This window comes from Hippoglossus hippoglossus, chromosome 17, assembly GCF_009819705.1.
Source record: "Hippoglossus hippoglossus isolate fHipHip1 chromosome 17, fHipHip1.pri, whole genome shotgun sequence".
Classification (NCBI taxonomy): Eukaryota; Metazoa; Chordata; class Actinopteri; order Pleuronectiformes; family Pleuronectidae; genus Hippoglossus; species Hippoglossus hippoglossus.
The window spans coordinates 17,073,151-17,178,483 of NC_047167.1; the positions used below are offsets into that span (position 1 = coordinate 17,073,151).

General features: G+C 42.6%; 4 protein-coding genes and 1 long non-coding RNA gene across 10 annotated transcripts; 2 read left to right on the forward strand and 3 right to left on the reverse strand.

The window, feature by feature from the left end:
* Positions 1-492: 492 nt before the first annotated feature.
* cables1 (Cdk5 and Abl enzyme substrate 1) lies at positions 493-22,035 on the forward strand. Of its 4 annotated transcripts, XM_034612588.1 has the most exons (10): positions 493-1,320; positions 9,211-9,282; positions 9,434-9,526; positions 10,765-10,842; positions 14,428-14,533; positions 15,203-15,359; positions 15,516-15,619; positions 18,875-18,981; positions 19,087-19,294; positions 20,248-22,035. In XM_034612588.1, the coding sequence occupies exons 1-10, from the start codon at positions 695-697 to the stop codon at positions 20,386-20,388; spliced, it is 1,692 nt and encodes a 563-aa protein (XP_034468479.1). In that variant the 5' UTR covers positions 493-694; the 3' UTR covers positions 20,389-22,035. The 4 variants fall into 4 exon arrangements, with proteins under 4 accessions (XP_034468479.1, XP_034468480.1, XP_034468483.1 ...); XM_034612589.1 differs by lacking the exon at positions 9,211-9,282 and having other exon boundaries at positions 507-1,320; XM_034612590.1 differs by lacking the exon at positions 10,765-10,842 and having other exon boundaries at positions 510-1,320.
* LOC117777710 lies at positions 11,757-12,970 on the reverse strand. The gene is made up of 2 exons (XR_004616650.1): positions 12,253-12,970; positions 11,757-12,142 (listed from the first exon to the last, which is right to left on the reverse strand). It is a non-coding gene; the product is annotated as an uncharacterized LOC117777710 (long non-coding RNA).
* A 3,611-nt stretch (positions 22,036-25,646) lies between the features above and the next one.
* On the reverse strand, positions 25,647-39,255 carry npc1 (Niemann-Pick disease, type C1). Of its 2 annotated transcripts, XR_004616651.1 has the most exons (26): positions 39,101-39,255; positions 36,869-36,997; positions 36,648-36,754; positions 36,199-36,344; positions 35,776-35,943; positions 35,417-35,666; positions 35,188-35,270; positions 34,716-35,086; positions 34,317-34,543; positions 33,845-33,945; positions 33,396-33,498; positions 33,120-33,309; positions 32,734-32,916; positions 32,335-32,449; positions 31,991-32,118; positions 31,644-31,778; positions 31,394-31,483; positions 30,942-31,132; positions 30,643-30,758; positions 30,224-30,353; positions 29,886-30,071; positions 29,091-29,322; positions 28,574-28,687; positions 27,955-28,117; positions 27,714-27,858; positions 25,647-27,683 (listed from the first exon to the last, which is right to left on the reverse strand). XR_004616651.1 is itself a non-coding variant. In XM_034612593.1 (25 exons), exons 1-25 carry the CDS (start codon positions 39,176-39,178, stop codon positions 27,776-27,778), a joined length of 3,819 nt encoding a protein of 1,272 aa, XP_034468484.1. In that variant the 5' UTR covers positions 39,179-39,255; the 3' UTR covers positions 25,647-27,775. The 2 variants fall into 2 exon arrangements, 1 of the variants encoding a protein (XP_034468484.1); XM_034612593.1 differs by having other exon boundaries at positions 25,647-27,858.
* Positions 39,256-43,128: 3,873 nt separating this feature from the next.
* On the reverse strand, positions 43,129-82,877 carry egfra (epidermal growth factor receptor a (erythroblastic leukemia viral (v-erb-b) oncogene homolog, avian)). Its single transcript, XM_034612594.1, has 28 exons — positions 82,588-82,877; positions 61,657-61,808; positions 60,632-60,818; positions 60,404-60,535; positions 60,221-60,289; positions 59,609-59,727; positions 59,075-59,216; positions 58,077-58,193; positions 57,349-57,475; positions 57,173-57,246; positions 56,999-57,086; positions 56,679-56,878; positions 56,378-56,510; positions 55,830-55,920; positions 54,800-54,957; positions 53,726-53,764; positions 53,465-53,609; positions 53,111-53,233; positions 52,080-52,178; positions 50,506-50,691; positions 49,899-50,054; positions 48,749-48,824; positions 47,820-47,966; positions 47,298-47,395; positions 47,041-47,208; positions 44,534-44,581; positions 44,337-44,430; positions 43,129-43,472 (listed from the first exon to the last, which is right to left on the reverse strand). Exons 1-28 carry the CDS (start codon positions 82,664-82,666, stop codon positions 43,129-43,131), a joined length of 3,591 nt encoding a protein of 1,196 aa, XP_034468485.1. The 5' UTR covers positions 82,667-82,877.
* A 6,731-nt stretch (positions 82,878-89,608) lies between these two features.
* mmp16b (matrix metallopeptidase 16b (membrane-inserted)) lies at positions 89,609-105,100 on the forward strand. 2 transcript variants are annotated; one of them, XM_034612595.1, is made up of 11 exons: positions 89,612-90,194; positions 91,868-92,016; positions 92,358-92,372; positions 92,619-92,735; positions 93,850-94,154; positions 97,757-97,918; positions 98,383-98,600; positions 98,690-98,828; positions 99,857-100,007; positions 101,952-102,067; positions 102,550-105,100. In XM_034612595.1, the coding sequence occupies exons 1-11, from the start codon at positions 90,066-90,068 to the stop codon at positions 102,909-102,911; spliced, it is 1,863 nt and encodes a 620-aa protein (XP_034468486.1). In that variant the 5' UTR covers positions 89,612-90,065; the 3' UTR covers positions 102,912-105,100. The 2 variants fall into 2 exon arrangements, with proteins under 2 accessions (XP_034468487.1, XP_034468486.1); XM_034612596.1 differs by lacking the exon at positions 92,358-92,372 and having other exon boundaries at positions 89,609-90,194; positions 102,550-102,911.
* The last annotated feature ends 233 nt before the right edge of the window (positions 105,101-105,333 follow it).

Below are 105,333 nucleotides of genomic sequence, written 5' to 3' on the forward strand. Positions count from 1 at the left end.
CTGTGCTGGTCACGCCACCCCAAAACCACTAGATGGCACGCGTCATTGGGATGTGGGCCAAGAGCAGCAGACGCGATGCATGTCACGCAGACAGATGGCGCAATTGCTGCAAGAAACGCTGACTCGTGCGATCCAGATATTGATCTATTTTCTCAAGACAAACAGAGACGGGCCCCAATTCTGTTGCGCGGCCATACATCATGATGGCGCATATAACTGCGGCCCTGGGCGGATTGAGGACGCAGCTCCTCGGTCAATGACATGTGTGATGCAGGAAGCTGCTCTGGAAGTTTTTTCACTTCATCTTGTTGAATAATGCAAACCGATGGCAGCAGAATAAAACGTGTCGGTTGTGCAGATTGATGGTTTCACAGACGCAGGGGCTGCTTTATGTAACGTGGTCCTGCACAGTCACACATGCCGGGGGAAGCTCCAGCGGCCAGGAAAAGGTATAAAAAATAAAAAAACACACACACGTATTCCTCACAGCCCATTGGTCCAAATTTTCCCTGTGCTGCCACAATACTGCACACACGTGACCTCCCTGTTTTCACCCAGTTTAACGCATGTACTTAAAAGACAGGCCACTGGGCCATTCAGCAACACAAGCACGATTCCCACAGCATCCATGTCATCCAGGTAAGACCACTGCTGCTGCTGCTGCTGCGGGCACGAGGATCGCTGGAAGCGGACCATGGCGGCGGCCACGAGCAGCAACACATCCACGCTCCAGATGAAGCACCCCAGCATCGAGCATACGCGGAAACGCATCGACCCGCGGAGGAGGCAAGCGGCGCTGTCCTTTCTCAGCAACATCTCCCTGGACGGTCGACCCGTGCAGGACGATGCAGACAACCACAGCGACGAGGAGAGCTCGCTGGAGCCGAGGACTAGACACAGCCTGGTTTCCCCGGAGCGCTCTGCGTACGGGGCGGCAGCAGCAGCCGCTGGTGCCGCTGCCCCCGGAGCTGGAGCCGCCGCCGCCGCCGCTGCGGCTGCTGCGGCTGCTGCTGCCGCGGCGGCGACCACAGCCGCCCAGGCGCTCGCCTTCGCAAACCAGGCTCTCCTCTCCGGCAGCCGGACCTGCTTCGGGACGGGTCCCGCAGCTGCCACGGCGGCGGATGGGGATGGCGACGCTTTCCTGCCCTCCTCCTCGGCGTTCGGCTCGCCCTTCTCCGCCGTCCCAGCCTCGGCCAGGGGGAGGCTGCAGACGTACACTCAGGGAATCCTGCCTGCCTCCTACTCCAGACAGTCCTCCCAGAACTACAGCCTGGAGGGCGGACAGATAGCCAACTCTGCCATAGAGCTCCAGAGGTCGAGGTAACTCCACTGCCTGGTGTTTGGGGAACATGTAATTACAGTGTGGCTGCTGGTAGGAGCATGTTAGAGATTCAGCTTTGGCTGCAGGACTCTGCTGTTAGACGGATGTTTTCATTGCAAACAAACAGACACGTAGTTGTGCCCCCCCACCCACCCCAGGGATTGCATGAGTGTGGCACTGTGAGCATGCACATGAGCAGTGAGTCTACTTCATGTAAAGTCCTGCAAACAAGCGTCAGGGTTTCATTTGTTTGTGCTTCACACGCATTAATACAAAAATGATTCCACTGACACACCTCCTACTGTGTTTAATTATTATTCTGCTGCAGCCATAACATCACAGCAGCCTAATTATTAATTCTATTATAGTTTAGTAAACCAGTAGTTACTAGTGCATTGCACAACTAAGCAGATGCATTGCTTATTAATCACTTAATTCAGTTAGTTCAAGACTTAATTTGCACATTGCATTTGGATCTTCTACTGGGTTCAGTGCTTGTGATTGTGTTTTCCCCCACAAAAACACTGTGGCCCTGAATGAATAAATAAATGAATGAATGAATGAATGTTTGAATGAATGAACTGAACCGTTTTCTTTCAGATTTCTTCCAGGCAGCTGTTGTTTTTTTATTTTGAAAAGGTACTTATCGATTTCCAAGCGTGGCATTCTGCCTGGACACAGCAACAATACACAGCAGGAGGAGAAAGTTCAGCTGTGTTTGTGTGTGTGTGTGTGTGTGTGTGTGTGTGTACTGACTTCACGCAGATGGTTGCAGCCTCATGACTTACTGGTGTGCAGGGATACTTTGTGTGTGATCACAGGTCCAACAGCTGTGGAGCTGTAACCCAGTTCCCCAGGAGAGGAAACACAGCAGCACACCTCATCTGCTTCTCTCTGTGTTTCTTGCTCACATGTTCTCATGCTCCACTGCCAATTTTACTGCACCTCAAAAATTATTTTTAGTGGATGTCATTCCTAAAGCTGGCACGCACCTGCCACCTCCCTCTTCTCCTCTGCGTAACATAAACATCCTGTAACTCTACACCCCCCTGTTCAAATGCACATACAACAGGGACGCGCTGCCCTCTTTGTCCACTTCCCTTCGGATGGCACGAGGAGAGGTTGGAGGGTCTCGCCTCGCAGCGGGACAGCTGTCAGTAGCATTCGTCTCATGGTTCTCTCACTGTCAGAACCTGCTGTCAAATCCCCTCTGCTGTGCCGACCCATTCAGAGCCCCTCGCTCACCCCAAAATCCTCTCCTCCCTCTGGTGACTCTGCCAGACGTCTCAGGAAACTCTGCTTCGTGGTGAAACGACTCCGTAAGCATCTAGTTCCCCTTCCTGACCTCGTGGAAGTTGCACTGCTGAACAAACAGCTTCCGAATGTCTTAATCTGAACTTTTTCTTTTTTTAAATAGGGAAAGAGGTGCATTGAAGACGTTGCATAACACCCAAGGATCCATTAATCATTTTTAAATGACAGACTATTTACAGTAGAGGGAAGGAACAAAACAAAACACAATGCAGTACTGCGCAGTGCGTCTTTAACTGCAGCTTCAGGGATAAATAGAGATTAATTGATACACACAGGCCTATAATATAATTCCTACTACCATATTACACAAATATAAATGTTAAAGTTTTCATTGTTGTGAGCACTTCCTGTTCTTGTTGTTGTATTAAAGTTAAATTCTTCTCATTCCTGACACTGGAAACAGCAGTTGACCAGAAGGTCCATTTAGCAGCTTTGAACATTTGATCTAACACGGATGAGGAGTCTGTAACTCTGAAAAAAACTATAGCTGCAGTTTCATTAACAGCCGTGCAAAGCTGATGTGCCGAGGAAAACCTGTGTGATATAGTAGAAACCTGCAGATCAAATACTGAATGGACCTGTTGGTTGAATTGTTCCATCTACTCGTGGTTCCAAGGTCAGGGATGACAATGAATTGCATCTAAAAGTGGACACGCTTCCTTTCCACCACACAATTTTAGCTTTTTCAATGATACCAATTGCAATACCTGAGTTTGGGCACCCATACTGCAGCAATACTGTTTTACACCAAAGAGGTTATTTTTTCACCCTTGTTGGTTTATTTTTTAGAACAATTACGCAAAAAACTTCTGAACTGATTTCCATAAAACTTAGTGGAGGGATGGGGAAGAACCTATTAAATATCAACCAATAAAAATCAGAATCAAGAAGAATAAAATGTATTAAATTATAATTACCATGGTGTTCATGTCCTCATGTCAACCACGTGTTGTAATCTTCGGCCTTGGTAGAGGTATGCCCCCTAGTGCCATTCTAGTTCAGATCAAAATCTAAAATACACAAGTACAAGTATTAATGGTCAGTTTTAGTACCTGACAGTTTTCAGTACTTTGTGCTATGGACACATTTCACTTCAGAACTAAAGCAGTATTGAGGTTCAGTGCTCAGCTGTTTCTACTTCGCAGTTCTGTAGTAAGAACAGTATAATGTTGTCAAACCCTGACTGTGCCGTTTGGAATGTCTTTTGTAGGTCGACCACAAAAAAATGAATTCTAATGTTGAGAAGTAAGCAACCTGTTGATAGAGCGCCGCCATATTCCACTGGCGCGGACAGACAAGCGCTCTGCACAGTGCCTGGTTTGTTTTCCGAGGGCAGCTGGTGGAAACGTGTCCAGAGGTCCCTGGCTGGGAGAGGCAGGATGCCCAGGCTCTCTGAGAAGCAGCCTGGCTCCCAGCTCTGTGTTTTCTGTCCTCCACTTCCTCTCTCAGGGGCATAAGAGACACACTCTCCCCTCAGACTTTTTGGACTTCAGTCTCGCTCCCATTCAGGAAGTCGAGGAGCCTCTGATGTGCCGCCAGAACAGACTGTGAGAGGCCAGAACTGCTTTAGACCACATCCTAATCAGAGTCCAGTGCAGGAAAATGTTCAGCTTTCCTTCCCCACCTCAGCTTTCATCCATCATGATTGTTTGGAAATTTTCGGTAATGCCTATAGCAAGGCAATCCCTGAGTTTGTGCTCCCATACTGCAGCAATACTTTTTTTTTCCTCTACCAAAGAGGTTCATGTTTGTCTGTTTATTTGTTAGCAGGATTACACAAAAACTACTAAACCGATTTCCACCAAACGTGTTGGAGGGATGGGGGCGGGGCTAGGGAATTTTGGTGCACATCGGCCTCAGCTTTCATCCATCATGAATCAGCACGCCAAGAACAGTCCCTTAAATATAACATACCTCCTACCATCTGGCTTTGTCTCCCTGAGGCCCAGAGCTATTTTCAGTTCATCCTCCACCAACACATGGACAAGAAAACTGCAGAATCATGTACATCATAGTATTTGTAGAAGATTTTCTTCAGCATGAGGCAGCAGAAACCACGGCTGGAAAACAAGCAGCATGCAACACTATTCTGCTTCTGTGGAGTTCTTGTGTGATTGGATCACGTACCCCTGGAGGAGATGCCGATTGTTGTTCGCTGAGGTCATGGTTGGCATAATCACAGGCCTGTAAGAGGAGGCTTTATTTTCCTTCACAGAGTCTCTCTATGTCTGAGCTGTCAACAAATGCACAGAAAAGCCACTGTGAGCGTCAAGCTGGACTCACACTAATGCATTGGAAGCTTTAACTGTGACGGTGCTCATTCACTTTGAGTGGGGTGACGTTGTGTGTTGCCGAATTGCATTGTGGGTCTGTTGCCACGTTGCTCTTGAAGTTGACTTTTTCATGCGGCGATGGAAGCACCAGCCAATCAAATCCCGTTAATGCAAAAGAGGAGGTAGACGCTGAACCTGGAGTGTGTTCGTATAATTGATTTTATCTGCCGTGTACTTCTCGCATTGATCGCTAGCATGACACGTTAGCACGAAAGCCGGCAATGTTGTGTGTCCAGAGCATGACACGAATTGTCGTTGCCTAAAGTCCAGCGTTAAAGCAACGCACACGAGCAAGTCCAAAAACCAAAGGTCACCATAGTACCTCAGCAATGGTCAGCATTCGTTCACCTCAGGTGGTTACGTCTAGTTTTGTTTCTGTTTCTTTAACTTTCGTCAATTTATTTTTTTAATCTGCGGATACAACCCACTTTCCCTCCTGGTGTGTTCGAGGATCAGAGCGGCTGGAAAGCTCTGACACTGAGATTTTATAATTTAATCAGTATAATCACATTTCTCATCTGCCTGGTTTTTGTTTGTGTGAAAAAACCCCAGGACATTTAATTTATTTCCGTTCTGCGACTCTCTGGTAAAACGGAAGCGTGCGTCCTGTGGTAAGCTGCCAACACGTGTATGTGTGAGGCGGTTTAATCTCCACATCTAAATAGTCCACCTGAGTTTTAAAGCTTTATTACATGGCCCCATTGGGCAGGATTATAAATGTCTTTTTTTGAAACATTTCAAATTCACAGAGGATGGTATGATGGTTGCAGTAGAAGTAGCTTAATGCTGTATTAGTGTCACGTATGTAAAACGCATTAAAATTTACTTAATGCAGTATTTGTATCAAAGACACAGAGAGATTCTTGTTGCTTCTTTGCCACTGATTCATACTGAGGCTTCTTTTGAAGCTTCTGACGGAGCCAAACTTGTAGAAACTGGTTGTTCTCACTCTAGTTGGTATCAGTTGCCTGTTTTGTGAATGAGTGGCTGGGGCCTGAGTTATTGTTTCCATGGTTTGCACCAGGCTCGGAAAACATCTTTTGCATGAAAAACACATCCTGCTGCTGCTGCTGTTCAGCTGGATTCACCGATCAAAGTTCTCTCAAGCTCCGTTCACATGCGTCCTCACGAAGTGGAAACATGCCCTTCGGCCAAGTGGTGAATGATTTTTTTAAAGGAATGTAACGATTCACTGAGAGTCCGACTGGAAAAAGGACAGAATGGAGACGGCTGGACAGGTGGTAACAATATTTTAGTTCTCGGGACAAAGTGATGATCCAGTAAAACACTGTTTACAGAGTAACCGGATAGGTTTGGATTTAACTCAATTCAGTTCTCATTCTGTTTGTGTGTATTCATTTACACATATGAGATTGAAATGAAGCAGCTTCCAAAGTTACAGGCTTTTTAGTTTGAAATTCAACCTTTGTGTTCCTCTGCTGCAGCTCTGCAAGAAAAACACCGGGGAATTACAATCCTCACATTATATCAACAACTGCTATCAACCAACATCATAATAGTGACGCATCTGACAACTGCAGGAAACCAAAATGAAGTGGTTCAACCATCAGAGCAAATTAGAAGCCTTGTTTTCTTCGATGTCGTGCAGTCACCCTAAACCAGCCGATCCATCTCTCGGGTTTGTCACTGGAGGAGGATGATGTAAGACTGACAATAATGATCCCGCTCCTGTGACCTTCAGGCAGAGGTCAGGCCCCTTAATTATGAGCCTTTGAGCTCACGGCAGCACAGACAGTGCTGACGCCAGCTGCACGCTATTGTCTGAATTTGACCATTCGTGCCCTTTAGCGGAGCTTGATGTTCTTCCCTCCAGTTTATGATCACCCGGGTCCTAATATACAGCATGGAGGGTCAGCCGGAATAATGGCCCTCGGCTTCTCGTCTGCTTCAGCAGTCTGACTCCTCATGTAAACACTTATCTCACCCCATCTCTTCCAGTATACAGAGTTCACTCAGCTCGTGTTGGTTTAAACCCCGGGAGATCCTCAAGGACGGAGTCATCTTTTGTTAATCTGTCCTCATGCTCTGTCACTTATTAACCAGCCGCGCTCCGCTGTCTCTCCCTTTGGCCCGAGATGCTCAGTGGAGACGGGTGACGGGTGGGGGTCGGGTTTAAGTGTCATCTGCTTGTCTTTATGCTGCAGCCTCTACGGCATTACAACACATTTTGATTTGTGAAAATAATTAAATGGTGCAACATGATTTAGGGCGGTGTGAACAGTCGCTTGTTTTTGCTCTGACTTGGCGTAGCAGAGCCGTAAGACAGCTGCTGTTGAGCACTTGGTGACAGCTAGAGCCTTTTGTGTGTCGTGTTTTTCTTATTTCACAACTAATATTTTATCTTCCACTACTTTTATTGTGGCCACTTTGCAAGGCAGACTAATGAGGTGGATTATGCTGTTATTGTGGTGCTAAATATGGAATTACCACCTAATTTTGGAACAGCTCAGGCTTACTTCACACACACACACTTTCTATCACACGCGGGTTTGTTGCTGACACTGGCAGCCAATCATATCAAAGCGGTCCAGCAGAATTAGCCTGTTGAGTGTTAAGTGTGAAATAAAGGCCATCTGTGACTAAATGTGTTACACAAAGTGCTTATGGAGCCAGCTCGTTATCCTGTAAGCAGCTCAGATCCAGGGGAATTCTCTGTGATCTACACTGGACCGAGGAGCGATCGTTGACCACACCGGCGCACGGTGGTGTCTATCGATGGACATCATAACTTGACTTTTTTTTTGTAAATCAACCACAGAGCTTAGAGAAACAGGTGATGATTTACCTCCATTGTTTGACCTTCCTAGTCACACACGTTGTTCCAGGCCTGGTATCAAAGATCATTGCTTTTTGAGCAATGACAGAAATAGTTGATCAAGCAGCAAAAAAATGAAATATTTTCCTTTCTCAGATGTTTACTTCACTGCAAAGAACACTTTGATATATTTTGGTTAAACATGTTTTTAAACCAAGGTATCAACAAGTCACTTATAAGTAGCATGAGGTAGCGAACAGTTTGACACATTTTATTCAATTTGAAAAACTCATCAAACATTCGCCTAACCCTAAGCCGATTTATTTTTTAAATGTCATACGGAAACTCAGGTGTCATATTGAACAAACATTTTCAAACAAAACTTAAAGGGATAGTTCACTGAAAAATGAAAATTCACTCATTATCTACTCACCACTATGATGATGGAGGGGTGGGTGAAGTGTTTGAGTCCACAAAACTCTTTCAGGGGTAAACAGTGTTTAGCCAAGGCAACCTCTTCTTCAGATGTAATAAATCTACAGAAAAAACCTAACATGCCTCCATACTGCTCGTGTGGTGTCATCCAAGTGTCAGCAAGCCCCGACATTCATGTTCAACTCGAAACGAGGTAATTTACACAATGTTTTAAAGACTAAATGTCCGCTACCGGAAGTCATTAAGCTAGCAGACGTAGCCACGCGAGGTTGTGCCCGAGTGTCCGTGAATGCACCTTGTAGGAAGATATCAGAGGACATTTAGGCTAAAAACACGGTGTGAATGATGCCATTTCGAGTGGAGTATGAATGTCAGGGCTTCCAGACACTTGGAAGACATAACAGGAGCAATACGGACGCATGTTATGTTTTTTCTGTTGTTTCATTACGTCTGAAGAAAAGGTCGCGATTGACTTTAATTGTATTGGATTCGGCTGCAACAAAGTTTACTTCTGAGACTCCAGAAGTGTTTTGTGGACTCAAACACTTCACCCCCCTCCCATCGGCCTAGTGATGAGTGGATAATGAGTGGATTTAAATTTTTCGGTGAACTATCAATTTAGGCCTCCTCATTACTGACTAATTGTTTATTACTGGGTAATAAGTGGCCTTGACTCATTTCAGTTTCTCAGTTGTGTAAAGTTATAGTGAGGTGATACCTTGGTTTATTCTAAAAGCTTAACTGACCTCAGTTTGTGTGGAAAATAACATCTTTTGGATGCCAACCTTCTACATTTTTGTATAACCGTGGAGCAGACATTGATCAGTGTTGTGTCTTTCCTTCAAATTGCTTTGCGGTACAATTTGTTCTTGAAAAATAGGCACAAAACGGAAAATTATGATAATTTTTTCCAGAGTTGGTTCATTTAAAAGTTATTTTGCCTGATGACAGTTGGTCCTGTGAGATTCTGGTGTGATACATTTCTTCATTTCCCCCCTAACTTCAAACTTCCCCTCTGTGTGTCTCCTTAGACGAAGACTAATCTCTCAGCGCTCTTCGCTTGAAACACTAGAAGACATTGAGGAGAATGCTCCTCTACGCAGGTAGTAAACTGCACATTCACATTGTCCCCTACCATATGTCTTGTCTGTCCAAACTGAGACTGCTCGGTGTAATGTATCCAACTGGCACAGTTTCTCTGTCTGTGTTTCGCCCCGAGATACTGATGATGTGTGTTTGTTTTTACGTTTTCAGATGCCGAACCCTATCTGGTTCCCCACGACCAAAGAGCTTCAAGAAAGTCCACTTCATAAAGAACATGAGGCAACATGATATGCGCAATGGAAGGTATGAAGGCAAACAGCCCCGTCCCTTAGTCAATACAAGTCCTCAGTGGATAATGGCAGACTGCCCCAGTCAATGAACTGCAGTTTGGATGTTTCTCACATTACAGGCCACATGGAGGCGAGCAGGCCAGCATGTTGTCCTCACTTATTAAGAACATGTAACTGATTCAGAATCGTGTCTGTACAGAATTATACATTTCTATCTTTATTTCCTCACAGTTGAAATTTTTTGAATCACACATAATATCCCTCATCTATGAAATTCTCAATCACACGCACACACAAGCATGTATCCAGAGCACAAATCCACAAGTGTGCATAAAGGACCCTGAGAGGAGACGGTTGTTAAACGTCGGCCAGCAGACCAGCAGAGTGTGTTTCTGAGTAATAACGCTCTGGTGATTTTCATCATTTTCACTGTCACATTCTTTGGCTTTGAAAGGTAATCGAGTTAGTGTTTCTCTCGGTCTTTCACTTCGCAGAATTCTGTGCTTTTTTTTTTTGAGTAAATAATCCTCTCTCAGCTGAATTGCTTTTAGAGTATATTGAATAAATTCAAATAGTTGTGAATTCATTATTTTCAGTTATTTGATTGACACGGAGAAGCAGATCTCACTTTGTAGTCAAGTACCTCTGGTTTGAATCAGTTTACCATTTTGATGAGATGAGTAAATAGGTTACATTTCCAGATCAGATGTGGGATAAAGCTGAGCTGAGTCTTTCACAGCATTAATAACTTGCTCGTTGATTAACTGATGCCAGAACAATTCGCTTTCTGTGACTCACGTGCCGCTTGTGTCCCTATGTGGCTTTTGGCTGAGCGCTGACATTCATCGTGTGTCTGTGAGTCGCGGATATTAAAAGAAGTAATTTCGAGGTCGTTCGTAAAGTTAAATTCAAAAACTTTCCTTCCAGCTGGATATCTGGTCACTGGGAAACCGTTCTGATTGGATCCTGTTGGTACACAAGTAGAAGCCAGTTTGGTTGAAAAAGATGACTCAAGTTTGAACTGAAGTTTTCCAAGATTAAGACATCGCAGCAAAAATGCATCATCGTTTCTCCCAAACCACAGACTACACTCTACAGCACTACACAACAACACACACTCTGAAACTGAATTCTCAGTTCACTCTCCTCATTCATTCCAAGTGTTTACTGCACACTTTTTTTTTTTTCCAACTTTAACCTGTGGATCTTTTTTAGATAGACTGATTGATTAGCTTGTTTTTGTTTTTATAGGATAGTCCTTATCAGTGGCAGAAGATCCCTCTATAGTGTATTTTCTGTCCTGCCCTATCGTGATTGTAGCCAAGCAGGGTATGTATCCAACAGCATGCCGAACCTTAAAACCTCCTCCAGCCTGTGCTCCCTCTCTGTCTTTGTTTTCCCATCCCTCTCTTACTTTGGATAAACTCTCCTCTGACTGGTGCATACATCACTAAGGGTTGGTTTTGGTGGATGCATTTTTACCTTAAGGTTTAAAAAAACATTAAAGAACCATTTGGCAATGTGGTATAAAGGTTGAACACATTGTTGCCTAATGCTTGTTGCTTGTGTTGCTGTTTTCACATATCGGCTCTGGTGGCTTTTGGGGCACTCATTCTTTTCGTTCAAGTCAACTCATTTTTGTCTGTCGCTGGCTTTGCTGCGTAGCATTTAAGGCTACATCCATACTACCACGTTTTAATTTGAAAACACATCAACTCTGCTTCAGGAACACCTGATGTCCACACTGCTCTGGAATTTCAATGCCACTAAAATTGAGAAGTTTTAAAAATGCAGTTAGCCCTGTTTTAGTTTTAAAACACCAGAGCTGCGTTTTAGTCTGGACGGGCTTAAAGGGAAATGTTTGGAAACAATGACGTAGACACTCATGACCGCTCCATTCGTCAGGCTGCTTCCTGAAGTAGACAACCGGCAACAGCCTTGGCTACCAGTGTAGAACGTAACATGGATTTAGTTTGAAAACGCCAAACAAAAGACGTAGTAGTATGGATGCAGCCTAAGATTCACCTCAATAAGGTTCCTGCTGTCTCTAATTCTATTAATTTGGGCATTAGAATATTGTAATGCCCAAATTAATTGTGGTCTAATCATCAACAATGCTGCTCGTCTGGAACATCTGTTGTGTGTCCCAGTCGTTGCTTTTAACCATTTTAGATTATTCCATGTCTGGGCTCCGAGTTTACATCAATGGAACAGGACTCATCTTACCTCTAGATGTTTTTTTTCCCTTTTTGAAGCAAAACAAAGGTCAATGTAACGGGAACCCACCTGTCCTGCGTGGGGGGAATCTCTGGTATGGGCATCGCACCCCCCCCACCCGCACCCAGTCACATGAGCCGGTGTGTTTTGGAGGAAGTGAAAGAGAAAAGGGACAGATAAACACCAGAGGACACAATGCGCAGAGAAGAAAAAGCTTCACACCGGGGCTTAGTGAAGAACATAAAAGGCTCAATCAGTTTGTGGAATTTCCTAAGCCAGCCAATCAGTGCAAGGTCAAGGGTAAATAAACCCCCAGCACTTTCGTGCATTTGACAGCTCATTGCTGCTCATTGAGAGTTTACAGTGAGTTGTCTCAGTCAAGTCAAGTGTAATAACTGCAAAAACTACTTTTCTTTATTGTCTGGACTGATTGCATGTCGTTTTTCCTCTTTTTTAATCTCCTTTCTTTTGTCTTTAACTCCTGTCCCTTTAAAAAATAATGCCCAATTTCACACAGCAGACTGCTCCCAAAAAACAACCACTTTTATATGTCTGTTAAATATTACAACCAGGAGATGATTAGCTTAGCGTAGCATTAAGAATGGACTCAAGGGAGGAACAGCTGCAGCTTGGGTAATGATGGGGGCTAATTCTTGGGCGGGCACAGTAACTTCTTCCAAGATGATGATCTCACATCAGGAAGTTACTGGTCCTGGCTGAAATAATAGTTCCACACTTAAAACAGCAACTTGTAATTATCACTCCTCCATCCTGAAAACAAACAAGGTGAAAGTTGAACCTTTGGACAGAGCTGTTTCCCCCAGTTTTCTTACTTAATGCTAAGCGTTGCCAAATGACTCCCCGGTGGTACCTTCACATTTAGCAGACTGACATGAAAGTGGTTTGGATCTTACCATACATTTTTTCCCCCAAAATGTCAAATAGCGCTGACTTAACGGCTGCGTAAACCGGACGCTTGTGTTTACGGGGAGATGCCCGATGATCTTGCGTTCAAACTACTCTTGGTTTAGCCGTAACTTTCCCGAGTGGACGCCTGCATGTTCTTCTTATATTGGCATGAACCACACGTGTTTCTGACCCTTAAAGACATGCATGTTAGGTAATGCTCCTGGCAGTGCAGCTCAGTCGCAGTTGGATAAAAGGTTAGATGGGTCAAATGCAAAGGGTAGATTTCCTCATTGGGAATAATGACGTTTAACCTAGTGACGCCAACTTTTAGTTTAATGGGTGAAGCTTAAGCAAGACTGGGGTAAGATTACTACAAATCAGTCAACTCAACACTAAAAGCCCAAGTAGGAGCAGGGCTCAAGATCCCTTCGGTCATGTCAGTATTTATTCTTTGTCCATCGATTGATAGATTTAGAAACATTTGGATATAATGAGCACAAATATTATAACACTACTAACTTCCAGAGGCTTAAAGCCAGTGATTCCTACTCATGCATGTCACTGAGCAATATCAGCTTTCTCTATGATTTCCTTTCATTCCTCCTCATCCTCAGCAGACTGAAGCTTCACAGCAAAGCTCTTCTCCCTAGAAAGCTTTTCTGTCTCTTGTGTTTCCCTCTTTTTTTTTTTTAGTGTAATCTTCCCTGTTGCTGCAAGATGTCTGCTGCCTGGGGATATCCGTGTGTCTATGATGCATCTGTCAACATTTTGTCCTTACGTGCCTGTCTGCCCGATAACACTGTTTCCATTATAACAGACTGGCCCCACATGTCATCGAAACACTGGGAGAGTCATGTGAGGACCCGCTGTGTCATTTCTTTCTATTCGTCAGTGCACCACTTTAAACAGGAAGCAAGGCCGAGCTTGGGAGGGTAGAAAAACAAGACAGTGCTGCAGCTGATCGCCTCTAAAATGAACTCACAATATACAAATTATGAGCTAAAATAAGGCTGGAGTTAATATTTAACATGTACAGGCGAATATTTGGACTTTACAGTATTTAAATTTTCCAGTGATCTTTTAATCTCAAGTCTTAAATCACGTGGGAAAAACTCGTCCACAGCTTTTTGCATTACGTCATCCAGTAAGGGAGAGTGCGTGTAATCATCTCTCTCAGTTAACACACGCTCTGCATTAGCCTTCATTAGCACCGACCTCAAATCATCCAGTGACGTTAATTCATAGCAGTAACTACTGTTTCCTTTCATTAGCATATTTTCCTCTGTAGTTTCCTTATGCCAATTAATTACGAGTTTACGGGCACACAGTTTAATTTGCATGTGATTGCCCCATTCAGTTGTATCATTTTAGCAGCAGAAATATTTAGCCCGTGCCAAAGTATTTCATTCAATGGCGACTGATTTACTCTCCAGCCGCCTGTTTTTTTACTTCAGCCGATCGGACCTGCAAATCTCCCACAGTAGAATGACTTTCCAGGCACTGGTGAAGCTGCAGCTGAGTTTGAAAACTATTCTCTTCGCCCATCCTTCCTCCCAAGGGGGCCCTTTATCTCTGATTGCCCTGAGATGCGCCCACGGACCATTACAGAAACTAGGCCAGCTGATAGGCGCAGATCGATACACGCCCCTAAATCTGTGAGTTAGAGATGCGGAGGTGAGATAGAACAGGTCCCCCCCCCCCCCACAAGACAGGAGACAGGGATTGAACGAGGCACAGTATTGTTTGTATCATGAAAAACGAATCGTGGTGTCATGTGCTCATCATCAGGGATGTAAAGCTGGAAGGAGGGCGTCAGCGGCACCCGTCAGGAAGTGTCAGTGCCAAGGAGATGGTGATTGGACTGGAGGGGGTGGAGTTAGGAGCAGATGGAAAGGTGAGAACTCAGCAGAAGAATGCACTTGTGAAAAGTTCATTTAGTTAGCGTGTCCTATAATGTCTTTATATAACCCAAGAAATCTTGTCCATGGAAAATTTTAAGATTGATGATGGTCTTTAGTGAGTAGAGCTGGATGTTGCTATGATAATGTTAGCTCTAACATGTGAAGAAGTATTTCCTTAAACAAGGAGACTTTTGCTTTTTTATTGAAAAAACAGTTTTTATAAAGTTAAATAAAACATATAACTGCTAGAAAAATGCATAGTCTTATGGAATGGCTGAAAATGGCCAGTTTTTAACTTTTGAACATTACTGCTCATTTGCAACTGTTTGAATAATTGATAAAATGTATATAAAAACATTTTTGTTGTTGTTGTCGTACGTGATAATGCGACAACGACGTCATTACATAGAGTCTGAAAGCATTTTTTTCTCTTCCCGATGAGCTCACTATTATATATGGTGACGTAAGGAACAGTGAGTAAGTGAGAGGGTGATTTTGGACACAGCAATTAATGACAACTGCATTCCATTCGGGCAAGATCCGGACACCTTAATGTGCTGATACGCTGGGAGACTATTTCCTGCAAAACATAATCTCACAGCTTGAACAGTGTTTTTTTTTAAGGCTGAAACACACATTACCGTACGTGCCTGTGTCCGCAGACTGTATCCTACACCCAGTTCCTGTATCCCACCAATGCGCTGGGTGGTCGAAGAAACACCATCGACTCCACCTCTTCCTTCTCTCAGTCTCGTAACGCCAGCCACCGCAGCCTCAGCTTGGGCCGAGCCAACAGCAACCAGAGCAGCATAGACACAGGTTAGTCGCCCGCCAGCAAATACTTGTGTTATTAATTACTCCTCATCCACCAGTTGTTGTTTCTTTTCATTATCCAATGTACGTGCATTGGAAAAGAAATGGGTCAAATGTTAACTTGTGGCTCGACCTCTGTTGCTGTGTTTGTGCTCACGGCAGGGAATGATTTGGCTGAATTTCGTGAGTACGACCCCAATCTGCTGGATGACCCCCAGTGGCCTTGTGGAAAACACAAGCGAGTCCTCATCTTCCCCTCGTACATGGTGAGAAAGTTCTCCAGCTGTGTCTAACACGTTTTGAAATGTTTTATTGAAATTTCCTGCAGTATCTCACCATTAATGCTTTTTTGAAAATAGTCATTTTTGGCGCTTTGGACCTTTTGTGCTCAGTTTTCCCACGAAAAACCCAGAACAATAACCAGGAAGATTTGTTTGGCTCTAAAAAGTCCTCCTGAATTTTATCAGCTGTTTTTGAAAGGCAGCAAGGAGGATGTTACAGACGGTTTTAATCAGGAAGGTCATTGGCTCCAGACTCTCTCCCACCTTCTGCGGCCTGAAAGCATATACATCCATTATTCTCACGTAGAGGGCAGTAGCTGTTAAAACAGCCCTGTAGTGTTCACGTCTCCGCACTAATCACTCTCACTTTTCGAGCAAGAACGGATGTTTTATTGTTGTTGGACGAGCGGGTTTAAAAAAAAAAAAAAAAAAACCTGACCAGACTCCCACCTCATTCTTTGCTCTGTTTTGGTTACGCAGCCTGGCAGAATGCACAACAAGGACTGACATGGTTGAATGTTCAGTCAAGGCCAGGCTATGCTCCCCCCCTCCTCTCTTCCTAAAATTACAAAATCCAGCATCTCACAACAATGGCTATTGTGTTTGCTGCATGACTGGAACCAGTACATTCTCAGCATTTCAGGGGTTGAACACCTCAACGACTTTAACTGAACTTTCAGATTCAAGCAGGAGATAGTGTTTTTTTGTTTTCATCCTCATCGTGCCATTGAGGAAAAGACCATGGATGTGATTATGAAGCAAAGGGAAAACACTCAAATTATTTTATAGGTGGTAAAGAAGCATGTTTGGTGGCGTGCACATTTGTGAATCATTATCCTCGTGCTGAAAACATGGAATAATGAAATGCTTTGACATAAGTTAGTGTAGGACATGATCATAGCTGACAGACGTGAGCCTTTTTTAATGTTCTCTACTCGGAGCTGACCATCGATAAGCATTCGTTCTCCTTCACGCTTCATGAGCAGTAGCATGGCGTTCAGCGAAGTTGCTATTATTCACATTCCATACGCTGCCTGCATACAGAGAGCCATCCTTATATTTTTAGACACACTGCAGTGTGTCCTTATTACATTGCTTATGCTTAGTGGACACTATAGTAAAGTATAATCCAATTGATTGTACAACTCAAGTCTTTTCATGAACAAGAACGCAGAAAGTGTAAATATGTATGTTATGTATGTTTAATTTAAATTTGAAATACTATTATATATTAATCTGAGTGAAATATTGCAGCAAACAGCACTGTATTGGTACGACCACACATCTCTGCAAGTGTTTCACAAAGTTCATTTCGGACCCTGCGCAGTTTAATATCCCTCAGTCCACAGTAATCTCTTCAGATTGCTCGTTTCGTCTGATCAATAGTCCAAAACTCAAAGATTCTACATTTCCAATCATTACAAAGAAAAGAGCAAATCGTCCCCTTTTGTGAAACTGGAACCATCAAAGATTATATTATTTTTTGTGGTGAACTTTGAGTTAGTTTTCGACATAGAAGACATCACTAACAAAACAAAAGTTCAAAAGTGCGAGACGATTTCTACACTTCAGCTGCAGAGTTGTAACAGTCGCTCAGCAGGTTAAGGATTATGTGTGAGCTGGGTGGAGATAAAAAAAATGGGTGTGTGCGTGTCGATGTGTGTGTGTGGGTGTGTGTGTGTGTGTGTGTTTCAATGTGCTAGTGTAATAGTGTGATAGGCCAGTGTGTGTGTACATGTGTGAGGCTGAAAACAAGAAAGAAAGAAAGCAAGAAGAGAAAATAAATTGGTTTAGAGAATCTGGCCAAAGTGTTAGTAGTAATCCTGTGGTGGGTCAAAGTTAAAGGTACTAAGAATATATTTTTAAGCCGATATATATATATATATAATTTAATGTGGCGCCATATTAGACATTATATGACTTTTCTTTTCCGAAAAAAATCCAAAGGATGTGGGGTCAGTGCTCTCTTCCGAGTGATTTGCCTCGATGCTTCTTTCGCTCCGCTGCAGCATCGACAATGTGCAGCTCCAGTTAACGTTATCTTAGAAATGCAGTCCACCAACCACAACAAACGACCACATCCCATCCCAGCACAACAGAAGACATACTCTATCACAACTCCCAGTTAGACAAACTCCAGGCCTCACACACTGTTTATGTCTGTGTTATAGGTGATAACAGTCTTACTTCAGTTACATCATTTATCAACATGATGCTGCTTAGTCATGGTCCTGTCTACTGTGTCTCCCATCGCCATTTTGGCCGATACCTAGAGTTGGGTAACATTTGAGTTATATAGATTCTGTTTATATAGTTATTGACTGCGGTTCTTATCAATTCCGATTCTAAATAACAAAATAGTAAAAATAGGGGTCAAATGTTAAAGGTTCAGTGTGAAGAATTAAGTGACACCTGAAGTTGAAGTTGCATGTTGCAGCTGAATACCCCTCACCTCACCCTCCCATTCCAAAAGAGAACCTGTGGTCGCCTTCAGTTGTCATAAAAACTCAAAAGCTGTTTAGTTTGTCCAGTCTGGGCTACTGTAAAAACATGGCAGCCTCTGTAGAGAGGACTTGCTCCCAATGTAAATATAAAGTAGATAGTCGTGTTTTTGTTTGTTCTTATTTTGGCTAATCTGGACGTTTGTACATTGTCTGTCTTCGAGATTTAAGGAATTATTTTGGTGCAATGCAATATTATCTTTATTACTCGGAAGAATTATCTCTGCAGCAAGCAGCAAAGATCCCTTTTACCTCATCTTTAACCAGGAACTAGAATTGCACTTTGCTCTACTGGGATTATGTTTCCAAACCCAGACTCTCAGACCCTTGTTAAACCATCTTGATGTGACTCACCCACCTCAGAGCGTGCTGTAACAAGCTCGGAGGATTGTTTAAGAGGAGCGTGACGAAGACATGGAAAGCTCTGTACGCAAATTCAGTATTTTACATGTCCTCTAGGTTTTTAAAGGGAAAGACTGGTGAGCATCTGTTTCTTTCTCACCGTCTGCTAACCCCATTAAAAAAGTTGCTGGATACACAGGAAATACCTGTTGTGGTCTTTTCATGGAATTTGTTGACTGAATATCACCTGGTCCTTTACGTGACATGGGTAACACCAGTGCTCAGGGAGCCTCATTGTGAGACAGTGGAATCCAACACTAGCGTGCGAGGATCCAGTGGCCTTGCTCGGTGCTGAAAGTGTGGTCACTCTGACACCGCCTCTGGTTTTCCTTTCCAGACGACGGTCATCGAATACGTCAAACCGTCTGACCTCAAGAAGGACATGAACGAAACCTTCAAGGAGAAATTCCCCCACATTAGGCTCACGCTCAGCAAGATAAGGAGGTAAAACGGACAGAAAGTGTGTTAATAAAGACGATTTCACAGTTTCCCTCCTCTTCATTTACACCTTTCTCCTTCCTCCTTCTCTCTTTTTTTCACCCTGTGCAGCTTGAAAAGGGAGATACGGAAGCTGGCTCAGGATGAGTGTGGTTACGAGGAACCCACGGTGGCCATGGCTTTCGTCTACTTTGAAAAACTCGTTCTTCAAGGCAAACTAAACAAGCAGAACCGTAAACTCTGTGCCGGAGCTTGTGTCCTTCTGGCGGCGAAGATCGGTGGTGATCTTAAGAAACATGAAGTCAAGCACTTGATAGACGTAAGTTTCTAACCCAAACATTTCCAATTCTCAAGACTTTACGCCCCTGTGAGTTTGTTTTTTATGAAGGCTTGTGTCCTCTTAAAGAGTCAACAGGTTAAACGTAGTGAACACTTTCCATGGTGAAGTTTCTTTGTTCAAAATTGATTTTTCTGTGCTGCGAGCATCAAAAACAAAATTCCACTTTATCTGGCAGCAGCTGCAGACATCTCGAAATAAACCGTAAAACCAAAACTATTTGCATGGCTGGACAGCACTTTGAGGCATGTGAAGGAAATCTCCTGACCTGAAGGAAGCAACCTCTGGAGATCTGTTTGTTGAAGCTTGACGCATCTAAGAGAAAAAGAGAGGAGCAACACAGATGTTAACAAATAAACCTGTGGCATGCCGCCTCAAATCTGAAGCCAAGACTCATAAACCCATGTGGAAATATCCCTTATGTCCTAATCTGGATATTCTTCATTGAACAGCATCATCTACATTCGTGTTAAGATTCTTTTACAAGCCCTAAAACACAACCTCACGTTTTACACGACTTCTGTTGCAAACCCTGTGAAACCAAATGACCGTGTGACCTTGAGGCTTCACCGCTAACACTGATTGTCTGAGGGCCCTCGGCCGCTAAGGTCTCTGCTGATGGGGAATGAGAAGATGCATCTCAACAGCTTTAATAGATCTGACCAACAATTAACTATTTTCTAAAGTTAAGGATGTTGTTATAATAATAATGATATTATGATGTAAAATTAAGAGCCTCTTTGAACCCCTCTTATCTGCATAAGGAAATACATGTGTTCTGCTCTGTCATTGTGTCCATGGCAGAGCAGGGCCAGGCCTCTAAATGCTGGTTCAAAATAAGTAGGTGCGGTTATCAGTCCGAGAGAAGCAGTAAGGAATGCAGCACGACATGTATCTGTTGTTTAATCTTCATCCTCAATTATTATTTTTGGCAGAAACTGGAGGAGAGGTTCCGGGTGAACCGCCGAGAGCTGATCGCCTTCGAGTTCCCTGTCCTGGTGGCACTGGAGTTCAACCTGCACCTGCCCGAAAATGAGGTCATGCCCCACTACAGACGCCTGCTGCAGACCACCTAGCATTGGTGACCCATCAGGAGGACGACCACCATGTTCTCCTGATCCACATCCCTCGGTATCCATCCTCTCACCTTCCTCCTCCTCCTCCTCCTCCTCCTCGTCTTGACAGCTTCAAGGCGCCACTTCAAGGTTGTCACTCAACTGCGGCAGGTCCTCGCTTTGACAACACTCTCCTTCATCTCAGAGACCTGGAATCAGCCAAAGGGACACGCATTTTTAAAGAGACTTTTTTCCATTTATCGACTTCTACATTCATAATCACTACATGGACTTGTGAAAGAAAGAGTTTAATCGTCTGCAAACAAGCTGTTTTTCTAGTTTGACATCTCTTCATCTTCACTTTGTGTATTTTAGACTTCTCTTGTTGCTTAAGAGAGCTGTTTTTCATTTGAATCTTGAATTTTTCTCCACAGTTAAAGCAACCAATGATTGTAGTTATTTTTTTTTTTTTAATCATCTCTCGTCATTTATCTCCTTCTTGTAGACTTTGGTAGGATCGGTTGCCTCCTGAGCTGCATAAAACCTAAACAAAAGCCTTGTAAGTGGCTGGTTTTGGCTGGACTGTTATTCCTCAGAGATTGTTTTTTGCAAGTCATCGTCTTAAAAGTGCACTTTTTTGAAAACTGCAAGTCATAGGCCCAACGGGGACATGTTATTTTTTCAGACTTTTAATGAGCTCGGGAACTAACCTTGAAAAATAGTTCTCCAGCACCACACGTGTCATTCCTCCTTTGATCTGTTTCTCCATCTTGTGTTGTATTCAATATTTCTTAAGCCACAAGTATCCGCATGATTGTTGAGATGGGACTTCTCCTCTTTTCCACTCATTTTCTACCAGTCAGACGCTTGCCACGGACTCACAGAGACCAGACCCACTTTGATCAGTGTCGAATTTCCCGTGCTCTATGTTAGAGTGTATCGTTAGCACGTTTACGGTGCTATACTGGGGTCAAGACGGTCGTTCTGACGAGTTGTTCCCGAGTGCAAACGCAGCCATCAACCAGTGACGAGGATTGGCAGCAGGGCGCTCTCGTGTGGAGAGAGAATGTCCTTAACCTCGTGGATGCGGGTTAAGACCCTGTGCCGGTAATCCTGTTTCCTTGAGCAAGACACAGAGTAGCTCCAGGCTTTAGGGACACTGCTCTTTGCCTGACCTCCGAGGAGGAGACAAATCTAAACGAGACCTTGAAAAGGATCAAACATTTAGATAGAACTTTGAAATAATGATTGTTGTTTAGGAAAATAAACACTGAAATTTAGGGGGAAATTGTGCCAATATGACCAATTTAAATAAGTATTATTCCATTTACTTGGCATGTATCTCAACTTTTTTATTACCTTGAAATCTTCTCACACAAAACCACAGAGTATTGAGCAGCCACCAGATCAGGAACATACAGTCGACCGACTGGTATTTACCGCTGATATATGAAGGTATTTGAGCTGAAATGATCACAAAACCAAATTTTGTAAAGACGAACGCATGTGTGCTGATTTAAGGTGAAAAAAAAATACCGAGCTTCTTTCTGATTGCAAGCCCAAAGATTTCGCTGTAAGATGCACTCTGACTCTGTGAGGAAACACTCACGGGCGACACTCACTACCTGTGTATGTTTGTAAATAAACTGCTTTGCTTGTTCAATCAAAGATAAGACTGGGGTTTCCTTGTTCCTGAATGTGATGTGAATCTGCAGCCTAAGGACTTTGAGGAGGTTCCCCTGTCTTTTCCTCTAGCGCCACCATCAGGTTAACGTCATAGAATGTGAATAAAGATGGTGTCTCTCAACTTTCTCCCACTTTCCAGTAGTTAAGCCAAAATATCCCGGATATGGGCGCTGCCATCTTGCACATTTGTAGGCGGAGTCTACACAGCTGTCAATCATAATATTTCACGCTGTTTTTATAGCTTCAAATAACTAATCAAAACCAAACAATGGAAAAACAAACCCTTGTTTGTTTGATAAGAACTAAAAAAAACAATTTAAAGTGTGATTTGATATGTTTTTAGTTTGGTCCGTTTCCTATCAACTAACCAAGAGGAGGTGGGATTTACAACCTATACTGCAGCCAGCCACCAGGTGGCGATCGGGACACTTTGGCTTCACTTTAGGGGAGAAGTCATGTCGTCCATTTTTATTCGACAGTTGACATTTGTGGTTTCTAGTTAAATGTTTCAAACAGTTATTGGACAGATTACTAAATGCACTGCGATAACAATATAGTTATCAACCCATGGCTGTGGCCTCGTAGCCAATGAGATGTTACCTAAAAACTAAAAAACAATAGAATCGACAGAAACACACAGGAAACCATCTATGAAAAATGCAAGAGTGGCAGACGTGTGTTTTTAAGGTAATTCAAACCATCGCACATTTTCTAAAAAACAACATAGTAGCTAAATCTAACTCATGTAGCTCTTCAGCATCTTGACAATTCTAATTATCCTATTGCTATGTGATAAATTACTAATCTGGGATCATATTTGATGCTTTGATATATCTCATTTATGAATTTACAGCATTAAAGACACAAAAAAAAAAATGAATCATGGGACTTGAACCCACATGACACATAACAAGATTATCAGCAGAGCTCTGCAAGAAATTGAGTTAATCTGTACTTTTGTCAAATCCTAAATTCATTGACTGGTCCAAACTTTTCTCTTAGCAGTGGTTCTGTTCATGTATCTGTCACTACATGCTCCATATTGAATCTGCAATGTGAGCTACAGTTTTTTATGATTTCTGCTCAATGTCTGAAGCTCATGTTGACACATTGATACTTAAACCAGACATGACTTTGTCAAGACAGGATTTTAACGTGTATCCCTTCTTATTTGGAGCCCCCTTTATCAAACACACCTCATAACTCATGTTTCCAGACTGTCAGGCCTGATCAGGTCAGCACATGAGACTGCGGTGGCCTTGACTGGAAGCGGACTGCACCTGTGGCTCTGATGCAATCTCAGAGGTCTGTTTCTCATGGAGAGGGGGGGGGGGAACTCTCCCCGCCTGACACACATCCAACGTAAACAAGGCCCGCAGTCACGCCGGTCACGCCAGTCTCGTGCTGCCATCAAAACAAACAGAGCAGGCCCGAGCGTGGACACATGGCATACGTGGCTTAGTCCCCTCCATTGACGGCCTAATTCCCCCCTCAGCGGCTGATAAAGGGGCCTATTGACAGGCCTTCCTGAGCCCTGCTCACACATAAGTGACCCTCATTGTGAAAATATGTGTACCATCGTTTGGGGCAAGCTGCAGTCTATTGCCCTTCCCTTTAAAATAACATTTGGCTGAAACGGCATTTTTCCCCTTTTCCTGTCATGATGCTGTGACTCAGGGCTTTCCCGTCATTTACAGTAGTTTGTAAACAAGGAAGTGTGGCCGCTGGGGCTTGTGGTTAAAAAGCTGCAGAAATGACAGTGTGGGAATTAATTTGATATCCTTAATTTAGAGTTTATGAAGCTGAGTTTTTGTTATATACAAACTGATGGGAACAATGTGAGCGTCTCTCTTCAGTGACTGTACCGTTGTGTTGTTATCCCAAACTGGGACGGGGAGAGCTCTGCGGGTCGACCTGAAAATCTGATCCTCTCCTCATGTTTGACAACGCTACCTAATCCCTTTTGTTCCACCCCAAGAGTCTATTTCAGAGACAACCGAGACCAGTGTAACAGAAAACCAGTGACGCGGGGGGGGGGGACATTAAATGCTTCTTACACTTATTTATTGATGGATCAAGCAGATCCACACTTTTCGTTTTAAGTTGGAGCGGTGGAGGCCCCGGTGTGAGTTCGAGGAAATCTGTGGGAGGAAAACACACGGAGAGGGTAGACGGCACAGATAGGACTAGGTCTGGATAAACTACGTGGTATATTTTATACTGAAAAACAAGTTTTGAAACCTGTACTAGAAAGCATGGCTGTCTCTTGCACTCATAATGAAAATGTAATAAACACCATCAGAGCCTTTTTGGGGAAGTTTGGGTTATGATGTGTTCTAAATACATTTCAACTGTGGTCCAGGTTCCTATATTTAACAGAAGCGAAATCACACTCCTGTAACTAATTCTACACGTGCCCTCTTTTGTACATCCACCACATAACTATTAAATTCAACACGATGGGTGTAATTAGAGCTTCTGAGCTGTATTAGTTAACAGATTACTGCTGAGAGACTAATAAACATTCATCTGGCCCAACAGAGGCAATTATACAAAAAAACATTTAATTATAGAATTATCCCAAGATTAGACAATATACTTTTTTTTTACGTTAATGAAACCAGCATTGAGTGTGTATGGTATTAGGAGAACTATCAGATGAATGTCTGAGGCTAAACTGAGCATGTGTTTTTGTGTGCTCATATAAATAATTGTATAGTTTGGGAATTGGGGCATTTCTGTGTTACACTGATTGCTTTCAGCCAAAATTAACTTGATTCTCTTCCATTTGTGAGAATATTTTCCCAAAAAATGTTTCTCACCCCCCTCCTGAACTACAATGAGCCTTTCTGTACAGTATGTACGTGTCAGAGGACAGGGGCAGGTCAGTGTCTGGTGGAGAGAGGTGAGCTTTGCACATCTTACATAATCATGCGCTCGCAACGCTCTCCCCTGCAGAGGAAATTAATATTTTAATCTCTCAGCTCGATTCAAAGAACAGTCCCCGGCTCTCGCAGGGCAGCGGATAAATAAGTCATGAGCTGGAGACAACAGGGCTGGACGCACAGTCACAACAACACACACTGTGAGGAAGCACACGCAGCTCCGGGTTTGGCAGTTACTCTCAGATGGGATGCGAGTGACCGACGGCCTCTGAAGTTATAGTGTAAATATCCAAATGATGCCAATTTAGAAGCAGAACAACCGGCTCCATTATGCTCGGTTGGACTCTGCAATTTGGAAAAACTGACAAAGTAAAAGCACGGCACGGCTGCTTATCTTCAAGACATAGAAATTAGGTCACTCAACATCTACATTACTGAGAGCAGGATGCAGTCAGAGCTTTGTGAACAGAGGACGCCACACTGTGGTCAGTCTGAACAATCTCAACAGATGGCTCATGCTCAAGGTGCCAAAAGGGTTACTCCTATTAAAAGTAAATTACTGTACTTTTTCTTCGTATAGAACCTCAAGGATAAGATGCAAGAGAAACTGTTAAGTTCTTCTTAAAAAAAGAAAAGGACAATATAATGTTAAATCAAATGTACATGTGCTCAAACATTAGTATAGAAACAACACTTTGAGACAAGAAATTATTTCATAGAGAATATATTGGGAAATTGTTAAAAACCTTAAATATCCAAGATCTTGGTTCAGTTTTTCGTCATCAGAGATTATCTTTCCATTTCAAAACACAGAACCGTTATTAAGCACAACTCTTCCTCAGTCGGTCGCTCATGAACATTTTTCTTTGACACATTTCATTCTTACATTCCATAAATCTTCAACTGCATCATGAAGGGAAAAAAACTGTCTTAAAAACAAGGAATTTGGTTCCTTAAAAGATTTTTAAACACTTTGGTTAAACCGATAACATCCTCTTCCTGTAATGTCTCAGTCCTGTTCAAATTCAATTAGTAGGAGCACACAACTGTGATTAAGGCACAATGAATGATCAGTTGCATTAACCAATACCTCAGACATGTTGAAGCGTAGGTTGTGGGGTGTTGAGTTAAAAAAAAACAACTTGAAAACTCATTGAAAATCCAACATTTCATTTTTCCAGTTCCCAGTTACACATTGTTAGTGGTTAACAAATTAAAAATAATATCATTATTAACTTAAATGTCTCGTCTCTAGTCTTTATCTAGTCAGCATTCAGTAAATCATGCTCTAGATGACCAGAAATCTCAATCAGTCACGTGCATGTTATTTACAGTTTAATGGAAAGTTTGATCTCTCCAGCTACAGCTGTATTTCAGAAACTGGAAAGTGTTACAGTTACACTTCAATGTAAAACCATTATTAGCATTATTTATTGCACCCTTGACATCTGGCATGAACATATATCTTGACTCGGGGGTGTTGGACTAACAACCTCAAAAAGACGATTAAGATACATCAGCTATCACTGAAATGAAATGTGGCGCAAGAGGTAATCGATGCAAGAATAAAAGACACGACAGGAGCAACATACTTCCTGTTACGACTTTGTGGGTAAACTGAATGTGAAATGAAACAGTGACCATGAAGTTTAAGCTTTGAGGGTGTTTATATATACTTATGTTACCTTCGTCAAAGAGGTTATGTTTTCACCGCTGTCCGTTTGTTTGTTTGTTTGTTAGTTGGTTGGTTGGATTGTACGCAAGATTACACAAAATCAACCAAACTGATTTCCAAGAAAACTTGGTGGAAGGACGTGGTCAGAGAAGAACCCGTTCAATTTTGGTGCGGATCAGGGAATTGCTTTCACAACATTGTGAGATGGATCATTTTCACCAATTTCCCAGGGAATAATAATAAAAAGAAATCAGGCACATTCAGAGGGACTGATATCTACGAGTGTGTGGCCTTGGCAGAGCAATGCGCTCCAGTGAGTGCCATTCGAATACCTACACTCCCATAGGTAAAAAAAAAAAAGGGCCACATAGATGTGAACAAATAGAATAAAAGCCAAATTGTAAAGCTAAAAGACACTTTTAATTTCAAATCCAGTGTACTCGCGTAAAAACATGACTCTCTCAGTACCTACAAGCTAATCCCAGATTCCTTAGGTGCACAGGAAACATATTATTGCTAGGTGAAAATGAGCCGTACGTCTTTATGATGCAGTTTGCCGACACAGCTCTAAATAGGATTCATGTTGATGTCAGGTATTATGATATTGCTATTGTTATTGGTTAGCTCCGGTGAGGGCTGTGTTACAGTAAATAAAAGATTCATAATATCAAACAGTTCTAAAAAAGTAAAAAAAACAAAAAAAAAGTCAGATCTATTTATATATATTTGTTTCTGGCATATATTTAAAAAAAAAAAAACACATGAAAAAAAAACTGATCAGTTTTACCCTTTTACGTTTTCCCGTATCAAAATAGCTCATAGAATCTGACTGAGGGTTTGTCTTTAAAATGGTGGCGGGGGTGGTGTCTCTCTTACGTCCACACAGTCAAAGTGTTGAAATCTGTCCCGCTTCAAATACCGAGGTCGGGCTTGTCCTGTAGTGTGCGGAATGTCGGGGGTCTGAAGTCTGCTGCAGAAGTCGATACGAGTGTGCAGCCCAACAAGGCCTCTGGCATTCCCAAGTGTATTCCTGAGTGAAATACGTGCATAGTAGTGGCAATGACGATGAGTGTGTCAGTAGTCACAGAAACTGCCTCACGCTCACACCCACACAGTCCCTACCAGACAAATAGTCAGGGCATTGTTCATTGTCCGCGGCCTCCTAGTAGTTGAGGAGCCGCTCCCTTTCTGTGCCGGCGTTGCGCTTGTTAGCAGCAAACACCTTTGCTTTGTTCACCGACGGACCTGTGAATGGAGTCGGAACCAAAAACACTCATTAGATCTGCGCTCCAAGCTTGTATGTTTCACTCTAAATGTGCGACTTTACTAAACTATACTGACCGATATAGCTGAGCAGCACAGGGAGGAAGATGAGGCCGTGTGTGGCCCCCAGCAGAACTATGGCCAGGTACATCCTGAAGTAGAAAACCTTGAAGATCTGTGACTTGGACAGCCCCAGGATTATGATACCTCCAAACTTTGTGAGCGTGATTCCACTGAATACCTGCAAAGAGGGAACAGTGTCATATTATGCCATGGTCAAGAAATATGAAATGTAGAAAATATATAAAACTGCAAATATTTTCAAGCTTCGCCAAAGGGGTCGTGTTTTTGTCCCCATTAGTTGATTAGTTTCTCAGCAGGATTACAATGAATGCATTTTAATTGGCAGAAACATGGGACATGGCACAAGCGAGAAGCCACCTCGACATGAATCCAGACAAATGGGCAGATCCAGGAGTTTTTCCTCACTTTTTTTAACGTTGCAAAGTTTTTATATTTCTACACCAATTTCCTAGGAAATAAGTCATGGATCTTAATGAAAAAATCTGGCATATTTAGGGAACTGATGAGTATGAGTGTGTTCATTTAGTGCAACTTGATTGATTTTAAGTGGACTGAGGTGTACGCTGAACTGAGAGCCACACTAGGTGTGAAAAAGATTGAAAAAGAGACTTACAGAACTGCCCATGTGAGCCAGAGCCTCCTCAGCCCGCTCCACTCGGTTCTTCTTCACGCTGATGGAAAACGCTCGCACGATGTGACTGCAGAACTCCACCGAGATACCACAGGTCTGAAGCAGAGGACAGGGAACAACTCAACATCAGAAACATGGAAATGTTTGCTGCATTATGCTGAATATTTATGGGTGAGATTAAAGAAAAACTGTTCTCGGCTCCGGTTTCTTTAGAACATATTGTAATTCCTGGTATTTAGGGACATGGGGAAATTTCTCGATCAAAGTCCCTGAGGTTAAACAAGGCGAGAGCCAGACAGAATAACATCACGAGGACAAAATACCAAAAGACTGAGAGAAATGTTACATTTCTTTCTTCCTTTCTTATCTTGTCCTATTCAATTTACAATATGTTTTCTAAAGTATTTATTGCTTTCCTTAAACCTTGATAGCAAGATTTATTTTTAAGGTGGCTTGGATATTATTGCGGTGTTCCACCAGTCTTTTTCATTCCACTCACCATGACCAGGTTCACCAGGGAGACAGCGTTGAGGCTGATGCCCCACAGCCACATGACGCCGAACATGTTGACCAGGATCATGGCGATGGTGATGCAGACGACCACCGCTGACCACAGCTCGAAGCCTAACAAAATCGCCGTCACCACAAATATGGCCGCCAGCGACACGCTCAAGTTCAGAGCCGTGTCGTACGCTATGGTGAGGTACTGCTCGTAAAAAACGTAGAAGATGCTGTAGAGGAGGAAAAACACGAAGTGAAAAAAGAAGTTAAGAGAACTAACATTGTCCAGTGGCTTTTTTACATTCACAGAAAACATTATGACAAGGCTACACTATCACTTCCTTTTTTTCCTCTTGTTGGTTGATATTTAATAATTGAGATAAATTTCAGTAGCGACAACTATTACCATTTATTGTAAATACACAGTAAATCTAGTTTTGTATCTTTTTGAGGTAGAAAGCCAGTTTTCCACTTTTTTGTGGAAAACTGGCTTTTAGCCTCCAATACAAGACTTTTCTGTTATATCGGATAAAGTGGCCAGGGAGGTTCAGTCAGTGCTTTGGGTCAAACATCAGCTTCGTTGCCATTTACAATGTTTTCTTTGCTGCCTGCTTATCTAGGACCTACTTCTCCTCTCTGATGCCCTTGAACCTTGAGTCCTAAACAAACACAACTTCACTATCTCAGCTTGGAAAATCATACACAGAAAATTCAAAAACACAGAATTACAGATTAGGAATCATAACATACAGCATATTGAACAAAGATCCATGAGAAGAGCAAGAGGACTTACCTGTAGGCAAACACTTTGTGGTTCATGGACTGACTGATGTTATGAGCCAGATTTCGGGCCATTTTCAAACCATTTATGAAGTCTGGGGATTCCTTCAGGATGGTGTGGAAAGTCATAAAGTAAGTGGCTCCCACGCCTGCGTCATTGGGATACAGGTCCACCGCTGTGCCGTAGGCTGCGTGGCCGCTGGAGGAGCAGTAATAGATCGAGATTGAGAATTGCTTAACTGTAAAAAGTACTTTTTAAACCAAAGGAAACATTTTTAAGTTATACCATTGTGTCTGTGTGTCATGTGTTTTCAATAGAAACCTCAAATGTTGACAGAGATATTAAATTACCCTTTTCCACACTTGACGTTGGGATTGTCCGACAGGAACATGGGTAGAAACTTCATGAAGTCTTCACCTTCTGGCCTCTGCTTTCCACTCGGAGTCATGGGCCGACAGTGAACACACGATGAGTTTACCACTGGAAAACAGTGGTAAGTGTTTTCATCCTCTCAATTCAACCAGGTATTTGACAAATATACACCAAAACCATAAATGTAAAAAATGAATAAACAAATGAAATAAGAAATATATTCGAAAGTCTGTATTACAAGCTGAAACATATAACCGCTATACCGGGATTTTACTTCAGAAAACTGCAATACATGATACTAAAAGAATTTGCGCTAACATCTGTTTCACTGCACTTTATGTTGAACATTTGACACAGGTATCATTCATAGCACGTTGACACTGGATAAAAAAAGTACCTGAAGCATTGCAGAAAGCCCCGGTGGCGTTGATGTAACGACAGCAAGTGGACTGAGGCTTCACCCAGTCGAAGTAGTCGTCCAACCAGGAGGACGGTGTGAGGGCTATGGTTGTGCTGGAATGTGAAAATTGAAGAGATCGTAGATTAGAGTAAATTAACTTTCGACCTTTCATTACCATTTGAACTCACAAGTTTCTAAGATAGTGTAATTTAAATAATTTTTTTAGAAACAGGTTTCTAGACACTTCATGTAGCTAATGTTTTTTGTTCAAGATTTTTTTTACAGCTCAGACTCACTAGTTGCTGATGAGTGAGGCAGAGTAGACCTGCTGGACCAGAGAGTCGTTGTTGCAGCCCACTCCACCACATACAACATTCTGACCCTCCAGGCTACTGTAGTTCACACCATCCTCCACCACAAAGTACACTGGAGCGCCAGTGTGGAGATACTCGCTCATGTTCTTAAAGTAGTCCAGCACGTACGAGTCCTGGATGGAGAGACAAACAAAACATCAGATTTGACGATTGTTGCATAAATGTAATGTTATAGGAATTTAAATAATTACACCACAAGATATGCAATTGATTTAGCTTCCTGATGACTGACAGGAGCAGTATAAACTAAATCACAGACTAAATGTTGCAACAAATATTAAAATAATATATAAACGTGTTATTCCATCTGTAAAAAGGTTCAAGTTGTGACCACTAGAAATCCATGAACTTTGACATAAACTGCAAAGACTTACATCAGGCATGGATAATTTCTGGTCCAGTCCAATCTCCACTTTGTTCATGACAGCAATACTGAAGGAGAGTACTCCAACAAACACTGCCACCTAAAGAAGAAAAGATGAACAGCATGATCATCATATACAGACAAAAAACAATATTCTACTAAATGAAAAATATGATTCCAACTCAATCTATCAACAAGTTAGAGTAATACACAACAGGAGGAGCTGTGCATTACTGGCCAAGTCTCACTGAGGTACTTACTATGATTGGTCGTACCCACTCTTTGAGGATGAATGGGGCATAGACTTTCTTGAAAAAGCGGAAGAGGAAACCATCCGTCTTTGTTTCCTGACCTTCTGGCAGCTTCACGCAGCAGATGATGTCAAGTCGGTTCCCCTTTTAGACAGAAGAGACAAAACTGGTGAGTGGAACTTTGACTGTGACGAATTTTAAGAGTGACTCATGAACAGCGAGTCGTCAACTGTGTCACTGAGGCCCAATAGTTAAATTGGGGCTGTTAAATCTGTAGAAAAACCCTGCCACATGACCATTTAATACCCCCCCAGTATCATCGTTAATATGTCACAACAGTTTTCCCTCACACTCACCTCCTGTCGTTCTGCGTCCAAGCCGAGCAAGCTGACAAAGCAACTGATCTGCAACAGGAAATCAATAAAAACAGCCAGGCCAGCAAACAGAGAGAAAGTCCTCACTGCAGGCATGTTCGTCAAGGCTCCTGCACGAGAAGAAGAGACAACAATCTCATCAGCATGTGACCAACCAGAAATCACGGCATTTGATTAAAAGGCAACTGTATCAATACTTTCCATTAGAACCCATTTTCTTAATTTAAGGTGAACCACAATCATTCTAAATACACGTTTAAAGATTAATTCACATTTATTTTCTGTGAATATTTAGAGGAGTCAATTTAATACATGATCCAACTTACCCAGGGAGAAGGCCACCGTCTCAGAGAACGAGGAGAGGAGCATGCTCGGGGCAACGTCACCAAGGATACGACCGATCTGCTGGTGAAGCTCCTCGTGTGGCATCCGCTCATCTCTCTGTGCAGAAATACAAACAGAAATCACGTGTTGCAGGTTTAACAAATATATAACTGATAATTAAGATGTATAGTACATTAAAGCATTAAACCAGATGACAAATAAGTGCAAAATTAAGTTTGTACTTCTTCTCACTCCTTTTTGAATATGTAGATTTCTCATCACTGCTTGTAAATAATATTCTTTTCTTTTTTTTCCACTTCGAAATAAATAAAAAATGAATGAATGAATGAATGAATGATATGATATGATAGTTTAATTGACTGAGGGGAAGGAAACTTTACCTGGTACGTCTGCACTATAATAAAGATGTTGTCCACTCCGACAGCCAGCACCAGGAAGGGAATGACCTCAATTACAATGAGGGTGAGAGGGATACCAGCATAGCTGAAGATCCCCAGTGAGGAGGACACAGAGCTGAGCACAATCAGGATACCAGCTATACCCAAAGAAATCTTTGAGTCCACCTGTGCAGAACAAACAAATAGAGGATGAGTCATGTGCTGTCCCTCAGATGTTCCCTTTTACATTCAAATGCAGGTAGTTGTCAAGCGTGCTGTGCCAGTTTTGTATTACGTCACAGGGAGGAAAGAAGAGCGACACTGCAAGAGCTAAACTATTCCAGGAATGGATTATAGTAGCAACACTGAGTCAGGGCTTGGTCTCTTACCATCACTCTCCTGCAGCTTTGGATGTGACCCAGGGCCAGGGAGATGTAGATGAACATAATAGCGTAGCTGATCACGATGGTGCTGATGTCACTGTTGCTCTCTCTGTTAATCTCATCCTCAATACTCCTCTCTGCACTGAACGCTATGGTCAGGTTGGGGTTTGTGAAGTTCTTCATGAACTTGATGAATCTGAAATGCACACAAACGATCACGGTGATTTAAATGAAATAAAACTAACAGTGATATTAGTGACAGATTTTTTTTTTTGTTCTTACTCTTTCTCCCACGCCAGAGCTTTGTCCAGCCTGACTGAGTCGTTCAGGTAGTTGTTGAGTGGAAAGGTGATCACTAGAGCGGTGGCATTGTTGTAGTTGGTCTCTGACAAAAGACAAAAAAAAAAAAAGATTCATTAAGTGTAAAAGTGAGGCAATCGCTTAGGAAATCCTCAGTTGAAATGGCAGTTGCAGCAGAACATTCATTTTGACAGAGAGACGGTCACAGCACAGGCAGAATTCACTGGAAAAATCTTAGCCGCCTCTGGTTGTGAATTTTATTTATCTGTATTATCTTTTATACGACAACACAGTTGTAATCTGACTGCTGCACCAAAGTAAACGTATTGTATATATCAAGTAGTAAACATTATTGCAGTCAAGTTTTGTAAATAGAGATCCAACACTACTTCCTATTTCTCTTTACATCAACAGGTGTTAATCCAGCTCACCATCGTAACCCCCGAGGGCGAGCCATGGGAAGATGGGGCCCCCAAACGTGCCCAAACAAGGGTCGTGGAGGGCGGTGGTGTCGTTAAGGGATGCTGGTGCACTGCACAAAAAAGAGAAGCAGACAAAGTTAAAGGTTTGAAAGAAACTCACTCAAATGTCACATAAACAAAGAAACACCACATGACAACTAATGAGGAACTAGTGATGTGCCTTTTTCTTTTTTTTTTTTTTAAAAAAGGAGACACTTTCTATCATTGCAATTTTAAGAAAAAGCATAAAAATGTTCCATATCTGAAGCAAATAGATTCTCGTGAACTGCAGGTGTTAATTTAGACACAGATGTGGTTTCTTGTTTTACTGCAACAATTTGTCATTCAACAGATCTTTGCTGGGAACAAAAGGAAATTGAAGAATTTGAAACAACCTATTGGTACATTTTGAAAAGGGAAATTTAAAAAAGAATAAAATCACCTGACACAGTAGAGGAAGTGACTGTGATAGTCAGCCCAGACAAAGAATTCATCTCCCTTCGTGTGGTCCAACACAGCGTGGCTGTTCTGGAAGAAGTTGAGGACACTCAGGATGGTACAGTTGTCATTGTAGGGGGCCAGAGGGGCCAAGCAGATGTCCTTCAGGGTGACGGTTTGATCCTTGTATGGGGCCACAATGGCTTCGATGTCAAGCTGCAAATCCAGCACCTGGTTGTTCACGGTTAGAAACAAATGAAAATAGAAAAAAAGAGAACAGCACAAATAAGTCATGGTTTCACAAATGCAGCTGCTCTGCATATTTCTTATCTGGTGAGAGTAGCAACACATGTTGGCTCTTATGACAGCAAACTGATCAAAATGAATAATTATGTTAACCCACCTGGTGCAGGATGTCTTTATCCAGTATGGCTTTGAATGGGACGTCCGATCCGGCAGGGTATGGGGAGTAGACGGTAGTGTCATTGATTGGAGTGGTTATAATGAGCTGTACAGTTCTGAAGAAGGGGCCAAAGTGTTTGTCAAAGTAGTCCTTCTCTTGACGAGCCTGGCTGGTGGGAGCCGACCACAGATCAACGGGGTCGGTGGTGATGCGCATGTAGACCAGCCCACCAGAGGAGGCGACCACGACTATCAGGCTCCCCAGTATGACCACAGAGGGATGTCGCACGCAGAAGGAACCCCAGGAGCAGAAGAAGACGCGCAGTGCATTCTCGAAGCGTTCGCCGAGACTTTCACAACATGATGCATTGACTAAGGAGAGAAGACCTGGATTTGGTTTCGGCTGTGCAACAATGACAGTTATTACACCTAAGAAATAAGACGTATAGATGCCAGGTGGAAAAAATTCTCACCGTGGTCAGGATTATCACTGTTGAGAGACAGCGGGTTATTGCTGTCCAGTATGGGGCCATACTCGGACATGATCCTCCTTTTCCTGTTAACACAAACCAACAAACTAGGTATTAACGTCAAATGCCAGCAACAAAACCAATATATTATTGTCCTGTTGGGTGAGTGGCTGCAGATTCACCATGTGATACAATTCCCAGCAGAACACACCACAAGCAAGAAGTCCCTTACCTGTAACACCACGCAATCAGTACAGCTCCGAAAAAGATCAGCAGGAAGGCCACGTATGAGATCCACATGATGACGGTCATAGCATCGATACCAAAGATTGTCCAGGGTGGGGGGAGAGGGGGAGGTACGGGTCTGGGCCCACAGGCGTTGGTGCAGTCCTGACAGGAGCAAGGACCTGAGCCGTCCTCCAAGCCCTCGGTGCAGGCGTATGTCTTGTTGTTCATGGGAGTGTAACCAGACACCGGGACATCTGAAGCAGAGCAACACAGGATGATTGACTAGTAGACGGTTGTTGAATAAAATATTTTCTGCAACGGGCATATGATGAAATGTGAAAAATTACAACAAAAAGGATTTACCTGAGAATATTGGGATGATAGGGAAGGGAGACTGTCCATTGTTGATATCAAACATGAACTGGATCCAGTTAGTAGCGTTACAGTCTTTTGCATCTTTGCCACACACTATTGATATGGCCTTCACGTTGGTGGATGGTGCCTGGACGTCCTTACAGGCGTTATACATGGCTGGAAAAGTTCAGTTTAATTATTTCAACTGAGCATCCTCTTTGTTATTTGATGACAATAGCAGTAACTATGACCACGAGTTACCCACAGAATTGCACAACTGAGAGCATGACTTCATGTTAATGGGGGGGTCAATGAAGTTTCATCTGCATATTTTGACATGCAAGCCCAATGTGGCTATATTTACTTACAATTTCTCTAGATTTATCTGGGAAGCACTGAAAAAAAATGAACCACTCCTGGATGTGAACTCACCGCTAGCAAATCTTTGTCCAACGTAATACTGCACTTCCGTTACACTGGTGCCGTTGATCTCAGAGGCATTCATGAACTGACTTTGGTGGGGGCTGCATGTCAGCTCACAGAAGAGGTTCATCAAGTTGAAGAAACAGGCGGGACACCTACGCACAGAGGCAGCGAGTGTCAGAAGCAGGTTTTTTTTAAAAGAGACACCAACTGTTGCACAACATCCACATAAAAGTTAAAATTTAAAAGTGTAACACAGCTGCAAACAAGGTAATAAAAAAATGTGGGAAAAAAAAATAATAGTCTCTCTCTAACCCATGATTTAAGCACATGCAAAACTAAGACTTAAAACTGTGTAGTAAGATTTGAGCAGTGTTAAACATGTAGATTGCTCACTCCTTGTGTTTATAAAGCGTGTCATGTGCTTCGATAGTTAATGTTATAACCGTAGTTCGTACCGAGACAGGAACTGCAGGGGCAGCTGGAGACTCCCTTTGAGAGTGCGCAACTGGTCCACATTACAGCAGAGGCTTCGATTTTCATAGTCATATCCAGGACAAAGTTCCTGCACGCAAACATAGAAGGAATGACTTTTTTTTTTACCACTGGGGAGCAGGAGTATGTTACAAAAACATTTGTTTCAGCAACAAACTTCAATAAAAAGCATCTAGAAACATACCGTGAGAAGCTCAAACCCCTCAGACTGTAGAGGGATGGGAGGACCAGTGTAGTTACAGTTGTACTTTTTCCCACGCACCAGTTGGGACTCCCCACACTCCCCATACCAGACACAGTGCTGTGCCTCAACCTGACGATGGGACAAGAAAAACACAATGATCATTTCTGTGGTGTGTTCAAAGAGCAAATTCATTTTACAATGTTAGTTTTCTTCCTGTTGAAGAAGAATTTCTGCAGGTTTTTCCAAAAGAGACCAGCCTCTTTAGAAAGACAAGGTCTTACCAACAAATTAAAGACAGGTAGTCAAAACACAGTGGAGCATGTGACTGTTTAGAGGACCATAACTATGTTAGGTTGAAGCTGTTCCCTTTTACCTTAAGGTTTTATGTTCGCATGGTTAAACCTCGAGTAATGTTTCCTTTCCTGTGTTTCAAGTGTCTTGTACTTTGAATGTCAGAAAATAAAATTTCACTTCTGCAAAATAATCCTTTACATTCCAGCACTTGACAGAGAAGCCTTCAGTTAGGTCTTATATCATCACTCTGTTATCTTGACTATTTTGTTATTGTGTCGGTTCTTTTTATTGTGTCATTTGTTATTAATGCTCCATTCGGATATATTCCATAAAATACAAAAACATACCTTTACCGTAAATGCTTAATGGATTTAATCACTATTTTTACAGAGGCAGTTCAGGTTTTCCGTTTAAGTGTCTATTCAGCATCAGAGCTCTCACATGCTGGGGAGGGGTGACTTAGGGAAGTTAACTCACTTACTCCCCAAACTGTTCTATGAATAAGCCCAGTGTCACACCATGTCCTACTTGTGCCTTGTGTGACTGAGTTCAGGGGCAGCATTCAAATGTCACTATGTCTTCAGCAGGATTCTCTAAATCCACCAACTATTTGTTCAAAGTCACTCAACTGGAGACAAGAGACTTGTTTACTTAGATTGAGATCCAGAAACCTGCAAGGTTTGTTTGAAACCTGATGCACGACCCCCAACCCCCGACAAAATAACCTGGCAACGAACAAATCTTTCTGGTAAATCCCTAAAGAACAATCTCCAAAAACATTCTACATTTCAACTCATCCCACATTCATGTTGTTTTCACCAGGGTTTCTTATCTCGAAACTGTAATGATTAATCAGATCCCGGGGAGATGCTGCAGCATAGTTTTAAAGCAGTTTCATGCATTTCAGTGGACTGACCTGATTACCTCATGAATACAATGAAAGAGGGTGAGAGGACAGTCTGTGATTAAATAATGTTCTACCAACTTCATATGATTAAATCAAATCTATTTATGTAACACCTTCATGCCCATAATAACTTTAATCTTGTGATCAGCAATATTATAAAATACACACCCAAATGATTTAGTTGTCTTTCGTCTTGTGATGCATTTGTTTTATTACTATTTAAGTAATTAGGTCCCTAATAAGGACCTATTTAATACGGTAATAAGGACTTTTATGTCTTTTTCTTTATTGTTTGGGGGTTGGTTTTTTTTGCTTCCTTACTTTTCTTTTTGATTTTGGATCTCTAAATTTGAAATGACATTGTATTAATCTGCTTCTTGTCAACGAGGTTGGGTTTCCTTGTTTTGATTTGCTGTTTTGAAACGTGCTACACAAATAACAGCGTGATTAATGTTATTACGTTACTTTTCTGTAACGTTGTTGAGTCAGTCAAGCCTCCTTCGTTCTTCACTGAGTTAAAAACCTCAAACTCAGAGTGAGTTCCACACCTTTACATTAGCATTACATGGTCGTAAAAAGGGGGACAGGAAGAGAAGATCTTCAACCCTCCATTGGAACGTCTGCTCGACAACTTGCTAACGTTGCAGAACCAACGTCAGCTTCCAGTTGCAAGCAGATTTAGAAAAGGTGACGATCAGCACATCAGATGGAAAACACACTGCTTCGACGTGCACTTTGTTTTACTTTGCGTCTGTTTCCTCATGTGAATACCAAAGCTAGCTGTGTGTGTCCGTGCTGCGAGGTTAGTCCAGTATCCACACAGCAAAGCACCGCAGGCAGTTCGGTCCGAGCCGCTGTTAAAAGCCAGTTAGCGGCTCACACTGTTATTTAAAGCTGGATGTAAACAGTGGGAGTCGCTAACAGCTTTGTTAGCCGCCTCGCGCAACAACACAACATTAGCCAAAAACCGAGCCGCGCGCGCCGAGTCATGTTTGAGTCACGAGAACAGGGACGTTAAGAGTCTCACTCACCCATCGTAGACATTCCTGCGACAGGAGGACAGTGAAGACGAGGAGACACAGAGTGCGTCTGCTGTGTGGGAGCCACATGCCGCCGGCGAAAGGGTTCGAGTCCGAGTGACAGCTGAGCCGGAGTTTCACATATGTTGTGGATGCTCTCTTCTTCTGCGGATGGTTCGTCGGCGTCGGAGACAAATTGTTCCCTCGGTGCTGCCACCCAGCGTCGTCCCCGGTACACTGCATCTAGACCTGACACCAGGAAACGCTTTGTGTACATTTAAGAAGTCCCTGAAAATGTATTATATTAACCAGCTTCTCCCAGATAACTTTTATCATGATAATATCTTCATACGTTTATTTATTATTTATTATTTTTATTTCGAACATGTAAATTAAAAAAACAGAAATTATACAAACTAGTGAAAAGAAATACATATTATTTAACTAAAAACTTCATGATTTAGCATAATTTTCCAAAAGGAATGAGAAGAAGTACAAACTTATATCAGACTTTGTGGGGTGAAAAGCCTGGATAGATTTTTGATTCCCCCCATTGGCCCCTAATGGGACAAAGCTTCTGTCCCAAAGCTGACCGGTAACATTAATTTTAGTTATAAAATGTAAGGTATCATCTTGTTTATTTTTATTTCTGATCCTCCCCAGAGTCTTTAATATTAAGCATATACCAAATCCAATCCAACATTTTTTCTTTGTTGCTGTTTTAATTCCTTTTTAAAATGGCATAGGACACAAGTCCTTTTATATGACACTGCATTGAAATATTTCAGACTTTCTTCAATGGTTTCAGGATTTGATTCTACTTTATCAAAATGAAGTTGCTTATTTCTTATTACTTTCCTCACTCTTAAATCAAATTGTATTCATGTCATAGTAACACTGGCAAAACAACAGCCACAAATCCCGTTACTACCAGCCAGCACAATGAAACAGCCTCCTCTTCAAACATGGATGTGATAAACAATCAATGCATCTTTTTTGTTGTTGTCGGCGTTTTCTTGTGAAGACGTCCTCCTGTTCTCTGTCACCGTTAATCATCTGTTTCTCTCTATAAAGTTTAAGGAAACTATCAATCAGTCAAATCTGATCAAAGCACATTCAGCTCTGATCAATCAGATCAGCCGAGTGTTTCAGTGTCAGTTCTTTCTTTTAAACCTTCCCAACTTTCAGTACTGATTTAGCCACAAATATTTGTATTTATGATATGAAATAAATATGGTTTTAAACTACATTTTTTACATTTGAACTCAAAAGTATTTAAGCTTAAAGTTACGGCTTTTAATCCTTAAACAAATCATACATAACCTTATAGTAAAATATAACAATTTGTTGTGAAAACTATTATTAAAACATTTCTACAACAGTGTAAAATAACCCCAATCTGTGACATTTAAACTCCCAAATTCTGATCCTAACATAAATTTAATCAATTTCAAACAACAAACTAAGTTAATAAAATCGTACCTATTTTATTTAAACTCGCGTCCTCTTAAAAATGAGTTTTGTTACGTTTAGGAAACTATTTCTTCCCCTCAGACATCAACAGGAATTAGGAGTTAAACACTATAATCGGCATTATAAAAGTTACTTTGATCAGTTTTCATTAACTATTACTGTTTTACTACATCTGCTCGTCACTGGTTGACAAACAAACTGAAGGATCAGAGAGGATTCACACGTCAATCTGCTGATTATCTGCTTATTCATCAAACTGTTACTTGAAGTGCTGAAAACATCAAGATTAAAGAAAGAAAGACTGAGTAAATGATTGGATCATTGGGCTCTTCTTCCTTCTTCCTCCATCTCTTTACTTCTCATCACTTGTTTCAGCTGTGAGGAAAAGACAAAGCAAACAAACAAGATGTGTTTCCATAGAAAAAAAAGATTTATTCATATTCACTTCTGAATGAAATAATTACAATTCAGGAACAAGTGCATATTCATGTATGATGTGACAAAATGGTGTACTGATAGTATAAATTATAGGTGAATTTTTAAGGGGGTATATTACAGCAATATCCACTGTTTTCTGTACATGTACCTGTGTAAAATCTGCAAAAGTAGGTCTACAGGCTGCTACAAGAGGAGATTCCTTTAAAACTAGGAATGATATTCGCAAAGTTAAAGCTCTTGCAAGACAACAAGACTTTAAAGCTTGAGGGGCAGGTTCACAGAGACGGTCTCAACAGTCTAAACAAAAAGAAAAACACAGAGAAGGAAAAGTCTCCTGGGAATGATACTTTAGACCAAAACATCAGAAACATCCTGAGTTTCTAATAAGACACAGAGTCATTCAAACAGTCGCTAAAATACATCGTGTTTACAAGGAAATACCACTAGTAATGACAGTTAGTTAAAAATTCAAACAAGCTGCTCACGTGACTCTAAGACAGTTCAACCAGCATTTCAAACAAGTGGAAACACACACACACACACACACACACACACACACACACACACACACACACACACACACACACACACACACACACACACACACACACACACACAAATAAAACCTCTATGGGAACACATCTGGAGCTACTGGAGTTTTCACCCCCCGTTTTTTAAGTTTATGGTTCGTCGAGTCGCCTGTAAAAACGTGACAACCTCCTTAAGTCAGGAGTGTTAAAAATAAACTATTGGAAGGAAATGATCAGTAACAGGGCAGGAAAAAGAGTTTCCTGTGTGAGCGGAGGAATACTCCACACTCCTACACAGCCCAGAGTTTAGCGAACTTTGTGGGTCCACACAAATACGCTTCACTCAAGAGCGCTACACTTACGAAACAGACCCGCCTGAATATGACCACAATCACATTCGCCATATTTACCATCACATTCTCTACATAGTTGCTGTGGTAACACACATCCGGGCACACAGGAACACACAGACAGTTGGTTTGCAGTTTGCATTGACTTCCATTCATTGTTGACAGCCTCACCAAAACCTTATCCCTTAACTTAATGAATTTTAACCATTTTAATCATTATTTATGACAAATCTTCATATTAACATGTCCCACCTTTTTTAAATGAACAGCCACAGGAGAGGTCTGGAGAATGTTTATAAGCTTCACCACCTGTGTCTATGCTCTTTTAAATCATCTCTTATTTTATTCATTTCATCCTTCTATGATGGGATTTTAACCAATTGATTAAGGTTTCAATGAGGGACCTTTTAAGTCTTATTAACATTCACGGTCTGCGCGTGTCCAAGTGTTGTGTTCTAACCCCAAGTTAACCCTAACCTAAGAGGCAACAAAATCAATCTCACACACACACACAGAACTGTCTTAGAGCAGAAAGGTTAACATGTTTCAAGGATATCATTCACCAGTATTCCCACTGAACAATAATTTCTATACGTTGCGACATCTTGCCTCCTCGTTGTCTGATCCTCCAGGAGGAGTGTCCTCAGGCCCCCGAGGGCCCCACCAGTCAAAGGCTTCACATCAGTGTCGACCGAGCGCCCCACTGTGTGTGTGTGCGTCAACCCTTTCTATTCGAACTCATCAATACTCCTTTGATGATTGTGATTCTGTGACGCATGTACCTTAAGTTGTGTTTTGGGCTGAGCTGCCAGTTTCTGTCCTTCTGCCTCCCAAAGAAATTCAGGCAGTTACATCCTCCACCGACACATTGGGATCACATACAGCATTTTTCACTTCTGAGACATTGGGAAGAGGTTTTCACTTTCTGACGCCACATTGGGACGGAGCGCATCTGCTCCACAAACTCAGGTCAACTGAGTCACGTGTGCTTCGGCTCTCGTCCAGCTTTCACCGAGTAAAAATCACTTATCGTTTGATTTGTGAGGAAAAAGCTCTTTGGAATGAGACAGGTTTTATAAGACAGTTACGACAGCATGCAAACAACATGGAAAGCTGCACAGTGTCACCTGACTTCATGGGACAGGATACAACATATATGATAGTTGATGGTACCACTCAGGTGTGTTTCTCCAGCCCAGACATTTCAGGAAAGAAAGGAAAGTGTCTTGTATTTGTATCCGTTACGTGGTCAGTCTGGACCCAGGTACTCTGCGTTCTCCGCTGCCGGGATGTGTCCGTTGGCGTGGCTCTTGAAGAAGGGGTTGAAATCCTGTTGGTAGTCAGGGTTGTCTATGCTGTTCTGGGGGTGGTATTTCTGAATGCAGTGGGCCGTCCCGTTGGAGGTGATCGGGAGGATGGCGCGGGGCGCAAGGTCGTTGAGGTACTCGTGCCCGCTGTCGCCGTTCTTATAGCAGTTCAGGTACTCTGTCTCTGTGTCGTCTGAGGAGATGGTGGGGAGGAGCGTGCGAGGTGGACCCGGGTGCTTGTAGATGGGATTCATCACATCCGAGACTCCGTTCTGGTTCATGTAGTCTGTAAGAAAGGTTGGCCGAGTAAATATGTGGGTTATCTGTAAAACATACTGGCCCATAATGATGATAATGAGGGATAGAGATGTGGAATGAAGACAAGATGTCGCCTCTATGCCACCAGGGGGCTCCAAGTTTTACATTTACATTTTCTACATATCATTACATGACTCCTAATCATCTCACTAAGCTCCAAGTTTGTGGATCGATTTCCAAGGTTCCAGACACAACCTGTTTTGTTTTGTTTGCTTTATTTAAGTCAAACTCATCCTGTGGTGCTGCAGTGTTGAGCAGGGACAGTATAATAAAAAATTCAACTTTACTCGAGTGATGCATTCACTGGTGTTGTAACTTGGAGGTTTTACAGTTGGCTGATTTAATACGTTGGGTTTATGAGTAACATTCTTGAAAAAATGATCAACCTGAAGAAATGAACTAAAATGTAATATATTGTACCTAATATATTTTTATTTCCCTTTTCTTGTTATTTTCTTAAATGTGTGTATTGCATCTTATTGATGAATGAAACAAACTACTTTCACACATGGGAGTCTGGAGTCTCCTGTTTGCTCCTTAAAAGCCTAATAAAGTTTATTATACACTGATAATTGTAACGTGTATTTGACATTTTGATGGTCATGAGCGCAGCCCTAGTGTCGCCACTGTTTATTTTAAATCCTACCTCTGTACCAACAGTGTTGTGAAAGCAGTGAGAATAAGTACAGCAGTATGCTTCTTGTCCACTAGATGTCTCCATTCCTCTCTGAATCACACTCAGAGACCATAGAGGAGTTTGACTGGTATTTACTGGAGTGACATTTAAAAAGAAAAAGCCACCGGGGGCTGTTGGAAGTCGGAGTATGCTCACCTGGCGCCGGCAGGAAGGCGTCGTCTAAAAATTTGTCTGTGGGGTCGGGGATGTACCGGAGAACCAAGCTTCCGTCCCTGCTCGGGAACCCGTTCTGTGACAAAGGACAGAGGGTGTTAGAGCAAAACAACACAAGTTATTCAAAATAAAGTTCACAGAATGTTTATTTAAGTGCAAGTTAAAGGATTTTCACACACCAGTAAACCGGTTCTGCTGTTGCACGTTCCAATGCTGCTGTTGAGGCTCTGCAAAGGGGAAAATGTAAACTTGGGTCAATGTTTCTATATGTGAATGCACAGCAGTGTTCGATTGATACAGGAGGATACATCAATACAGGAGACATTAAGAGAAGGGAGGGTTACATATTATCAAACAGTCATCTTCAGAGCAATGCACAGCGCTGTGCTCAGTTTCCGACGATTTTTGTCATCTTTCTTTTATTCATAGCTGGTTTGACATGTGCGTAATTCTTCTGGTAATTGAGATTTATTTTAACGCCTCTCAGGAGACAATAAGTTTCCTTTGAATGGGGATAGTAACATTTTCTTTTTTATGGCGCCCGAGGAACCGTAGCTGTCATCTCGGCACAAGCTGATGAGGATCAAAACAAAACGTCGAGAGCAGCAGATTCATATTCATTCAGGCAAACTGACAAGCTTTGCTGTGTCCGTCAGACTTTTGAGACGGAGGGCTGTGAGCGGCGTTTAAAACCGGGGGAACCGAGCGAAGAAAGCGAGCGGAGTGACAGCCGTGGCAATGCAATTACTTTCAACAAGAAAAGGAAATTAAACACGCTGAAGGAGCGACGGAAAAAAAATACCCGACCCTTGGCGGGCCATGCCCCAACAGTGATATTACAAAAGCAGGCTTGTGCTGAGAAAGATTTCACAAAAGTTTGCCTGCAAAGGTAATTAAACTTGAAAGGTTGACCAGGCTGTTCGAGGCCCGGCAACAGTCCCAGGTACGAGAGCCAGGCCTACGCATTGGCCTTCACTGAACCTGAGGTAGAGGAGTTCACCGTCTCCAGCTCTCATCAATCAAAGGGCACCTGGGAGGAAACGTGGGAGCGCGGCCGATGATGAGGACGAGTGGGCAGGGGGTCAGGAAGAGGAGGAGTGGTCCCCGTGGTGAAAGTTAAACACAACAGGGGCAAGTGGGGTGAGAGGGGTTCGGGGTCAGGTACGAGCGGCCATTCTCATGTTAGGAAAATGAACTCAACCGTCCTCACTCTCCTTTACTGTGTGATCGCTCACGTTCACTTTAACAGCTGTTTGTTAAAGCTGATTGCTACGAATAAAAGAAAAAAAGAAAAAAAGAATCTGACTCTGCGTTTGTTTCCATTCTGACTCAGAGGGTAATGATTTATGCAGAAATCCCATTTCCCAGAACAAGGTTAAAATAGCACAATGAAATTTTCAGTTGACGGCATGTTGGGTGAAGTGTGCGCTGCTGAGGGGTCTGCTGCTAATTCTGAATCAATTAATGCTGCTTTCTTTCAGGGGGAAAATTTTGGCCCTGCCTCCAGAACACATGGTTTTCCTCTCTCCCTGTTTATATAGACGACGTCAGTGTGATTGAATCTGGCACGTGTGTGTGTGTAGTCAAGGTACCTGAGCCTCACCTCATGCACCCGTTCACCTTTGTTCACTCAACTCTGCAGCGGCTTAAAGTTCACAGCATAAATACCGTGACAATATTCCTACTCTGGATCTTTATGATTAGAGGCACATGTGGTGAACCTGGTCGGCAGCTGCTACAGTTTAAACGTAACTAATTGTACTATAGTATTTTATAATATATATATATATAGTGGGTCTTTTGTTCATGTGCAAGTACTGAATACTTTCTGTTATTTCATTTAGTTTTTCTTCTCTTTTATTGTCGTCATCGGCCGTTTTCAGGCATGAACTCTGAAAAAGGTCAGATTGGGTCAGGACATTTTCCAGAGTTTGTCCTTCACATATGAAGAACTCAGCAGGAGATTCTCTTGGTCAGAAGCGTTCACATCAACAGGAACATTTCCTGAACATTTAGGTGAGGGGGAGGAGGCAGGACATGGCGTGTAAAGTCTGCGGTGGAAATCGTGTTTTTGTTTATCGAAACTGTTTATCGTCCGCATCTTCTACGTGTAAGGCTCCTTTATTACATCCTGAGATATTTGTATTCTTTTAGTTTTTTTCCAATTTTCCGTCCGAGGTTAGAAGCACCATCAAAACGCCAACTCGCTCACTGTGAATTTTCCTGCCGTTTTTTTTTTCACAGGGGCTCGCTCCGACATTTTCAGGGCAGGAAAAGTTCTGGAAAAGGTCGAGCGCAACTGACTCAGATATTTGCGTTCTCTCATACAGCTGTAGCTAGCACCTTCGAGTTGATTCCGCAGCCAACTATTAGACAGGGTCAGCATCATTGTTAATAAAACTTTAGGTGGACAATCATACAACATATCTTGTGATAATCATTGTACACTAAGATGTATTTGCAGCAAAGCTACGCCACCTTGAGGAAGCTGTTCACTCACAGGGAGTAGACTTTTCTTGTTTTGAATGCCTGACCACAAAGCAGAAAAGTACTCCCTCCATTTTAATGCCAGGATTCCTTTCTGTCTTTCAGCTTTTGCCAAAAGCCGTGGCCTGGTACCACAAATGTCACTTGAGACAGAGAAGCCGAGGGGACAGACACACCCGACCTCTTTCATGTCACTTACTGCGGAGTGGAGCAGCGGCCTGTTGGACTTGCTCGGGCTGCTGAAGAAGCCGTGTTGCGGCACCAGGTACTCGTCTGCATCCACAGCGTCCTCCATGTCCTCCCCGCTGATCAGGCTGCGGTACAACCTGGTGTCTGACGGACTCGGTAGGTGCATGCGGTCATCCCCCTGGAATAGGCCGAGAATTTAACTCTTCAGCTTTATGTATCTCATGAGTTACAGAAATTCAGTTGCAGGCCTTTTAAGTAAAATTATACCTGAATGACAAGATACCGTGAGGGATCCCGAGCCATCTTCGTAAACTCGGCTATTAGTTCCCGGAAGCGAGGTCGGCTGTCGGCATCAATCATCCAACCTGTACACACACATCAGCAGGAAGGAAGGAAGATAAGTTGACTTAATAAAATTAAACTTTAAAAGTCTTTGTGAGGATAAAGGCAGAAACTGTAGAAACATTTGAGAAGTGGAACTAATAAAACAAAACAAACACAGAACTGCTTGTGTAGGTTTAAGTAAAAAAAAAAAAGGGCTGCGATCAAATGGTTGACTAATAATACGCTGATTGTATATGACTAACTAATGTTACTGATATCCACACTAGTAAGTGTGCAGATGCTCATTAATAGAAATATTCATTGCACATTAACTGTACAACAAGACCCTGCGGTTGTACGCCTCCACCAACCAGTGCAGTTTCAGTCTACAAACATTTTCTCTCCTATAGGGTCACCGTGACCAGGAACATAGATTTGTTTTGGGAGGTTTCCCACTGAGCTTACATTTCACCATGATCATGTAGACGTCGATGGTGCAGATCGGGGGTTGGGGCAGTCGCTCCCCTTTCTCCAGGACTGCAGCTATTTCACAGGCTGGAATCCCGTCATACGGTTTGGTCCCGAATGTCATCAGCTCCCAAACTGTCACACCTACAGACAGAGGGAAGAGTTAGCAACACGTCCGTCTGATGAGCTGCTGCTCAACCTCGTTTTCCTCCCCATAACAGAGAAGAAGTGAGAGAGGCAGAATGTGAGCCTTCTCAGAAACTTTTATGTTGACAAATTGTCTCTTCCTGCGAGAAGTGGGAGTTTGCAGGATGCTTCTCATCATCGCAGGAGGAACTGAAGAAAGGGAAAAGGAGGAAAGGAAGCTGCCAGGGTCAGTTGATGCTTTCGCCATACTGAGCGGAAGGCACGATCAAAACCTCGAGAAAAGAGGATTTGGAGGCCGGCCTGCTGAAGCGAGCTGTGCTGTGTTTGGTTTGGTGTGTGTGTGTGTGTGTGTAGGCATGTGTGCATACAGTTTGTGAAACTGTTTATGTGGGTGGAGGTAACAATCTCTTCTGACGTGATATTGTCCATCTGGGACTGCTGGTGTGTGGGCGTGTTCTACCTGCGTGCTAAAATCGCAGATGCTAACAAGATATTCTCTCCTTTTGAAAATATTGACAAGCCTTATTAGATCCAACAACAACATCCTTTCCCATAACCACTGTCCTCTCCGTGTCTCACTTGCTGTTAAAACACTTTATTTAGCGAGGAATAAATATTTCTCCTGCGAGACTGTCGCCATCACTCAGGAGTACAGAGGCCCAGCTGTTTTACATATCCAACGTTACACAAGGATTCAGGCTCGATGTGGGACACGGTGAGCAGGGTTCATGCTGAGTTAGAGGCTGTGGATGTATTGAAAACATAAAGGCAAAGCTTACCGAAGCTCCATACATCACTCTGGTGCGTGTACGTCCTGTTCAGGATAGATTCAAGGGCCATCCATTTTATCGGGACCTGTGAAATGAGAGTTTAAAAAGTCAAAAAGTGCAGAAAACCAACATAAACTATATTTTTAATTCAATTTTACAGAGTGAAGAACAGACGTTTCTCCCTTTTGCAAGTCAGTGAATTCTAAGGTCAGAAAGTTAGGCAGTGTTGCTTAAAAAAAGTTTATCTAACATGCTTAGTCAATTTCTTTTCTACTTTCTTGAGTTTGCAGTTCACAGGAGACGAGAAGCAGGGCGCTGTCATCACACAGAGTGCGTCACACACAAAAAAAAAACGATTTCCTGCACGAGGATTAAGTCTGGTCTCGCACAAAAAGATGTTTTTTTCAAATGGCTGGCTCCACTAAATTTTGTATTAGGCGAAGACACGGCCTAATCCCCGTCTGGAGGGACTGTCCTGTAATATTTAATTAACACCATGTTTCAGAGCAGCAAAGCATTTAATAACTAGAATGGACGAGGGGGAAATCTCAGCAGCTGCAGATGTGTTTGTTCGAGTCCAGCTTTGCCCAGATGAATTGCAAAGAACTGACCTCAACATCTGTCCCTCTGCAGGTAATAAAACGTCTGGGTGGAAACTGAACACTATCACCTTATGGGTCCAAGTTATTAAAAAAACAATAATATCAGAAACCTGATATTTTACATTTTTATATTTTATACTATTGGGGTTTTGGAGTTAAGCTTAAGAAAATGGGTGTGAATATCTTGTGGGGACCATTATTGGGTAGAACCTCACCTCCAGTTACAAGGGAAATATAAGTTATATATAAGTTTTCTGTGAGAAAATGTTTGTTTTCAGTTGCAGAAGGAAATGCTGATAAGTGAAGGAACTTATCTGATTCCATCATTTCAGTCTGTTTATTGACACAAGATAAAAATCTAGAGAAAAACTACAAATGCAATCTTTCATGATGTGGAACAAATTCACTCCACTACAGGAAAACATCCGTCAAGCCAGCACTAACAGACTAAATATAAATGCAAAAAACAAATTATGTCAGGTTGGGGATATTTGGGACAACAAAATGAAATTCGGTGTGTGCGGCACAGCTTTAACTCTTAATATGGTGGTACCAACCTTTCCACCGTCTGCATGATACTCCTTCTCATCTGCATCGAGGAGCTTAGCCAGACCGAAGTCTGTGATCTTGACGTGCTGAGGAGTCTTCACCAGAACGTTCCTGGCTGCCAAGTCGCGGTGCACCAAGTGGCGCTCCTCCAGGTAGTTCATACCCTTTTGTCAAACAAACGATGAAGTGCGGTTTGTTACATAAGAGTCGTGCCCCTTTCACAAGCCGACTAATGTGTCAGAACGTGCAAACATATCGCTTGATCAAACGCGATAAAGGAACCAACCGCTGAGATCTGCCAAGATAAGCTTGTCACCATCACCTGACTTCACTCACCAGCCCAGTATATGTGACTGTGTGCAGTGGAGCTGATGTTAATACAAAAACATAACATGCATTGCAGAAATGCTCAGTTTCTTTTGTTTTTATCATGTGACACTATTTTAAAAAACCTACACATACAAGGTATAATCTGTATTATTCAACATGCACAACAAAGACAAACAATCCAACTGCTCTACCTCCCAATTACATCATCACTTAACACAACAACAACCCCCGTAGACACTGAAGCTGCCGAACAGACCCTCCCATGTAACTCGACGCCGCTCGTACCTTGGCTATCTGCACACACCAGTTGAGCAGGTGCTGGGAGCCGATGTTGTCCTTGTTCTCTTTGACGTAGTCCAGCAGGCAGCCGAAGGGCATCAGCTGGGTGACGAGCTGCACCGTGGAGGTGAGGCAGATGCCGAGCAGACGACACACGTGGGGGTGATCCACACTGGCCATCACATACGCCTCCTGCAGCGTGCATGGGGACACACAATCAATCTTTTTTGTCAGGTGACACAATCCACAATACAAGTCTTGGAATAATGAGATAAATTCGTATTGGATTACTCTGCTTGTTATTGTCTTACTTTCTATATCTTGTCTAGTGCATGGGCTGAAGAAAAATACTGAATTTCATATTAATGGTGCAAAGACAAAAAAGAAATATCTCTGTTTGAATAAAATGTTTCACAGCCTGTTCAATTATTAGTTGAAGTATCCATACTTATCCTGGAAAATGGCAGCTCACAACGTATGTGGAAATAAGTCTCTTAGCAACAGGCATACCTGCCAAGCATATTTAACACGTCTCAGCTCAGAGCGGAAACCGAGGGATAAGCCACACAACTGGCTTCTTACAAGGTGGTAAACAGATTAGATAGATAGGTTTATTTACTGTTGAGTGCACTGACTGGATCCCAAATATTTTATACATCTTTGTAGCAAGATTATTCCGGAAATAACCAGTCGATTGCTCAGAGCTCTGTAATTCTGACAGTGGAGCACATACCTCCGCCCAAGGCCCAACAGTCCCCTTAATTCAATCAAGCTGCACCAAATTGCTCACACTCATAGAAATCAGTCCTGTAAATATGTTTGATTTCATCATCAAGATCCATGATTAATTCCCCGGGGAAATCAGTGAAAAAGTGCTTGCACCGTTATTTTTAAAATAACATTTTCCAGGATCCTAATTCGGATCTGCAGCAAAATTCCCTGACCCATTCCACATCCTTGTTTCCGTGGAGGTCAGTAGTTTTATTGCGTGGTCTTTTAGAAACAAACCAGCCAACCAGCAAATGGACAGGGGCGAAAAACATAACCTGCTTGCTGGAGCAAAAAAAGTCAGAGTGACGGAGCAACACGACCACAAGAAAAAAACAAAATCACAGGATCTGAGCTGCACTTTCAACTCTTTGTATCATGCAGTTTAAACAGGCTGATTTCTCAGTACAGCTTCAGGGCAGCGTCTCCCTTCCAGAAAACAGCCCGGGCTTGGATTACACAGCAACACCCACACGTTGACTTCCGAGGAATTAATCCCATTTCCAGCAGCCATATTAACGGTCACCGTGCAGAAAAAGGACACGTTCTCCATTACAAGGAAAACAAGGGGGTCATTAGTTTCAAATCAGCTGCATGTGTTATAAATCACAGGCAGGCAATAATTGTCACTCACTCTGTGCAGCACATTGAGGAACTTGTCAATCCTAAATGTTGTGAGAAGCACTTATATATATATATATATCCTGTCTTTTCCCACCAGCAGAGCACAGTTCACTGAATCAGTTTGGGAAATAACATTTTAAATGATGTAGTTCTGACTCAAAAAGGACCACATATAACAGTGAACCTACGTCTAAGATTTCTTTGTTTGCTTTCGGTGATGTGGCCTCTCTTAAAACCTTGATGGCCACTGGGATCTTCACGTCCTCGCCCTCCGGAACCCACAGGCCCTGTAGCAACACAGATTCGTTATTTCACAAGCGTTACTCACACCATGAAGTGATCACAAGTTGCACATGTACAAATAATAGTTAAATACAATATAATTACACAAGTTCACATCCATATAGTGTCAGCACATGCTATGCTTGTGAGGGCCCTGGTACATCACGTACTGCACCCAAATACAGATTTGAAGTACTTTTACTTAAAAAAAACTACAAAAAACTCTCAGCATAACTTCAACCTGATTCCAACTGTAAAAACATTTCTTAAACCTTAAATAACACGTTGAAAAACAATCTCCCTCAAGGTCTAAAAGCTTGAGAGGTCCTCTCAAGGACAGAAATACAAGTGCGCGCGCATACACACACACACACACACACACACACACACACACACACACACACACACACACACACACACACACACACACACACACACACACACACACACACACACACACACACACACTCACTCACTCTCTCTCTCTCTTGTTCTTTATGTAAGAACTGTGTTGACTTACATTCTCTCTCTAGATATGTATCCAAACCTTAACCTAAAATTAACTTAAGCTTATAGAAACCACTTCTTTTTCTCCACGTGTCCCAACAATGACACTGTGAGACATGTTTGTGAGAGATGCTAGAATCCTTTTATTTTTCTCACAACACTGTGATTGCAATTGTGAAGTTGTGATTAATGAATTCATTAAGTCCATAGCGGGAGGGAGAGAGAGCTCTGACAGTGAGAATGAAGTCACTCATGTATTCTGAACAGTTAAAAATGTGTATTTTGATTAAGAAATTGACAACAGATGTAGATGAAATAAAAACACCCTGATAAGGGGTTGGTTTTCGTAGACTTAGCACATTGTGTTCTCACTGCAGAGGAATTTTAACAACAATGTGTTTTGAAACACAAACCTGAGGCCTGTTATTACCTTATAAACTGTGCCAAACGCCCCGGACCCCAGCACTTTGATTTTCTTGAACTCCGGCTCTTTCAGGATCCGCAGCAGCGCCTGGTTCGGTGCCTCTCCGCTCGGAGTCAGAGGCTCAACCAGCTGGAGAAACAAGGAACTGAGTGTCTTACACAGCGCAAGTGATTGTTCACCAATCCACTGGAGCAAATCAATATTTCAAGCTACAAACAAAAATCAAATCAAATATTGATGAATAAAACCAGAGGAGTAAAACATTGCGATCTCAGCATTCAGCGTCTCTGTGATCCTGACACCTCTCTCAATATATTGACGTCCTCCTGAGAGCATGGTGACTCATCTCTCCCATCATACCTGTCTCTCTTGGAGCAGCCTGCGCGTGGTCCTCTTCCTCTTGATGTGGCGTCGGCGGAGCAGCACGAAGACGGACAGGCCTGCGATCAGAACAGCCAGCATCCCGCCGACTACACCGGCTGCGATCATGGAGAGACCAGAGGCTCTGAAAGGAGAGGAGGAGGCCGATTTAAGATCTGATTTAACATTTGTGAATTGAATCAACAAGGGAAACAACTTGTGCAAAGCATGTGCATCCTCAAACAGCAGAGGATCACTCACCTCTTGGTCTGGCAGCCTTCAAGACCAGGCCCAATGCACCTGTAAACAAATCAGAGCAAAGAATCGGATGCAATTATAACGTTACTGTGTCCTCGCCCTAAAGATTCACCAACTCACAAGTCTACTGAGGGAAATGCAATGTTAACACTTGTTTGTGCACGAAGGAGGATTTCTACCAGTAAAAGCATCAAAGTTCACTGAATTATCTTGAGAGTTGACATGACTGAAATAAATAGTAAAAATACTCGACTTGCACAAGACGGTTGCAAAAGTTTCACCAGACAGTAACAGATTAAAATCATGGTATTAACCCGTAGACCATTTCATTACAGTAAAAGTTCCTATTGTTCTGTTCTCTAATGCAGAAAAAGATCAATTCTACAGAGAAACCTACTAAAACACGGTCTGCTTATGAGAATGAGGCAGAAATAATTTGATTTGTTGTAAATGGAAAAAATAATTATATTTCTACATTTCTAAAGAAAACTGCGTATTTAATTTATGATGATCAGACCACATCACATTTAAAAATTTAAAATCAGAATGACACTTGGTAGAGTCAAAAAACTCCCTAATTCAAATGTTAAATAAAGTGATCACAAATTCCTGGATTTGCACCAACATGTAATGGGTTCTTCCCTGAGCCACAGCACATTGTTCCATCAAGTTTCGTGGCAATCCGTCCAGTAGAGACAAACAAACTGAGATGAAAACCTCCTTGGTGGAAGTAAAATATGAAATAAGGAATAATCATAGACTGGGACAGGGAGTTTGCTAGATCTTCACAAAATAACAAACCTGAACCTCATATATCAAACTTATTTGACACCAAAGCAACACTTAATAATGAATATATCTACTTCTCCAAACTGTAGCCTATCAGACTGTTGCTAAAAAGTTTCAGGCAGTGAGGTGGTGCATCTCTCTCTAATAGAGATGTTATCTATGGAGCTCTGTTGTCAGGATGAACGAGGCAGACCCAGGTTCTTTTTTCTTTTTCTCAACATGCAACTTTCTGTAACACAGGGAAACTGGTTAATGCCAGTTGTCAGGTGGGCGGAACAATGTTTTTACCCCTGAGTGCAGTTCTTGTGACACAGCTTGCACACTTTCATCTCGTTGGAGTATTTCCACACCAGCGCTTCGTCCTCCCCTGGCACGCCTTGGAGACAGCGAGACACACAGAACAGGCCGTCTTGGAAGTTGGCACACTTCGTACAATTTCCAGAACCCTGAAAGCAAAAAGAGAAAGACTCATGATGTTTAAAAGTCTATTAAGGGGAGTAGTAAATATCATTTCTCAGAAAGTTTCATAACTCTTCCTCATGAAGATGCAAATGTTAAGGCGATGAAAAACACAAACACCCGATCATGAAACAGTACAAAACAACTCCTTCCTCTGTTATGATCAAATGCTGGATTTTGATACTTTCTCAAACTAAAACCTCCTCGACCTTCGTAGTCGGACGGACCTTTAGTGAAATGTGGGACACAATATGAAACTCCTGGCAAGTGAGTGAAACTGTAAAAATAAGACAACAGCCTCTATAAAAAAGTACCAAGCCACATTTTACCAAGCCACATTTTTCTATAATTTTCTGTTGTCACTTATTGAAGAATTCGATTTTTTGTGGATTTCTTTTTGTTTTATTTCATTTTCTCTGATTGTTTTGTGCTTGGGGTGGGACGCCATTCGTCTTTGTTATTGTAAGTATGATTGTGTTTTCTGTCTGTGCCAAAAATCTATTAAAATATTGTTTAAAAACAAACAAACTCAAACCTCTTCATCTGCAGGTTTAGTTCTACATTTGATCCTTTTCTTAGAATTTGTTTCAACAAAACCCAAAACAGGGTCTGAGCTTGCTTGTTTTCAATCAACGATGGGATTATGAGCATGTAAAAGAAGCTCGCGCAGCCACACCCCTTCGTCAGATCTCAACATGTCTTGTGGCTGCGTTGCATTATGGTCTATTAAGGCTGCTGTTGATGGAGAAGTGATTTCATGCTGAGCGACGGACACTAAAACAAGCTCAAAGATGTTTTTATGAGACTTTTATAAGGTTTTGTTTCTTTTTTTAGACAATAACTTGGGGGAAACACATACAGGTGCGCTGCAGGTTGCCGTCCCGTTCATGCGTTGACACTCGCCGTGACACTCCATGCAGGTTCTATTCACGACCACCTCCCTCCGCTCTCTGCAAAAAAAACAACAAAAAAAAAACAATCACAAAGCTGACAGACTCTCGCCGCCGGCGCGCCTCCTTTCAAACAGCAACACATGAAGTTAAATTCTTGATCCCTCTTTTCAGGGCAGAAGTTAAATTGTAAGCATGTCGAGATTCAATGTTTGACAGAGATCGGCAAAGATAAACAGATGTGAGTGAACGTGCTATTCCAGCTGCAGTGTTTGTTTTATATCTGCTGCAGCTTTAACTCCCAAAATACCTCGGATCATATTTAGTCTTAGCGTCACTTTCAGTAACAAATCCCCAAACTTGTCTAATGTCATCGTCTGGAAATGCTCGTGGTGAGAATATAGACTTTGAAGGAGTTATCTGCAGAACACACACGTCTGATGCTCAGCCTCTGTTCGGTCCAAAACAAGAAATGCTGCATTTAAGAAATCAAAAGTTACCCCCCTCCCCCTCTTACCCCTCGAGGATGTTGCAGGAGCTGACACAGCTCCCGTCGCGGCTGTAGTCACGGCAGGCGAGGCACATGTCCGGGCCCGGACCCCAGCAGCCCTCCGCGGTGCACTTCCTGTCACAGGTGTTGTTCTTCAGCGCTGAAAACAAACACACAATCTCAAGAGGAGATCTCGGCTGCACGCTCAACCAATTTGACTCGGTTCATTTCATCTGGCTGGTGGACTGCAATGTCCACATTTTGCACGGCAAAAACAATCAAAGCATCTGACTAGATTCAGCGTTGAAAAATTAATATTCAAATTTACCACATGTGGCAACGTCAGCATTTTCCCCCACGTTGGCACTTTGCCTTTTTGATCTGAAGAGCCCCTCCCAGTGGCTTTTATTGGTGTAGCACAGGTTCTTGTTCTTAATGATGTACACGTCTCCATCGCTGATTTCTTTGAGGGAGCGAAGGCCCAGGTGGTCGATATCGAGCTGAATAATAACCAGGCTGCGGACGCCACTACCATAGGAAAAGAGACAGATTTCATTTGAATAATAGTCAACTCTTGAAAAACAAACTTATTCCTCGTGATCCAGCGGTAGTGAATCTATGGGGGGGGGGTCTTAATAAAGAACATACGGCTTAGTTCGTCCTCGAATGATCTCCAGATTCTCAAAGGGACTGAGTGAGGTCATGTTCTTTGGCCACGTCTGAATCCACAAAGATCCTGAAGCAACACATGGTTTGTTAATCATGAAACTATTACTTGTTTATTTAGTGTGTCATGCATTACTCAGGTTTTCACAGTCTTACCGGTAATTTCTTTAACTGTCTTAAACACATCAAGCTGGGCAGGGTCCATCTTTGGTGTTTTGGTATATGAATCCCTAAAAAAATAAGAATGTACATTTTTATGTTGTTAAAAAAACGTTCACAGTGATCTACAGAAGGTAATACAGTTGATAAACACAGCCATGTCCAGGACCTACCCATGAATCGATGTGTAGATGATCGCAATGTTCCCATTGATTTTCGTGCAGTTTTTAAAGGAGTCGATGTTGGTGGCGTTGATGGACAGGGTGTGAGTCAGGTCTCCGGCTCCAAGTCCGTTACAAACTACAAACCAGTAGGAAAACAAACAGCGGAACAAAAAGTCTCAGGCTCAGAATGGTAACAAACAACTTGGGGAGAAGCTACTGGCAAAACCTCAGGTCACGTCTAATCTCGCCATCTCTGCGGCCGTTGGAGGACGCAGCCGCTGAATTGAGACACTGCTCTAATCTGCAGATAATGCACTTTATTTGATATAGACAGTAGCTAACAGCAATAAACAGTTACAATTATCAAAATATTATAAATGTTGAAATACATTTTTTTTTACACTTATTTATTTATTTATATGTTTTTTTGTATCTATTCTAAATGTTGTGTCACAGCCTCCATGGAGTCCCACAGTTGAGACCCTTTAGTTCACTATTAGTGGTATTCTAATATAAGCATTAGCATGCTTTAGTTGGTAAAGGTGCAAGTTAATGTACAATTCGACAGTTTATCTCTGATTGTTTTATAACTTGATTAGATGGTTTATGTGCTGCAACTAAAGCAGGTGACTCAAGTGCATGTATTCAGTCACATTCCTCCTCTGTGGACTGCGTCGTTGTGCGTTTGAGTCAGAAAAAGTTCCCAGGTTGCTCAGGGAGACATCTTAACCTCCTACCTTTTGGACACAGTCCATCGCAATTGGCGCACTTCCTCACTCCACCCTCATCCACCTCATATGTGTTCCCACTGCACGTCCGCACACAGGCTCCATGATCCGTCACAATGTAGTTATCTGGAATTATTGCAGAAATACAAGCACATCTCAACGTTTTATTCAGCATTAATAACCTATATGAGACCACCATCATCACCATAGGGGATGATAATGTGCAGGCTCTAAAGCATGGGCTGAGTAATACAGGGACGGATATGTAAAAGTTAAACTAAGAGAGAACAGTTCTTGCATTAACACGCCCTGAAACTCAATCATTTTCTTTCCTTGTTCATACAGTTTATGATTAAACTGGAACTGTGCACTGTGACCAATGAATGTCTAACAAAGCTGAAGGACAACCTGGACACTGAACAAAACACAATGTGACTCTGCTCGTACTCGTGTATGATCTCTTTTCATATTGAGGCCGACTAGTTTTACTATATTTGATTTGACTGTCAAGGCAACAGTTACACTGCATGTTTTTACACATGGTAATATATATATCAGAGGACTAGATACAAATAGGAATAACACACAAACAAAACACAACTAGGACTAAAAATAAGAATAGGAATAAAGAATAAGTACAAGAATAAGATTCCTAGCAAGAAAAAGAATAGGAATATAAATAAGAACAAGAACAAGAAGAAGAACAAGAACAAGAACAAGAACAAGAATAAGAACAAAAATAAGAACAGTAATAAGAATATGAATATTAAGAAGAAGAAGAAGAAGAAGAAGAAGAAGAAGAAGAAGAAGAAGAAGAAGAAGAAGAAGAAGAACAAGAAGAACAAGAAGAACAACAAGAAGAACAAGAAGAACAACAACAACAACAAAAAAGAAGAAGAAGAAGAACACAAACATGAATATGAATATAAAGAGGAACAGGAACATGAATATCAATATGAAGAACACAAATACGAACACAAATACGAAGTTTGTCTTAGTTTGCTTACGTGGGCAGCTCTTGACACATGTGGCCCCGAAGTTGTACTTCCCGAGGGGGTTGGGTACCAGCTGGTGCAGGTTGGGGTCGTAGCGCATGAGGCCCGGGCAGGAGTCCTTACACACCCCGTCATCCTGGAAGTCCCGACAGGCCTGCAGCACAAACAACAGTCATCCAGTACACAGGGATCAAAACAGAGCCCCACACTAATGATAACACTGCATTCCTCCATCACGGCCTTGGACTAATCCTCAGAGCTGCTCGGAGAAGAGGGAGAGCAGACGCTGATACTCCAGGCGCTGCCAGATGAGAGATTGTATCGCCACTTATATGTCTCATTGGTACGGAAAACAATAATAATACTTCTGATCATAAAAACAGATGCTGCCGAGTGAGGGGTTTGTTTAGTCGGAGGCCTCTCAACCAAATTTTAACGCAGGGATACGAGACGTTCGGTTTATTTTGTTGTTCCAGCTCGTCTGTTCCCCAGCTCTTTGATTGTATCTTCACTCCTGTCCCACATAAGAAAACGTCTTTCTCTCACCAGACAGTTGGTGGGCCGTGGTCCTGTGCAGCCCGCGGCACAATGCTCATTACAGCAGTCGCTCGGTGAAGGTCCTTTGCATCTCTGAGAGCACTGCTGTGCACAGTTCAGCTTTGTAACTGGAGACGAGAACAGGACAAAGTCAGCGGAGCGACCGGCAGCAGCACATCATTCTTTTAAAAACTTTTCTTTAGTTTGAAGGCTGTAAATAAAACCATTGGTATGTTGATGTTATGGTAGAAACTATGGAGAATATTTAGTAGTAGTTTCCACTTTGTGTTGTTGGTATACAGTAAAGAGCTGACTGAGTAATATGACTGCAAACAGAGAGTATTGGAACTATCTTGCAATATGGCAGACTGCTTTTACTGAGATTTTAACTTTATTCTGGTTATATCATGATTTTTTTCATGTAATATTACAACTTTATTCTCATAACTTCATGACTTTATTCTTGTAAAACGTTTTTCTGGTATTATTACGACTAGATTCTCCAAATCTTGGATTTCTTTGGGCCCTAATACTCTTGTCGTACTACGTATCTACTGAATACTTGAAAAAATGAATGACAAAAGGTCAAAAAGGGAAAATGAAAACGCGGATGGTGCTTACATGTCTGGCAGTTTTGAGGACCGGCTGCCCAGCATGAACCATTAAAGCAGCTTGAGTCACATGGTTTGCCTGTAAAAAAAAACACAGGTAAAACACAGTAAAATGGTTACATCATATTCTTTACTCACACATGATGAATTAAACCTGACGACTTTGTATTTTGCAGTAAAGTGTGTTACTCACAAAGTCGATTTTTGCTGGCCACCTGGAGCTCCATGCGGGATTTGTTGTCAGCGTTGACGATATCGTACCACTGTATCGTCTCCATGTGGCAAAGCTGCGGGCCCTCAATCTTTACGCCTCCTTTGAGAATTTCTGCAGAATAATGTAAAGTTGATAAATATATAATATAATATATTATTCGAATTTGTATAATTGTAGTTAAATCTGAAAACAGAGAATTGGACTGACCCGTCAGGCTGTTCAGAAGAACCTCTTTGGTGGCCTCAGCGGTAGGTATGTGATAATTGGCGAAAACAGAAAGGGCAAACTCTCCCAAATCGAGGGAATGACCTCGAATGATGCGCAGGTTCTCCAGAGGAATCCTGGAGGCTGTGTTGAGGGCGATCAGGACGTAGCCGCCCACTTCTTCAATCGACTGCGGAAGAAAAAAAGCTGTTTGTCGTAGAGGTAGAAAATGTGCTCTGCTGCTGAGACCACTGAATACCTTTTGAGATAATCATTTGCTTCTGTAGCTAACAAATAAAAACTGAGCCAACGTGAATATTATTGCCTGCATTAATGAATATCTGTAAAAAACTTGACACAGTATGTTGAAACTATTAATGGTTTTACAAATCATTATGCAAATTAAAGGATTTACCCCCCACCAGCCAAAAAACGAAAGCATTAGAGACCCACAAATAGCGATCTGTTGGGGCTGTGGCCGACACTGGTAAAGGGGACTAAGAATTTCAGAGACCAACGTATATTGGTGAATAAAAGCCGATATCAATATGTCTGTGAAAGACTCATGTCTGATATTATCGACCAAACAATAAGCACAGGTCATCAGAATGTGTGCAGCCTCACAGGTAAACGTTAGGCCAAAAAGAAAAGCTATTACGACAGCTGCACAGGTAGAAAGATGACAAATTCAAATTTTGAGTAAGATGTCTCCCCGCCATCGCAAAAGAAAACCCCATCCTTGGACATTCTGCATGATATCTGCTGACTGTGTGTTATTTCTGTTTGTGGGTCAGTGTGTGTGTGGTCCCTCTTCACATCTGTGAGGTCGTAACATCCGTCCCTCTGCGGACTCACTCTCCATTGATTTTAATTATCTGAACTGAGGTGATACGAGCAGTCGGGAGCTCTTCAAAGATCCAGGGCTCAGATTGTCTGGCAAACTGACTCTGGACCACCAAAGAGATTGAGAGGACTAAAAACAAATAACCTCTATTGCGAGTTTGGCCTTCACTGTTAAGAGTCTTTACCCTGAGGAAGGACAGGTCACGGTGCTCCTCCATGTAGGTGATCTCCAGATTCTCCAGGATCACAGTGCAGTTGCTGTAGGTCTTCACCGTGCTCAGGTAGTGGTCGTCTTTGGAACCCAGAAGGCTTAAACGGTTGGTGAGGCCTTGGCATACTGCAGACAAAGATATTATTATAAGAATTTTTCATGCATATTTGAATGATACTTGAAACAAATGATGCACACTGCAGGTAAATCATGTGGAATTGCAGTGCAGTGTCAGAAAAGTATGAATCCAAAGCTCCACGGTGCTCTCAGCCTGAAACATCCACTGCTTATGAAACACATTGGCTCAATTTATCACTTTCCGTGTGTGTGTGTGTGTGTGTGTGTGTGTGTGTGTGTGTGTGTGTGTGTGTGTGTGTGTGTGTGTGTGTGTGTGTGTGTGTGTTTGTGCGGGTGTGTCTCCGTGTGTGCGTCTGTTTGTGAATTCGGTCCGTGCAGTCATAACTTGGCCGGCTTCTCATGTGAAAATAAGCGATGTCGGCTGCGTCTACAATAGGAGTCAAATCTCAGCGACAAAGCGAGTTCTGGCTCGTGTTTCAGAGCGGGCTGGCCGTATTTATACTGGCAAAGGCCTGAGTCTTTTCCACTGCTGCGCGGCGCTAGTTAAAAACAACCACTGTGACCAGCATCTCCAGGCGCGTCGTGTCATTTCGGAGAAAGCATTTGGTGTGTCACATATCCAGGAGATTTGTGTCTGGGATTCTTAGGGGAACTCATAACTAACAACTGTCTCTGTGAATTCAGCTTTGTTTTACGCACATCCGATATCAAGTTCTCGATATATTAAATAACAACTGAGGGCTTGAATCCGATGCTGATCCGTACACTTTCACTAGTTTTCAGTTCCAAAGAAATAAAGGCACTGATAGAGAGATTCACAGGAGTACAGTTGTAGGCTGATACTGTGGCCTGTATCTGGTGTTATGCAACAAAATGTTTGTGTAAGGAAGGCAGCGTTACTGAGAAGTGCAGGAGACACAAAAGCCTGCTTGATGAATTCAGGTTTAAAGGGGAAGAATGCGTGTCGGGCCGTTTTCCAGGATTCAGTTGTCCCAAGCTGGTCAGACAGGTTCTGACTGGCAGAGAGGAGAGGGTCAACTGTTCAACACCCCTCGGGCGCAGCCACGCATGCATACATGTAATGTAATTAAGGGAATAAACGATTTATCTCTTTTAAGTCTTGATTTATAGGTTAAGTTGGGTAATAGCTGGAGAAAAACAGAGATTCATCCCCCTGTTTATTTGAGAAGACATTACGGTTCTGGGGTAATGTCTCGTGGGTCACATACCTCAACGTGTCTGCTCTTGACTGAAAACCAAAACATGTGCACAGAGTTCTGGGACACACCTCACAACAACTCCGCCGGGCACATATCGGTTCTTTTAACGTGACTGAGGGATTTCTGATTCTCAGGACTGAAGGAAAGGAAAAGTTCATGATATCATCTCTCATGCTCAGTCAAACTCGTATCAACGGCCAGTGTTTCGTGCTCTTGTATTTTCACTCAGGTTGTTGTTCAACACACAGCGAGGGTGCATCGAATCAGGGAGAATTAGGCACAAACAGCTGTCTCCCGCCCTCCCTCCTCTTCCTCCTCATTAGTTTGTCCCTGAGGTATCTCCCTGATATGAACCCTGCAGTCCAGCGGCCTAATGCCCGGGCAGCAGAGCAGCGGACGAGCAAAAGCAAGCTGACGGTTTTAATTAGAGGAGCCATGCGAGATGCAATTAGCCCCCTAATTATTACTTGGATTGAGAAACCAAACTGTAATAAACAAAACGGTTGTCATGACGGCGCAGCTGGGACTATTAATCAATCTGATTTGGAGATCCCAGATGACAGTTTGCTAACAGGGATGCTAATTATGGCCAAATGGTTTGTTGATATACCACATACAGTATATCTATGTGCATATGTCCCACATGCGTACATGGAGCCTGTTTCCTGTCTGAATTATCACCTGCAACAAGAAGGTGATATTGCCATCTGTGTTTGTTTCTCTGCAGGATTGTGCAAAAACTACAGGAAGGATTACCTCGAAATTTAGGTGGGTAGGATGCGGTATGCATTTGGGAAGAACCCATATAATCTTGGTGCAGATGCGGATCAAGGGGCAGATCCAGGGTTGTTGTTTTTTTCACTTTCTGTAACAATGCAAGGGCAATATATAGGGCCATTTTTGTCATTTTCAACAATTTCCCAGGGAATAATTCCTGGATCTTATTGCAAAAACATCTTAGGGAACTGTTATCTATGGGTGTGTGCAATTTGGTGCAGCTTGGTTGAATTTAAGGGGACTATTCGGCCTTGGTTGAGGTTCGTTCTCTACTAGTTTGTTCTGTTAATATCTATAATGATCAGTAAAGGCTGCACAAGGCAGGTAACTATACCTTTAAGTTTCCTGAAGTTCATACTTGAGTGAAGCACAAGGCAGAAAGAAAAAGAAACCGATTTGATTGCTCAAGCAAACAGCCGCTCGGCCATGGTAAACACTCCCGTCGTCTAGTTGTTGATTTCATCACACGTCTGTTGCAGGTGGGGAATGACCTGATATCCTGTGACCATAAACTGACTTCCTCATTAGGCAGCAACACATGAGGAAGAAACAAAGTCAGGCCGTGTCAACACAAGTTATAACTGACAGATGGTGTCACAATCCTTCCTAGACGATCATTTTCCAAGTGATTCAAGTCTGGTCTCATATGTCTGAGTTAGATCTGTCATAAAGAGTTAAACAGAAAGACAACAGCAGGTGAGCAACATTTCCCACAACCCTGTATTTTCCATGGCGAGTGATTCAAGTTTTACTCATCAAACATATAAAAACAATTCCCAGTTTGCTTTGAATGTGAGGGCGGAGCCTGCAGAGACGCAAGTAATACTGTGACAAAGACCAATTACCGATTGCTTCACTTCCTCCAGCTGAATTGTCGTCACTAAATGTCCAGGAGATAACTCCAGGGAGCAAGGAGTGGCCGGTTTGTTACATCACTGGCTCAGCACTGCACGCATGTGTGTGTATGTGAAGGTTTGTGTGTGTGTGTGTGTGTGTGTGTGTGTGTGTGTGTGTGTGTGTGTGTGTGAGTGTGTCTGTGTGTGTTAGTGTGTCTGTGTGTTAGTGTGTCTGTGTGTGTGTGCGCAACACCAGTAGTTCAACAAGGCTTTCTTGGATTGCACTGTGCTGATCGGCAGCCATGTCAGAGCCAAACAAAAGCCTCGATAAACCCGATCATTAGTCATCTGAGCGTGTTGCTATGTTCGCTCGCGTATCATTCTTTTGATGTTTACTTGAGGACTAGCGTTGGAAGTCAAGTGTGTATGTGGGCAGATATTTGTTTCTCGAGGCTATTGGATCTGCGCAACTACGTGAAAGCGGTTCAGAACAAGAATAAAAAGTTTTTACTGACAAAGAGAATATAGCGAGAGTTCTGTTAGATTTAAAAAATAATAATAATACACCCTCATTGAGAATTTACACGATACTCTGAAGCTTTATTCAGACGTTCTCCTGAAGTTATCCATAGGGGCTGTGAGTGAGAATGAAAATATCAGAGTCAGTTGCTTCGGACATTCAAAAAGAGTTTGTCCTGCCAGCCCCCACAGTAAAAACTCCGGAGAATGTCTGGAGGATTCGAGCGAGTGCTCTGAATCTCCCTCTTTATACATATGTAAAAGACAAGGTCTGGATAAAGTGTGGACATTTTCAGGAGTTCATGTCTGAAAGAGAAGACTGGTAATTCTCTCCAAGATGTAAATCAGAGAACGATTACATAAATATTACCATTCAGTGTTTATGTTGTTTTTTTGTACGTAAATGTAAAAACTGCAAGAAAAACTCACAACATAATGAAATCCAATCAAACAACATTACAAACTACGGCCTAAGAAGGTTCAAGCTCTGACAGCCTCTCCCAGGAAAGAAGCATTTTATGCACTGGGTTGGATATATGCAATTCAAGCTGATTTGTATTATTCTGCACATTGTTGTTGGCATCAAACTGTAAAATCAAAAGCTTTTTCTTTGAACATGGGAACTGAAGAGAAATAATTTGACAGAGGAAAAGGGAACGAGTGAAGCAGAGTAGAAAACCAAAGTCACGGCAGACGAAATTTACAGTAAACACTTTGGACGCACTGACTAAACATGGCCAGATCAAATGTACAACATCGAGTATCAAAAGCAACCAAAGGGAAAAAAGGTCAAATTCTACCATAAATTCACGTTTGGAGGTCTCTCTCTCTCTTTCCTTGTATATTTGGCTGAAACTTCGTCTTTGAGAGGAAACAGTGACTGTAAACCAAACTGAGACGATGGCTTCTCAAACCCATCTAATGGTTTCCCTCAGTGCGCTGAGCCATCTGCTATACATTGAAATCATCATGCTTCATATCGCTCCACAGACGGACAGAGAAGGCAATGCCGCGTTGGCTTCCTCTCATTCGCGACCCACTATTCAATTACGCTGTGTCCAGAGTCGGATAATTACGTTGCCTGAAATCGTAGATATAATTAAAGGGAAGTAACAATGCGAACTGACACGACTTGTTTGTTTCTCTCTCCGACTCAACAGCATTACGGCAAAGTCTCTTATGTAACACAATCTGCAGTGTTCCTCTGCTGATAACAAATCGATGCCGAGATTAATTCCCTTATTTAGAGGTAAATTATGGTTAACCCCCCTCATATGTCTCTGTAGACAGCAAGAGGAAGCAGATGAGAGATGGGGGGGGGGGGGGGGGGGGCGCGCACTATCAGCTTTTATTGGCCTGGGTTTAGACTATAAGGCTCCTTGGGGTTATACTTACTCAAATTTCCAGACCTCCAGATTTCAAGGAAGCATAAATCTGCCAAAGCCCACTATCAGTGTGTTAAAAAAAAAAACTCACTTCCTGTATTCTTTCTGTGCAATCAGCTCATACTTCCTATTCCAATATTTTCTGACTGGCCGAGATTCAGCAGGAGATGAGGGATCAAATGTCACATAAAGACAAAACCAGCAGAACAAGTACTCGTATGTGCTCTCTGCGGCGGCGTACTATATTCACATAAACACACTTTGTAGTTCAGACTTAGAAATTCCTGATATCCTGCTCCCTTCCTCTGCGTGGGAGATGCATCAATTCCTTAGAGAAAACATCTTGGGGTCTTAAAAGAGAAAAAGAAAAGAGGGTCCGGAGGATACCCCCCCCCCCCCTCCCCCTCCACGACTTTCCCTCCCTATTCCCAGTGAATGCAACAACATAGGTCCCTCTGACATCTCAGGAAGTTGATCTCTGCGCGGGGTCAGTTTCATGCATCTACCCTGCCGATGCTGAACCAGATGGTAGCTGATTGTCGTCTCCAGGGGAGGAGGACAAGAGGAGGATATAAATCCTGTTCTATTGGAGAAAGAGAGCTTATGGAAAGGAAGTGAAAGGGGTGGGGGGGGTGGGGGGGAGAAAACGCGATGAAGGAAGGCGAGTTGTGCGGTTTGACTGACTGAGGTGGTGGATGCAGCGGCCGGCTGCTGGGTCAAACTGCGGGGATGGGGGGGTGTAAAGCTTCACACTTGATGTATGAATGTGGCCGATGTCTCCCTGGAGGCTTACAAAGGGGGACAAACCTTAAAGTGTCCAGCTGTAGAACGCAAGCAAACCGAAGCTTCCTGCTGAACACGTCACATTCGGCCCCGGTGACGACGCGAGTCCGGCCCCCAACTCGAGTTGCATCTCAGTCTGTGAAGTTTAGTCTGTTAAGAGCAAAGTGACCAAATAAAGACCAAAAAGCCTTGTGTTTACTCGCGGCCCCTGAAAAGTGCTCTCCACCCGTCAGTGAGACACTCCAGATACCTGAGGCCGGGCCCATCATAATGTTTACTCTCCACCTCGGTGGGAGGAAACCGTGGATTTAGGTTCTGCACAAACACAGGAATACAGCATGTATACTCACACTGCAAAGTACTGGGATCAGCAGTTCTGAGACCCTGAGGTGAAAAGATTCATCCAGAACGATGTCACATCGAGGAGCCAGAGTCCTTTTAAAGCAATTTACTTTATTATTGTTATAAATATTATTCGTTTTTTCAAATTTTTCTTTTTTTGCTTTCAGTCTCTAACCAACAAAAAAATATGAAACCACCATGGCATCATGAAAATAAAGAAAAGAGAGAAAGAAAAGTATATTTACATACATAAGACACAACATATGGATTATGAATGTAGATGTCTACTATTTTGTTTTTCATGTATTGTGCAATTTACCTTTCAAAAAAAGGGTATCTCACTCTTTGAACATTATGGTTTTACTGGCCACAGTAAAGTTGAAGAGAATAGATTCTTGGTTTATGTTAATTCTAATAAAAATGACAAACATTTTAAGGAAACGTCTCTAACGAGAAACAGCTTTGACTCTATATGATTCACAGACCTCACTGGCAACAGTTTTCATTGGAACTATACTTCTACAGAAGAAAGCAGTTCCAATGAAAACTCTTCCGAATAACGTGTTTAGACTATCCAGAGCAGCAGATCTCTGGAAAGAAAAGTTGCTGGTACAGTAAATCTAAAGTTCCTGCAGCTCTATTGACTTTTAAAGCATCTTTCAGCTCTTTTTTCACGTTGCAGTTGTCTCCCACAGTTCATCAGCATCGTTTCCAGCTGCAACAGACAGCTGCTTCCAGTGAAGGAGCTGTGATAAACCTACTGAACAGGACCTGCCCAGCATCAAATGGTGGACCGAAAGTTTTCTGCCAGCTGCTGAACATAGTGAAGTATTTTACTGTTCTGGCGTCAGACACTTGGAAGTAAAAGAAACTAGAACAGAGCTTAAAAGGGAGTCGATGAACTAATGTCTTTCTGAGTCAGTTCTATGTGTGAATATCGTAGACTGCATATAAAAATGAACTTGTCCAAAGAGTGAGGCCAACAGTGGCAGCAGCATAAGTCATAAACCCTGCCTCCTCCATGTTAGTTAATGGGACATGGGCCAAACTAAAATGGTCAGAACACATGTCAAATCATTTCTATGATGGTTTCTGTCATTTAGGATCACACCGATGTTTGTTCAAGTGCTAACTTTTCCAGTAAATATGTTTGATTATATTTTTGATGTTACAAAAGCAAAGTAAAACGTCATGACTGACTGGCCGAGACTGACTCGCAATTGGTCGAGCACGTGTGTGGGCGGGACCTCTGTATTGCGGCTTCATCCCCGATCATTATTAGACCAGGGCTTCAAATGATATCAAGGAAGTGGAGAAGCATCGTCCATCTTTATGTACAGTCTATGGTAAATAATAATAAATAACATTTACCTGCTAAATCCACAAACATCACGCTAACAGATCCGACCAGATTCTTGTTGAACCCATGAAATGAAGAACTGTCTCTATGTTGAGAGCAAAGCTATGTAGGCCCTGTATTAGTTTGTTGTTCCTAATGAAGCCGTCTATGTGTGTATCATCAGCGTATAGCAGAATGATGGCATATACATTATGCCAGTGTTGTTTGTACAGTTTGTCGCACTGCTTTTGGCTCCCAAAGGGGATAAGTGAGCAAATGTTCAGAGAACCATCTAGAAAAACATTGATTTTACTGGCTGACATGAGGATCTTGTATTTGCAGTCACGCTGGTTGTTGTTTTAACTTCTGCGGTGAATCATCAACAAACTGATCATTTATCTCAATAGTCAATGTATTCCTGAACCCACTGTTGAGATGTAAATATCACAAACGACAGAAGACGCCTTAACGTTTACGTGTTGCTCCTCACATTGGATCGATGTAAATCAATTTTGATTCAGTGGAGTTATTTCAAACTGCGCTCCCACTCCTCTCCAGCTGTGACCAACATACATGGGGCTTCACATGATGGCCCACATCATCACGCTACACTCATCACTAGTCAGACAATTCTCCCACACGCCCTGTTGGAAAGTCCATTAGCGCTTCAACTAATCCCACTCGTGTTACCCCCAAACTCACACAACCCCCGTTACCCCGAGACCCATTTAAATTCCTAATGACGTGCAACATTCAACCCACTTCCTCACGTCCACACATTCTCCCCATTGAGGACCGTACTCGCCAAGACAACCCCCCTCCTCCACCTTTCCTCCATCTCCTTCCCTGTTAAAACCATACTCCTCTTCAATCCCACAGGAAGCCTGAGAGGAAGACGGGAGAGGGAGTGGGCGGCGAGCACACTGCTGCTAACTCGCTCGTTCAATGCCCCACCACCCCACCCCTCCCCTCCTCCTCCTCCTCTTTCCAACAATCGCCACTGAGCCGTGCATGGAAAAGAAGAGCAGAGGAAGAAGGGAGGCAAAAAGACAAGAAAAACAACAACCACCAGCAAAGAATCACACACATTTGACACATCATTCCAGCAGGAGAGAGCAGCTGGATCACCCTGTTGGTTTAAGCATTCCCAGCACAGAGCAGCAGGTTAGGGCCCAGCAGAGAGAGGACAGATAAGTCTCAGTCACTGCACTCCTCACTTCGTCCAAACAAAGGAGATAGATGCTCTTTGAGGTCGCCTTTCTGCTTAAGGGTTTCTTATTTTAGCCCGATTGCTGACAGGCTCATTTCTGTGAAGGTCTGACCGCTGTTTCGCAGCGTTGCCTGCCAACGACTCTGTTCCTGCCTTCGTCGGGTCTGAAGTGACTCTGAAGTCTTCGGAGAGAGGGATCCCATAAAAGGAATATTCTACAAAAGCCCCAGGGTTCGCGTTAGTAAGCTCTGTTGCTCAGCCCTTACTCACCATTTCAACCTCTGCGTTCAGAATCAGCAGGCTCTGAAATCCACTGATGAGTAGTTTCTTCCTCATCCACGCTGGCAGAGGCCCAAAGTCAGGGACAAATGCAGCTCGGGGGGAATTAGTTTGTACAGCAGAGGAGCTCTTGTAATATTCGGCACTCAGGAGGGGTATTTTGTTACATGTTGCGTTGTACTTGCCAAAAGCATGACCGATTTAATTTGCACAGGAAAGCTGAGAAAACTTCAGCAACGTCTTCCTGATGACACATCAAACTGAAATGCCTGAAATGCATCAAGGGGGCCACTGCCAAGTGTTTGAGGCCCCCGCAGAGTGTTCGGTTATAAACTTGAGAGTATTTTCAGAACAACTCTATCTACGCCATAGTAGTGTGAACAGCGAGAACTGACAGTTTTTCATCAGACACCTCTCCCACAAGCCCGAGGCTCAGATTTCTCCCATTGTTAACGTGCGGGGCGTTTTCCGGTTCCTGACAAAAACAGCACATCACATATGGTTAACAAAGCGCCAAAACAATGCGTTAGCTTGTTTTAGACCATTATGACTGCGGAGGGTGGTTGTTTCAAGGCCGCCCCCTCACTGCGGAGACACAGAGGGGCTTTTGCACGACCTAGGGCCTTGCTGGTTTGCGTCAGTCATCAAACGCATCAGACTTGGCAGACAAGAGCCTTATCTTGCTATCAGCTGCACTGCTGAACACGAGGACCCTGGCTCAGAATCAGTGTGTGTGTGTCTCACAACACGGAACATAGAGTCAACTTTAACTTTCATCTGTGTTTGTTTTTCTGTTATTTTAATTATTTAAAAACTACTGGAAGAAAATTGGTTGAAGGATAGCGGGATGGCTCAGGGAAGAAACCATTAAATTTGGGTTTGGGCCCGAATCAGGGGATGGATCCAGGAATTATTTAAATGTTTTTCCTTAAACATTGAGGGATAGGGCGTTTTCCACATTTTCATTTATTACTCAAGAGAATTACGTGAGTCTTAATGAAAGAATGCAGACATGTTAAGGGTGTTGGTATCGATAAGTGTACCGTTTTGTGAGGATCCACATCTGTTTCAAGTGGATCTAAATGTGGTTTCATTGAGATGTAGCTTTTGCCAATATGGCAACAAATAGGTCTGGAACCCTGGGAAACGTTCTGTGGAACCAGGACTTGTTGTAATTTAAGGGGACTGTTGGGCCTTGGTGTTGGTTTCCACTCTACTGAGTGAAATTCTAGTTGCCTCATATTACACATTACAAATTGCCAAATGAATATTTTCAGATTGAAAGTTCATTCTAGAAACAACATTGGATGAAACGGTCTCACCAATGGGTCCTTTCTGAAGCGGCTCTGGAGCTCACGATCACATCACACTGTCTCCCTCTGCTTCCACTAATGTTTTGCCAACTACATCCTCCAAAGTAAACTTTCTGTCTCAACTTTTAAGCCAAAATGGATAAGAAATCCTTCGAGTGCTCAAAGGGCATTTGGGAAAACTCTGTTCTGTGATATGATTCAAAGCTCCAGAACAGCTACTAAATAGATCATTGTTTTGTCAACCGCTATTTCCACGGTCGAGAATAAAGTTTCAGTCTGACCTTTCGAGCAATCGTTGACATGAGGGGCCTCGAAGTGCTCAGACAAAATTTGAAGATTTATGATTCCATGACAACTGAGCAAATCTTCCATGAAAAATTGTGTGATACGATCAAAAGCTCCAACCCAAACTCTGAAACGGACCTTGTGGTGAGATAGTTTTGTCCATTACAACCATGAAAAGCAGAATGATGTTTCCAGCTCCAAATCCTGGATCTCATTTCGGATGTTTTTCAATCGACTAACAGGTGCCAAGCATTTATAACCCAGCAGAGGTCTTGCACAGTTCAGATCGCTTCATTTCTTGGAGGTATTAGCACATAAAAATTTCTGCGGCCAGTTCAACATGAATATTTAAGATACCTCCTGCTAGACTGGTTTTTAAAAAAAAATCGAATTTAGTCGCTTGTTTTTATGTCCTTTTGACCTCATAACACAATTAGGTTTCGAGCATTTTTAATCTCTTGGAAATCGTGTGGGTGCCTGATTATTGCAATAATACTTGGATAAAAAAGAAACAAGTGGATTCATATTAAAAAATAATCTCTGCCTGTTTAATCAGCTCAGGAGGAGGTTGTTGACGCAGTGGATATACTGCTGGTCCACAGGGCTAATCCTTACTGCCTGGCACTAGTTCAACTATGCACTCCAGGGTATTTCTACCAGGGAACCCTTTCTCCTGCGAGCCACACGGATATGAAGCTGAAGTGGTTTGTTATGAAAATGAAAGGAGAGAGCAGCAAATATCGATCGTTTATCCGTGATGCTTTAAGTGTCATGGGGCTGTGATAGGGCCTGTGCTCACAATAGATGGCCTCCCTTAATGGTTTAGTGGAAAGAAGTGGAGAAGCAGTTCCGCCTTTTTTTATTGACGGAAACATTGCAAACAGAATCCCTTTTTTTACAGGCCTCTGGCTTCAATTATGAAAACATGTGGTAATGAAGATGTTACGCTCAAAGTCCCACCAGGAAATTAAATCTGAGCTCAACGAAGCGTTGGTGTTGTTGAAACTTATTAGGTAATTAGAGCAGGTATAGTGCACGAGGGCCGTTTTGTTGAGTGTTGTGTTTTAGTGCTGGGGGAGTTACAGATCAACTCTGTAGCTGAGCCAAGCTGCCATGACGATATCATGAACAATCATCTCTTCCCTGATAGGTGATGTTGGCTTTCAGATGCTGGAACACACCTCCCACAAGAGCCAGAAGGATTTATTGAAATATTCCCTGATATAAACCTTTCATATATGAGTTTGCAGATACATGCAGATATGATATATTATATCTTTATTGAATAAACCATGTAGAAAAGATATGCATTCATGTTTAGATTCATGTAAGAATGTCTATATTATTTAAAAGCTCTGCATGTTTGGTTGTGCTGTATATGTTTTCTTTTTTATAAAGTGTATGGTTAAATTGTAGAAATATCAAGCCTCACTTACATTTCTTTGTCATAAGGATTTGATAATGGCATCTTGGTAATCATTGACACCATTGTTAATTTAATTCAATAACGTACATTGTACTGATTAAGCCTTTGTGATTATTTTAGCTTCACTGGCAACATGGCTCTATGGATGGTAATGACAGTACAATACCTCAACTACTAGGATAGAAAGCATCGGAATGTTTAACAGGTATTCATGATGCCCAGAGGATGAATTCTAATGAATTCGGTAATCCCCTAATAATTCTGTACTGCTGGCAGCTCAACACATCAAAAGTTACAGAGGTTCATGGTTCCAGATGTTGAATCACAACATTAGTGATTAGTGATAACAGTTGGTATTTTGAATGAAATGACTCCACAGTTGTTGGATAGACAAAGAGATAAAATTTGATACATCCCTTTCAGTATGAAATGTAATAACTTTGTGGATCCTTAAAACTTCATATAAAGCAACCAGGGTCCATGATTTGTGGCCGAACCTGAAAAACTAATGCAGGAATTAGATTGGAACAGTTTCATAAGAACTGAAAATATTTTACCGGTTTCCCATACATTGATTTATTTGGTAAGCTATAAACCCAACTGTGGCTCAAAAATCAAAGTCCAAACCAAACTCCAGACTTCATTACACCGTTTCTTTTTACTACTTCAATGCATGGTGGTATTTTTCTGATATTTGTATGTAGGATCAGTTGTCCTGAGTCAACATCAAGCTCAAAGACAACTTAATAGATTCAGTTCCCCCTCAGCCTTTATAACTTCCAGCGAACAGGGATCCTTTCTCCCCACTGTTGACACAGGGCTGTAAAGTCATGTCTACAAGGCACGTTCAGGTCAGGGTGGACAGATAAGCCTGTGTCAGAGAAGACGACAAAGCCCCAAATAAAGAATCTTTTGTCCAAAGACTTAGGGGTTTCTGCAGGGAAGGAGACATTCATTCAAGTGTGGTCTACACATTTGTCTCATGCATTTCCTCTTTTTCTTATTTCTCAGTCGTGTATGTTGTCCCATTATCTTATTTGGCACCCTGCCCCTTTCCCCATGTACATTACCTAACTTCTAGCCTTATTAACGTTTTTCTGTTGCAGACACTCCTGTTAGGGAGCACAGGGAACCGAACCACAACAGGCACAGTGTATGCCAAGAAACTTCAGGCTTTGCACTCTGCAACTTGTCACTACCAGGCCCATGCAAGGATGTGACAGGGGGTCTAGACTATAACCTGGAGGCCATACAGGTATCAGTTAACAAGTGATTCTGCATGGCTGCATATGTTTACATTGCTCGTGAGAAACTCTGCTCTGTAAAAGGACGTTTTACCAAGAAATACAAGTTGTTATTTCAACTGAAACATTTGAGTGAAAGGATTACATGACATTACATCAGATCAAAAACTGTCACACATTAGTCATGATAGCATTTTCATGTTTGGACAGAAAGGAAAGTCATCCTCAAACAATGCATGCTGGGAAGTTGAATTTCAATAGTTCATTCATTCCCCTGATGGTCTCAAGAGTTTGTTGTCATAACAAGTCATATTTTTCAATTCTTCTGAAGTGCTCTAGGGAAAAAAAACTCATTTAACATATATTACAAAATCTATGCAATTGTTTTCCTACTTGCCTTTTAAATAAATACCCTAATGGAAAGTTATGTACCGCCTTGACTGCCACTCTGCCACACCCGTGGAATGAAGCATGTAATGCCATAATAACACTGGCAAAGAAAACACTTTTTCATAGGTAGCCGAGCGATGAAAACTGTAAGACAAGTCTGATCTGGCTTATCTCAAACGGCCTAAATAATTATAAAACAAATACAGTTTAATCATATTCACCCAAAAACTCAGTTGCAGTAAATCCATATCAAGTCAAGCTGAACAATTTTATGTCAATGCCTCTTACACACTCCATTGTTGGCATTTGGAAAAAGTCAAACCTTTAAGCAATAGTCGAGAGCGGAGCCAATCCAAACAGCTTCAAGCTTCAGGTTAAAGAACTCCAACATCCTTTTAATCAGGATGTGAGGCAGGAAGCCCCCTCCTTCCTCCTCTCTTTACCTTGCAGAGGGGAATTACAAATTAAACATTGTGGATCTCCATCACAATAGCTCTTGACAAATGCAGGAATTCAATTGCAAAAATTGGACAAATGAACTTGCATGTACCACAAGGTCCAAACCACTAACAATGACTCACGGCACAGAGTTTACTGGGCCAATGGACCACACAGGAAGAGGCTGAGGGAAGCAAGCTTCAGAGATCAGCCGCCACCCCTTCGACCGGCGCCCTCTTCTCAAATATTCTGAGATGGGACGTTTGTTGATGAAGCTATTGTTCTTCTCCCTGCAGGGGATTCCTCCCGTTTGAAGCGCTGCTACTCAGAATGACCTGGGGGTCATTGGAGAAGATGCCACGCCTACACAAGGTCTTCAGGATGATGCGGACAGGCTTTTGTCTTGTCTGACTCTTGGACGCTAACGTGAAGCAGCTTGAAGCCTCTTTGATGAACAAATGAGCGAGGGCACGGATTCCGAAGTCAGAGATCTCACTCCGTCCCTCTGATGTTTGTTTGTCCATCCTTAACTCTCCTGTTTCTCTGCCCTTTCCTTAGATCAGTGCACCACCTCGGTCCATCTCATTGACATCTTTTACATTTGCATCATGACACGACGATCCGTACAGCTCAGCCCTGAATACAAATGAACCGGCTATTTGTGTCTAAGGGAAAAAAGGCCTCCGACTGAATGCTCTCGAGCTGGGTTCACAGTGTCTTAGATTCAGGGTTTTCATGCAAGCTGAAAGCCTCCAGGATCGAGACATGTTCAGTGCCCACTTTCCATCTTTACCTTCGCTACTAGAGCCGACTTACTGTTTCAGCAGTTCCAGTCTGACAAGACACGTTTGAAAACTGCTTCGTCAAACAAATGAAAAACATGAGGTTTCTTCAGAAGGGATTTTAACTGGCAAGAAATGTTTCACTTTCTACAACTGGCATGAATGTAAAGGAAAAAATACCACACCAGCCAATGAAAAGAGGAACCCACAAATCAAGCTAAGTTCATGCATTTGTTCCATCACTGGATTTCTGCTGTGTCCAGTGTGAACTTCTCTACAAAAACTGTAAAAATGAAGTACACACTGGCAAATGAAATGTGAGGATGCATAAATATGTTTCCTCAAAGTTACTTTCATAAACTTTATCCAGATTTTTTCTTAAGCTCACTATATTAAATACCTCATAAAAAATATATTTACAGAGGATAACAGCGTAGAACCCAAAGTTTTTATTTAACTGATGTAAATCTTTACATCTGAGAAACTTGAGATCGGAAAAAGTTATTGCTGTTGTGTTTTTGTTTTTTTTAAATGAATGAAAGGTGTCAATCTGCTTTTAAAAATGACAATTAACTGCTTATTAAAATACTTGTGGATTAAGTGTCTGAAAAACTGAGTAGCTCTCTTTGTAACTTAAAAAAGCATGTTGTTGTTTTACTGTGGCCAAGTTGATAGCTCCATTATAAAAGGCACTAATAAATACTGCTAATGATCCATCAATATCTTCTGCATCCATGAGAACGTGGGAATTAACAGTCAAGGTCATGTTTTTCCCCAAAAAACGTTAGGCTAAAGGCGAAACAACAAAAATCTGACGAAATTATGACACCGACGCCCCCTCAGGTCAGATCAGTTTTAAGAGATAGACATACTTTCACAGGCTCAATTACTCAACTGGAGCTGTGGCCTATTTTCCCCTCGAACATGACACTGCACCTGATGAGATGGGAAGATATCAGAGGGCCTTTTTTTCCAAACTGAATTCCTGGGTCTCTTTCCACTGGAGACTCCACACGCGAGCGGTGGATCATGGAAAGGCCATAAACGCAGCGGATGACTTTGTCACCATGCGCAAACAAAAAGGACCCAACACAGTTCAATGAGTAACCACATGCACTCACTTATTCCATGCTGCGTTCTCACTGGATGTATACAAACTTACACAACTGATTTGAGTTGCTTCAGTTGCAACACAATAAACGCTGGTTCACTTTGAGCGGGAGGCCAAAACAAGGACTTTTAATAATTAATATCAGTCATGCAACAGTCAGCGCTTCTTAACCCATCAAATATTAATGTCAGACATGAAAACACTACAACAAATTTGATTGTTTATGGTTTGTTTAGACTCAGCAGAATAACCAGACACATAATTAACGCTAACGGAGCTGCGGTGCTTTTTGATTTTTAAGGCCACACAATAGATTTGCTGTTTTCCGAGTCATAAAAGTGAGACGAAGAACAAAAGCTGCTGCGCTGCTGTGTTTCTCCCTGGATGACACGCGTCTAGCCTCGGGTGCGTCTGCTGCGCGGCACAGATCTCGGTTGCTCTACAGATGTATCAGGGCAGCCAGATAACTCGCTCGCTACAGAGGCACCATTGTCCCAGAGTGAAACCAAAATCCTCCACCTTGCTAGCAGCTCCGTAAAAAATTCTCTACCACTCAGACGTGGTGCAGTTTATCAAAGCTGGGAGGGAGGGTGGTGAGAAATGATCCTCCGGCTCCCACGGCCTAAAACCCGAAAAACCATATTTGCAACAATGGCTGCAGCAGATGAAAGTCTGGGAAGGTCGTCAGAGCACCAGCGAGCCTCGACACCAGCAGCGGTAGAACCAGGGCCACTCAGGACCCTAAAACGCAGACTGGAGATTCTAGGATTACACAGGATCACAACCAATATTTCACTACCGACGTCCATCCAAGCTCGGAGAGTGGGCTTTAATGAAAAGAAAAGACACAGCTTTTTTCAGAAAGTGATGGGAAAAAAAGATGAATGATGAGGGAAGCTGACTTGTTAGATCCCAACGCAACACAGAGGGAAAAGCACTTACTCAGAACACAGAATATGCACTGCAGGAGTGAAATGTTATCATGATTCAGCTCAGGCTTTGCAGGTGTGCAAGCACATTTAAACTGAGAGAGGATAGAATCGAACTTCACCTTTATATTATCTTCTAATCTCATTCTGTCCAGAACTTAGATTACCATTAAGTCTGAAAAAAAGCATATTGATATAAGCGGGTTATCCTGTGCCCAGTGTGAGCTGGGTAGCGTCGCACTGGGGATTAAGGATTAAGCCGTCGACATGTCCCTGAGATTAGTTTGATCTTTCACAGGTTAACTCATGGACCAGTTAAAGAGGCAGGTCCACCTCAGATCTGCAGTTTTAAAGATGCAAAAGTTTAGAAATATTTTAGGATACAATAAAAACTTTAATCATCACTTCGCTGGTACGACTCCAGTCACACAGACAGATTCCAATTGATTCAGATACCATTTAGCATTTCCATCTGGGAAATAAATCAGCGCAGTTATTGCTTGTGGTTGGCTGCTGGGCGAAGCGGCGGGCATTATTTACAATCCCTCCACACATGATGACAGCTAATAAAATGAGCATGCCAGCAGACAGGACAAAGAGCTTTTCTATTATTCAGCGAGTCCTGTCGGCCTCCCGCAGGAGCCATCGCACCTTCCCAGGCTGCCGCTGAGCGGAGGACTGACAGGTGGGCTTCCTGCGGGAGTGGCTGCACTTATCAAAACTCAAATTCATTTCCAAATGTTGTCCCCATGACAGGAATGCAACTGGAGGGTGGCTGATTGATGGGGCGTAATGACCACCTGCTTGTTTATTTCCAATATGAGACTATTACCTCTGACAAAGAGGTTCTGTTGACGCCCTTGTCCATTTGCTTGATTGTTTGTTGGTTTGTCAACAAACAAGTGTCCTTTTAACCAATTTCCCAGGGAATGATTCAAACAAATCAGGCATTTTTAGGGGACTGATTTCAGCCGCTGCCTAGTGATACATTTTGGTGCAGATCCAGGAAATGTTTTATCACTTTCTTTAGCACTATGAGATAGGCCTGTGGTGGACATATGTGCTCTACTCAGTGCCGTTCTATAGCTGTCTCAAAAGGTCTGTGAAATAGATCGCCAGACATGCAATAGCTTACACTTCTCCCCCTTTGCTCATGTTTTTGATTTCCGATGGGCCCTTAAATCCAATCAAAGCTGCACCAAATTTCACACACTCATAGATATCAGTTCCCTTAACATGCCTGATTTTTTTCATCTAGATCCATGAATCATTCCCTGGGAAATCTGGGAAAAAGTCAAAAAACACCCGGTATCTCGCAATGTTGAAGAAAGTGATACAAAAATCCTGGATCTGCCTCCTAATCCGGATCCACAACTTACTGTGTTCTTCCCGGACCAACACCACGTGCTCCTGCCAAGTTTCCTGGTAATGGCTTAGGTAGTTTTTAGGTTATCTCACTTATACAAACAAACAGACGGTGGTTAAAACATAACCTCCTGTTCTACTGTGGCTATAAATTGTTATGCTCTGATCGGGCAAATCACTATTGAGGTGAGGAGTTAATTGGTGATTGAATAGAAAATAAGGAATCTGTTACGTCTGTGATAGAGTGAGCATGACTGTTAAGGTGACTGAGGCTCTCTCTCTCTATCCTTCCCAGCTCATTGATCCGTTTTTGTTGAAATTCTTGTAACATGGAACAAAGATTTATCTTTTTCCATCCCTGGTCTCCGTCTATTTCGAGGTTTTCTCTACTTGACAATCTTTTGCCACTTCCACGTGTAAACAGCTGAGCAGATGTTCTCACTTGGCTCCTAGCAACACAAACACTTTCAGGTCAAACAGACTTGGCTGAATTAGATCGAACAGTCGGCCGCCCCTGATAAACCACACGTCTCCCGGATTGGAGATTCTAAAATAGGTCGAAGGATTACATGCTCCTTTGTGGGCTGAGGAAATTATCCTTCATTTTAAGGCTCATCAAACCCTTTGAAACCCCTTTGGATTATCTCAGAAATGCTTTGCCACCAAGTTTAGAACGAGACTGTATTTTGTCTTGTTTTGACACCTTGTTTTTACTGGAAAGAGACGCTGGATTACGGCTCCTGACGCGCTCCTTTGATGACACGTTTAAAAAGAAATCTATTCTTACATCTATATTTAAATGCACCTGCAACAGCACACGTCTGTAATCTTTTATTATCCTGCCAGACAGGAAAATAACACCTCTGATTCTCCAAATTAAAGCAGATGCACTTACAAGTATTGTTTTTTTGTCTTGTTACCTTGAATTAAATAGGGTATTTCTCTGGATTTTGGATAATGTAGATACACAATTCAAGTCATTTTTAGACATTGTACCAAACAGTGGTTAAATATTTTATCTTTGATTGTCTTTATCTTTAGTATTTAATCTTTTTGGGCTTTTTAAAGATTGGAGGTTTTGTGATTATGGGAAGTTACTGGAGTTTGACATCTTGTGGACACATGAGCTAAAAAACACGTTGTGCCACACCGAAACATCTGTCTCAGCCTCTGGCCAAAAACAAAAGAACAACAACAACAACTAAACCTGTCGGACCAGATGGCCGTAACCTTGCATTTAGCTGGAAATTGAATCAGCCTCAAAAAATGAAGTGATTAAACACAACTGCACTGCGTACCGTAACTCTCGTTACAGCTGCTCATTTCCAAAATTCTCTGGACTTAGAAAAATTCCCATAATCCTTATTTACTGTGGGAGACCTGCCGCTGCTGTGCTCCGTCTGGTTTGTTTAGACGCCCAGAAATATTTAGGGACTCTTGTCTTTTTTGGCTCACAAACACTCTTGATTTGTTATGGTCCTGTGAAAACCAGCACTGGCGGTGGCTTGTCGGAGCGGACAGGAAAGATGCAACTTGCTCGTGCGCTGCTTGCGACAAACACACACACACACACACACACACTGTGCATATCTGCTTATATGGAGGAGCAAGAGTTGACAGTAATGATTCATGAGAAGAGGAAGTTGAAATTCATTAGGGACTGAAGAGATGTGGTCACTTTCTCTGCCGACATCTGGCCTGAATGAAGTGTGACTCCCTCCAGCGTACATGTGGAGACAGTTGAAGTAGTTTTCAGCTTTTAATCTTACACCAACACTTAATCTAACCACTGGGATGCAAGGGTGTTCCCTGCGGGTATAGTCAAATATTAATGTGGCTGTATAGTGAGGTGTCCAGTTAGAGACCCTGAAATCTCAGCTGCTGAGAGAGAAATTTAAGTAACAGTCAAAACACCGCTGTGACATTAAAATAAGAGATGTTTGACCTTAACGTCAGGGCCGAGCAAAAAGCCAGAGAATCCAAGTTCCCTGTTCCACCGTCCTCAGCAGCTTGTTTTCATACTTTCACTGCAGACGCTCTGCTCTCTATCATCTGTGCAAGCTGAAGAATGAAGGGCCTGTCCTCACATTTTCATCTAATTTCCTCTGAGGACCAGATGCAAGAGCTGCACAGATGCACCGTGCAGCATCTCATCATGTCAGAGGATGCTCAGAGTGCAGGGCAAAAATAAACACATCAGTGGGAAGAGCTGCAAGACCTAATCTCTAATGTGAGACTGTGGTGGTGTGAGGCTGTGAGGATGAGAAAAAAGTTACTCGTGTACTTTCAGTGTGTTTGAAGGTGACAGCGTGGCCCAGTTTTACTTCTATTTTTGCTTCCAAACAGGTCAGAGCACGAAAACACGGATATGAGGGGTGAAATAAAAACGCACGCACAAGAAAGAAGAGAGAAATTGCACAATCTACACTCCCTCCCTGCGTCATCTTCATCATCACCACCACCATCATCATCAACGTGGTGCAAAGTTGCGTACTTGAGTCATCATGTGGCACAGATGCGTCTTTGCGCATTCCACCAATTAGCTAATTCAACATTTCCCACCCCCTCAAACCCGCGTCTGTGTGTGGATGGCTGGTGAGTCATGTGCGTAAAACTTCGCTGGAGCCTCTGTGGCATTTTTACCAGGTCATAGCGAGACTGTGAGAAACTTTTCCTCCAGCGCCGGGATCAAGTTTCCCTGCGCGTTTTTTCTTCTTTTTTTTTGGAGAGACAGTCTGAGATTTGTGTGATTGTAAAGTAAAGTGAGCCGGAGTGTTCGAAGAGGAAAGCGAAAGCCTTCTCCCCCAACTACGACCCACAGCCACGTACATGTTGTAATGTCTCGCTGACATACCTTTCTTTTCCGCCAGTGCGCAGCAGCCCAGCCACAGCACAGAGGTGAGACGGATCCACTTCACCAAACAGCTTTCCATCGTGAGGCTCGTCTTGTACTCTGAGCTCCCGCGGAGACGGTGTCACTCCATGTCCACCACACGAGATATTCCGCTTTGTCACAACTTCACAGTCGCCAAGTGCCGTTCGGTTCCTGAGTGAAAGAGTCTTTCTCCTGCTGTGGGAAAGTCAAACTTTGACTGCTCCTCCTCCTCGGAGATCTGCTGCTGCTCCGGCTCCCACTGCTGCTGCTCTGACGTCAGCAGGAGGGAGGACAGATGCGCCTCACAGCGCACAGGTAGAGGGAGAACAAAACACCATAGTATAGGTATTAATAATAATACAATTAATAATAACAATCAAAATATCAATGACAATTATTATTGTTATTATTTTGCAGCTCAATAGCAACAAAGGAGACACGTTTGTATTAAATTGGACAATTAACAAGATATTACCAAGCCTACTACTGCTAATACTATTACTACTTGTACCACTACTACTACTAATAATAATAATGAAGCTCAATAGCAACAAAGGAGGAAAATCATAATATACACTGTTGTATAAATGTATGTTTTTCAGGAAACTGTTATAATTAATAAAGTTTGTATTAGGGACTCAATGAGCCGAGCAGGCACCCTAAACTTTATATTAAGAATTTAATATCAAGCTTTTAATTGCCACACACACATCAACTTTTATGCAATTAAAATTCCTGTCTCTATACAGTACTTTGTATTCTTCCGCAAATTTTATTACAGTTAATGTAGTTTCTTCTTATACTGTACTGTATTCTCTAATGTGTCATACACCAACAAAACATATAATTTCTATTAATGCCTGCATTAGGCCAACTGGACAGTAAAGTTTAGAAAGTTTCCCAAACCAGTTGCTCTCAGTTTTGCAGAGAAATGCAGAACTAAGTTTATTAATTGTTCGTGCTGAGATGCGTGATATTGTGTGACACACATCAGGTACAGGAAGAGAAGTTTAAAAAAGCAGAAACACCTAATAACCAAGACATGCAAGATATATCAGTCAATACAGATTATTATCACGATTAATGTCATGTGAAGATTTTTTATTCTTACTCCTTTACTCTCCTCTTTAAAGGCAGAGAATGACAAACATTTTACAAATCGGAGGTAGATTCTAATGTGTTAAACTTCCTTTGTTTACTTCTACTACTGATATACTGTATTTCTAAGTTGGCTGCTGACTTACTGGATCTATACTGGATTCTTTAGGCAGATTTTTGTGAGTAAGAAGACACCTTTCCTGTAATCAGAAAGTTTGATCAAATCGGTTTAACAGATGCTTCTCTTTTTGCCTTTAACAAATAGTTTTTGCCAAGAAAAGTTGGCTGCATTTTAAACTTAATGGCTCCATTCTATTTAGCTCTCCCCGTGAGCCACTCAAATAAGTGAACGTGCACAATCCCAGAACCCCGGGACCTGACAAACTTAAATGGAACAAAGTCAATACTATTGTTATTAATAATGACATTTCTGCTTGGTGATGAGTTGTCACTTTGGCCACAGCCTGAAGAAACTGCCCTGAAAGGTTTAATTTGGGGGCGGAATCATCACAAATGATCTGAGATAAAGTTTGATCAAACCTAGCAATCTTGAGCATTATCTTTCTTTTACCCTCAATCTGATGTAAGTGTCCCGTGAGCTAGAGGAGAATGATGAGAGCTCTTGTAGATGTGGAAATAACTTTTTAAGGGTTTCATTGAATTTGTCCCAATAAAAGCAGAGACAACATAGTGTCTTCTCTGTTGGTTAAATGTTGATGTGGGTGCATATGGAAGACAACCCTGGTATCAGTGTCATACAGGGGTTGAATGGACAATACGTCTAGACCGTTGACGGAGTGTGCCTCTGATCTCAGCCGAGTCTAATTGGATGTCAAGCTGCTTAAATGTGTTTGTTGTTGTGCACAGATCAGACTCTATGGGGACAGGAGTGATAGAAATCATTTTTCACACTGGTGTTTATTTCATTACCGCGGCTTAATGGCTCAGCAAATCGTCTTCGGTTGTTCTGTCGGAGGAAGGGGATATTGTGTTGGGGCGAAATTATGAGCATTCTCTTTGAGGAGAAATTGCCTAATGTGGGGCTAACATTTCACATGAGAAAGCACATCAGCACGATAGTTCCAGTGTGCTGTGGATGTGATGCAAGTGTCACTGGGGAACTGGCCCTCTGTTGTTTAAAGGGATAGTTCACCCAAAAATGAAAATTCACTCATTATCTACTCACCGCTATGAAGATGGAGGTGGTGGGTGAAGTGTCTGAGTCCACAAAACACTTTTGGAGTTTCAGGGGTAAACAGCGCTGCAGCCAAATCCTGTTGTGGTCGCAAGTTACTTCAATTGTATTGGATTTGGCCGCAACGCTGTTTAACCATGAAACTCCAAAAGGCATAGTGGGAGTAGATAATGAGTTAATTTTTATTTTTGGGTGTACTATCCCTTTAAGTGCGTCAGGGGGGTTAAGTGATGCAGCCCCATTAAGTAAGAACGTTATTTCCGACGCGAGGTTCCCCACTTTCAAATCGTCCAATTCTCATAAAGAGAATCACGAGTGGTCAAATGACGCAGCTTTAATTTCAGTGGAAAGCCGATTTCAGCTTCACCTCAGGGTCATGTGTTTGAATTCCACTCAGGGGTTGGTTTGAAATGTGTTGAAACCTAAGTTTACCGCACTCTGAACCACATGGAGGCTCATTAAAGGCTGAAACAGAAAGAAGTCGCTCTGGCTTCTCACCAGCGACCGATTTCTACACCACTGGCCAACGTCTGCATTATGAAATGTTCCACAGTGAAACAGAGACATGTCCCGGTTGCCTCAGGGTTTCATAACACCACCCGTTGCCGTCCTGAGACTCTGAGCGTTTAGCAGAGAGAGCCTTACACCGCCGCTGTCTGTCAGCCAAGCACAAACGCTAAACAAACACAGAATAATGGCCGGGCCACTGGGAATTCAAAAGAGAGGGGATAAGAAAAGGAAAAGAAAGAAGCAGAGAGAGAGGGAGGAAGAAAGTGTGTGAAGGAGCGAGAGGAGAGATGACAGCTGCTGGCTGGCAAAAAAAATACACAACGCATCCATTCTCACACGTTTCATCTTCAGAGATGATGGTAAATGGTCTGTATTTATATAATGCTCACTTGTCTTCCCCAAGGACACTTCAACACACGGAATGGAGGAGGCTGGGATCGAACCGCCGACCTTTTGTCTCTACGTCCTGAGCCACAGTTGCCTGTAATAATTATGGATCCAATTAGTATGTTGCCATAAATGCAGCACATATTTGAGACGTATACATTCTGTCGAGTAAAGCCAAGCAATATAAGACACAACTTCTAAGACCGCTTGATGAACCAGTGGACGCACGAGGAGTCTTATTAGGTGGCTCAGTGAGGCGTAAAGGTTGTGTGAACGTGAGGGGAGATGAGTTGTTATCCTGAAGGGCTGAAGTCTGATCTGCATGACAGAGCCCAGATGGACCGAGCAACACCGGCACGCACCGACCCCCACCCCCACCATCAGCCCTGTCATTATTATCTCCCCGTCATGCACTGCATATGGAGCGTCCATATAGCAGAGAGGAAACGGTATGGGATCATATTGGATAACCGGTGACTGGAAGGCACAGCATCTGCTGCTTCCACCCAAACAGACATCACACCAGTTGGGTTTTTCCCCGAGAATGAATTTGCCAAAAACAGCACCAGTGAAGGTGTTTAGTGGAGCTGAAACACTTACAGGAATTGATTAGTCACTGGAAAATGTAATTAAAAAATATTGTAATTATTTAAGAAAACAGGCCGAATATACCAGCTTCTCAAACATGAGGATTCAATGTTTTTTGACAAAAACATGTAATAGAAATAAAGTATATTTCTATTATATTTATATGTTATATAAAAACATTACAAACATAATAATAATAATAATGAAAAAATAATGCTACAACTTAAACATCGATGAATCAAAATCAAGATAAAGATATAAGTATTGGCTAAAGCTCGAACGAAGCCTCTAGCTGAAACTATTTTAAGTAGTTGAACTCTAAAGTGTATTTGAACATTCTGTTCAATTTAAATACAGTTAAATTCTGTATTTAACTTCAGTTTTGTTCCACCACTGCTCCCTGTGAATCTCTGCACTATTTTAGGCTGTCAGAGCCGCCATGTCGCTGGCATATAATATCAGACCTAGATTAGATGTGACTGAATCCATGAGAGCTTTATTAATAGCTTTGTAAATCCTGTTTTCAGTGGTATAGTTGAAAAGCCTCAGGCATTCAGAACAAACTGTCAAGTACCAATTAATTAGGTTTAATTAGAGAAGCCAGTGAGATTATACTGTATCTCACCATCTGCTCCGCGAAAGGGAAAATTTCCTAAAGCTCAACTGAAATAATAACGGCAAATATTTGAATGCAGGAGCTGGTTGTTGTTTTGTAATTCTTCACAGGCACACTTTGTTTTCTCTTCCCTGGGAGAGCGATTAAATGTGTGCATGTGTCTCACACTTCTCTGTTTTGCCGTTTCCTGATGAGGCCTTCGGTCTTTGGCTCCGATCCACGTTCACTTGCCGGAGCATGTGGTCTCCATGGAAGCCCCGATGAGTTACACAGTAAACACCTCGAAGTAAATGAATGAACCTGTTTGAATAGGAATCCCTGTCTCAACTCCTCAACCAGTCGCATCCTGTTTCAAAACATAAAAACACCTTGTTCACAGTTATGAGTAATGTGGGTGATTTCTGTGTGTTCACATTTCCAAGGTATAAGGTTGCTGCCGTTCATTCAATAACAACTATGTTCAATTATGTTGGGCACATCAAGGGGAGGGAGTTCTTTATAAGAGCCAAAATAAACTAATAAGAGAAAACATCAATGGAAGAGTGAACATTTTAATCAAATGTAATAAAAAACAGCAGCACAGTGTTGATATCACTGTCACCTCACTGCAAGAAGGTTCTTGGTTCAAATCAGCCAGGTAGCATCGGGATTGTAGTGGAGTAGAAATATGAAATAGTAGAAAATCAAATCCACAAATCCAGTACAAGTGCCTTAAAATGATCTATTTTTATTTGTAACTATTGACTCTCCTTGACTGTTTCTGGGTTTTTAAAGAAACATTATTGATTCTGTTTTGTCGGTTCAGTAGGTGTAGCTATTTGGTCTGTGGACAATGATTTAAGTGCGCACCTTTTCTTACGTTCAATCCCTCACCAGGAGACTTCAGCTTGATGTTGTCAGAGCAAGGTTTCGGCTCATCGATGCAGTCATTTGGTTGTTTCGATTACTAGTGTTCCCCTCTGGTGGTTTGGTGATGACTGTGCTACAGCCAGGTCGAAAGTCTGCATTCCCAAAGCTTGAGCCATTGTTCTCTTCCTTTAAAAGGGGGGGCCCGCTCTCATTCAAATCAGTGATGAGAAGGAGAAACTACAAAACCACTAATCTGTCAGTTTAGCCGATGATATTTATTCCAGATGTCTCTCCTACAAGCGGCTGATTGAATGAAATCATGGATGTAATCAGCTACAATGTAGAATTATCTGCAGGGGGCCTTGGATTTAAGCTTCAGACTCATGAGTCACTGCCCCTGGAGGAGACATTAGAGATGGCTGCTTGTCCACTGACAGAGAACCACAGGATGGACCCAGGACACACTGGACAAGTCAAATCTCACCGAGACTACCCCTCACACAGTTTCCTTTATGCCTCCTCACAGTGAACGGATAAATGGTTTAAAAATGGAAGGATGGATGGAGAATGTCCCTTTGTTATTTATCGCTTATCTATACCATCTATTGCTGATGTATTTCACCCAGCTGCACCCTGAGGACACACGCCGGAGGACAAATCACCCAATCCTCTCTGCCCTGAATCCACGACCATATGTAAACATTAAAATAGGAGGTGTGTTATGGATGCTGCGCCGAGCGTCACCTTCACCTCTCTCCATATGCTCCTTTCTGCCTGTCACACTAAATCCAACTCGGATCAATTCCTCAGCTCATTAGTGCATGTGGGGTGGATCTGCTGTGTCCTCAGGGGCTTGCGAGCAAATAGCTGGCGGCCACTTCTCCTCAGTGAAACAGCGCCATCTTGTGGCTTAGTTTCCTCCAGGCATGTTGTTGTTAGCAGCCTGAATCTGGGACTATGAGGAGATGAGAGAGCTCCAAATGTCTTGGGAAGGTGTCAGGCCGTCTGTGTTGGCCACAGAAATATTATAGATGATTAGATGAATCCCCTTCTTATGCACCGATGCAATTATAAGAATAATACATTTTATTTTACTGCACCTCTCTACACGTCCAAGGACACCTTAAAATATAGAATAAATAAACAGATCACTAATTAACCTAAAACCAAAAGATCAGGAGACACAGACAATGCCACATCATGATATTAGTGATTGTGCAGAAACAGAATTGTTTGGGCCCAGATTTGGACCAACATCAAAACACAGTAATCCGCCCCACACACACCGAATAGAATGATGGTACTTGGGCCTTCTGCTCCTGTTGGCCAGAGCTGGGCCACAGGTAAGCCATAGGACAACCACATGTCAGCCAAAGGTGCCAAAGGTGGGCTACACCTTGCCTATAGAGCACTGCATGTTTGCCACAATAGGCCCACATTTGTTTTGGGATATTTGGGCCACATTTTTCCGAGTTATTTTACAAGTGGGCCACAAAAAGGCAAAAAGTGCAGCATCATTGCCTGAAGTGTCCCACATCCCTATGTTTCCTGATTGTGATTGTTGTGCACGTTATATTTATTTATTGCACCTAATCATTTATTTCTCATATATTATCTCATATCTCCATCAGCACATGACTGCAGGCTGCATCCGGCCATTATCTGGGGCCCCATCGGGCCTTTGTTTACTATTCTGGGAATTTCAGGTCATTCTATCTGACCGTGCATGTGCGGCTTCACATTTCCACAGAGCCGCGGGCTTTGCAGAGCAAAAGTCAAACGTGCACAGGCAGCAGCTCTGGAGGACGACGCTGCTCCATCTCTCGCGCACGGTGCACGGCGGCGCTCGGGATGCTGCGCTGTGAGAGGAATCAAAGCGCAGGCGTGGTGGAGTCGGGAGGGAGCCTCTATGTTGCGCAGACTGGGTACTGTACATGGCCATTGATGCCGCTGGATGGATGTAGCCCCTGATGTAAATAAGGATGGCGAGGCCAGCGCGTCTAACGTGCCGCGTTATCTCTGCTTGACATCGGAACATTTCCTCGCCGCCGTCGGGATTTATTTCTTTGGAGCGAAAAACAAAACGCGCGGTGCTTCTCTTTTTATTCCGTCTGAATCTGCCTTGACAGCTCGCCCGATGGTTTCCGTTTGACACAAGAGCCAAGAGCAGACGGGCGGCTTCTCCTCATAAACACTCGGGAAAAACGGGTCATTATGACCTTAGTATCCTCCAGTAAAAGAAAACCATCGGATTGCTTTTACGCGGCAGCATTCTGCTTGCTTTCCTCGCTTTGGATTTCGTGCGCCGTGTCCGGAGAGGAGGATCATCACTTCAGCGTTGAGGTAAGATAAATGGCCTTCCCTTCCCTCCCATGCTCCATCACAAATGACCGAGCTCCATCTCCTGCACATCATCTGCCCGAGCGAGAAAAAAACACACACACACACACACACACACACACACACAGACACAGACACACGGCCTCTCCACGTCTAATCCGTGGGCACAATCGCCCTAAAGCACAACATGGAGACACGGTGAGCCCATCAGGACGAGCTCACCGAGAAAATAACGAGCATTCTTCATATGTAGGGTGCGATGGAACAGAAGGATGCTCATCTGAGGTTATTACACTGCGGTGCAGGAGCTGAGCTGAGATCCAGCTGCACATTTGGGATAAAATAGACCCTCGGTGTGTATAATACAACATTGTGCAGCCGTGGCTTGACATAGTTTAGTGACAGGCCAGCATCAAGTCTGACATGCTGTGGCAGCATCATAGTGTTGGAGGAGATTAAGCATTGACACAGACAAGTTGCATAATAGGATTTTCTGTTTTTGTGCACCTTATTAGTTGAATCCACCCTCACAGGCTCCCCTCCCACCAGTTTGACGAAATTAAATGCTGAGGCCGACAATCCCAAACACACACAGACACACACACACACACACATATGCATCATTATTTAATTTTCCGGCTCGCAGAAATCTACCTCTCTCTTTGAACAAACAAACAGGAAACACACCCACACGATAGAGAGGGAAAAAGGACGGAGTAAACAAGGCGTTTAGCTCAGCAGAAAGAGAGGAAGAGGCAGAAGGGGGGAGGGATGGACAGAGGAGACAGCTAGTCAGATTAGCTGGAGCATCTCTCATAGTAGTGTGATGGGGAGGCAGCTGCTTGGCATGTGCACAGCTGCGCGGAAGCGCTGGCACCTTGTGGCCCCTCAGCATCGGGATCGAGTGCTGGCGGTGACCCACGGACGGCACTCCGTCTCACCCCCTCGCCTCAGCACCAAGCTGCACTCTGGCTTTGGAGGGCACGAGGAGGCAGGGCCCTGAGTCCTGCACATGTCCACTGACCGGCAGCCGCAAGACACAAACTCTGACTAAGGTCACTCGGAGGGATTCAAATGCAAATCTAATTTAAACCTGGAGTGCTGCAGGAGAGATGATTCCAGCAAACAACAGACTATTCACATGCAATTTCTACAAAGAGAATCTCTGTCTCGGTTCTTGTAATAATGAAAAAGTATTGTAGCGATGGTTTGACACCTCACAGCCTCTTGTGAGCTGCAGTATGAATTATGCATTGCCATATACTCATATTGATTTTCATTCTGGGATTGGCAGAGGACTAGAGGTTAAAGAAGCAGGTTTGTGGCTGGAATCTTGCCAGCCACCCTGGATTCACCACTTATTGGAGAAGGGAGGCAAAGTAACAAACAATACTTTGTCCTCATTACACTGGTTGTGGTGCCCTTGAGCAAGGTACCCCTGTGGAGGAGGAAGATCTGTGGTGTGTGTTTGCCACCCAGCACTAAGCACGGTTATTAGAATCTACTGAAATGGTTACATGTGGGACCAAAGCTTATGAAAACACAAAATGATGGAGATTCAAGATCATATCTGCAGCTAATAATAAGAAGGTGAAGATTTTCTTTTATATCCTTTTTAAGTCTTAAAATAGCCACAGTATAAAGACCCTAATCCTTTCCCTTCTTCCCTCCACTAGGGATGGCTACAGAGGTATGGCTACCTTTCCCGCACAGAACCGGGAATGTCTGTCCTGCGCTCGGCACAAACCTTGCACTCAGCCATCGCTGCCATGCAGCGTGTCTATGGTCTCAATGTCACAGGGACACTGGATGAGAAAACCAAGGAGTGAGTACACACACACACACACACACACACACACACACACACACACACACACACACACACACACACACACACACACACACGTGCCATGGTCGTGCATGTACAAAACACAAGCTGAGATGCACATGCACTTCCACCAGGCCGCTGATGTTACATTAATGCAAATGCTCCACTCGTTCATCTAAAATGCAGAAGCAATATCCATCAATATTTCAGTGAATTAGTGACGAGCAGAAACAGAGATGTTCATTTCACCCCCCATCACCTCGCCTGAAACAACCTCGGGTGAAGGTTTCTAACACTTCTCCTTCTTCTTCTCTTTCTCATTTTTCATGATGATGCAGTGATATCACGCTGAGGTGAGAATTCACGTTTCTCCTCTGTACTGTGCGTGTTTTGTGAGTGTTTTTGTGACAGTCTCATGTGGAATGAATGAGATGCTACTTGGTAGTTTAGCAGTATTTTGCACAACACCTGTGATTATCTGGTACCTGTCAGGCAGAGAACTACTCAGTATCTCTCAGTGCTGTTGTCTCGTGATGATGTTTACCCTCCAACTTTTACACAGCAAACATCAGTTCTCTTCTCTTCCCGTCTTCCCTAAGTTGGATGCAAAAGCCTCGCTGTGGAGTTCCGGACAAATTCAAAAGTGCTTCGAGGTCGCGGTCGCGGCGGTATGCGCTGACTGGACAGAAGTGGCAGCGTACACACATCACCTACAGGTGAGAAGACAGTGGAGGCAGTTGTCACGGCAACCATTGAGTTTGGCTGCGCTTATTGTTGGGTTTAGATGTGCCAGTGTTAATTTTCTCAGCTCGGCTCTCTCTCTCTCTCTCTCTCTCTCTCTCTCTCTCTCTCTCTCTCTCTCTCTCTCTCTCTCTCTCTCTCTCTCTCGTATCCCTCTCTCTCGTATCCCTCTCTCTCCTCTTTAAACACCTGGGATCCCATGCCTTGTGTTGTCATAGAGACTGCGCAGATACGTCACATATGTGGGGGCACACACACACAAAAATAAAGTTACAATCACACATCCAGAAACACATAGATTAACACATAATTCTGCTGATGTGTGCTGTGACTATGTTTATTCTCCGGTGTATAAATAGCTCGCTGGCAAAATTAAACCTTTTTTCTCAAGCCCCTTGAATTCATTCTTCTTTTTTCATAGAACAAAACAAACAATTTCAGCTGTGCAGCATGAAGATTGAAGGCTTTTCTCCCAACTAATGTGAAATTGCTTGAAAATCCTGAGTGTAAATTGTCCGTAATCTCAGCAGAAATATTCAAACTCTCTTCTTATCTCGCCTGATTAAGCTGCGGCTTTTAATGGGTTCTGAGGAGAACCGATAAACGGGTCTGTGGCACAGCTGCAAATTGACAGGTTACAGCAGAAACAGACGATAACACTGTCAATTTATTCAAATCCTTCCTTCCTCCCTGAATTTGAATTGACGAGCCACCTTTCCTAATGGAATGTCAATCAGTGCTGAGCCGGGGCTGCTGCTGACTGCACTTTATTCATGAAAATGAGTGCAGAGGGAGGGAGAAGATTTCCCATTCCTCTCTGCCTGCCAGCGACTGATAACGACTGCCGTGTTAGAAAGTTCAGCGGAAGCTGCCGGGCTTGAAATAGTTGTGTCAAGTGCAACTTGTTCTCCTCATTTTAGAAAATGTTCACTTGAAATTAATGGGATCTCAAAGTGCACGGTGGACGCAGTATGTATTTTACTTCCTCCTCACTTGAATGTTCCGCACCATTTACAGGACATTATGTAAACTACAGCTTGCAAGGCGTTTTTATTTTTGAGTGTTTTTAACAGTTTTTTCTTTCTGCAGCATAAAAAATGTCACGCCAAAGGTGGGCGCCCGGGAGACTCACGATGCCATACGGCGGGCGTTTGACGTGTGGCAGGGTGTGACTCCCTTACGCTTTGAGGCCGTTCCATACAGTGCCCTGGAGGCTGGCAGGCGTGACGTGGACATCACCATCATCTTCGCTTCGGGTTTTCACGGTGACAGCTCGCCCTTCGATGGGGAGGGGGGATTCCTCGCACACGCCTATTTCCCCGGCCCAGGCATCGGAGGGGACACACACTTTGACTCAGACGAGCCCTGGACCCTGGGGAACCCCAACCATGATGGTAAGTGGAAGAAACGGGTGCAGACCTCGTTGTATACAGGCTTTGGTTTCAACCCTGAATCGGGAGAGAGAGAACATGGTGGTGGTGTAAAGTAAGTGACAAAGAGCGAGGAAACAGGGACGGAAACCACAGATGTAAAGGAGGAGATAAAGATTAGGAAAAAGACGAGGAAGAAGAAAAATAATTAAATGCTGAATGTTGACAGTGAACTAAAACAGTCCGGGGTTTGGACAGAGTGCGGAAAGAATAAAGAAACAGAAAATCTGATCCGTCATCGAGAAACCAAGACATGGACTGATGTTAACCATGTAATAAAAACCAACAGATGGCCGGGCAGGAGGGCAAAGGGACGAGGAGGGTGTCACGGTGCAGTGTAGGAGCGTGTTTCAGCAAAAAAACTCAAAAATGCAGAGATGTCTTTGATGTTCTGTAAAGACGCATCAGCCCATCTGTCAGGATTTCAATGTTTTTTCTCTCTCTCTGTATAATAAGCTCTTCAGATGACAGGATAGAAAGCCCGGCTATTTTAAGACACTGGTTGCTGGCACATGATTGTGGCCATTCTGTTTTTGGTGAATTTGATGTAGCTCAGTGCTGCGCTTCAAAAGAGGCCTGCATGAATCGAGCAGATAAACACCGTCATTCAACAAAGAAGATACAGGAACTAGAAATGTTTTGTTGTGTCCTTTTATGTTGTGTTATGTCATATTATGTTGTTTACTGTTGTGTTGTGTAATGTTATGTTGCGGCATGTTGTGTTTTGTTATATTATGCTGTTTTCTGTTATATGTGTTATTACGGTATGTTGTTTTCTTTCGGTTGAATTCAGGTAATCTGGGAAATTTTTAGCAATTTTGATTTTGTGTCTTATTGCGATAACTGTTTTATACATTTGATCAACATGTTGTGCCTTTGATTAATCCTTATCTATCCACACCAGAAGAAAGAATGGAAATATCATACTCAGAGGAGACATGGTTTATGCACGTCAAGTTCAATATTACCCATTTTTAAAAGGCATTTTGAAAAAACGACCAGGAAAATGAACGGACATTTTTTTATATTATTCATATAGCCTAAACACAGAAACTATCAAATTCATTTAAAACATTCTATCAAAGGTCTCTTTTTAGTTTTTACCTCAGGAAGTCCCAAAATCCATATTTCCCCCATTTAGAGAATTTAAATGTCTGACCCAGATTACCCAACGCATGCTGTCCCACTTTATCAATCAGGTTTGATAAAGTGGGACAACTAAGAAATGTCTGAAAAAACATTGTCTTATTTATGACGGATTTGTATCCTTTAACATTAATCTGGTCAGAATCCTGTCACTGACCTTGTCGTGCAATCCCATTGACATTACCCCCCTGAGGTCATGTGATGTCAGTCACATGATATCCATGCTAACCTATAGTAAAAGTCCTGTTGACTAGATTTAGTTGGAACAGGAAATAAACAGACTGAAGCTTAGATGTCCCGGATGACCAGAATTCACCCTATCTTGTGTTATATTATGTTATATTGTGTTGTGTTCTGTTATGTTATACTGTGTTTTCTGTTATGCTATATTGTTTTATTGTGTTATTTTATGCTGTGTTATATTATATTGTGCTATGTTGTTTACTGTTGTCTAATGTAATGTAATGTTATTATATAAGGGGTTATGTTGGTTTATGTCATGTTGTGTTATATTACGTTATCATTGGTGTCATATGTTTAATTAGGTTAGCTTATTATGGATCCTGTTATGTCTCGTATAATGTCATTTAATTATGTGGTGTTAAGATGAATGTATTAAATGAAGGTATATTAGGGTAGAGTAGGTCAGATTAGATTATTATGAATTATATGCATAGTGATATTACGTCAGTGGTGTTACCTGCATTATGTGTTATATTGTATTATGTTATTATGGATACATAACATACAATCCGGCTGTATGTTATGTTATGTGTCATGTAGCTCACAGGAAAATCATCGTCACTGCAGCCAATTTTTGAAGAAATAAGCCATACGATGTGTAGCCATAGTGTAGAATCTATAGAACAGAACATCTTATTGCCGATTGTACAGTGTGTCTGTGTGTGTGTGCTTGTGTGTGTGTGTGTGTGTGTGTGTGTGTGTGTGTGTGTGTGTGTGTGTGTGTGTGTGTGTGTGTGTGTGTGTGTGTGTGTGTGTGTGTGTGCCATACACTTACATTCTATTCTCCCATGAGAGTTTGCTGTGGGTAACCATGCTGACCACCCATCAGCTCCCCTTCCTCTCTCCTCTCTCCTCACACTCCTGTGTCATTTGCCTCAGACTCACAAGTTAAATTCCTTGCACAGTGTCCCATGCTTATCCATGTGGAGAGCTGGGGCTGATTCTGAAGAGCTCCTGCCTCCGTCTATGTGGCGGTGCAACCTTTAATGGACTTTCACAGCAGTGCAACTGTAAATGTTGCATGTTGACATGTGTGCTAATGGCAGCTCCGGCCTCTCTCCTGGGAGTCCTTACGGGACACTTTGGGCGAGGTGAAAGATGCTGGTCGTGTCAGATACATGGGGGAGGGGGAGGTGCAACCTTTCGGCTGCTGGCTGATGGTCGGTGGTTGGTCGGCGCAGCACCGCTGGCGGGAGTGGATATCATGTTTTAAAGGGCAACAATCTCCTCGGGACAGCTTCAGTCAGAAGCTGTATGTAAATGCTGTACTTCTCTCTAAATCAGGCTGACACTGTGAGCTGAGTGCTGACCACAGACACTGCCCATGACATTTTTCTCTTTTTCATTTGTGTGTGTGTTTGAATGTGAGATGAACTATACCCACTGTGTGTGTGTGCTTGTGCTGGGTTAACATTTGTACGTGTTCTGTACGTATGTGGTCATATGGTTGTGTGTTTGTTTGCCGTGGGCGGCAACGTGAGGGTTTGTCCCTCTGATCTCTGTGAGCTGCAGCTCCTGTGGCTTATCTTCTCTTATAAAGCAAAAGAGAAAAAAAGTACTCACGCTCGGCAATACCTTCACTAATCTTTACTTATACTACAGTGCACCATATCAGCTCAATGCAGATTATCTCCTGACCACAGGGCTGCAAGAAATGGTTTCTTTCTTTGTTGATTAATCAACCAGTTACATGACAGCATCATATTTAATGGTTTTACTTTGAAAAGATGGCATCACATAAAGTAAATAAAGAAGTACAGTCCCAAACCACTAGCTATTCAGTTTACAATGACTTAAACCAGAGAACAGATATTAATTCTCATGTGTACGAACATGTTTGCAATGTTCTGCTTGATGGCTAAATGATTATGAAATTGTTGCTGATTTATTTCGGATCATAGCCTAATCAAGTGATCACTTGAGACCTGGGAGAAGGTTGATTTCCTGCATATGTTCCCACATGTGTTTTATATTAACATGTCTTGCTCTGATTCCTGCAGCACATTGAGCCATGAGCTCAATGGAGTATGAGGCACCACAGGAAAATGTAAAAAAAATTTGGAGAAATGTGCAATTTTCTGTACCTTATTGTGGGATTCAGGCGTCTGTTTCCATCATACATATAGTCTTCTCCTTCGCCTCATGTTTGTTCATGTTTGTCCTCTTCCACTCTCCAGGTAACGACCTGTTCCTGGTTGCGGTTCACGAGCTGGGCCACGCCCTCGGACTGGAGCACTCCAACGACCCCACCGCTATCATGGCTCCTTTCTACCAGTACATGGACACAGAGAACTTCAAACTACCTCAAGATGACCTGCAGGGCATCCAGAAGATCTATGGTAACTGTCCACTCTATACTTTATACTATCTGTCTTTAGTCTGTACATCAGACATTATGTGGATCTGTATTATCTTGCTCCAATATTCCGAAGCCTTGAAGCAACTTAATCACAATTACAAATGCTACTGCGTCAGTGACATTAGGCTGAATTGAAGAAGCGTTTGTCATCTGTTAAATAGGCCAGCCAATACTCATTCTCCAAACACGATGAGTCAGCTAACAGAGCTCAGAAGAGTCATCTGTGATAAATAAGTTTCGAGCCCAAGTTACAAGTTTATTATCACACTGCAAACACCAATACTAATACTTCACACATTAATTAAAATAAAAGCACAGCGAGTGAATAAAATTAATACAATGTTCATTATTTAAAACTGTAAACTGGTTTAATATCTCCACGGGAACTGACACAACGAAGTTAATGGAAGGAGGATGAAACATGTTACGTTGTTGTCTCTTTAGGTCCACCAGACAGAGCACCGCAGCCCACCAGGCCCCCACCCACGGCCCCGCCGCCTCGCTTCCACCCTCCCTCGGACCCCCGCAAGCATGACCGCCACACCAGACCCCACCGCCCTCCACAAGGGGCCAAGCCCTCCAACCCCAACTCCAAACCCAACATCTGCGATGGAGGCTTCAACACCCTGGCCATCCTGCGACAGGAGCTTTTTGTGTTCAAGGTAAGAGGAGATTATCAGAATAAGACGATGATGATGCTGCTGATGATGATGATAATGATGATGATGATTCCTTATCCTTTTTTGAATAGGACCAATGGTTCTGGAGGGTTCGCGATAACTCGGTGGTCCCTGGTTACCCCATGCAGATCAACTCCTTCTGGAAAGGCTTGCCTCCCAAAATTGATGCCGTCTATGAAAATAGTGAAGGGAAATTCGTATTTTTTAAAGGTAATAAAAAGAAGATAAATTATTTGCATGTTGAGTTTTTAACCACGAGTAGTGCTAATGGTTTTACAGCATCCCGTTGTTCCATAGCCAGCACCAAGAAACACAGCAATGCACCAAGAAAGTACAAACAAGTCTTTAACAAGTAAACACAGCTGTAATATGTGGAATGAAATGCATTTAACACATTTAACCGACTCACAATGCATTTTGGTACGAAACACTGAATATAAACATCTTCCCAGATTAAATTTACAAATAAAATTGAAAAAGTACTTTTACCCTTTCACCCCTTATCCTTAATGACAAAGAATACTAACTGCCAAATCACCCCAAAAAAATAGAATCCTTTATTGTGTATCCCCAATATTAATACATTAGAAAGTGTGAGCTCTTTAATCGTATAGTAATATTTTCTCACAAAGCGATATAAAGACTGTGTGACTGTGAGGTTGTTTTTTCCTTCCCTACGATAACAGAGCGGGTACACGTCTGGTACAGACATCCGTCCATCAGGCAGATTAACATGACATCTGTCACCCAGTGGGATCAGAGTGCCTCATGCTTTATTTATTCACTCAGGGGGACTTTACTGTGTGTTGTGCGTGCATGTGCGCGTGCATGTGCATGTGCACGTGTGTGTGTGTGTGTCTAGCTACTTACTGGGAGGACACCACCACAGCAGCTCTCCTCACTCTGCCTCAGGCACTTGTGATCAAACTGAATTAAAGGCAACAATAGCTTCAATGAAAAACAACAAGTCTCGGCGGAGATGCCTTCAGAGCATCATCCGGCTGTTTATTGTATTATAGATAACACGGCATAGATTTCCTGCTGCAAAGGTATTTTGTAAACACGGTGATACATCTGACCTTTGAAATCATGTGAATATAAACAAAAAAAACCCACACAGAAGGTTGGACTGAGCTGGGAGCCGGCAGTGCATTTGCAAAAAAAAAACATTTTTGAGGTCATCTTTATGATAATGTCTTTGTCCCAGAGACTCCTGACGCTGCCTGTGTGTATTTTAGGAAACCGTTTCTGGGTCTTCAAGGACACAACTCTCCAGCCTTCGTACCCTCAGGACATCTCGCTGTTCGGGAGCGGCATGCCCACTCAGAGCATCGAGACAGCTGTCTGGTGGGAGGACGTCGCCAAAACCTACTTCTTCAAAGGAGACAGGTCTGTGTGGAATGATTATTAGTGCTGTCATGAAGTGAAGCACTGGGGCAGAGCTGTAATCAGCACTTTGAGCACCATTCGAGTCTTTTGTTTATCACAGTAAACTGAATGTGGGTTAGAAAATGACATTTCACTGCACATTTTAATCTGGTTTGGTAAATATGATAATATTGTATATTTGTCGGTGCCTTCCCCTTCTTTCCCTGTTTACTGATGCAATGTTTGTAGTGGACAATTTCGTGATTCGTGGGCTGTTACCCATGAAATGCAAAATAATTAGACGTGTGTACGTCTTTAATTTCCGCGTGGATAATTTGGCGTCCTCGCAGATCCGTAAAACAAGTTGCTTTGAAACCAATGATTACCTCTTTAAAGGAGACATATTATATTCATATTCAGGCTCATCATTTTAATTTGGATTATTACTTTACATGCTCCAATGTTCAGAAAACATCACTTCCTCACTCTCCATTGCTGCAGCTCCTCTTCTCAACATTGGGGTTTAGCTCCTGTCCATTGAAGGCTTCCGCTTTCGTGTTACCTGGCTTTTGTAGGAGGCGTTCCAGAGAAGCCACTAGGTAGCATTATGCTAATATGGGGCGTCAAGATTCTGCATGACTGTGATATTTCAATATCCACTGCTGCTGCTCCTCCTTTCAGCCTCTGTCTGAAAGGCTTGGTTTTAGCTCCCGTCTCTTTAAGGCCTCCGGCGATGAAGCCCAGTCTACTCTGATTGGCTGGCTGGCTTGCCCCTGCTGTTGTGATTGGTCAAACGCTTCAAGTGCGTGCAGGAAGTGTCCATGGATGTATTATAAGAACTTACAGCCAGACCGCTGCTTAGCCTTGCAGCACTTTTTTTTTTACAGTGGCATCTCCTGATATTGCAGCGAAAAATTCCCATGCGGCCCAAAAAGCATTTTCCCCGATTGACCACTCCGTAAAATTGCTAACGGGACAACGCCATGATATCACATGACATCAAAGACTACTGACGAGATGTTTCAGGTGTTTTATTTGGACTTTTTAACTTTGCAGACCTTCTTAATAGCTGTGTGTGTGTGTGTGTGTGTGTGTGTGTGTGTGTGTGTGTGTGTGTGTGTGTGTGTGTGTGTGTGTGTGTAGTATGGTCTCAAAACTGAAAAGGCATCATACTTCTCCTTTTACAACAGATAAATTCCGCTTATTAGCATTCAACTCATTATGACCCAGTGTTGGACCATCAGTGGTAATGAAGATTATGTTACTTCAGAGTTTTAAGTCCTTTTCTGTCAAGTATTTGTATGAATGTGTGTGAATGTATTGAATTATTCATGGTTGCAGTCATTCACCTGCAGTTGGAAGCGAAGTCGTTCCAAAACAGCCACATCAGAGAATCTGTTGTTTGTCTTTGAGTCCTGAAGTTTGACGGAGTGCCAGTGTGACTCACGTGTTTGTTCAGCTGTCATGATGAATCATATCCAGAGAGGTCAGGGGACCCTGTGGGTAAAGCTGACAAAATGCCAGGTCATGATACTGTCATCCCTCAACCTGCTGCTGCACATCACGACCAGCGGGACACAATGATTTCTCTTTGTGGAATAAGGGGATTTTTGTCTCACATAAAGAAATGACGTTTTATGCAAAGATGTATGTGTGTGAGACGAAGTGTGACATTTTGCCTCCTATAATATGAAGATATGCAGCTTTAATATTAATTTCCTGCTGCATCACATTCATATTAAAAATATTGTAAAAAGTATAAAATCACATTTCTTATAAGGGTTTGATAACAACATTTTAGTATTTTTTTACACCCTAGCACTGGTATCGGCATCGTCCCCTCAAAACTCCACATCGGCCAGGCTCTATTTTTGAGGGCACCAATGTTTGACTGTCTGATAGGGGTCGTTAAACATGTGAACCTCTGTTTTGACAGCTGCGTTGTCCCTGTCTCTCCTATTGTAGATACTGGAGGTACAATGAGGATATGAGGACCATGGACCTAGGTTATCCCAAACCCATCACCATCTGGAAGGGCATCCCTGACTCTCCACAGGGGGCTTTTGTCGACAAAGCCAACGGTATATGTGCGCACTGGACTTATTTAAAAACTAGTTAGTGAGACTGGAGATTGTGATAATATCATTACGTGACTTACAAAAGATCAATCTTTTGTAAAGCTCTTTGCCAAATACTTATAGTTCAGAGGTCGTGTTTGGCATGTGAAACTATATATAGATAGTTCACCCAAAAAGAACTTCAGCAGTAACTAGTTGGAGGACAACAGCGGACATTTAGACTGAAAACGTGATATAAATGATGCTGTTTCGAGTTGAATTCGAATGTGGCTTTGAAGATGTAGGCTAACTCGGAAAATTTGAAGTTGACAATTGCTATTTTAATTGCCCGGTTGATTTTTATGGTTTTTCCAGATTAAATGTTTAAGACAATAAAAACATCTTTGTTCATATCAGTCATCAGAGGTTAAAACATCAACAAACAATTCCTGTCTTTGTTTGTGAGATGTGTATAAGTAAACATGTCCCATAATCCCTCTCTCCAGGGTACACCTACTTTTACAAGGGGAAGGAGTATTGGAAGTTCAACAACCAGATGCTTCGCGTGGAGCCCACCTACCCAAGGTCCATTCTGAGGGACTTCATGGGCTGCGACGGCCTCCCCGCAGAGCCCGACTGGGACTGGAGCCCCCCGGCGGCAGAAGAGCGCCACTACGACAGCGGCGACGTGGACGTCGTCATCAAACTGGACAGCGTGGGGGGCACGGAGAAAGCAGTGGCCATCGCCATCCCCTGCGTCCTGGCGCTGTGCATGATGGTCCTCCTCTACACCGTTTTCCAGTTCAGGAGGAAGAGCACGCAGCGCCACATACTGTACTGCAAGCGCTCCATGCAGGAGTGGGTCTGAGGATCCGACTGTTGCATAGGGAGGGATGTGAAGCTCTGATAAAGGTCAAGTTATTGCTCAAAGCCCTAAGTACTGTAATTGGAGGCACTGTAAAGGGTGCAGTACGTGAGGATTGCCATGTTGGCAGATTTTAAAAATTGCTTGTATGGAAAAAAAACCTGCAGGCTGCAAGGAGGCAAAACGATTAGCAGAACTCAACTGAACACAGTGAGGGAGCCACATCCCCTATGTCCAGCTAATATGTATGTATCTGCTTTTTTCTGTATCTTGGAATGAACTCAATTAAGTGAGACAGAGTAAAGCTCCTGTAAGTGGGACCTTTGTCTATCCTCGTTTCTGCACGTCGCTTAAAAAGCCCCTAGCACCAACTTCAGTGGACAAATTAGATATCGGCTTCTACTTTACCATTTCTTAATTAAATCGCCCTGAGCTGTGCTTTTTTTTTATTTTTTATTTAGGGTCCCCGTAAAAAGATTATTTATTGTGTGGAGGACTGATACACAAACCAAATATGACCTTTTCTTCCAAAGAGGATTACTGCTCGATGGGATATTTTTTCCTCCACGGAACGAACGTTGTGGCATCATGCTCCGATTTTCTTTTTTCGCCATTTCTATTCATATCCGCCCGTCTGCTCTGTAATCTGTGGGGATGGGAAGCAGCCGTTAGTAAGAGCTGGGAACTCAAGACTGTTGTGGCGGTCTGTCTCCAAAACAGGGGCCAAAAACCTCTCTGCAATATTAATGAGACTGCCTTAATCACAGATTGCTTAAACTCCCCTTCTCTTTCTCTCTCCGGTTCTCTGGTGGCGGGGGAGCCGAGCGACGCAGCAGGAATGCAATCAGCGAATGAAGGCGTTGATCAGTGTCCGTAATGCAACTTCACAACCAGTGGTTAAGGACACTTTGATCCACGATTGCTCCATTGCTTTTGAAAGCCGTGTTAAATACTGTGTGAGAGAGACGGCGAAGGTTAGAAAGGGAGATTAATTACCCACATTATATATGTACTGTACTCTGGTGTCAGTTATTGAACAGCCAACATCCTGCTTCCCTTGTTTTCCTGCCACGTTTGGACGCTAATACTCCAAACAATGTTTCAGTCCGTGCATCTTAAGCAGCTTCACCGATCCATATTTTGTTTGGTTTTCCATTTCCGTGCAAAAGGTTTTGTAAGTTTACATGATTCTTCACCCCGCACAGGACAAAGGGGGGAAGAGGAGGAAAGGAAAAGGAGAGAGAGAAAAAAAACGACGCGTGCCCATGTTTTTTCCTGTTTTTGAATAATAGAAGAAAATCCTCTCTGCATATCTAGTCAACAGCAGCCAGTGCTTTTGCTCAGTTGCTCCATCTTTTCACCGAGTTTGAACAAATATCTATAGTTTTTGAGGAACTATAAAGCAAAAATAATTATTGTAAAAAAGACAAAAAAGAAAAAAAGTCTGTACAATAAGATGAATTAATCAGTATTAATAAAAAAATTAATTCTGGGTGTAAAGAAAAACTTAAAACTGGTTTTGGTGGCATGATCAATAATTGGACCAGGGTATTTTATGCACTGTAATTGCAAATAACCACCATACTAAAACTACACTTATGTTACATTAATGAATTACTAATAAATATCTATAGAACTACTCTAACATTGCTGATATTAGACAAAACTAGCAAAATCTTTTTTTGATTTCACCCATATATATCATGTTATATGACATTACGCATATATATCATACATACAGTATATGTTAACGCAGCAATTTATCAGGTAAGAATGAAAGACAACATGGTAGATTTTATATCTGAGGTGAGATGGAGCTAAACTGAGCAGAAGCTGTTTTTCCTCCCCATGTAATCTATGATAAACGCAGCGCACAGCCTGGATCGCCATGAAACTTATTGTGTGGTTATTGCCTTTGGTTGCCTACGGTACATTTAACGAGAGTTTTCTTTCCCCCCAGATAACGTGTCTGTGAGAGTTCATGACTTGATTTGTTTTATATCTGTGCTCCATGTTTTTTTTTGTTTCTCTTTTACTTGAAAATGGTCACCGGACATCAGCGGCAGGACATCTGACGCAAGCTTCCGTTGAGATTAAAGCAACGCTAAGTAACTTTTGACTGAGCAACAGCGCCCTCTACAGCCATATGTGGTGATAACTTATGTTGGGAGTGAGTAAGTGGTTTTCATGTAAGTGCGAAGTCCAGTTAATGGTGGATATTACCCATGATGCGTAACAAATACACAAATACACCAAACTCTATTTAGATTACTTGATATTTAAAAAAAAAATCCTTGCTGAATATTGGAGATAAATGTTGGTTTTTAATTAATTCTAAGTCTTTTTAATGGATCTACAGTTCGGAATTATTCTTAAAATGTCAGGGTCAGATTCTGGTAATTTAAGCTGCGACTCTCAGTCACAA

Coding starts and splice junctions, on each gene's coding strand:
- cables1 (XM_034612588.1), top strand. CDS start 695: ATGGCGGCGGCCACGAGCAGCAACACATCCACGCTCCAGATGAAGCAC. Junction 15,620..18,874: donor TCATCTTCCCCTCGTACATG/GTGAGAAAGTTC, acceptor TTTCCTTTCCAG/ACGACGGTCATCGAATACGT. Junction 18,982..19,086: donor ACGCTCAGCAAGATAAGGAG/GTAAAACGGACA, acceptor CACCCTGTGCAG/CTTGAAAAGGGAGATACGGA.
- npc1 (XM_034612593.1), bottom strand. CDS start 39,178: ATGTGGCTCCCACACAGCAGACGCACTCTGTGTCTCCTCGTCTTCACT. Junction 36,345..36,647: donor CCCCTGCAGTTCCTGTCTCG/GTACGAACTACG, acceptor CTCTGTGCGTAG/GTGTCCCGCCTGTTTCTTCA. Junction 32,917..33,119: donor AAAGCTGCAGGAGAGTGATG/GTAAGAGACCAA, acceptor TGTTCTGCACAG/GTGGACTCAAAGATTTCTTT.
- egfra (XM_034612594.1), bottom strand. CDS start 82,666: ATGGAAAGCTGTTTGGTGAAGTGGATCCGTCTCACCTCTGTGCTGTGG. Junction 57,087..57,172: donor GACAGTTAAAGAAATTACCG/GTAAGACTGTGA, acceptor GTGTTGCTTCAG/GATCTTTGTGGATTCAGACG. Junction 47,396..47,819: donor CTACATGATCATGGTGAAAT/GTAAGCTCAGTG, acceptor GTGTGTGTACAG/GTTGGATGATTGATGCCGAC.
- mmp16b (XM_034612595.1), top strand. CDS start 90,066: ATGACCTTAGTATCCTCCAGTAAAAGAAAACCATCGGATTGCTTTTAC. Junction 100,008..101,951: donor TACTTCTTCAAAGGAGACAG/GTCTGTGTGGAA, acceptor CTCCTATTGTAG/ATACTGGAGGTACAATGAGG. Junction 102,068..102,549: donor TTTTGTCGACAAAGCCAACG/GTATATGTGCGC, acceptor CCCTCTCTCCAG/GGTACACCTACTTTTACAAG.